Source organism: Homalodisca vitripennis, chromosome 1 (genome assembly GCF_021130785.1).
Source record: "Homalodisca vitripennis isolate AUS2020 chromosome 1, UT_GWSS_2.1, whole genome shotgun sequence".
In the NCBI taxonomy this organism is placed as follows: domain Eukaryota; kingdom Metazoa; phylum Arthropoda; class Insecta; order Hemiptera; family Cicadellidae; genus Homalodisca; species Homalodisca vitripennis.
Window position 1 is genome coordinate 200,077,338 of NC_060207.1, and position 144,179 is coordinate 200,221,516.

The window sequence follows — 144,179 nt, forward strand, 5'->3', positions numbered from 1 at the left end:
CCATAAGTATTGTTTTTAAACATTTTTCAATAGAATTCCTGTACCGTACTACCTATTAACCTAAAGATTGACGAACGCTTTCCACACATACCAGAGAACCCGCAATTTATCATATTATGTCGCACGCATTTTAAGTGAAATTAATTAAAATCGATTTAATTACTGAAACCTTTTCTAAATTAATTTTGTTTACGTGTAATGACGAATGAGTGCCAGTTGGGAATTGTTTACACGTTGTGTTGCAGCATTGCGCATTGCTGTCGGTAACACCGCGTAATCCACGAGGGATCTGGCCGTACAGTCGGTTCATATGGCAGCAGAGTTTGGGGGACTATCGCACAAAGACCCAGAGTGTACACATCTCGACTGATAGATGTCGCTAGGTGCGTTCACTGTCATCAGTCACAGCATAAGCATATTATACTATTCAAATAATTATTGTGTGGCGCACCTTCACGACGCATTTAGAAATTAAATAATATTTAATTATATAATAGTACAATTAAATTATTAATTTATCGAACTGATTTATTTAAAAAATAACTAGTTATTACACATAAAGTAGCTACTGTATGGGAAGGATCGATGTCGTATACTCGTACTTGATTCACATAACTTGTTATGATTTAACTAATGAATTTTAACGCCTATCAATAAATTTATTTTTACTTGTTAACACATCGACAGTTCTGATTTGAGTTTTTTTATGTAATAATAATGAAAAAAATCGAATGACGATGTTACGAGCCAATCAAATACAATTACAAAATTATCTCTGCGTATCAATTGTTATTATTGTTGTTTACCTTATAATGATTATTCTTTTTCATTACGGGTTAATAAGTTTGTAGTACACGTAATAACAGAAAAATTTTATATTTTTTGGGTGAACGTTTTTGTAAAAGAAGATTTACGTATTAACTAATATATTCAATTTATGATAATTAGTATGACAGATTATCTGAAGAAAAGGTAGTAAGTAAATAATGAAATTATTAGTATTTGTATTACCTTTCACTGAGGCAAGCATACTCACAGTTTCCAGCATTCAGAAGTATAATGTCGAATTACTAGACAATATTGACTATTTCAGGGGGGCTTTAAATGCATTAAAATTTTTATTCACAAAATTGCATGTGTCTACATCTCCGCTTAAAGTCATAAATTTGATTTATGAACATTAGATTAACTTCTTCCAAAACCGAACAACTTGCCTGTACTTTTTAAAGGGTTTCATTTAGTAATTTCCTAACCATTTTCATAATTTTAAACTGTTAGAGTCATAATACATATTATTAGTCATATTATTTTTCTTGACCTTCTCGAGAGCTCAGCCAGTCAGGATCTGGTGGAAAATTGAAACCAAAATATGGTCATAATAGTCCAATTTCCTTCTTAAAGTAATGATGAAGTAAGTAAAATAAAAAAACTTCGATTAACCCAGAAAACTTGGACCTTTTAAACTTTGTTTCGTTCTATATTGTTATTTTATACATCTAAAATTCAAAAAGAAAGGAGAATTACTGATCCAACAAAAGATTTTTAAGACATACATTTTTTATATATTTATAAGTTTTTATGTCGATATACAAAATGTGCACACATTACCAATAGTGTGTTTATATTATAATTAGTTTTAACCTATTTTCATTTTATTTATTTTACATCATATAACTTATGTAATAATCAAATAATTTGTTGTTGCAGATTTATCCATAAAACAATGTTTACAGTTTTTTTATAATGAGTATTTTTAACAATAGAAAAGGCGTAACGCTCCTGGTAGAGCGCCTTCCAATTCTAAACTTTTTAAATTCTGTATATAGTAACAGAAGACCTTAATGGCGTTTCAAAATAAACGTTTTTTGCAAAACTAGTAAATTTCTTCCAATGTTTACTGTGAGCTAAAGTAGTTTTGAAACTTTACTTCCCTTCAAAGGCAAGTTATACCGTACTGAAACAGAAAGACTAGAACATTGTATTTTCTACATATTCATTTTTAATATTGAATGGTTTACAATGAGCCTAAAATTTGTTTTAAAAACGTTACATTTGAAAATACGTTTCTCCATCACCAATACATGATTTATATAGAGGGTAGAAACCCAATATTACAAATAACTGTTTGTACTTTTAAAGGATAAATAACAGGTGTAGGATCCCAACACATTAAAACGAAATTATCCTTATTATTCAAAATAATACGTACTTTTTCAAAATTTAGATTCCCAAAAGTGTAACCCCCATTAGAGCCAATAAACGTAGGCAGTAAACATGTCCATTGTTAAGGCCAGCCTGTGTGGTTGGTTGACGATCAAATCTGCTTTATTGATGACCAATCAGCCGTGAACATTACCTTAGCTAATGTTCAATATGACGACGTCATGTTTCATTGATGTGTTATACACCATAGTCCCGCCAAGGTGTGCCCGTGATTAGTTCTACATTGATGGTTGCTTGTGCAATAGCCCTTCCGGCACACTAGGAAGAAAGTTTGATTTCTGGTGTGGCTCTCACCTCGAAGTATCAAGCTTACGATGATTACTTGTTTTAAGGTAAATTTTACAACACTTATGGCATGGTGATTGGCATGTTCATAACTTTCATAAATTTAGAAATTCCATCACATCTTCTATAGCAGGGGTGCCCAACCTTTTTTACCCAAGGGCCACATTGTAAAGCCTTTATGGCCAGGCGGGCCAACATCCCAGGGGATTTGGAACCCCAAACAAAAACGTATTGCCCGGGGTTTGTTCCAGAAATCTTGTGCAAAATATAAGTTTTAAGGTTATTTGGCCCTTGTTTCCTGATTATTGTAATTTCTTATTATTTATTAGTTGTTAGGTAAAGGTTTATAATACCGTATATTATGTTTTTAGGTTCTTTTAGTAGAAATAAATATAAACCCAGACTTTTGGATGTTTGCTCTAATTCTGAGGAAACAATAAAAAAGTCACCAATAAATTGAATACATTGATTTTAATTAATCCTACTAGGATACTAGGACATACAAATTACGTGGCGAGTGGTGACCTTGAGTTGGGTAGGGGTTACGTCGCCGCACCGCGCGCTGTGCCGTGCTTTACGCGCGCTCTATTCGCCAGCCGGCAGCCACCACCGTAGTCAGTGAAATCTGTCTGCAACTACTTTACTTCTTTCAACACTCATACTCCACCAAATGAATACGGCTCGTTCTACGTGAAATCGGCTGGACTGCTTGGTTCTCAAAATTTGTATTTATTTAATATTTCAAATGCTTGTAAACAAATTTGGTTGTTTTGGCAACAAGGCGGGCACATAAAACTGACTCCGTAGGTTGGGCAGCCCTGTTCTATAGAATCGTTACAAAGGTTATGCACGTAAAGGTTTATGTAAAAATTATGTGTTTTACATGAACCCTTATGTAAAATGTAATGATTCAATATTATTGTTCACTTCTCAAAACATTATATGGCAGCTGTAGCTATCTTAAAATCTTAAAGGATATAAAAACCTGAAGGACACAATTGTTGTAAACGGATAAAGAATTAATCTTTCCAAAAAAGCCTGCGATGCTTGATGACAGATATTATCATTCCTCTTCGCAATTTTGAATGGCCTCCATCTTGTAAACTTAAGAGATATCAAAAAGTTACTTACCATAAAAGTTGTTTTAATTTATAAAAACGTCTTTATACGAAATTTGGGCAATACATGCTATTCTGAGATACTCAGAATCAAAGTTTTACGCAAATGTTATTTCATATGTTTAATCCATATGGATACAAAATATCCGCTTAGATAATTGAAACAATGAATAAATTGTTTTGACTATGAGATGCCAACTAATTTTGAGAGTTTTAAATTTAGTACATACTTATATATATCATTCGATCTGAAATACAACTAAAAGTTCTACATTATTTATTTTGAGAATTTTCAAGTTTATTTCTCGATATTACAAAGATTTTTCAATTTATTTTTTAATCAGTTAACCAATGTGGCTTGGTTAAAAATTTATACTTTGTTATATTAGCAGAATTTCTAGAATTAGAATCTTCAAATAAAACTTGAATTTAGGCCTGTATTTTAAAGAATTTTATAGACTCTTTTAATTTATACTTAGTGAACAGCAAATTATTTTTTAAAAATATTGCAAAAACATCTTGTGGAGTGTTTAACATTTAGTTAAATTTGAACAATGAATTTAAAATTTTATTTTACAAAGCTTCGTTTTATTTAAAAAATTGTATAACTCTACTGTTTTGTGAAGTATCGGCCAATAAGTGTTTTCAGTAAGTTAACATTCACTTAGCTGGAAATATTTTCTATATGCTAATCATAGTATTTTAGTTAATATAAACAAATTTCATCATCCAAATTTCTATACTTTTAATAATATCAACCTGGCTGCACTACTATGATAACGTATGAAAATATTCATTTTACAAAATCATTGATGAACATTCAGGTATTCAGCTTTCAGAATACAACTCAATCATACACTGCATTATAATTTATGCGCTCCCGATACAATTTCACATATGTCTCTCAAAAAGTTGTTTCATAAGACCATTGATTGATGTACATACTGATATTTATTTCGTAATACAGTACAGTAATTTAATTTATGAGCTCCTAATACAACTTCGCAATACGAATAACTGTCCCTTCAAACCTTATTCAATACGATCATTCATGTACCCACTGGTATTTTAATTTCATAATATAATATGGCTATATATTATAATTTATGCGTTCCTAATACAATTTCACAATATGTCTATCCCTGCAAAAGTTATTTAATAAAACCATTGATTTACACACTGATATTTTGCTTTCATAATATAATATATTCTTATGTTATAATTTATGCCCTCCTAATACAATTTCACAATATATTTATCTCTGCTAACGTTATAGAGAAAACACTGATATTTTACTTTCAGAATATTATACTTTTATATATGTAATAATTTACACGTTCTTATTACAATTTTGCTACTACGTCGGTCCTACACCAGTAGTATGCACAAGAAAATGACAAATCTACACTGACTTTAAGTTTTTAAGATTATCTTCTAAAACACTAAACCCCTCGCTTGAAATATTAACTTTCCAGTTGGAGGAGACATAAAGATTTCAAAACATAAAGTGATACCACAACGAGGCTAAGGTAAAGCGATACCCTTGTAAGGGGAGGGAAAACTTTCAGACCGTGGATCTTTGATGAGGCGAGTCTGACAAGTGAGTCTGACTTTTGTCAGCCTATCGGGTTACTCAACTTTTGTGTTTCATAATAAAATTAAAAGTAATAAGATGTAAAATATAAAAAATTCTTAATGGTTTGAGATGGGCTTATAGTTACATTTTATAGTTACAATTATAAAAGCATAAAATACAAACTAAGAAAGGCTTTTAAATATGCTCAAAATATATAATATAAAGTTCAAAGTTTACCAAAGAATCCTTCAAAGCAGTTCAAAGAATAATATGTACCATGGTTAATTATTTCAAAACTATCTTTTTAGAAAGCCTTTTCTCCATCGCTGTGATGCCATCTCAATAGTATATGCCCATTACGGACCTACATAGATGCATTTGAAGTTGGAAAAACAGTAAAATCAATTTTAGATCACTAGTTTTAAATCAATAATTTTGTATTTTGGGATAAGGCGGCCAGTGTAACAATGTTATAAGTCTTAAGATAAAAACCTGATAAAACTAATTAATTTTGCAGCCTTAAAAATAAGGCAAGCTTTTATAAAACATATTTAGATCTGGCTCGGATATCACTCAAATATTGGAAATATATAAAAATATTTGTGTGCCTTTTGTTATAAAAACATTTGTTTGTACCACTCGATTCCATTATATCTTGTTTTCAATGTTAGACCAAGAAAATGTTTCTTGTTATATAAGCACGTGTAAGACCTAAGAAATTTAAGCACATAGTGATGGTAGAGGCGAATATTTATCTCTTTTACGTGTGTATAATTAAAAGTTCGTTATACGACAGTTATTTTCCTGAAAAAGATTTGATTTCCAATCCGTTATCCTTTAGGTGTATCAATTAACTCTAACAAAGACGATTTTCTACTCCAACATCGTTTCCACGAAGGGTGTCGTTGAAACAAACGGAATGGGAATGGAAGCAATATCCAACCTTTAACGTGAGGTTTAACCCCGCTAGCGTCTTGGTAATCCCCTGTCTTGGCAACGGCCCAATACACGGCCTAACTGCTGCTAAATGAAACCTTTAACCTTTATACACTTTCTTAAATCTTTACGAAACATACAAGAGGACCTTTTTACTTTAAAAAGGTTAACACCTTATTTCAATAGAATTCAGGGTGAAAAATATAATCCTTTATTTGGAACGGAGTTGATAAGCCTGTAACGATTTTGTTTAAAAAAAACATTGCAAATGAACTTAAGATTACAGTGATACCTATTGCGTTCCAAATATTAATTAATGTGTGCTTGTAGGAACTTCTTGGAAACATACAACTAATCTGAGCACCCAAGGTAATGATATGAAGTTAACGTGAAATAAGTAATAATTTCTGACTGAACCTAGTGAAGAAATACATCTTACACAAGGCTAGACTAGTTTTTTTAGAGCAGCCCGCACCAAAACTGCCCATGGTAGCTGGTGATTCTAAATCCCCTCTACACCTCGCGCCCAACACTGTTGCTAGTTTCACACTGATCCGCTGATCAGGTAACAGCTGGTGGTGAGCAGCGATATGGCAACACTGTCTCAAATGTTATCGGACTACTTTGGTGCGGGTTGCTATAGTAAGCCTTATTAATTACAATGAATTGACAATATGATGGCCATCTACGTTTGTCAGAAACTATCTTGGATTTTTCCTATTGTGAGACAACTTTAACAACAGGTTTATTTTCCATAAGGTTTCAAGGCGGAGGTAGTTCTATGTTTCAAAACTGTGTAGTTTGTTGTCTTAGTTAGTCTACTAAGCGTCAAATTTGACGCTAAGGGTATACGTCTTGGAATGCTGAGTGTTTTCAGAGTTGGATGAGTCAAAAGGGCATCGATATTCTGTTCTTTATATTCATCGTACTATAGTTATAGCTCACTTGATTTTTGCAGAATAATCGTCGTGTACTATCAGAATATATTTATCTAAGGTTCCGTCATCTGTTTTAGTGTTTTTCTTAACCGGCACTGCAGTTATAACATTTCTATTATTGTAAACACTTGGATTAGGATAACATTTTTACAACGACTCTGGGAAGTTGAAATAAATGGGAAATTAGCTTTTAGTTTATGACACATGATTGAAATAGTCAGTTTTGTGTGACTTGCCAACAAAGAGTTGAATCTGAACTATAGTAAGCGCAATGTGTGGAACAATAAATTGAAACCTCAGTCCAGGAGTAACATGATTACAACAATACCCAAGGGTACCGGTCAATCTTATTGTTGACAGAAAGTATTGAAAAGGAACCTGTTTGATACAAAATGTACCGTACAATAAAACATGTTTATTTACTTGGTGAGCAAATCACGTAGCGGAGTCGGGCTTGTCGGTAGACGAGGGAAATCAAGACACGGACTGTGGGGAGAGGGAACCTATCACCATGTGAGAGGAATAGGTGTTGGTCCATCACTATAAACATTTCCATTGTTTTACTTCGCATGCAGCAAAGATTAACAAATATAGAGTTCTAAAATGCATACACATTCTATAACGCATATATGCGTATTTAAATATAACATATACATTTCATTTTTTTAATTAAATTAAAACACTAGTTTATATGTGGTCATATATTTTAATTAATATATGTAATTTTTAATTCTATAAACTCTGATAAGTTAAAAAATTAAAGCTTGCTAAAATATCATTACTGATGATGGATGATTTAGAATTGCCAAAAAACCAACTAGCGCATCGCAACTATTTTATTTAATTTTGTTGTTGTTACGAGCACTTTAGATATTAAATGTCATAACTGGTATTATCAAGTATATTTACAACCACTGCCTTAAACACGGTTTTCGATGCACGGGGTTTTACTATTTTTGTAAAATCCAACAATGGTGAAGGTTCATAATTATTTCAAAATATTTTACAATAATTATCAATAAACGTTTGGTGGAGGGATAATGACTGTCAAAAGTAACGATAAAACTGATAAAATGGGATTTTCTAAATTAAATCTAATCATTTTGGTGTTAAATATTCACTACCTTAACAACGTCTACAGTTAGTAGATGTAGACGTACGAGACGTATGGAGGATAGAAACGCATTTGGGAATGCATTTACTACTACAATTGATTAAAAAGGTTTAAGAAAGTCCAAGACTTGTATTACAATTAGTTTATTAGTAAAAACATTACATTATTCTATTCACGATCCTGAGTTAGTTTAGTTATATGGGATGATTGATGTATTACCACATCAAATCATTCGTATAATATTTTGTACACGAATGGAATCAATGTTTTCATTCAGCAACAATTACGCCAATTTGGCAGTCAATTAGCTGCAGTCAACCTTGCATATTAAACTGGCCAATATTTGTCCAGCGTATTGGATACATTATGGCTAAAAATGTTTTAAAAATAAACGTGGTTGCCATCAATAATGCAAGATTTATCATAAACCATCATTTTACAGACAATGGTGCTCCGATTCGTCATTATATTGAACCAGAATACCAGAACTTTGGCGGCATTACACAAATTAATGTTCGATTAAAGTTTCCTCTAAACTGCTGAATACATAATTGGATGATGAACTTGAGTATTGACAGACTATTGGATGTATTTAATGTCTTGATTTTAAAGTAACTGTGAGAAATAAAACTTATTTGCATACTTTAAAGCGACAAAAATAGCTTCCAAGTTCGTAATCTAAACATATTTATTTGTCAACGTTTTGAAATTTCTTTGAATGCATATGCAAAAAAGAGTATCAATTAAAGACCTCCAAAATACATGTACATTATATATATATATATATATATATATACACATCGTATATATTTGTACATGTATTTTGGAGGTCTTTATTTGATACTCTTTTTTGCATACAAAGAAATATATGCGCATTTAACTATACACTTCATATATACACTTGTTATTGGTTTTTTCATAAATTCAGCTAAAAAACTAGTTTATAAATTTAATTGAAATGTCAAATGTAAAAAATGTTCCAATCTCACTGCCATAAACCAACAGACTACCACATAAGCAGACCATTTCTGATCATAGAACTATGGATTAAGGACATCCAATTATTAATTTGAGATCCAAAATGTATATTAACTTCCAATATTTACTATAGGAATAGAGAAATTAATAAAAAATGCTGAGTTTGGTGAGTTACCATTTAGCGTTGTGAAATCGGAGGTTCAAACCAACCGACAACAGTAATGATTATGCGGTTAATACATGAGTAATCTGAGAGCAACTCGGTGCATTGTAATTAATTGGACAGTTAACTCATTAAAATGAGGTTTAATATAATTGTTCAATTACATTAAAATTCCAAAGGGAAACTTTCAAGTTTTAGAGAATTGGGATTCGATCTTGCCTCTTCTATATACTTTTATGACATAATACGAGTACCTTCGTACATTACAAATTTAAATATACAGAATTGGAGAGAAGGGATTTCAAAATCATACTACTCGATATAATAAAATCCCTAACCCTTAACAAAACAGACTTTATTTTTAAATCTTCCGGTAAAACACGAGTCAGATTATAACCTACCATAAACTTCCAGAGCACATCAAATTATAAACTAATGACAAATTATTCAAAAGAAAACTAAAATAGCTTTAGTTACTCTGAACACTTGGTAAGGCAAAGAAATTCATAGGATATAAGATATAAGTAAAAATTCAATTGTTAAAATAGATTGAAAACATACAGTCCAAAAATAGTTTGGATATCTCCAAGGTTAGACTTAATATTGTTTATTTTTAATAATACGTAATCGAAATTATCATTAATTTTGAAAAGCTTTAGCAAATTAAAAATATTTATAGTACAATAACGGTATCAGTAAAATTTTTATAATGATTATTTTTAATCCACCCAAATCTAGATTTAAATATTGAAAACGTCTGGCTGTTTTTTTGTCGAAGCACAATACTCAAAAAGCTCTTAGACAAAATAGAACATCCAGACATTTTCAACTACTAGATGCTCCTAGCTATCCCCTGTGTCTTAATATTCTTTTTTGAGTAGTGAAAACATCTTTAAAAAAAATGGATATATTTTTTGAATTTGAATTTTGTTTAAATCAAAAGACATAAATTAAGCAACTTTATGTTTGTATTAAATACGTTTTCACGAGTGAAAACTGCATGGAGAGCATATATTGTGTTTTGCAGAAATGTTTTTACCATTGAGAACAAGATAAGGTGGGAAAACGTTACATTTCGATAAACACAATGCCAATTTTTATGTTTCGAACTTTGCTGCATTTTGTTGATTGGATTGTAAAAACTCTTAATTTATTGCCTAAGTGAATTTAATTATACATGAGCAATGCAAATGTCTCAATTATACAAATGTAATATTTTTAAAGGTACAAATCACACATGATAAAATATTACTGGTTACTTATTATCAATATGTTTATAGTGTTTCTTAGTTAATTCTCCTTTTACTCGAAGAAAATGTTATTATTATGAATTAAATTAAAGCTGCACTTATAGAAAAAGTTTTGTCCATAATGCACATGGCTTCTGTGTCTCATTTAGAGTGATGGTGTGATATTACAAGTTAAACTTAAGCTGCGTTTTCTGTTAACTAGCTTTTGCCGTACCTTATATAGAAACTTTACTTAGTTATTAAACAAGTGGCAAACTAGTTATAGATTGAAACTAAACTAAGGTTTTGTTTTGTAATTTAGAGAGTAAAGATAAGTAAGGCAAACTAGAACACATAATTAACGGATCAAGGCTAACGAAACAAGGTTGTCTGGTTGTTGTCTAAAGATATATTGAATATTGAATTTACTTTACGTATTTTGTCTACGTTTTGCGTCTTTCTGGAGCCACTAAGTAAAGTATTTTTAAAACAAAAATTAAATTTTTTAAAAATTGATAAAAAGTTTCAAATGTATACCTGATATCTGTTTGTTTATTCTTACTTCCAGTTTAACTTAAAAATATATGCAGTAACAGGAATCGGTTGTAACAGGATCATTATAAAAACTTGCTACGGCATCGTTAGGAAAATTTAAATCTTTTATTTTGGGAAACTCTAAAACATTACAAAAGGTTACAAAATGTTAGTTTTTAACCAATGGACATTTCTATAATTTATTATTTCTATGGTCTATGATCTTTCAGAGTTAAGGAGCTGTCAGAGAAAGGGAACTTAATAAATATTTTTGATTCCAGAAGTTCTTATATATATGTCAAAACCTTCTATAGAATGTACGTTTCCAGAAGTTCTGAGCTTCTAGAACATGGAAAATCTTAGAGGTTGTATTCTAACTCCTAAAGACAGGAAACTCTCATAAGCGGGACTTCCCACATACCTTACCTTTAGACTGGGTATTTTCCTAGTTTTGGTGCATCTGAAAGATGATAATTCTCATGAGCGAGAGATTAAAAGACCCTTCGAGGTGCCAGAAGCTCGCAAATGCAGATCATACAGAGGGTTCGGCAGCTGCCAGAGAAATAAATCTTTCAGTCTGAAAAAATTCCACAGGATAAAGGTTTATACGAGCTGGAAGATTTGAGAGGTTGTAAAGGTAGAGAGATCCCAAACTTTCTAATGCCGTTAAACAATATTTCTAGAAGGCAATCCCAGAGGTGCAAAACTCTCTTCCTTAAAGGATGCGCACAAAGTGAGAAAAGTTACCATAGCTGCTCGGGCTCATAGTGTCAGATTAGATTTACGTAATCGTCCATCTATCCAAATGCGACATATGGGAGTAAATTTGAATGAAATATCAGCCAATATTGGGAGTTCCAAATGTATTCTATTAACCTTCGTATTGCATACTCATATTCTAACATTCCGTTTCCGATTATGCTGCTGGTAACTCGCAGTGCTCATCGGCCCTGAATCTTCATGATCTGATTTCGTAAAACCATTTTTCTAAAACTCTAACACACATTTGATCCGTTACACTCTACATATTTCAAAGTAATACCGAACACCTCGTATGAAACACGCTGAGACGGATTATCCACAGTTTTTAAACATGTTTAAATTTGTTTTAATATTTGTGTAGCACTTATATTTTTTCAAACGAGTTGTTAGGCATTCATTTCGTATTGGCAAAATCTGCAAGCCTTAAGACCCTTACTGGCTAAGAGAAGTCACCCGATCAAGCGTATCTTTTGTGAGCTAGCGTGTGCAGTGGCATGGGATTGTTTGTTTCTTGGTTTGTTATAATGACTGGGTTTACATGAGCTTCTTGATTCTGCACTATTTCAGCCAAATTCAGCCAATGGCGCGGTGTAGCGGGTACAACAGCTGTCGCAAAATAACCGGATCAAGCAACGTAGAGCGTGGCTGCTGCTTGGATGGGTGACCGCTGAGCGATGCCGTCCTTGCAAGCTGCCCGCCAGCCCGGCCGTTGGTGGTCGTTCGGAAACCACCTTTAAGCCGTTGGCCCCCAGGTTACGTGTTAGAGAGAGCTTCTTAGCCCTAACTTCGCCTGATAAAATAAGGAATCTGTACTTTACTTTAGTTTGCGATATGGCAATGTTTACTAGAGTGGTGTCGTTCACGTCAATCACCTCTCCTTCTTTTCTCCTAATTTTTTCGGTCATCTCCCTAGGGGCAAAGTGATCATGGAAATTTTAGGACAATGCTGTGAACTGTGGGATGTATCGGGGCCTGTTATCACCTATTTCTGGAAAGAACTAAAAATATAAAATGTAATATTCATTGATAGTTCTTTGAATTGCATGAATCCTGCCTTAACCTTTTATCCTGATGACAAAATTTCATAATATTTACGAGATTTAATATGTATTTCCCCCTCATACGCAGGATAATATATTCCAACAATGAACTGCAATTATTCTGCGTTGTATAAACACCACTGCTGACGTCGACATATCGGCGTAACACAACATCGAAAATCAGCTGGGGTAATGTGAAAAGCTGATTGGTCATCTATAAAGCAGAGATTGGCCGTCAACCAATCACCTCTACAACAACGGGCATGTTTATTGTTTCAGTATAACCTGATTATTGGCTTTGATTCAAAGTGTTGGTTTGTTTGCGTTATTTGATTGCCGCTTTATTTGTTGACGTAAAAGTTACCGGTCGAGTTTTTGCCAACCTTTTTTAACTAAGATTTTGAATGTCTCGAATCAGATTAGATAATTGCATGAATTTATAGTTAATTAATATTTAGTGAATATAAATACCCGTTATGCGTACTGAACGTGGTTCGATGTGGTCGATTTAACCCGTACGTTCGACATTACAAAGGTTTCAAAAGCTGCTAGAAAATTGTAATTTATTAGTCATAAGTAACTATTTCATTCCTAAATATGTAACTAAACACGTAATAGTAAGAAGGTGCAGTTAAGAGAGTAAATGTAACGAAAAAGGCAAATTTTTGCCGTAAGTTAAAAAAACTCGAATGATGAAAACAAATATAACAAGATAACAAAACATCCTTATGGTATGCTATTATAGTTTTTCTTGACAATATATTTTCAACCTCCAAAATTGACAGGAGTCTAATAGTTTGTTATTTTGTAATTTTACATGAATATTTTGCTTAGTGAGAACATAATTATAGACCCCGTTTTAATGAAGGTATGAAATCTATTAATGATTTCTAAATGTAATTTCTTTAAATGTTATCCAACGAAACCTAATTATTTAATACTATTAAGTTGACTTCTCATTAGGGTTTACCAGGGATTTGCATTTAAAAATACATTTGAATTTCAGTAAATTGGAATCAGGTAATTACTAAGTGTTATATTACAGTAGTTTCGTAACATATTATTTTAAATATTAGTTTACTTACACATAGTACCACCAGGTAATTATAGTAAGTAGTGAATATGGTAGTTTCACCTTTATTAGTTGCGGAACAGGTTAAAAATTCTCAGATTCAAGATTTAGGTAGATTTCCGTTGAACTTCAAGAGACTGGTACATCGCATCTTAAGGCACTGAACCATATGATACCTTAAAGTTACAAGAATCTAAATTAAAATAATTCTGATACACTCTAAACTCTCATTTTCCGAGCCTCTAAGATATCCTAGCCTCTAGTAGCTACCAGCATCTGAGAGCGATAGGTCTCTAGCAGCTTCCAGTGGTTTGGAGCTACATGTATCTGGTGGCTCACGTGGTTTAGAAGATCCAGGTTGTACCCTTGGTGTTGGATACCACTGAGATCGTAGTAATGAATACAAGATATGCAAAGTTTACTTAATGTTTAATATTGTAGCAAATAAACATAAAAGCACCGCTTCTAGATGTTAAAAGAATAATGTATTGCCACGTTGCTGCAAAATAGAGTGATCATGAACTAAATGGGGGTGGGCCTAATGGTTCCAATGTCCCATGGGAATTTTGAATACGAACTTAATAATCATAAAACTTTAAAATTGACTTCCCTTCAGGTTGATGTCAATTCACAAGCGCGGGCGTCAGTATCTTTGCTTGACATAGCATCTGTAGTCAGTGAATACTAGTAGACTAGAAGTCTAAAACATGAATGCAGGAAGTACTCGAAGTTGTAATCATAGTTAAAATTAAACTCAGAGACTCGAAGTTACACTCGCCTAAAACAAAATCAAGACGGTATTAGCGACCATGTATCGAGACAACTTAACATTCATGACAACGTGGCCTCGTCAGGAGGACATCACCACACTACTACCCATATTGATCTGCCAGATAAAACATCAACCAAGGTAAGTTATTTCACTATTTACAATTTTACTTTATATTACATTCAAAATTGTATGTCTCGCATAAAAGGGCTAATTTATAATAAGAAAATATAAATTTTACTTACGGACAAGCCGTGCGAGGTGTTGCTCGCAGCTGAAACGGCAGCTACAAAGTTCACGAGAGAAAAAATTAATACGAGTGCCAATTAAGTTACAATCTGCCAAGAATTCAGTTCCAAGAACATCGGATGTAACTTATATTAAGCAGTAACGAGTAACAGGGTTGCGAAAATGTATTATGTAAAATACAACTAAATAACGGTACAAGGTCCATTACAGCTCTCAAACTCTAAATTCTTGGCCTCTGAGAGCTCGTGGCTTCCGGTAGCTTTCGGTCCCTGGCAGGTCCTGGTCTTTAAGTGCTCTGAGCTTAATGTATAATAAATTATAAATAAGGTATTTATCCCTCTTTATCTCTGAGAAAATAAAAAAGACCAACTTCATTCTCACTTCATTCATAGCAAATTTTTCTGCTTTTACTTATAAAAACACCAAATTGAAGTTATTAAAAACTCAAATGTTCACTTTAATACGTTACCCTTTGAGATTCACCTAAAATAAGGTAAAATATTTTAAATATACCTTCGGACAACTTTGAATGCTAGTATTTTATGTCCTTACATCACTACTTTTCAAGGCTGTGTAAAATTATCTTAAAACTTTTCTATATAAAAAAAACCTAAAGATTTAGTATCGTTGTTTTCATCCGTACAGGTTTGGTATAAGAAACTCGTATAAAGTATAGAAAATAATATATATGTAAACTTTTGTTGTTGAAGGTAAAAACAGAAGGTCTTTCAGAGATAAAATAATAAATAAGAAATTACTTTTATAAAGAGAGATTATTAAATATTTTTTGTCAGCAGTGAATTAAGGAGAAAAAGTTTCTGATGAGAGAAGTGTAATTTTATAATCTTTATCAGAGTAGGATGATATAATCTGATCTCGAGGGTGCCGACATCTGTCAGGGGGTTGAAATATTTAATGTAGTTTGAAGAATATAATCTGATCCAACACTCCCAAGGGCATCTTCTGTATTTAATAATTGAGTCATCTTTGAAAAGTTTTCATATCAAATCCTTGTAAAAGGTAGGTATTTAAATTTTGTAATTGGATATTACACCATTGATAGCTGACGATGCAACAAAAATTATATGTCTTTGATCGTTGTTAGTATTGTATCGATAGTTGATTTTTAGATTTGATTACTTTACGAGATATAATCGCGGCGAAGAAGTTGTTTATCCGAACATTCTTATATACATCACATACAATGGTGTTCCCAACACATTAGGTTTTCACCACATTTTTACGCCAAGCACAGTCACGCTGACAAGTGCTTGTAGGAAAAAGTATAATAAATATGACTATAAAACGTGTTTCCAAGGATAAATAGCATTTGGTCACACCATAACTTTCAGTCCAGTTACAGTTTAAAAACTCACCCATCCGCGATAAAACTACCGAACGGTAAGTACTAATGAAGATTTTCAGAGAGCGGAAGTTCTCAAAGTCTAAAAGCCTGGGCAATCATAAAAGCCCAGGAAATCCCAAAGGCGACAACTGCAAAAGTTCACTGTTTTCTATAGGGAGGAAAATCCCAGCCAAATACTCCCATAGGATGATACACCCAGATGAAGAGAGTGGAAAATCTAAAGTAAAAATTTCCAGAGAATGTAATTCTACTGGCACCACGTTTATGCAGGCCAATAGCTCCCAAACGGAAAAAAGCTCTCAGAGTTGGAGCCACAGAATGTGAGAGCTTAAAGGCTGGAAGCTTTTAGAGGTTGGGGGCTAAGAGTTACCATAGACCCAAAACCGCCCTGCATCCGAGACGTTCCACAAGCCAAAAGTTAACATAGTCTGTAAGATTATGAGCGAATGCTCTAGCGTCTGGCTGAATAAACAACGGTATTTCTAATCAGTTTCCTCAGTTTTAGACATTGGCAGGACTCAGAGAAAGGCTGAATCCAGAAACATGTTACTTTAGAAACTTTTATAATGTGAGCATTAACTAAGCGATTCCATTATTGAGTAGGTTCTATAGTCCACAAGTGAAGAACTTACAAAGCATAAACTAAAAAATGCTGAAAGCTAATATTGCATGAAATATTACACTTTCATATTTTCAACTAGGCGTCCTATTTTCAAAAGGATTTTGCAAGATATTTAAAAAAATTAAATTTATTGGCTAGTATATACTTCTGGAATATACTAGTCACTCATAAGCGAAGGAATTGACATACAACACTAATGGTATTAAGTTTTATATAAATTACTCGTACTTTACAACTAGCGGTATTCAACAATAATAATTATGTTTGAATACGATACTATACTATTATGAACAGGGATAAATAAATTTTAACTGTGAAATTACGAACATTCTTGATGTAAAATATAATTTTATTATACCTATTAGAGTTGGATAATGTAAGGCGATCGCGACATCTGTCTGAGTGTTGAAATGTTTAACGCAGTTCTAAGAATATAATCTGATATAACGGTCCCATTGGTGTCTCTTATCGTCAGTAATTGAGTCTTCGCTGAAAAGTTTTCTTATTGAATGTCTGTCAAAGCAACGACCTTTGAATTAATAATTCAGTATTATATCGTTCAGTGGTGGCAATCTGACTGACATTACAAAGAAAATTATTCAGTCCTCAGATGTGTTAAACTGTTTGTTGCTATTTTAAGTTTTATTATTTATATTATGTAAAACAATTTGTTAGTTTATCATTAATTTTAGGTATATATCAGAAACATTTCGTTACTAAGAATAACATTGCATTTGATAAGGTAGGTCTTTTAAACACTTTAAGTAAAATACTTTGTACATATTGCCTAAATATATTCTTCCACATATATATCCTTGGACATCTTCTGTCCGATAGATTAAAATCAGCCGACATGCGAACTGATTTCACAGTACAGTGTAAATTGATTATCTAAATCTTTTATGTTCGTTTATATATCTAACTGCTGTGAATCATTTTGAATTCTATTTTACCACAGTGCCATTTTCCGTGTCCCTTCTGCTTTGCTCTAATATCCAGATTGGTTTATTTTGGTACCATCAGGACGGACTTTATTCAAGAGAGAATAGCGTCAAATTATCAAAAAGAAGGTAGCCTACAACAAAGAAGTCATATTGGTCGTTTCTGTTAAAATTTCAGCCAACCACTACTCAACTCCGCCTCTTCAATTGAGCTCAGACGAACCTTTATTATTTATTGGTAGTTTCGGTTTAACATGTACTGAATGAATGTTGAATTTAGCTGCAATTCACCTTCCTCTTAGTGCAGCAACCACCGTGCTTAGAGATCCTCTAAAATATCGTAGTGCACTCAATTGTGCATCTGATGAGACAATGAGAGTACCTCTTTACCTAGATTACACTATATTTTGAAATTTATGTTACTTTGATGTCGAAACGATGAGTTTCTTCGTCGCCGACAGTCTTTTGATCTTTTCAGACGATTGTACTCCAGATTCCAGAAGAGAAGCCTGTACAGCGTCAGATTCTAGACGCTGCACTCTGGGAAAGGTGGATTGGAGCTAAACTCGAAATTCACTTTGAATCGGCCCTTCACACTATAGCTACGTTGTGCGAAGAAAACTCGTTTCCTCTACCGTGCTTCGAGATCGTGTCTAAAGCATCGTAGTGCATTCAATTGTGCACCTGACGAGAGAATACCTCCTCACCTTGAATACACAATATTTTGTAGTCTATGCGTCTTTCATGTTGAACCGATATAAAGAGTTCATTTTGAATGTCTTTGCCGCTAACTTTCTTTTGACCTTTTCGTACAAACATATTCTACAATCAAGGAGACAAGTCTGTAAAGCGTCAGATTCTAAACGCTGCACTAAGAGGAAGGTGATTTGGAGCTAAACTCGACCCTCCTATTGAATCAACTCTTCACACCATAGTTAAGCTATGTGTAGAAAACTTGGTTGGTCCACCGTGCTTGGAGATCGTCTCTAAGAAATCGTAGTGCATTCAATTGTGCACCTGACGAGAGAATACCTCTTCACCTTGAATACACAATATTTTGTAGTATTTGCGTCTTTGATATTGAAACGATGTAGAGAGTTAATTTTGAGATTTCGAGATCTTTTCAGACGAACATGGTTCATATACGCGTAAAGGCTCCTTCCTTATTGCAGAGCTTTGTTTAGGAGACGCTACCCTTAGAGGAAGATGAATTGAAGCCAAATTATATATTGACATTGAATCAACCCTTCCCACGATAGCTACGTTATGTGTTGAATGAAATTGGATCCCCACGAAATATTTAAAGAACTTTATTGCGTGATCAAGCTTTGCTACGGTGTGAAACGGAAATTCATGATATTTATAACACCACCCGCGTAGGCTTAAGTGTTAATATAATATGTAAATATCTAAAAACTTCACAGTATACAAATTACTGAACGAAGCTATTTTTTTACTACCTAATTGCTTATGACAGTTAATATAGTAACAATTAAAAGTTGAACCATAAATGAGCAAGTTAGAGCCTGTAAATGCAGATAGTTTTAAATAAATGAGAGATTATGTGTGAATTTCAGTTGAACTTGTTTGGGTTCCATAAATTAACAAAGGTAATTGAGGGCTTTAGCTCCTATTGTTCTACGAGTTCTAGGGCACGGTAATAGTGATCCCTGGCCTAATGATGCATCTGTTAGCGCAAATTGGACTGGCTTGTTTGAACTTTGCCCGTGTTCTATACATTGCACGGTATATACAGAGTTACAATATACTGAGCTGCAATTTTACTATCAATTAATTATTTAATTATCAATTAATTTATCAAGTTGTTTTTTTCTTGAAATAGAGGATATTTTGTGTGTAACTTTTTTGTTAAATAAATAATTGTACGGAACTATTTAAGTGCATTATCTCGTCGTATTATAATTTCGTATTAGCAGAAATAATAGGTCAATTAGTTTATATAATGTATGAAATAATTTATAATTTGAAATTAAATTTATTTTTAAAGGCATAAAGTTGCAGTAATGACTTCAGCCTAAAAAAGTAATGGAGCTTTATTAATAGATGAATAATAATTAACTGATGATAAAATGAAAAAAATATGTTCATAATGCAAATTATTTGAATTTATTGCTTCATCATCTATAGAATAATACGTACATAGGCATATTTTACATATTTAATACGTTGAAATAATATAAGTAAAGATTATGACTACTAGTAATAATATATTTAGTAACCTTCCTCTGTTTTACAAAACGATCGTGTTAAAAAAGTTCAATCTACTTTTTAACTAATCTAAAATCGAGTTGTCTCATTTCTAGCGCCAGGTTATGTATGATTTGGATATATAAGTACGTACATGGAAATGTGTACTTTTCCTCCATTGTATTTCCTGCCAAGTTCTAGGACTATAATTAAGAATTATTACTATAGCACAACAAGTGAATAGGGAATCGATTTTTTCAATTTTGGAATATTTGCTTTGATGACAGAAAGGCCGAAACAAAACTTAATATGTGAAGAATCGATTATTTGGTATTTTCCATCATCCCATTTCGAACCCTGCCAGAAACTAATGTGATAAATAGCTTTCTTTCTTGAGAAAAATCTAGGTTGTATTCTTTTACAAACCGATTGGCCCGAACTACAAAACTGATCGTTTGTCGTCAAATGACTAGATGAACTGTAATAGTTTACATTTAAAAATTTGAACTTACATTTTACTAAATGTAGTAATTCATTAAACAACATTTATCAAGATTTTTGAGTACATAAATGTGGGACAGCTATATTTTTTCATGTACGTTAATTATTATAACCTTATGCATATAGTATTTGAACTGATCTCTTGTATTACATAACTCCAATAATATTTATACTTTTGTTGGTTATAGTTTAATGTTATGATAAACGAGTTAAAGATCACTCTATTTTAAAATAAAATAATAATAAATAAATTAATAAGTTTTTTATCATGAGCGAATGTTATTTTAACATTTTAAAACTGTTTTAAAATAAACTGAAGTAAATAAATACACTTGAAACTAAATTTATATAACTATATTTAATTAAAGTTGTTAACCATAAGATAAAACTGGTTAAAACACTAACACTTTATTTTACTTAGGGAATATATACATTTACAAAAGTTTTAACCTCTTAAAATCCTCTTAATCCTTTAATGGTGGGTGATATGGCCTAGTATTCCCGAGGTCCGAATTACAAGAAAGATTTCTTTTTTGTCACCAACCTTACAAGCGTCAGTTGAACCTAAAAATTGGTTACCAATATTAAAAAAAGAACTAACTAGGAAACTAAAAAGATTTAAAAAATTAAACAAAGCTTAACCAACAAACTCGTACACACAAAATGCACTAAGGTATAGGACCAAAACATAGTGCCAAAAGCTGCTAACTTTACCCTTTCTTCCTCCTGATCATCACCTTCATGTCGCTTTGTTTCGCATGACACACCGCGATGTCGCAGGAAGTGCCGGCATTGATTTTCTTGTTAGTATCCTACTTTCGTCTGTACTGGTGTGACATGTGGTTGTGCTCTTGACTTCACGTGCTTGTGACTTGTGCTCACGAATTGCATCCTATACAGTGACGACTGAGTTAATTGTTTCCTTTCTGGACTCCAAGCAACTTCCGATTAAGCTACATCCATTTTATTCCTCTTCTTTTCTTCTTCCTTTTCTTTATTTCTTTATGAATCAAATAACTACTGATGAAGGGGATATATTTAAATCCTCGAGACCTCCTATTATACGTTTTTTAACGTAAAACGGTGACAAATATTCGATATCAATTTATCCATCCTTTATTATCCATTCAAACCTTCCTTCGTCCATAAAAAACTTTAAACATAGAGTTCTAAAATGTGATCCAGATGGGCATGCCGTTCTCTAACAATCGCCGGTGTTGATAGCTTGCGTTTCAGGTATTAGGGTTTACCAGTTTCCAAAACCTTAAGCATCAATGTCACCGTCTGGAGCCTACACAGATCCCTCACTGACAGCAAAATATACTAAACCAGTTTCATTTCTGTTGTTGAAACGTATACATTTCTTACTTACTGTTTGGCCATTGGGTTAGTATTATTTAGATTAACCACCTTAACTTGTTATTAAAATGTTATTAGAAATAAATAAAACTACTATTTGTACTCTGTTAGTGTTGTTTTATATCTAGTCATACTAAACCAATTTTCAAAGTATCCTCTGATTTTGGAGATGCCCTCAGCCTTTTGCTCGTTATTAGAGTAAAAGCGATGATTTATAAATGTTACAAATTCTGACGACAAAGAGTCAATGAGCTGTTAACGTTTCTTTCTTAACCTCTCCCTAATTTATGTCACTTTCATTTAGGAGCGGCTACATGTTGTTAATACCATCCATTTGTATCAACGTATTCTCAACGTAATCTTTCATAAATATTGAGGATTTAATTAAAAGAACAGTATGATGGGTACTGCTTTTATGTTTGAAGGCTTTAAAAAATAAAGGTAATGTAAATTTAGTTGTAAATTTAGTAATGTAAGTATTTTTCCCTTGAGCTGTAACAGACTGACAATAACATGATTATAATATACTACCTTATTTTTTCTTGGAGAAAGCAATGCAAAACCCATTATTTCGAGTCCCCCAAAGTTACGGATTTTTTTACTCCTGCCGGAATAATATTTTATGAGTAATTATGAGTAACAAGAAAAACTCTTTGAATAAACATTGTAATTTTGAATGATTGATATTAAGATTAATAGCATTCAAAAGTCAAAACACTTCAACAAATATGTATTACTTGCTAGTTTAGACTAGAACTTTACATTACAATGTTGTCTACGACATTAAAAATGTGTTAGATCCTTAGATTGTCAAAAATCTCTATACAAATAAACTTAATTAACGAATACCAACATATAAACCAAATGGTATCCTTGAACTAGCAATAAAGGGAGTTACATTTTATAATAATATTCTGTTAGTCGCATTGATAAATTGTCCTCAATAACTCATTTAAAATATATCTAAGGCACCTGTAGAAAATTAAAGTTTCTGATAAATCTCATATTGGATTGACTGTCTCGAGGATTAAATCTTCCACAATTGATGACATTCATTGTGAAACTAAGTAAGTAACACGATGAAACGTTTTTGCTAATGGAATTCTGCTTCTTAACTTAATCTATTGTGTTTTAAGGCTTGCATAATTACTTGTTCACAAGTTCATGGTGTAATATATCAGATGTAACATTCATTCATCATGATTATAAATCGAAGGATTTTCTACCTTGGATCCTTGATTGAAATGTAATTTAACTTAATTAATTATACGCGATATTTTAATCACACTTACACATTTTTATCTTTTAAGGAATGCTTACGGTTTGAGATTTAAAGTTTCCAAGTTTAAAATATACCAGTATGTCCAACTTGCAGAGTGGCCATATGGGTACATAATATTTGACTTAGGTTACAGTCTTCGGATATAGAAAGTATACTTAGTGTTGACTCCAGTATCTCAGGTACTATTGCGCTTGCAGAGCTACGGTTAGCCTAAATTGCATATTTTGTCTATTTTAGGAAAGTTATGAATAAATATTCGTAAAAAACCCCTTCACCAGTTATAAGCCGAAAACAGAAACAAGCCAGAAACTTTTTGGCTCCCAAACGTTAAGTTACAAGATTTCGAAGCTGCAAATTTGGTTTGTACTACTCTAATATGTCTTAAAAATTCATTCAAAAAAATTCAGCTTCCAGCAATTTTTTTTTTCAAATCTTTGTATAGGTTGCGACTGGCCTATGTACTGTAATGCCAAAATGAAAATTACATCCTTATACAAATTATAATGAAGTTATATTTATTCCATTAGTTACATAAATTAATATTCATTGCCTGATATAATTTATGAGCTTTTTATTTAAGAGGTAATTTTTACAAATATATAGATACATTTCTTTCTATATACCAATATATTAAGTATTTATTTACAAATAAAACTGGAGGTTACGTACTTGTGGAGGTACTCGTAATTGGAAACAAATAACTTCAACAAAAGCCAAACGATTAACAAACGCTTAATTATACGATTAAGCTAACCATATTCCCTTTATGTATTATTGAAAACGCTCTCTTTGTTAAAATAATCTCTCCATTAACACGAGTTTATTAATACTTTACTTATACACCTGACATTGTTGTTACATTTTTATTATTATTAAGAAACTCCTATTTTGTACTAATACTATTTTGACTTTAAATAGTTTTATTAAGTATTTTTATATACATAATAGATCCATACTATCATGTTATTTATTTGTAAAACCTTTAAGCTCATAAGTTATATTTTTGAATGATCAACAATTATTGATGGTGGAAAACATTTAAGAAAATTGTGTTTTATTTAAAAGTAAGATTACAACTTAATTCAGTAAAACTTTATATAGTCAGAGAAAAGTAAATGTTTCCTTTGATTTAGACAAGAAGCCTATTTTATAATTAAGGACCCCAAAGGTTCACCACATCATCATAGGTGTTGACTCTTCAAAGCTCCCGAGAGAATGATTTAAGATTTATACAACTCAACCGAATCTAAACACATCCCTCTTGATTAATTCAGTATGATTGGCCAGGTCGATATGATGTGACAGCTTGTCTGTGTGACTCGCCCTCAAATGTGTTCATTTCTCTTCATTTTTGCCAAGAAATGGAGAAAGAATGGAAAAAGAAATTGGAAAAGGTAACTCGATTGGTAGAGGCACCTAATGTTTAAGAGTAACCAAATCGAAATAATGAGGAATATGTATCTACTCCAAAGTTTTGTTGTCAACTATCGAGGACCCGTTATTAATTGATCATTATACGACAATTTCATCGTTTATCGGTTTATCGTTTGGAAGTGTAACCCTAAGTATGCAATGTATGCAATAAGATTAAGAAATAAAAAATTGTCCTCGCCTTTAACCTCATAATCTGGGAATTAACATCTGGCAAAGAGAACAGAATGTACAAAACTAACAAATTTGAAAGTTTGTTTTACATATGTGTTATCAAATAACTGTTCCAGTGGATTTTTCATAAAAAGTTACGATGGAAAATATACGTGTTGTACTTTTAGTAATCAATATTAAAAAAAATAGTAATTTATTTATTATTTTACCTACCCTTCTACTTTTATTATTTTGATAATTTGAAAAATGTATCAATATTCGGAAAGCGAATTCTAAATTTGTTGAGCCTAATCGTAAATCTCACACCGTCGTTTTTCATCTGAGATGTGATTGAGCGCCGCCTTAATTTTGTACTTTTATTTCAATGTAAACTTTGTTACGAGAATAGTTTCATAAATACATCTCAAATTTTAGTCGAGTTGACAAAATAAAAGAGTGTGACATAAAAGAAATCAAATATATGCACGTACTGCAACAGCTGGAGTCTATCGACATACGGTACACTTGTCAATATCGACAGTTCCATTTGTGATCTCCGTACTTCAAACCATATATCTATGCGCTGGCCTACTAATCTAAAATAAACAGATTACAAAAACAAAGTAGTCATTTAAACTACCACTGCACAATAAAAAACTTAGGCCCACAATCATGCCAATCGCTTCTACCTGAGCAAAATGGTGAGGTGGCGAAATCGCCTGGGAAACCTTAAATATTGTTTTCTTTTAATAAGGAAGCAAATAAGTCCAGTTATTATAATAAAAACAGAATTTGGTGTTTAGTTGTAAGAGGATTGGATCCAACAAATTTTCTGTCAATCTCCACGACATTTCTATCAATAGTTATCTCAGAGACGGACGGACTGGTTTTTGGCATTTTGAGACCAGCAGCAATAGGGTTCTACGTTGTACCAAGATATACCTACGTATTAAATTTAATTCTCCAGGATTTTTCTATGAAGAGTTATTGCACAGATGGACGAGTTGGTCTGTGCAATTTTGAGCTCAGGTTTCTTCCTTGGACCAAGAAAAACTTACGTACTAAGGTTTAGTTCTCCAAAATCTTTCTATGAAGAGTTATTGCACAGTTGGACGAGTTGGTCTGTGCAATTTTGAGCTCAGGATTCTTCCTTGGACCAAGAGAAACCTACGTACTAAGGTGTAATTCTCCAAGAACTTTCTATGAAGGGTTATTGCACAGTTGGACGAGTTGTTCTGTGCAATTTTGAGCTCAGGGTTCTTCCTTGGACCGAGAGAAACCTACGTACTAAGGTTTAATTCTCCAAAATCTTTCTATGAAGAGTTATTGCACAGATGGACGAGTTGGTCTGTGCACGTTTGAGCTCAGGGTTCTTCCTTGGACCAAGAGAAATGTACGTACTAAGGTTTAACTCTCCAGAATATTTCTATGAAAAGTTATTGCACAGATGACGAGTTGGTCTGTGCAATTTTGAGCTCAGGGTTCTTCCTTTGACCAAGAGAAACGTACGTGCTAAGGTTTAATTGTCCAGGATCTTTCTATGAAGAGTTATTGCACAGTTGGACGAGTTGGTCTGTGGAATTTTAGAACTCAGTAGCAATAGTGTTCTTCCGTGGACAAAGAAAAAACTTACGTACTAAGTCTTTTCAGTCTCCAAGACTTTTCTATCAGAAGTTAATGTACGTACGAACGTACAACACCACCATTTTAAGAAGTACCCTCAATTCATTAATACTACTTAATTTTTGACACATCATATTCTTAATACACCCATAATACGTGTTTTTTTGGGACAAAATAGCTCTAATTCCAGAATATTGTTGTATAAAAACATGAATATAAAAATGTATCGTTAATAATGCAGTAGTTGATAAATGAAAAGTACTAAGTCAGAACGAGTTTCTAACTCTGGTTTCTATCCAGATACAGCAAGTGTCAAGCTATCTTTGTGTCTTACATACAAGATACAGTCGACGTGAACTCGTTTAGAGAGCTAACAAGTTGATAAGACCAAGAGTTAAGCCAGTTGTCTGGAAACTTGGAACAACTGGAGTGGTGTAACAGTCAGGGTAAACTACTGTACATGAAGAGTTGGCTAAGTAAGATCACGACCCTTGTCTTGGCACTGCTGTAACAGCCATCTCACACTATGTGCATATATTTGCCACTTCTACATTACTGGTGTTGTTCCAGTCTGCATTTATATTTCCATTTCCTTTCACAAATTAAATAGTCTTCTCATTTTACGTTAAAATGTGTGTCGTACGGGTTTATAACTGTCAGCACTTATAAGAAACAAAAGATTTATGAATAAATTAAATACAATATTGAACTGTTTTACGATTTAAACTTCAACGCTGTTTTATTGATTTTTACAATAAAGTAAGTAACCAGCTAGTTTAAACAGTAACGGCTCAGATTAATAATTAGTCAGATAACCATATTCCGTATAAAGTAATGCGCCTATAACAGTGTCTATATGGCTACACTGGTTGGCATTCATATTCAATTGTAAATTCGATTTTTAAAAAACTGTAAATTATCATGTTACTATTGGGAAATAGAATTGAGTTAAGGTTAAAAATCACTTAAGCTTACACATCTATTAATCTGGTTTAGAAATACAACTGTGTTACCTTAATAAATATAATTTTTTACTTTAAAATAATGTTATTTGAGGCGTTTTCATAGTCGTACGTTAGTTTTTGTCGCACATTTCGGCTGTGAGCTTTCAGCCGGACTTCGGCTTTTCTCGCACGTATTTCTGATGAGCATCAGTTGGACGATGGGACTCAAAGGGTTAAAAACAAATGTTTATTGTTTTTTTATTACTACTGTTTATTTTGTTTACTTTCTATTTATCACAACTTGTAAATATACTAAATAGTTCAATATCCGGCTCTAGTACTTTTAGATTTGTAGCTTACCCTTCCTGATCCTTTAGGCGAGAGCGAACTTTGATAAAACAAGAACACAACGTGGTTTTTTGTAAACCGATATAGGAGTATTCGTTAAGAACTGTCAGTTTGGAAGAGTAGCGAAAGGGTGAAAATAGAAGTTGATGCTTTTAGCTTGACACATTAAAAATTTTGTATGACGTGATATATTAGTCAACATCGACATACGATTACAGTGAATGAATATCGCAGTTTTTGCAATCTTTAACTGTCTTTGTCTTGCTGTTTGATAATTATTATTTGTGCGTCAGGTACTATAGTTCCTTTAGTAACTATACGATGTTCTTCTCTCTACGAGATTGTGTGATGCAGTATACTTATGTTATACTACTAATCTTACTATCTAACTAAGTAAGTGTGGTTTACAAGGCCTAAGTAAATATTACATAGAGTTCGATGATGGTGCATGTCCTTCAGTTTGATTTCGCTGAGCGCTAATTTTCCACGGGATAAATCCGAAACGGATTTAGCTAATATTAACTTGAAATTTTACATGAAACTTCAGACAAGTCTGTTATGCGAACTTGAAGTGGCGTACTCCTTCTTTTATCGCAAGAGTTGAATATGTTACACCGGTTTTCTAAATTTGTAATTCTTGACATGAAACTTGTTTGGACTACTGGCTATCATACTGATATATTTGCATTATTCATCCTATAAATGGATGCATTTCCAACTGAATTCTACTCAGAGATTAATAACATGACATTTACATAAATATTTTCATATTTTCAGGCCTTCTGCTGTATAAAACATATACTTAAATTCATACCATTTAAACATCTGAACAATTTTATTAAATCTGAATCTTCAGGTGTAATAGGAAAAACAATAATGAGTAGAACCAAAACGTTACGTTACCATTATCTGACACAATTAAAAAATACAAACAGTAGTTATAAACGATATGTTTAGTGCAATGAATACAATAATTTTACTAAAGTTCACTCTTGCTAATCTTTTAAATGTAGTTTTATTAGAAAAATACTTACTAACTTATTTAAAAAATACTTTGTAATTTTATAAATTGCTTCGTGATAAGCAAGATTGTTCCTTAAGTATAAAATAAATTGCTTGCAAAACTAACATTCGCCCCAAAATCGCGAGCATCGACAATGTTTATTTACCCTAACAACGGGAAACACACGGGTCGCGACACAGCGCAGTGTAACTAAAGCCCGTATATGTGTTGGCCACAACGACAACGCTGCGCCCGCCACATATCCCGCATGGCTCCATTTGATGAATAATCAATTGGCACAAGAGTAACCCCTGATTAAAACACAACAGGATCTGCGAGATTATTGGCTTCATTTATCATTTATATGGTGTTGTAACCGCGTGTTGCGTCATTATGGTTGAAATAATTTTGCCGGGGATTAGAAAAGCAATTATTAATTGGTAGTTAGTTAACATAAACTCTGTTACCGAATATTCAAAATGAAACTCCACAGCCAGACCGATGTTATAATGATGTTAAATCGTAATTATCAGTACCTCTTCAATTAATAATGCAATGTGTTATTTTTGGAATAATTGTTTAACTATTCTGGTTACTCTAACATAATAATTATTTTGTCTTTCCAACTGAAATATGTGTATGAAACTTATTTATTCAGTAATGATCTGGTAAGTGTGGTTTGGGCCTAAATGGCGACAATACATTTGGCGGTTTAGAAGGACATTAATTTATTCTCTGTTAAAGTTTATTACTGAGTATGAAAGTTTAGAAAGGATTTCGGAGATTTCCATCGTTATATTTTATAAAATCTATAACGCTTCGTTTCGAGGATTGAAATCTACCCTCTTCGTCACGTGTGACGAGAGTTAATGCATACACATGTACTACATAATGTTATGTTATGTTATGTTAAACATAATATCTACAACTTGCGGCAGTGGAATGCCACAAAAAGAATCATAGCCAAAAACTGCTTGAAATTCCTAAAATTAAGAGCGCAAACACACGTTACACCAGCATAGGCGAAAGTGGGACACTAACTTTAGTTAACTAGTTTCTGACATTATGGTAGACGCTACTGAAATAGTTGTATTCAAAGGGGTGAAGATTTGTCGTTGGAGGTAATAGCTTTTCCTTTTTGAGTGCGTGTGACGTTATCTTAATTATTATATTATATGGTGTTTAATTGAATGATTTTAGGAACTTAGTATTTCATATTGAAACTTCTATCCTCAGTGGTTCGGAACCCTGAGCTCAGAGAGTCAAACTTTTCGATAACGTAGCCTACATATCTCATAGAACATTAATATATGCAGTTTCTTAAACAATGGGTCAACAAGTATATAACACAGTTTTGGTCAAATGTTTAGATTATTTTCACCGAAGATAAAGTAAGTATGTCCTTAAATTCCTTCTGGATGAAGATGTACATCTTCACTAGCATGTTTGGTACGAGGATGCGAGTTAAAAATCGATATCAGCTGAACAAACAAGCCGATGCCCGCAGCCATCTGTGCAGTCAATGTCGAGTTTCAGATCTTTCTCTGCCATACTAAGAATTGTAGATAAATACTGTGATAGAGAATTCGTGAAACTATTATCTTTTACCAGTTCGTTATTCCCTAACACTTTTAAATGTGATTGCTTGGTTCAGATAAAATTAAACTTTAGTTCAAAAATATTTAAAACGTCTATAATCAAGGTTGTACATGAACAAAATTCTTAAAAATGTATTACTGGTTCACTTTTTACTTAAATCAATAATATGTTTTCTTCAACATAATATTTTGTGCTTTATTTTAATCCAACTTCGAAGAAAAGAAAAATTTATTATTACAGCTCACCATTCATTGTTTATAGTAACATTCAAAATAGGTTATTATCGACATATATCTAGACCGTGAAGTGACCTTGAGAATACTGCACCAATATGGTTATGTGCAAAAAATCTAGCTCCTCATCAATTCTTGTATAACTTAAATCTTGTAATCATTAAAACTATTGTTTCCTTAGTCATGATGGATCACTGGTAAAACTCAAATTTCCAATATTTACTTTTACGTTCGGATCGTTAACGTTGTAGCATTTTTGAAATAGAGACACTATCTATCCCTCTTAACAAGATTGCAAAATCGTTTATAGTAACCTTCAGATTATTTGTGAACTTGAAAAAATCACAAATTAAACGTCATGTGTCGCCGCATCATCCTTAGAAGCTGAAATTTACCAATTCATTCTTGGAGATCATTATTTGATCGGCGAAATTTTCCAAAACTTTTTGTGATGGTTGAAATCATTGGAATACCATTTGCCTTCCATTCTTGCTCACACTACTTCGTTTACAGATTAAACCTACCCGTTTCAGTATTACAACTTTTAAAGTTTTAAAGAACAGAAATGTCAGTATCCTGTATTGCACGGCGATGTATACAACTGTCTTTGTTGTACTGCTCTTTGCATAACCCATGGAATTGAAACTAACTCAAGACCGTTATCAATGATTGTTACTTACAGTAAAAACAAATTTTTGTTATATGATAGACTGATTCAGTATGTTACCCAACAACTGAAAAGATTGGTCTTGCAGTTATATAGGCAACTTATTAGTTAATACTCATTACAAAACATTTGATTTTTTTGCCTTGATTGTAAATTTTTTGTACATTTATGTGATATATATATATATATATATATATATATATATATATATATATATAACATGAGGTACGGTACTTAAACAATCAATATTATCAACAGCAATGAGTTATAATTTAAATAATTTCAGCATAAAACAAAACAAAATTTTATGATAATAGATCAAAATGGCATATAAAGGCATTGATTTGCCAATTTTTTATTACTGTTCATTTAGGTTTACTTTGTTTTAATGGTACTAGCAACTAATTTACTCACTACTGTAACGGGCTTTTAAAACCATTGAGTGCTACACAGTACGATCAGTTCCACTTCAACTGTTCGTTGAGCAGTTTCAAAACGCAACTGTTCTTTGTAGAAGATTCCTGCAACTGAATAAGGCGTGAAACGTTGAGCTACTATACCTATAAGTTTATCGCTGCGGAGAACTGCTTCTTACCCACAGTTGCGATCCGTCGCTTCTTCTTTGCAACGGTTCTTTGCAACCGTTGTCAGGCTGCAACTGAAACTATTGCCACTGTTGCGGAGGATTCCCGGTTTTACCCATGCACAGTGACGGCGGAACGTCACTTCACGTCATGCCCCATCCAAATTCTGATGGATGCTTTAGATTTACACAAATATGGGTGGCTTCACGGTAACGTCCCGCCACGTCCAAATTCTTATGGTTGCTTTAGATTTAATCAAATATGGGTGGCTTCACGTTGACGTCACGTCACGTCCCGCTGCGTCCAAATTCTGATGGATGCTTTCGATTTACTCAAATACGGGTCGCTTCACGGTGGCGTCACGCCAAATCACGTTCCGTCCAAATTCTGATGGATGCTTTAGATTTACTCAAATATGGGTGGCTTCACGGTTACTTCACGTCACGTCACTTTCCCACCCTGTACAAATTCTGATGGATGCTTTAGATTAAATTAAATGGGGATGGCTTAACGGTAAAGTCACATTTCGGAGTTTGGAGAATGCTCTCGAGACCATTCAAACTGGATGGGACTTGATGATCAGCCAACGTGTAGTGGCCACGGTTTATAATCACTATTTGTCACTGAAGAGAGCATCTAATTATGGAGACCTCGGCTCACCAGCGCAGTAATGTAACCAAAGCCGTGGATAACAGAAGACTAATACTTTACATAGACCGAATCATATCATTGTGTAGGACATAATGGGCGCCTCTACTCTAATCCTTTGTTATTACTCCACGAACGTTATAATGGGAGTCTGCCACAGTCATAAAACTTGATTTATTTAAGCCGCTTTAAATATTTCCATGGCGTCTTTGATGTTTCTTTGCCAGCATTTAATTCAGATTTTTGTTGTATATTAGATAGTCATGTAAGTCGTTAAACGCAGACTCTTATAAATGGTGGTTTTATTTACTCGTCAGTTGAATTGTACTCCTTGATCATTTAGTGAATTTTATAAATGTATTTATATTATATGCTGATACACTGTAGATCATACCGAAAAGCTTGCAATAAAGCGATCAAAGTACTCGTCCAAAGTATTAGGTCTCATTTAACTATTTACAATATTTTTATAACATTTCCCGTGTTTCAGTTATTGCAGTTGGACAATTTTGTTTGCCATCGTGTTGAAACCTGACATGATATTTTTACCAGTAACTTTCTTTCAAAGCAGTTCTTAATTAATCCAAACACTTTGTACAGTTTGAACTTCGTCCTTTTATTAAATTGAAATACATAATCTGCTTCCTAAAAATTATACAACTAGGTAGGCAGACGACAACTTAAGCAAGGTACTTTATGACATTTCTTATTTATATTGACAAGACAAACCAAATCGATAAAGGTTGATAGAACAAACTATGGATAATTGCCTAAATCTTTGCAAATAACTTCCAACGTCCTTCATATTATGTGACGTTAGGGTATTTTGTTATTACGTCACTTTTTGTATGCTGCCCATAAAATCCAAAGTATAAAATTCACACTGTTAAAATTTCAAACTAAAATATATATATTTAATTGAATTTTGAGTTTAGATTCCGGAAGCCAAGTCTGAGACAGCGTCAGGTAGCAGACGCAGCAATAAAATGAAGGTGAAATGGAGCCTCAAAATTCAATTGAATCAACCCTTCCTACCATAGCTAAGTTTCCGGTACGTGTATACATATTTGGAACTATAGAAGGGTATTAAAAGATCGTATGTCTTCAGATTTCCTAATTTTAGTGGATATTGTTTTGAGGTACTGCATATAGTCACTTGAAATTTTTGGCAAAGGCTCAAAATGAGGGTCCGGGGTTAAAAAAGTTAAGGAACAAGGTTTACCAAGGGGGGGGGATGTATGTGATATGAAAATTATACTTAATTCATAATATGACCAATTTGGAGGTACTCCGCAGGGTACACTTTTAGGTTTCCATAACAGAGACATCCAGTTTACAATTTCTGTTAACGACTAGGAGTGAGTGAGAGACGGACTGGAGTGAGTCGATAGGACCCGTATTGTTGTCGTAGGGTGGCACAGATGTGGGCGGGAGGCAGACACCTGTTGCTGGTCGGTGTGGAGCGCGCGGTCGCGTCCGCAGTCGGCAGCAACAAGTCACAGTCAGTCGGTGCCTGCCGCGGTGCGCGACGGCCGCGATGCCACCGGTGTAGCATGGTTCCCCTGCCTGTCGCCCTTCTGTCGCTCGCCGTCCTCCTCTCGCTCCTGCTAGTCTCAGGTACGCCTACCGTTACTTCACCCGCAATATCCTATTAGGAAAACTGAAAAAGTTACTCATACTATTTGTAATAGTTATACTTTCAGTAATAATCTTATCAAGCACTTTGCAAACTGTGAAAAAAAACAAAACTGAAAGATTGTTTGGTTATAAAAGTTACTAATTCTTGTAGTATACAATGTTTTCCAATATCCAGTGATATTTTAAATTTCTTAATTTTATAAATGGGAGGAGTTACAGTTGAATTAGCCATGTTATGGCACGATTTTTAATAATTATTACAAAATTAAAATGCATTCCATAAAAAAAAAATAATTTCAATAATTCTGGAGTTCAAGTTCCTGTTTTGTATAACTTTTTATCGCATTTACTGCCATTGGAATTTCTCACCGTTATTATTTATTAGTAGTAGTGCAGAAAAGGGTTTAATTTAAGTAAGAAGAATGCACCTTTTAACATCTTTGAAGTTTTTCTTTGAGGATGTACAATTAGGATTCGAAGAATCCATTTTCAGGTACAAGTAAACAAATAAAGTAAACAAATAATTGAACCAGGATTGACATAAGTTTTAATTACCTTAGTGGACAAATTTTGTATTCGTTTTGTTTTATTTTGCATATATTATTTGATAGACTTTTAAACAACGTAAATTTATCACTTATAAAAAATAAATACATAAAGTATCCACCAAGGAATATTCACCATAGCAATTAATATAAGTAAGATGAATGCACTTTTTAACACTTTTGAAGTTGTTATTTTCACGGTGTACATTTAGGATTCGAAGTATCCCTTTCAGGTAATGTAGTTTAAGGTAAATAAGTAAATTAAACAAATAATTGAACCAAATTGACATACCAACCAATTAAACTACCTTGGTGGTTAAATTTTGTATTTAAATTATTTATTTTGTGTCTATTATTTGATATAAAATACAAATTGATCACATCTAAAAATTAAGTATAAAATTCATCCACCAAGGCATTTTAACCATATGTAAATTTGGTTAAATGACTTGTTAACTTTATTTATTTACTTTAACCTACAGTGCGTGAAAATGAATTTTTCAAATCCGAAACGTACATTGTGAAAATAAAAAACTTCAAAAGTGTTACAAAAGTGCATTATCATATTTTTTATGCGTACAAATATATACCAGTTAAACTATATTATAATCGTTGTTACAAAGCAAATAGTTTACAGATTTAGAAAAACGCATCGTAATATTCACACTGTGTGCAAATTTGATAACCTAAGATAAACTCACTATCGCAGAACAATATCTCACTTGAGATAAAATCTGTACAAAAATACACTTGTACAAAGATTGAAGAATCTTTTATAAATAAAGTCATGCTCTTGATGTGTAAAATTTCTTATCTATTTTGAGGAATAAGAGTGGAGCCATTGAGTTTTTTTGAAAATAAATATGGTAAACATAAAATATTCTTTTAGGTAATGTAACAAATGTTTTATGTTCCACATTAGTCATGGTAAAATCTAAGCAATATATGGGTCAACCTCGATTTTTCTCATATTACAATATAATGTTCCAATAGTCAATTAGAAAAGGAAATGACTAGAATTTCTTGCCGGAAAGCAGTTATAGGGAGCAGGCAACTCATATTACATTATAATGTTCCAATAGTCAATTAGAAAAGGAAATGACTAGAATTTCTTGCTGGAAAGCAGTTATAGGGAGCAGGCAACCGCGAGAATTACCTATTAGTGATCAGGGGCACTGACGTGATCTGGGCTTCAAATTTGGAACTACTCGAGTTAATTTTTTTTCTAAAAGAGCAAGCAGCGCGAAGCGCTGCGCAGCGGGCAAGCATCGTGCGTGATCTTCGTCTATACTGAATTGATTCAGGCCAAAGGAATGACACAGATTACTTTACCAGATTTTTATGGAGATTTTGTATTGGGCGGATTATATTGGTTTACTTTGCTTTCCAGCATGTAATTATGTGTTTAAAATTGTTTTACATACATTACCTACATTATATTGTAATATGTAATAACAATTTATCAAAAATTTTTAATAAAAAAAAAAGGATCACCCACGATGCCTGCCCGCTGCGCAGCGCTTCGCGCTGCTTGCTCTTTTAGAAAAAAAATTAACTCGAGTAGTTCCAAATTTGAAGCCCAGATCACGTCAGTGCCCCTGATCACTAATAGGTAACTCTAAGCAATATATGACCGTCTGGCAGTTGCCTGCTCCCTATAACTGCTTTCCGGCAAGAAATTCTAGTCATTTCCTTCTCTAATTTACTATTGGAACAATATATTGTAATATGAGAAAAATCGAGGTTGACCCATATATTGCTTAGAATTACCAACAAATTTGAGTGAAAATATTGTTTAGATTACAATGATGCTTTTTGTCGTTATCTTTAAGGTACTCAGTACAACATATTATACACTCTATATAGGGTGGTAGCCTAATTTAATCAATCGATTTATAAAAAAAGTACTTACTTCGCCAAGTTTCGTACCCGAATCTCAATTTTGTTATCGGACAGAAATGCTACCACAATACAACAAAGGCTTATTTTTTACCTTTCCATTATTATGGGTTTGGTTAAATATTCATACAAATGTTTAATTAATCAAACTAACGTGACATAAGATGGCCAAATACTTGTTAAACGACATTTAGAATAAGTGACAATAGCCTTATGTCATTTCAAGAACGATTTATGAATCAAATTAGTTTTATATACATAGTAAATTAAATTTTTGTTTAAATTATCAATGGATTATTTTAAATGTGTTTAATATATTGTAACCGAATAAAGCATATTGTGTTAAAATATAAAACGATTCGATGGAAAGTTTCAAACAATTTAAGCAAAGGCATCAAACGAATACCAATTTATATTTCATTATTGCAAACAGGTTTTGCAAGAGGTCTTCCCGGAATGTCCCTGAAATCATAAATAATTGTGTATGCAAAATCGATTGCAAGAAATGTATTTTCCTTTAAACTACCGGGAATGAACATATTGTGTTTTTATGACATTGGTTTTGATATCAATTTGCACCATCTTATATGTAGATAAGTAATTCTGACCAATTCAATATCCATATTTTAGTATGACGACCAAGCAGTCCTTTGAAAGTAAGAAACGTGAGAATTAGAAGTCGGAAAGCCATTGTTTATGTTGTCGATCCTGGCTGTATTGAAAATCTTTCATAATTGTAATTGTTGGGAAAGAACCCAAACTCAAAATCTCTAGCTTCATCTAAAAAAATCTTAGATCTTTATAAACTTACATTTAGATTACCTACTTAGTTTTAAAAGTAAACAGTAAATTGTGTTTTTGTGCATGGTTACACAATACACACATTATTATATTTTTACAGCTGATGAGGATCCAAATAGGGATATTACGAACCTAATATTCATAAAGGAATTGCCAAAATCTAAAAAATGCTCTACAAAGCATTTAAACAGTATAATTATTTAATAATGTATTACTTAAGTAGTTTTATTTTAATGAATGAACATGATTCACAATTATAGTAAAATTAGAAATTGCTAATTGTAATTAAAAAGATTAGTCTTACAACAGTCTATTTATTGTTGCAAAAACCGTCTACGGAAGGTAAAGTTTGCCGAATTCTCAGAACCCCTTTAACAGAAGAGATAACACTAAGGGGTAAACCTGAGAGCGTTGTTTTCTCAGCTGTAGGATCCTGTGTTTATTACAAAACTATCCTGTGAGAATATTGCATCAACAGAACTCGCTTTACAAACTTCTAACTACGCTCGGTAAGTTTGCAAATTGTCAGATGGCAAAATCATAATTGACTTTAGTCAGGATTCCGCTGCTCTGTCGAGCGATGGCATATTTTAGTTTATGTTAAAGCACAATTAGGCATAATAACAGTTTGTATGTTTAGTTTGGAAAGTCATTATGAGAACAATTAGTTTTTTTTTTAATTCCACTAGTGTTAATGGGGGTTTTCACGTAGTTTCTAGGGACAAATTATGGAGAAAATACATACATTTTAACTTTTAGCAAACTTAATTTTGGAGCAAAAGATTCCAACTTTGTTCATACAGTACGTGCAAAATACTATAAAAATCAGGTGTTATATAGACCAACAATACAAAAGGAATTATTTTTTAGTCGGTGTATATTACGACGATATCGGCGCTGGGTCTTGACTTTGTGCTTCTTAAGGCAACATTTTAATATACCGGAAACATAAATAGATAAAATATGAAAATTACAACAGTTTTAAATTGAAAAAGTAATTGGAATAACCTTTTTCTTTAATTTCTCACAAAACCCGAAATTTATCTTGATTTTAATATTTATCAATATGTTTGGCTTCAAGGGGATTAAAAAGGGAAATGATGAATTTGTAAAGTATGTGACTTGAATATTAAATTTGTAATGATCCGTTAGTATTAAATCAACTATATTTATTAAATAATTGTATACTGTTTATTTTTAAATGTTCCTTGCAGCACACTCGATATATTTCATATATATAGCTGTTATTTTAAAATATTAAATTGAAGATTCATTAATGATCAGTCCACGGATCCATCCACCGGGCTTCTTCACAGGTGGCCGCAATACCTGGAATATCCCTCTGGAAGTTCGTTACTAATTGCGGTCACGTGTCCCAATACAATGGCGCGGTGGCGGGACAATCCCGATAACCTCAACACCTGTTCGGTGTAACCTCCGATTCCCAACTGATTGTATGCAAACTATGAGGTAGAGTGGTCACAGGAAACCGGAAGTGCAAGACCGGAACCGGTACCGGCTGTACCTGTGTCGTGTTAAATATGCGAAATATACTGGATGAGCGAGTATGGATACTTCAAATCTTACTGCTTTCCTGCAAATCAAGTCATGGTCAGATTCCGTTATATGCCCCCAACGCTTAAACTTTTTTCAATGAACTTTCAATGAGTAACAGAACTAACATTTCATCAATCAACAAGCATTTCCAGGTATTGTGGTCGGTATTGTTGTCGCTGTTATCTTATCTTTCTCGAGAATCCCGATTACGGCAGGCCGCGCGGCATCACATGATTATTTAAGTTTTTTACACGGTACATAATTGCCTTTCTATTACAATTCAATTTATATTTCTGATCAGCCCCTCTAGAATTTGATATTTTACTGATAAGTACTATCTCGAGGGATGTTTTTCTATCGTTGACCTTTGGTGCTGCCCCACGCTGATGGCCGAAGGCACTCACATTTTGGGTGGCGGAGTGTGATCAAGAATAAAAACAAGTTTTGTATGTTTGTTTGAATAAAGACTTTAATTTTTGTTGATAATGTTTGTTTTTGTCGAATTTTTGTATTTGGAGAAATGTAGGGGTGTGATCGATATAATACATAAGTACCCTTTTTTCTGAGCTAGTGACCAATTTTAATTCATTATAATCATCTGTAAATTAAAAATTAGCGTTTGGGGCATAATGTTAGTTTTGTTATTCAACTACATCGTTTTATAACGTTCTAAATTCATTGAAAAAAGTTTAATCGTTGGGGGCATATAACGGAATCTGACCCAAGTCATCGATCCCCAGCCAGCTGATGACGAAATCCAATTTCTATATGTGTGTGTGTGTGTGTGTGTGTGTGTGTGTGTGTGTGTGTGTGTGTGTGTGTGTGTGTGTGTGTGTGTGCGTGCGTGCGTGCGTGCGTGCGTGCGTGCGTGCGTGCGTGTGTGTGTGTGTGTGTGTCTGAGAAAACGCACGATAACTTCCGAAAGAGTTGACCCAGAGGGTTAAAATTTGGTGTGGCATTCCACCTGTACTATCTTCACCTGTATGGTAAAAATCGGTCGTTGTTCGAAGTGACCTCGGGTGACGGCGGCACTCGCAAAACGACATGTGTTTAACCCGTCAGTGTCCTACAGGACGATATTAAAGTCATGCTAATTTTGAAATTATTCATGAAGCAAATGATCTTAGGCAAGTAGATGTACCTATGTGATCTATCGCGGAAAACAAAAGGGCTAGTTGTTTGGGTGTACTTGTGTCTGTATGTGTTGTCATTCCTTAGTGTTCTTTAACCAGAAATTTGAAGTTATTGATAAAGTTGGACCTATCAAAAATCCAAGTGCTATTTTTATGTTGAGAAACAATTCATTGCTGCAAGTTACTTTAACTTAAAAACCGATGAAAACACCCAAAGTGACTACTTACTTTTAGAAGATTTCAAAAAATACTTTTGATAGATTTTCACAATTTCATGATTTTCACAAATCTGTCTTGTAGTCTCCTTAAACAACCTCTACCACTTTTTAAAAACTGACAAGAAAATATTTCCAAACATAAATAAAAATTTAAGAGTTATGTTTGCATCACTAAGTCTCTCAACCTGAAAGATTGTAACTGCTGCTTTGCAAAAAAATTGTATTTAGGACGTATAGGCTACAGGGTGAGTTTTAAATGCCCCCTACCCACTTTTCCACATTAACACACATAGCTTCTCCGTATTACCGCTATTTATTGCTGAGTGGCAGGTACTTCATTTTTATTAAGTTCATATTTTTGACCACCATATTGGAATTATATAACTTTTTAAATATAAAATTGTTGCATGAGTTGTGATACATGACTTAAATGTATATTTGTACGATATCGCGATCAGTTTCAGTATATTTGTTTGTTTTTAAAATATTGGTACTTTTATAACTGTACTTATTTATTATATTACGTTAGTTTGCAATAGAATTTTTTATTATCTGAAAATACACAAAACAAAGCTTAACTGGAAAAATTTCCTAAAGTATTGAAAAGAATATTATTCAAAATAAAACAATAATTTATTTTCACCTCTTACGTGTACGGTATATATACACTTTAAAATACTCTCAAAATGTAAGGAAGCCTTATAAATATATTTGTGAACAGGATCTAATAGTGTTAAAGAGGTTGGAGGCTACTCTGAACACAAAATTAAAGGTAAGCTGTTAATAAGTTATAATTATTTTATTTGATGTAGTCACTTAGCATGTACTGTATATGCTGGCCAAAACTCTTTTATTATTTATAAAAGTAGGCTACCAATATATGTATAAATGAGGAAAAAGTATGGAGGGTTTTTTATAACTCGCCCTGTATACAATGTGTATCAGACCACCTAGGTCACTCCTGTAGGTGGTCACTCATCTATAGGTCAAATGAATTACAATTGAATCTTTGTTTCAACCCCACATTTTCGTTCAGGTATACAAAAGTATAAAATTTATTTGAAAGTCTTACATACTACAATGTAACACTTTTGGGAGGTGTAGGGTCCACTATTGTAAATTTTCAAATATAAACTTAGATTGTGTTACTCATTTTATTTTGTTACCTATTTTAAAAAACACGGACCATGTTTTTTTTTTAGCAAAATAGCATAATGATCCAAAACTGTTTTCATATTTTATTTTACTGTAAATACTTAGTAAATTGTAGACAATTCATGTTTAGAAGTAGAATTTACTACGCCATCTTCTTTCAATAAATTATAAAGTAAGGTATTTTTCTCGTCATTATTCGAATATTAAACATTTTTCAACTTTAGGAGGGTAGACATTTTTAAATAGCAACCTACGCCAAGTTGCACATCACATTAAAGACCGATAGAAAAAATTTGTATATAAAGATTTCCCATGACTACAATGGTTACGCAATAAGATGAGGTGCACAAGACCACTGTTTGCACTTCAAAATTTTCCAAAACCCATACCCTCCAATACCATACCAAAAGTAAATTTGGGGCATAAAGAAGACTTTTTTTCGTTTTATCTGATTTTTGGATCGTAAATGTGAAGTTGTAGCTGAAACAAAGATTCTATTTCAATTTGGTTGTTACGATATAATACATGCTGTATATTATAAATATGTTTATATATATATATATATATATATATATAAATTATATATATTTAATATTAAAGGCTAAAAAATCTAATTTGTTACATATCAAAACAATTTCTTTTCTTTATTTTTCCATTTCCAACAAAGCTTGGTATTGATATTATTTCAAATGTGGTGAAGAAATATATCAAAGGCACAGCGTAATTAACTCATTTCATTACAAAGAAACACTTTATCACGATTTTACCAGTAATTCAGCCATCACAATTACTCTTTCACCCCGTCCCCCACCCGCCCACCGCAGCCATCAAGACATTCTGGTCCGCAGATATTACACACCAGGACTAAGTGGCACTTAACTTTCTTGGCTCTTCCTCCTTGACTAAATCATCCATTCTGAGATCTTGGCTAAGATATGGCTGAGTGTGCTCGCTAATTCACTGATGGCCCATATTTTAGCTTGGATAACTTCTTCATTACTGATTATACTTTTCAAAGACACGACTTTCGAAATACTGCAGTAAAGTTACAGAAAAGTACTTTGTAGTTGAGTCACAATCTTATATTTTATTTAACGATCTTGTACTCTTTAACTAGAGATTATAGTTTGTTCAGTAAAGAATAGAATTTTGTTTTATACTTTTCAGTGCGTGATAAAACAAATGACGTATAAAATATGCGATTCAGTGAAATTGAACTCTATCGTCTTTTAACAGTTCTTCAAAGGTTTATGGTAAACAATGTTAATGCTAGATACACAAGAGTTAATGTAAGCATATGGCTAGGAAGCATATCATTGTCATTCACAGTTATTTCTTACACATAGACGAATATTTTATGTACATTGACAAACATAAAATGAACAAATTAAATTTAAAAATACATTAAAAGGCTAAAATTAAGATTAACATGTTGAATATTTTTGAAACTATACATATGCTATTGAAATAGCAAATGAAGCATACTAACAGATTAAAAGGATTAAGTTAAATATGAAAAATCGTGTAGCTACCACAGGAAATTTTAAAATAGATTTTTCACAAACTGCCATCAACGGGACTTTGCGCAGCTCTGCGAATTCTGTTGGTAGGTTACTATCCTCAGTCAGACGGTCTAGATATTATTATATTTACTATAAACTCTTCTTATTATGGAATTACAATAGCGAAACTTAAATCGTTTATAAGCTTCGACTATTTACGTAAAAACATACAAAGACAGTCAAAACAGAACTAAGCGACTACGCGTTTCAGAATAACAGGCTCTTCTTCCTGCTTCGTGGGGAACCCCACCTTCGTGGGTTTTGATCCTATTACCTTCTTCAGCAATGACAACTGTGGTACATATTTTAATACTGTTAGGCAATTTTTGTATTGACGTTTCATAAACATCTGAGATAAATAGTATTAGGTCAATCCTATGTGGACACTGGCGTGTTCTGTATTACCATTATGTAGATTGGAGTAATGTAACTAAACCAGTTGGTTTGTTTTTAAAACACTTGAAGATTGGTTTGTTGATAACTCTATATTCTATTCCAAGAAATAAAGTTTCGTCATGTAATTGCCATCACGTAATTTAGTTGATTGTTAAGTGTACTTAATTTTTATTTGTGAACTGAACTGAAATGATTACATTATTTTCTGGAATTAACTTACGATTTAATGAAATTGCACTTTTTAGGTTTAAAAATAGAATGTTTCAAAGAATTGGAGGTTGACATAAGGCTTAAGAGTCTTAAATGGGGGGACGTAAGACCGAAAATTAATGAGGGATCTAAATAAATCTGATGCTAAGGCTACATTACTGGAATTCTAAGCATGCCATATTTTGACACAAAGGTACTTTTACTTAAAACGTTATTATTATTATTATATTACAATATTACAAAGAATGATATACATATATGGAACATTTGAATGAGCAACATCGTTACTTGTTTAAAAATAGCAATTGCCGAATAAGATAACTGAATTATAGTTTAGTCATGCTCAAAATCAGTTTTTGAGCATGACTAAAAACTGATTAGTAACTATATTAGTAACTAACAACATTGAGATTTCGGTAGTAATATTCAGAGAACTATATATTTTATTAAAATACTCGTATTTAGCTTTCAAAAAGGTATGAGAAAATAGATTAACACATATAAGTAATGAGAAAATACATATTAATATGTTGAAAATGGCTCATTTTTATGTTAAACTTCAACAAAATTATCTTGCAAAAACTAGTGATTTGTCATAGTTTTGAGTTCGAGAGAGATTGGTAACTGTCGTTACTAAAGCGACGAAAATAACAATTGCTGTTTTAAGTTCTAAGAATACGCGCACAAACTAATGATGAAGGTAGATACCACTATCAAAATAGGTAAACCTATCGCAGGTTTGCTAATTATTGTGAGGTAATGAGTCACAACAGCGAAGATAATTGTGTAACATTGGTAATTGTCACATGAACTGAAAATTATCGTTGTTTTAATAATAGCTCATTAAAACTCGAACATTCAGGGTTTGCTTTGATCAGTTATTTTTAGGTCTTATCTCCCCACATTTCTTCGAAATTGATAGTAGTCGTGGGCGCTTAGCTGTACTCGCGATCTTGGCCGAATGCATGCGTTCCTGCAAACATAGAATAGGCATTGCTACCGCTTATATTCCTCGCTCGCCGGAGATTGATTCGCGGACCGATGTTTTTACGCATGACTACATTCTACGTGCCTTCCCACACGTTTCAAGAACTATTTCTTAGTTGTGTGGACTGTTCAGAGTGTTCATATCTCTGTGGTACATTTTACTGTACTTATGTTATCGAATCAGTATACTTGGAAATTTTTACTGTCAGTTTGCGTAAAAGATTTGCTTAAGTTAAGGGGAATGCAATTGGTTTTCGGTCGACATAATTCTATTAATTATTTTGTAAACAGCCTTGAGTACAATTTCTGAATGCAATAAAAACAGAAAATCTTTTTGGTGATTCCGTGAGGAATTATAGGTTTCAAGCATATATTTGGAGCCTCTGTAGTAATGTACAAAAGAAGAACATATGAAGATAAGGAAAAGAATTTTATAGTACTGTATATTAAATATGATTGGAAAGAATTTCACAATTTAATTTGAACAAAACTATACCATACCTAAGTTTCTTGTAATAATTTATTAAAAAATATGTAGTTATTAATACATTTAATGAAACGTTACAATTTTCACAAGTCATCAAACATTAAAAACATGTCACTCCCTTAAAAATGTATATAACATAAATTTTAATCCGTATGCACTTATTATAGTGTAAGTTGCAAGGCTGGTGGCTTGTTACTGAGTCGGGACTAATACGTCACAGCACTGTTATTAGTGAGTGTTAGTTCTGTTGTCATGTGCACAGTCAGCAGCTCCAGGTCAGTGCTCCAGTGTGACTCATTGCCACATTGCAAGGCTGGAGACTTGTTATTGAGTCGGGAGTAATACGTCACTGTTGTTAGTAAGTGTTAGTTCTGTTGTCATGTGCACAGTCAGCAGCTCCAGGTCAGTGCTCCAGTGTGACTCATTGCCACATTGCAACGCTGGAGACTTGTTATTGAGTCGGGAGTAATACGTCACTGTTGTTAGTAAGTGTTAGTTCTGTTGTCATGTGCGCAGTCAGCAGCTCCAGGTCAGTGCTCCAGTGTGACTCATTGCCACATTGCAACGCTGGAGACTTGTTATTGAGTCGGGAGTAATACGTCACTGTTGTTAGTAAGTGTTAGTTCTGTTGTCATGTGCGCAGTCAGCAGCTCCAGGTCAGTGCTCCAGTGTGACTCATTGCCACATTGCAACGCTGGAGACTTGTTATTGAGTCGGGAGTAATACGTCACTGTTGTTAGTAAGTGTTAGTTCTGTTGTCATGTGCGCAGTCAGCAGCTCCAGGTCAGTGCTCCAGTGTGACTCATTGCCACATTGCAACGCTGGAGACTTGTTATTGAGTCGGGAGTAATACGTCACTGTTGTTAGTAAGTGTTAGTTCTGTTGTCATGTGCGCAGTCAGCAGCTCCAGGTCAGTGCTCCAGTGTGACTCATTGCCACATTGCAACGCTGGAGACTTGTTATTGAGTCGGGAGTAATACGTCACTGTTGTTAGTAAGTGTTAGTTCTGTTGTCATGTGCACAGTCAGCAGCTCCAGGTCAGTGCTCCAGTATGACTCATTGCCACATTGCAACGCTGGAGACTTGTTATTGAGTCGGGAGTAATACGTCACTGTTGTTAGTAAGTGTTAGTTCTGTTGTCATGTGCACAGTCAGCAGCTCCAGGTCAGTGCTCCAGTGTGACTCATTGCCACATTGCAACGCTGGAGACTTGTTATTGAGTCGGGAGTAATACGTCACTGTTGTTAGTAAGTGTTAGTTCTGTTGTCATGTGCACAGTCAGCAGCTCCAGGTCAGTGCTCCAGTGTGACTCATTGCCACATTGCAACGCTGGAGAATTGTTATTGAGTCGGGAGTAATACGTCACTGTTGTTAGTAAGTGTTAGTTCTGTTGTCGTGTGCACAGTCAGCTGCTCCAGGTCAGTGCTCCAGTATGACACATTCCCACATTGCAAGGCTACTGAGTCGGAAGTATACGTCACTGTTGTTAGTGAGTGTTAGTTCTGTTGTCGTGTGCACAGTCAGCTGCTCCAGGTCAGTGCTCCAGTGTGACTCATTGCCACGTTGCAAGGCTTGTTACTGAGTCGGGAGTATACGTCACTGTTGTTAGTAAGTGTTAGTTCTGTTGTCGTGTGCACAGTCAGCTGCTCCAGGTCAGTGCTCCAGTATGACACATTCCCACATTGCAAGGCTACTCAGTCGGAAGTATACGTCACTGTTGTTAGAGAGTGTTAGTTCTGTTGTCGTGTGCACAGTCAGCTGCTCCAGGTCAGTGCTCCAGTGTGACTCATTGCCACGTTGCAAGGTTGGAGACTTGTTATTGAGTCGGGAGTAATACGTCACTGTTGTTAGTGAGTTCTGTTGTCGTGTGCACAGTCAGCTGCTCCAGGTCAGTGCTCCAGTATGACACATTGCCACATTGCAAGGCTGGAGACTTGTTATTGAGTCGGGAGTAATACGTCACTGTTCGTGAGTTGGATCTAACGTTGACGTCACTACGTAGTTGTTTGATTATTACACAAAAGTGTATGATTCTCTTTTGATAAAAAGAGATATTTATATTATATGACCGTCTGAAAGGGTTCATCCTTGGGTACTTCATGTTTTCTCGAAAATCTTCTAAAGAAATTATCCTTTTGAAGAAGTGTTTTATTGGAATGTACTTACGGTAGTTCCAGGTAAGACACGTAATAAGTATATAACTATGTAAAGATACACACTTAATATGTACTGAAACCGAGAGAGACAACACTAGCTTGTAGAAGTTCAGCCATGTTTGTTTTTCCAGCCTTAGTCATAATCAATTGTATTATAACAAACAACGAAACACAGTGTACTTACAAAGTAGCTTTAACGGCCAAAAATATAATCTTCAATCGCTCCATACTTTCACAACCCAGTGTCTAATGTCAAATGATAGGGTGCCGGAGTTCCTAGTGACATCTGGCGTGATACTCAGGAACTACGTCGACTGGGGCATCTATACCAGTGGAGCATCTTACCCGGAATTAACTTATGCATACTGTAAAAATTCAAATTTTAACGTTAACCTGTTTTTATTTTGGACACAAAATCGCCAGAAATATTCTATTTTCAATGCTTTTGATTCCTTGTTGGGTAAATACAAATAATCTTTTTCCTCTTCAGAAAATTACCTTAACGGTATCCGATTTTAAACCTTAAAAAAATATCCTATCCAAAAATCGATTTACTGTGAATCGTAAGACCCTTGTATTACTGTGAATGTCTGCACAAGGGTAGGCTACTTGTTATCATGCAAATTCTAGTGAAGGGTTATTTTGGCCATTAACAAAATTTCGCGTTTATGGACGTCTACAAATTTTAAAAATTGGTCTGATTCTTAATGAAATACTGCTTTTAAAATGTCAAGGCTACCCTCATGTTGAAAGTAATACTCATACAGTTTGGGAAGGACGAAAGGAGTGTTATCATTTCCGTTATTATCTTCCTGTACTTATTTCGAAATTTCGAGCAAGGTACAACGAATTATGAAAACCGCGTCAAACTTTTACCAAGCTAGATCACCGGGCGGAAAATTGCAATGGCGGGAGGAGGCCGGTGAAGAGGGGTTTCAATCACGTAATGCAAATTACCGGCATATGAAACACAGCGCCGATGAAATAGGGGCTCTTAGTAAATTAGGTAGTGTCCTTTGACCATGTTTCATAACGGCCTCCTAAATCACAGGGAGAGGCCGAGAAGGGGAAGGGTTGGGGGTGGCAGGTGGAGGATAACTGCCAACCGGAAACAGATTTATCAGCTCAAGGTTGAGTCATCGTTACTGGCTGAAACACTGAGTAATATTCAAGGTTCTGGAACTATTACATATTTTAATTGTGTTCTCATGAACATGTTTTCGTGATTTAATATATTCCGCTGCGTTTGCAAAGCCATTCTTGGAAGCAATTTTGAGTTAGACGATAAATATTAATACCATCTGCAGATGTTTTTTCACACTTATTACAATGAATAAGTGTGACTTCAAAGGAACGAAGTTAATAAAAACGTAGAACCTACTTAGTAGAGTATATTACCTAGACTCGGCAATAACTATTTATGAAGTGAATAAATAAGAATTAATTCTAAGTAGTAGTAACTTATTCCGTCCGAAACAAAAGTACAATCTATGTAGCGCTTACATCCTAAGGTTGAGATACAACTAACTTTTGCTTTGATCAAATACCAGATCTGCCGATAGCACAAGCCAGAACTACAATAGCTATGTGTTTGCCGCTACAAATTATAGTTCATTCCCTGTGTCGCAGAACGAAATTTCGATTTTTGTAAATACTCCGCTGTATTCAATAGCTTTGATATATGCTTTTATATAGGGCCTACTAGTGATAAAAATTACATTTGTATTTTGCACGTTTTATTCAGTTTAATTAGGTAATAATTATTTCTCTTGATCAGAAATGTTAAATAAAAATGTCAAACTGTGTGTAATAATTCAAGCTGTTATTGTTGTAATTTAAGAGTAATTATAATATAACAATAGGTACCATACTTTCTCACCCGGAGTATGTTCTTGAGTTTTGCACTATTTTCTCAAAATTTTAATACGCCCCGGAATAAGTCAAATTTTATTTTTTGTACTAGATGTACAAGGAATAGAAGTACCAAGAGAGTCCATGTTATAAGTATAAAATGTCATCATTTTCTAACAACATTATAAATAACGTCATTGTTGGTTTTGCAATTTTTCTGCAATAGATTATAAAATTATTATATTTTTTAAGTTTTATTTTTTTATTTTTGGAGAATATTTGTTTTCAGTTTTGTAATACTAAAAAGGAAAGTGTAAATATAGTTAATTCACCAACAGTAAACATATTGGTTCTAAATTATTTAATTCTGGTTTCAAATTAAAAAAAACAGCTTTTAGTGTGATAATATTAATAAACAATGTATACGTTATGTTGTTATAAAGAAACTGTAAATTAATTTCTAAAAAATATTTGAGTCTGGGTTGTATTGTATCGAACAATAATTTCTTTAATATACATGTATACTATCTATGTACAGCAATAACTATTGTTTTATTGTATATTACACGAAACAAATTCTAAGTCTAGGTTTTTCCCATGTAACCTTGAAAGGTTGACCTTACTTTTCTAGCCATCTCAAAGGTTCCTCGTTTTAGGTTTCAATTAGATTGAAGACGATCGGGTGCAAATTGGTAATATTTAATTATTAAGTATTAATATTATCTCAAGTATGGCAAAGGTTTTCATAAGTGACTTGAATAAACAACAAGTAAAAACTATCAAGTGCCAAAAAAATGTAAGTGTTCAGCCAAAAGCTCAAAAATTACAAAATACAACTTTACAGAAGAACTAGTAACTACTCTTTGTTCAATTGAAAGTTAAGTAATATGTAGCCTGTTCGGAGAAATGTAAGTTACAACTAGGGGGTAGTTGCTACTACCTTTTAATTAATCTCAAACCTAGTTATAACTTTTAATGTTAAATATAATTAACAACAATAATTAAAAACAAGTTTACTTCAACGGAAAGCATCTGCAGATGTTTTTGCAGATTTATCACAATGAAGATGTGTGACGTCAAAGTTAGGAGAACGTAAAGATTTCGCGAAACCAAACTTTGAACAAATTCACGTACAATCAATATCGGTTTGGGCTGCGCATCAAGAAATATTCGCCATTATGTTGCACGAAAACTGCTACGATGCTGTATAACCACTAACTATCTTATCATATATACCACAACAGGTGATGTTTAAACAACTGTATTAGTGTTTGTTATTGACGATATTAGGTTTGAAAGGATAATAGGGTTTCGGACATTTGCCATCGTTATATGTTACAAAAAATTATAACACTACGTTTCGAGAATTGAAATCTACCTTCTTCTTCAGGTGATAAACCCTAAGGAATTAAGATACCAAAAAATTGACAATGGACTGCCACTCAAAGTTGAAATAATTAAGTGATACCTGACGACGGCATTAAGTCAGACTGGACAGAATTTACCCAAACGATATCACTTAGTGTTATTTAATAAAACTTAGTATTATACTTTTTGTAAAATAACGTCTATAACGATGGCAAATGACCGAAATCCTATTATAATTTTACTGTAATAGTCACCAAATAAAACAGCCATAAAATACCATAAGACCGTACAATAAACGGAATTTACAGTCAGCAAAGCAAAGTGTCTTTTGACAGCATAATTTTGCTATATTTTACTTGCTATCCCAAACTATGTAATTAAGTGAAAGGTAGTCGTCAATTAAGATCGTTTATGATATCCTGCCAAATAGAGTATTAGTAAAATTAGAAATTGTCCTATTATCTGCAGACGAAAACGATTTAGCAACACTAGTAGCATTGAATAGCTGTAGTTAGATCCAACTTGGGTACCACATATGAAAATCTGTTGTAGAGGTTGCTTCTATACTGTTAATGAACTGAAGTGAAGATTTAATCGTTTAAGCTGGCGCAACATCGTACACCACACAATAAATCAAATCCTCTACAGTAATATCAATCGAAAAGCAGTTAAATGTCCATCAAATGAGTCTAGTAGCTGTTTAATTTAATTACCCGTGTATGGGCGCAGCCCCCCGCCGCCGTGCTGTATGCGGGTGCCACATGCAGGGAGCACCAGACCATGACCTGGGGTGGGGAGCACAACGGTCCCGGGAAATGCTTTATGTTTGTGTCCTTGGTTCCGCATGAGGCTCGGCTCAAAAATTCACTTCCGTGTACTGTTACTTGTTCCGGTATCGATACCATTTGTAACTTATGAGTTGGCGGCTTGCCGAGTGTAGCTCGCGGGTTCAACAATGGCGTTGTGTTGTAGTCAGACTACTTACGGGCTGCTTCAACCCATCTTCCAAGAGAATATGAAGAATCTATTTATCTCAGTTTGCAATCTGTCATTGTCTGCTTTGAAATAGTTTTACACCCTTACCCTTATTTCGGCACCACAACGCTTAAAACTATGAAAACAATTAAAAAATTGAAATTTAGATTTTTAGGAGACATGTTTAACACTTTGTAACAATAGAAAAATGTTTACATCTTGCTAAGTACATTTTTTACTATTAACATTGGGTCATTATGTAAGATAAAATGTCAAAGTCATACTTAATATGATATCCGTGTAAACATCTAATTGACAAATAACGCCAAATAAAATATAAATAAACAGAAGGCCTTCGTGCAGTTGCTCTTGAAGAAGAGAACAGATACATGTTTTTGAAACGTCGTGTTTTTTTTTTTTTTTTATTTTTTTCACTAAATAAGTTATTCGGTAAAGAGATTGGCATTCAACCAAAAGAAATGAATGCTTAAATGGGATCTAGCATTCAAAGGGTTTTCATTTTTATCGTAGAGGGTGAAGTGGACTGTCTGTCGTGATCATGATATGAAGGTCTTCGCGAGACCTGATAACATGAGATAACACATCAACTTCAGATTTCTTATTTGGTGATGTATAAAAGTTTCAATTTTCTTTTGTTTTAAGGCCATTCTCTACCGAACGCCATATTTAATTTCTTATATCACAAAAAAATATTTTTTTGATCATTTTTGAAAGTTACTAAGTTTGTAATAAACTGTACATTGTGTTTTAGGCATTTCACTTGAATAATATAAACCTTCATTGTGTATCAAAACTTAAAAATACTGTGTTGTACATCTCGTGTTTTAAATGAAAAAGAAGACTATTCTGACTCGATTGAGTCTCTTTATTAATGAAAAGTTCATATGTCGATCATTCACCGATGACAGTACATACATCATTAATCCTTGATCATGACTTGACAATTAGTTTGAACATTTCGCATCGTTCAGTTAGAAATCAGTTACACTTCCAAAGCATTTTGACACAATGACAATCAACACTATCGTGTTGCTGTCGATTTCATGCACACTATCACGAAGACAAACTTTATACTCAATAAAAGCATCATTCTTTATTTAAAACTTAACTAAAAGTAAAGATCTCAATAGGTCTGTAAACAATAACCAAAGACTCATCCTAGAAAAACACTAGTTTTGGTGAAGATCGAAATAAGAAAGCACCTAAAGGGATAAAATTTCAAATGTTTTAAAATTAAACATCTAAGCAATCAGGATACACTTAAATAATAGTTAAATTAGCTCATGTCAACGTTAAATTTCCGTTTTCACTTCAATACTCGGTCTGTATTATCCACGTAGGTGTGAAAAATTATTGCATTTCACATTTTGAATATATAGGCCTAAATATGCTTCATCTGCATTATATTGATTATAAAAAATAGGAAATTAGAAATACATCTACAATACGTGAATACAAGTCTTTCTTACGTTGTTGATATAAACCTCATAAATGAGTCAAGGTTTAAATTAAATCTTATCATTATTTTGGAGTTTATGCACGTGAGCAGTGTATTTTGGGAAGTGCCGGTGACTGAGCGGTCTAAGAAGTTGGACTTTGAGTCTAAGTTAGATAGCGTAGGTTCAAATCCTGTCTGTGACCGTTGGACTTTTTATTAGTTCCATCGACATTGTACTCTGTATACTCTCCCCCTTATTCTGTTTGATAAGATCCTCGCACAGGCCAATGACCCAAGAGGACAAGGCAGAATAATGCTTTGAAGGGGATCGACCTATCCTTTAAAAAAATTAACCAACAGTTAAGCATCACTGAGTAGTTAGATGATTATTTTAATGACAATAAAGTCTTTTAAATTTAGTTTAAAAGGTTATCCTCGATATTCGCGTTAATAGTTCGTACTTCTTTCTGAAAATGTCCTTTCAAATTTCATCTGTGTTAAGTATCGCCGAGTAATTTTGGCGGTAATTTTGAAGTCATGATGTGTTTTATACGCTCCCTGCAATAAGAATATGGCACCGCAAGCTGTTTCCTCCATTACAGCTTTCTTATGACGTCTGCAGGCGGTTCGGGACTGTAAAACGGATTATTGTCGGCTGCTATCAAAGTTAAATAGGTAAAATTATGAACCCTATTGTGTTATTACTCCATTATAAGAGGCGTTTCGGCTCAATTTCGACTCCAGTGTATTGGTTATTTTTGTGAATCGAGAGGAACTTGAGGTCAAGTGAAGAAGCTACTGATGTCCCTACGGAAATTTTCTTAGATTACCAAATTATCTTAACCAGAGATCAGTAGTGGTCAGTAGATAAAAAAAATAGTAATGATTCGTCTTATGAATCATGGAATTTAATAAAAAGTACGAGGTAGTTCTGGTTTGCTTACATTTAAAAGAATTATAAAGAAAGACGTGGATCATCCATATTGTATTGCTTAATTTGAAGCAGATGTCGAAATAAGTTTAATTGAGCATTTAATATGCGTACTTTTAATGTCATTTTTAATTATAGCCCTTTTGATACAGCGAAATACAACAAAGAATTAAAAATTAAGGGTTGTAAAATCCTATTAAAACAAGCAATAGTTTGCTGCGTTTAAGAGCAAAGAGATAAATAAAAATTTACATGAGATCTCCAAAGGAACAGTACTTGTAACATTCTTTTTTATAGTTGCAGTTAACGAATTTCCATTTTATTTACATTTGATCTTATTACTTTAGGGGGATACCACTAAATTGTTTTCTAATCATAAAACGTGTAAAAAATTACAAAAGTTATAAAGAAATATTTTGGAATTTACTCCAATGGATGTGTTGCGACTAATTTGGTAGGCTATAAAATATTTGATTTACAGACTCTGGAGCAAAATTAACACTCTGGATACGTGATTCAGTAACAAATTTCCAAGATATATACGGAAATATATTGACGATACGTGTGAACTAGAAATATATATTCCTTTTTTGCAGTAAACATGTAAAATTCGACTGAATAGTAAACATATCTATACAGTTCATAAGAAAACAATATTATATCATTACTTTACCGTACTGTTTACATAGAAAGCTACGATAAACAAGCTAGGCTATGTTAGATCCTTGTTACTGGGTTAAGTGAGACGTATTAAACACAGCGGGGGATCACGTGACAGCCAAAGCTGTCCAGGATTTCATTAATCCAAAACGCAACAAAACAATTCGTCAAAGATTAAATCGGTCAGAGTCGGACAGTGTATTAAGCTCGGGCACCAACAAGCACACGCTACGCTACAGGTAAATGATTACCTAGTAGAGACCTTGCAGCCGTTATAGGCTCTTGTTGAAGTCACAGAAGCAATTATGATGGAAGTAATAAAGGTAATAAGGTAATGGTTTATAAAGGTAATAAGGTCAATAACCATTGTTAAATGGAACATAATAACACAAACGAAACCTTTCTGCAACTAGTTTCTGTTCTCCTGGAGAAACCTTTGTGACCCAGTGATAATTAAGATTGCTGCAGTTTTTTTGTTTGTTATCCTGTTGTTATAGCCGAGACGTATTTGGTTCTGTAACTTTTTACTGATTCTACTTGTTACTTCAATGATCCTGTGACCATCGATAAATGAAGGGCTGTATTTTTAGTTTGTTACCTAAGTAACCTTGTTAAGGTCAGACGTGTTCAGTGCTGTAATTTTTATTTGTTGCCTAAATAACCTTGTGATAATCGATAAGTAAAGAGCTGTATTTTTTAGTTTTTACCTAGGTGAATCTTGTTAAGGTCAGACTTGTCCAGTGCTGTAATTTTTATTTGTTACCTAAATAACCTTGTGACAATCGATAGGTGAAGTGCTGTATTTTTAGTTTGTTATCTATTTAAGTGACCTTGGTAAGGTCAGACGTGTTCAGTGCTGTAACTTTGGCTCGTTGCCTAAATAACTATGTGATAATCGACAAATTAAGTGTTGTATTTTAGGTTTGTTATCTATCTAAGTGACCTTGGTAAGGTCAGACGTGTCCAGTGCTGCAATTTTTATTTGTTGCCTAAATAACTATGTGACAATCGATAAGTAAAGAGCTGTATTTTTAGTTTGTTATCTATCTAAGTGACTTTGATAAGGTCAGACGTGTCAATGCTGTAATTTTGGCTCGTTGCCTAAATAACCCTTTAACAATCGATAAGTGATGTGATTTATTTTTAGTTTGTAACCTAAGTAACCTTGTTATGGTCAGACGTGTCCAGTGCTATAAAGTTTATTTGTTGTCTAAAAAAAAAATAGAAATTTGTTTAGTTCTGTAATTTTTCATTTTTATTCTTTATCATCGTGTTACAAGACAAACAAACTCTTGTAACAAACGTGGTACTGAAGAGTGAAAATTAGTCTATCTGTATTACTATATAAAAATCTATAAAATAGGGGAATGGTGTCCCTCTGCGTGTGTCTGTGTGTGTGTGTGCGTGTGTGTTTGTTAGTCAATCACTTAAAAAATTACTGAACCGATTCTACTGAAATTTGACAAGGATGTTCTTAAAGTTTCTAGTTAAAATTAGGCTTTTCTTATTGTTAAAATCCCTCTGGGCAACTTCTCACTGATCTCTAACGTTGTGAAATATTAATTGAAAGAGCCTGTTAAATTTAATAAACTGTTCTATATAAACACTGTTTTATGACAGCTCAATCATACGTTTCTTTAATTTAATCACTATTTACATTATGTCAAAATATGCTCGATGAAAACTGTGTGATATGCTCGATGAGCTCAAAGAGGAACTGTGTGTTGCTTACTAATAAAGGTTGTAAGTTGATATTCATAGACCATTTTACAATTCATCACATTCAAATCAGTCATTTTTTTTGTCACCGTGGTTGAACATATTGGTTTACCGCTGAGCGTTGTTGTCATTGCAAGCAATCCTATCGGAGCAAAAACAAGCAAAAATTTCCTTATTTAGTTTTTCGAAAGTCAATTTTAAAGCCGCCTCTACCGTCATAACTTAAGTTCTGATCCATAAAAATAATTTTGAACCCTAAAGCATCTTCTTCCTGTATTTAGTAGCTGGGTTGTGCAAAAATATTAACGCAAGTAGGGGATTTTGAAATTAAACTTTGTTCTTAACCTTTTCTGAAATAATTGAAAACAAATTATTGTATAAACCACACTGAAGAGACATGACAGCGTATAATTTATGTTTAAAACAAAAACTTCTCAGTTTTACCATTTTTAGATCACTGAAACACAAATTGCTTAATTTAAGAACAGAAACTCCAAGTCACTCAATTTTTTATGTGATGCCTTTTGTTTTCAGAAAACTTCACCAGACGCACATAAGTGAAATAAAAGTGGTTTCAGTAATGTGGGTCTGGTGATGTTTTCTTCGAAAACGAAAGGCCTCACAGAGGTAAAATTGAATGATTATTGTAGTGTTTATTTTAAAATTAAGTAATCTATTCCAATAAGAAGAAGCTGGTACAATTTTGTTTGTGTGAACCCTAAAAAACTGCTAGATAATTATTGAAATGGGTGAATTTTGTCAAGCTTAGGTAATTTAAATTCATGTGCGATAATGTGTTAATCTGGAAGATTCCAAAATCCCTAACTGTGGTTTGATGAAAATGATTTAGTAGTTAAGACTGGGGCCGGAACTGCAGAGCGGATGTTCCGTCAGATGTTTGTGTAACACAGGAGTAATTCAATACTCATATGACGAGCCTGGGGTCGCCGGACGCAGAGGGAAGTCATAAATAATGTCCTTGTCCTTGCTAAGTGGGCTGGCTGCTAGCATTTGTTTAATTGAGAAATGAGAAGCGACTCTGTCCTTCCCGCCGAGCCCACTGGTGTGTGCGCGTGCGTGCGCAAGTGCGCTAGTCTACACCCCATTTGCAAATATCAGACTTGGAATTGTGGATAGTCTGTTCTTGCTAATGGCTAATCCTTCCCAACTAAACCCATCTTGTAACGTTGAACTTTATACTGCCAAATATCCTTAGTTGATGATCATCACTGAAAATTGTGGGATCAAATGATTTTAGGACGCATTGTTTGTATAAAATCACCCTATTGTTATCGTCCTCTTGTTAGAACAAAAATTTCTAGATAATGTCACCGAAAATCACCTTCCTCGTTTTTCAGGCTCGTTTATATATAATGCATCTTGTGGAAACAATAACTGTCCTAAAAAAGGCCAAACTCAGTTAAACTGAGTATAAAAACTGATCTTATAAAAATCTCGGCTAACTTTGTTGGCCAACTTGGTACGCAATTTCGTGCCATCGTGATGGCCGTTCAAACTAATCAAATGCATGACTCCGTTATTTATGAAGACAAAAAAAATTAAAAGTATTGTGGAGTGCCTATAACATTTCCAAAAAACCTTATGCTATGTAAAGCTTTTTTTTATCTCGAACGATTTTAGAGATGGTGTGTAAATATAAATTCAATGAAAATAAATTAATAATATCTCAGTTGTCAAAAGTTTAACTACTTCTGACAACTATGCCGGAAGGACTATTTAAAAATTATAGGCTCTCAGGTGAATTATGCTAAAGCAATATTAATATTTGCTTGATTTCAAGGGAAGAACCAATAATATAAATAATGTGAAATCTGATTTTCCCTTTCTTTAAACTTGTAATCAATCCCATACAAATAAACGAAGTTTTAGATCATCAGGAAGTCACATAGAATTGATATATAACATGATTCAAATCCTACATCCTCTTACGTGACTCTCAATGCAACACACAGCCTCGGGAGTGATTAGCTATTTGCGTGACGTAAACTAATGTGCTCGGGGAAAACATATGAAATGCAGAATCGGCTTGTAATAATAAGAAACTAGAAGCTGAACTGAGAAATACATAAAAGTTACTAAATAATGCGATTTGGTAAATTATTCGAACAATTTATCTTTAGAAATTGGTATAGTATCTCCTTATTAAAAATCGCTCTACTTTTCAATCGGTGAATTCATTTAGCAATATCGCATTCACTGAGTCAATTTTTATGCAGCAAACTTAAAAACTCTATAAAAATCTTTTCCCAGGAACAACTTTATTTAAATGTCAGTGACATGGTTTTTTTGTTTATGGTCTTCAACCAAAAAAATTACTAATCATGGTTATTTGTGACCAGCTTCCTTATTATCGAGTTTCCGTACGTTTTTCAGCAGCACCAGCATTGTGTATAACAGCTGAGGATTGCGTTACTCAAGGGGATTTTAGGTAAAAATCAAATCAAAAATAGAAAATAAAATATCAAGATTCCGTAAAACACAATTTTAACCCAATATTAGAACATCTAAAATTAAATGCTTTTCTACTTCGTCAATAATGCCAGTACTTATTAAGTATTATGATTATATTTACTGACTACGTATGCCCTTATCAACTTCTAATTTCTTATTCCTACAAGAAAGTTTAAAATAATTAACCTCAATTAAAAGAACACCACATTCTTTTAGGTTATTGGTTGCCGTTATAGTTGAATATCAGACTCAAAAAATATCAGACTAAAAGAATAAAAAGATTCAAATACAGAATAGATATTTGGGTTATACATCATCCATAGTATGCATAAATTATTCATACATTATTTGCATAGGATGCAACTTTTATGACTAGTTTGATTCTAATAACAAAACGAAGACGCAATATTATTATAACCTATTTATAAAATATTTATGTAGTATTAAGTACATTTGTGGCAACAAACATTATATCGCGTGAAATTGAAGTCTTGGCCAACGTGTTGTAATTTTATCGTTGTTTGTAAGCAATTAATTACAAAAATCCAAGTTGTAATACAGATTAAATGTATATGCGCATGTTAAAAATTAAGTATTAATGTAGAACAAAGTAATGTATTGATTCTTTGTCTATTCATAAAGCAGGAACAGTAGTTCCTAGAAACAATAATTGTTATCGGTAGGCAATTGGTCGGTAATTATTCCAGAAAATGAATGTTTCGTTTTTTAATGTAATCAAATTGTAATTTAATATCTGAATGGATTTGTAACTATGCAATTTCATAAATTAGTGCGAGAAATTTATTTTAAGATAAAAAGTAATGAGTTTCACAGTGTAATCTCTGTATATAAAAATGAAATGACGTTTGTTAGTCACACTGAAATTCGAGAACGGCTGGGCCGATTTGGGTATTTTTGGTTTTGAAACATTCATTTTTTGGGTGCGAAACATTAGAAAAGTTTCTCAGAATTTTTAATAATTCTGAAAAAATAATTATAATTATCATGACACATAATCCTAAGTTAACTAAATCTAAACTGAAGTTCACTTAAGTGGCAGAAACATTTGTTTATATTTAAATTTGAGAAAATGTTGAATAATTATACGGTACTTGACCAGTAGTGTTATGCAGATTATAAATACAAAGTTACAATTTAATTTTAATTTTAGACGGTACCAGTGACGGATAAACCATCCAATACATTGAAAATAATATTTAAACGGTGTTCTCAAACCCACCTTAATTAATAAAAAGGTGCTGTAAATGTTTTGCACATAAGGTTTTCGAAACTGGTTGTCCTATTTTAACAATTAATCATATTTTTTCATGAACTGATCAGTCATATTAGACTCTTTTGGGCTGCAGTAACTTTTCAGTGGTACGCAAGTAATATTTTCTTAACCGGAACAAAAAAAAAAAAACAAAAAAAACAAAAACCAAACTGTCATTGAAAAATATGGGACAGAAAGTAAATTGAAAGAGCAGATGTAGACTCTTTTAAATCGAAGTTGATTTTTGTTGGTATATATTTTCTTGATCAGAGCACAATTCAAACTCAGTTGTGGCCTTTGAAATACCTTAAATAGAAAATTAATCTAATCAGGCAAAATTGACGCTTTTTGACCAAATTAGGTTTTTGAGACTTATTTGTATATATTTAGTTCTAAATCTCTCAACCATGGATACTAAAGTGATATGTACTTAATATGTCTACTTATGTTTAAAAACAATTGTAGGGTTCCATTGTATTACATCATAAATGTTTTCACTAAGAAAACTATGGCCTTATACTTAGTAAATTACGTGTGAAGCCGCGGATAACTGCTAGTTTGTAAGGTATAGATAAGGTAAGGTAAGATTACGCCACACCACATGCTGTAACAGGCTTCGCTGATGTTACATGCAAAATGTCCAGTCTATAGCTCATTTTATCTCAAGATGTCCTGCGGACGTATAGGCAAGTATATCATACAGAAAAGACATTTTTACACCTAAAATACAGCAAAAGTAAAATTGTCTTGGCCTTCTAAGTGTTTGACTTCACTAACGCTCAGGCAAATCCCATGGCATGACATCATCATCATTGACTTAGTGTTGCCTATATAGAAATAAAGGTCTTGGCCTACTAAGTGATTGACTTCACTAACGCTCAGCCAAATCCCATAGCATGACATCATCATCATTGACTTAGTGTTACCTATATATAAATAAAGGTCTTGGCCTACTAAGTGATTGACTTCACTAACGCTCAGCCAAATCCCATAGCATGACATCATCATCATTGACTTAGTGTTGCCTATATAGAAATAAAGGTCTTGGCCTACTAAGTGATTGACTTCACTAACACTCAGCCAAATCCCATAGCATGACATCATCATCATTGACTTAGTGTTGCCTATACAGAAATAGAGGTATTGGCCTACTAAGTGATTGAATTCACTAAGGCTCAGCCAAATCCCATAGCATGACATCATCATCATTGACTTAGTGTTGCCTATACAGAAATAGAGGTATTGGCCTACTAAGTGATTGACTTCACTAACGCTCAGCCAAATCCCATAGCATGACATCATCATCATTGACTTAGTGTTGTCTATATAGAAATAAAGGTCTTGGCCTACTAAGTGATTGACTTCACTAACTCTCAGCCAAATCCCATAGCATGACATCATCATCATTGACTTAGTGTTGCCTATATAGAAATAAAGCCTCATGCAAAATTTAATGTATATTAGTTTTTGAATATCATACGAGCACAGACAGCTAGATAGATTTTCCAGCCCTGTGAAGGATCTAATTACTATACAAGTTTAAACTTTTAATACGAATATTTGCAGATAACACTCTTTTTACCGATAAAGGTATACTTTTAAAAGTATTTATCACAAATAATACGGTTACGTGGCAAACCAAAGAGTCAGAAGCGTTTATCTGAATGTATTATTTATACATTCCTTCATCGTCTCCAACGTCTCGTAACCGAATGAACGTTTAAAGAGTAGCTGTAAAAGGTTTCCTCGTACGCCATCTGTAAAACGTACTTAACGGAACACATTGTGTGAGAGATACAAATAGAAGGTTTCAAGGTATCACCTTTTAGCAATATTGAATTCCTTCCGATGTCGATCGCATTCTACTGTGATTGCACAACGAGTCTTGCTCACTGAACTCCTACTGTTTCTTACCCTTCCAGTTTTATGGCAGTTTTAAATTACTTCTCTCATGGTCTCCTTTAAACAATTAGTCTAGAGTGTATTTGAGTGTAAATGAACTAATCGGTTTATTTCTCATTAGAAATAAACCGATTAGTATTCATTCGTCTTTACGCTGCAATTACAATGTCAAAAGGAAAGATTGAAACGTTTGCACTCTACAGGATCAAGGAAAAGGTGAGTAATACAAAAAAAGTGAAAAGTATTTTTACTTAAAAAATTGTATCAATTAGAATTCTATAATATTAAAATTACGAATAAATAAAAGCTTTCAATATCAAACTTTGGTTCAACAAGAACTTTGATCTCGTAACATATTATTTTAGAATGTATATAATAGTTAATTTTATGCTATACGTGGTAAAGGAAAATGTAATTGTTTACATAACAATACAAATCTAAAGGCGTAGTTAAGGTTGTGAAATAGATAATGGCTTGGATTAATCGGATTTCGTTTTAAAAGTCACCGACATGTGAAGTAATATTATAGGTTAAAGAAGGTGAAGGTTAAAAACATTAGTAATCATTTTTAAATCACTCAAGAGGAATTTGAGCAGTATAAAATAGGAAGTTTGGGAATTCAGAAAATAGCATTTTTGAAACAAAATTAAACATTTGTTTATTTAATCAGTACTGAAGGACCTAAAACCTTCCATATAAACATTGTAAAGTTTCACATTCTAATCTTCAACCGGTTTTCTTTGGGGCTAAAATGGAGATTATTATATATTCTGATAAGTTGTTTAAGGGTTGTTACTAAAAATAGAAAATATTCCAAATAAATTATCTCAACCGAACCCTATTTGCATCAATTAAAGATTATGTTAATTATGTTTGTGTCATCCTCGAACAACTTTATCATTCTGCGGTTCGAAATGATATAAACGTATGACATAAAATTCAAAAGGGTATTGAATCCTAATCGAATATCTCAACAATGCATGACTTCTTGTATGCGAGGAGGCCTAACGCCAGTTTTAAATAATTAATTCTTCTGCACTACTATTTTACTGAATTAATCCATTCTTGTAGCCAAATCATCTGATCTGTGGCTTGTAGCTCTTGGATCCTTTTGGTGAAGCCACCAGGCAGATAAGCTGCGCGGTAGTGAGGCACCTTACTATTGTGTCTCCAAATCATCTGATCTGTGGCTTGTAGTTCTTGGCTGCTTGTGGTGAAGCTACCAGGCAGATAAGCTGCGCGGTAGTGAGGCCCCTTACTATTGTGTCTCCAAATCAACTGATCTGTGGCTTGTAGCTCTTGATTCCTTGTGTTGAAGCCACTAGGCAGATACGCTGCGCAGTAGTAGGGCCCCTTACTATTGTGTCTCCAAATCATCTGATCTGTAGCTTGTAGCTCTTGGATGCTTGTGGTGAAGCCACCAGGCAGATAAGCTGCGCGGTAGTGAGGCCTCTTACTATTGTGTCTCCAAATCATCTGATCTGTGGCTTGTAGCTCTTGGATGCTTGTGGTGAAGCCACCAGGCAGATAAGCTGTGCGGGAGTGTGACTCCTTACTATTGTGTCTCCAAATAATCTGATCTGTGGCTTGTAGGTCTTGGATGCTTGTGGTGAAGCCACCAGGCAGATAAGCGCCGCGGTAGTGAGGCCTCTTACTATTGTGTCTCCAAATCATCTGATCTGTGGCTTGTAGCTCTTGGTGCCTTGTGGTGAAGCCACCAGGCAGATTAGCTACGCGGGTTTATGACCTCTTACCATTGTGTCTCCAAATAATCTGATCTGTAGCTTGCATCTCTTGGATACTTGTGGTGAACCCACCAGGCAGATACGCAGCGCGGGAGCGAGGCTCCTTACCATTGTATGTCCAAATAATCTGATCTGTAGCTTGCAGTTCTTGGATACTTGTGGTGAACCCACCAGGCAGATACGCAGCGCGGGAGTGAGGCCCCTTACTATTGTGTGTCCAAATAATCTGATCTGTAGCTTGCTGCTCTTGGATACTTGTGGTGAAGCCACCATTCAGATAAGTTGTGCGGGAGTGTGGCTCCTTACTATTGTGTCTCCAAATCATCTGATCTGTGGCTTGTAGCTCTTGGATGCTTGTGGTGAAGCCACCAGCCAGATAAGCTACGCGGGAGTGAGGCCCCTTACTATTGTGTCTCCACTTATTCAATCATATGCTATTCTGCTCGCGAGAGTATAACCTTCACTTCTTGACTTCATTTCTCGGCCAGAGTTTCTCACTACTCACAACCTATTTAGGTTAACTGATTAAAATTATTTAATGCCGATTACGTCGAGTTTGTCGCAAATAAACCATTTCCTGGCCATAAAAACTCTCCATTGCCCTAATTTTCTTTCACACATAAGTGGTATTTTTGACTTAAATAAATAATAACCAAAAAATTGTCCATCCAATTAGTTTTTCTTAATAAACATGGGAAATAGTTTTCTTATTTGTTCTTAACTATATGATACAATCCTGTAAACCTTTGGAACTGCTTTGACAATGTTTAAATACTTTTTATTTTGAAATTTATTTGTTAAATTTGTAGATTAAAAAAAATAAACTGAAAATTTTGAACTGCTGCCATTTTGAAACGGATACTGCAGAAAGTTAATATTTTGCACTAAGTACGATAGAGGTTTCTGCCGAGATTCACCAGTTTATCAAACAGTTCATGAGATAATAATTTTTTTCCAAAAATATACAGACAGACAAACATTTACAGACAGACAAATTCTAAAATATGTGAGGTGTTGTCATGTGTTATTTGTTAGTTTTACGCGCTGAACAACGTGGTAGAGTTTGATAAAATAGATGAGAGACACTCTTTTTATTTAAAGAGGTCTTTAAATCTAGCATTACGGAATGGCTGTCTAGAAATGTATTTTATTATTATTGCAGAAAACTACAGACAACCTTAGTTCTGTAATATGCGACTTTTCTACTCATGTTGAGATTTCAACCTGTGCTAATAGTGAACTTACGGTGAATATACGTTTTTTGTTGCAATTTTTTCAAGCATCAATAAGATTGATTCTTTCATTATATAGATTATTGCATTACTTCATGTAACCAACCTCATTTTATTGCGAGCAATTTCAATAATTATTCTACGCGTCAATTTAAGACTAAATTTATATTTTTATAATTATTCCTGTTTATATTTTTTAATTTTGGTGCTCATCTTCATCAGTTTGGTCAAATTTGTGCTATCAAAGACCAGTATTATATTGCAGTGGAGGAAACTCTCTCATAAGATGATCGATACTTGGTTCTGTACTATCAAAGTCCAAATACTTCAAAAAAGCAAGAAACTGTCTCATATAACAAATGTTAAATTATTGATTTCTTGCTTGTATTATTATCAAAGAAAGTTAAGCATCAAGATGACTGAAAACATGTCACAGGATAACCTTAAAATTATTGAAACTTGTTTTCATTCATGAAGTCGAGTAAAGTATTAAACTAGTAGGAGACTCTTAATACAGTCTTGAAATTGATCAAACCTTTTACTGAAGCTACCCTTTAATGGAAAAAACTATTGTAGTAAAATGAAACGCACAACTATCCAATAATTTTAAATTTGATTATTTATAAAATTAGCGATTGCAATTTGCAACAAATTTGCTGTAATAAAACCTTGTTTTAATTTCACCAAAGAATTAAAAACAAGTAATAAAATATTCTAAAAATGTCTTTTTCTGCAATAAGAACACCAATGAAACGTCAGATAAGCGAAAAACTCTAAGAAATAACGGGATAAATAGAACGCTTGTTTTCATTAACAATTTAATTGATGATCACAAAGCGTGAGCCAAATAGACTAGCCAGTGACACAAACCAGGATTGTAGTTCATGAGTGAAGGGCACTTTTTGTAATAATACTGATAAACCTATTTTAATTATTGCATTGGCAAATATTGTTTCGCGAATGAATGAGAATCCCATCGCATTTCATCATCAAAAAGCTTTTAGGCCAGCATTAATTGAACAAACGTTCTACGAAGATTAATTTGGCAGTGCCGTAGATAAATTAAATATTTGAAGTCGAAATTATGTGTTATATATTTGCCGGGTAGAGCTTAATTAAAACTAAATTAAAATGGTACAGCTGCATTTAATAAGTAGTTATTAAATGAAACAGACCGATGATAATATTTTAATAACAGTGGTGACGCTGTTATTTGAGGTCTGTTAGAATAACTGACACACCAACTGATGGTATTATACAAATATGCTATCTTCAGATAGAATTTGGAAGGCTATTTTACACAAAGATTAGAAATCTCTAAAAAGGAGTGATGCACATTTTTAACCGTATTGTTACCAGAAAACGTAATAGTAATAGCGCTCTTAAAGGTCGGAATTAAGAGTCCTACACTCAATGGAATACTCATTGTAGTTCATGAAGATAAAAAAAAAATATTTGATACTTCCCTGAATAAAACAAAAACGAATTAGGCCTGTGATGTGTCACGTGTCGTGTAACAGGCTACTTTGAGATTGTTTAAAACATTTCAAGTCTATAGCTCATTTAATTCTTGAGATGCCCTTCAACAAACAATAGTACAGAAAGTAAAATTTTACTTACTCCCCAGACAAAAGAGATATTGTCAAAGCCTACCGAGTAATAAGGCTCAGTCACATCCTATGCATGGACACGCCTTATCGTAAAACTCGTTCTTGTTGAAATTAGTTTGAATGCAATTTTTTAAATTAATGGATAAAAAATTTCTTGAGATATTTTGAATTTTATTAGATATGCTGCTATGTGCAATTTTAAAATGTCTTATGATTATATTTTGTTTCTTTACCAATTTATTTATTCTTCGATTTTCTAGTTGCCATTATATTCGATGTTCCTTGTATAGGGTTGAAGCTTCTTGCAAAATTTCAGGTGTACGTTTTCGAGATATCTTGCGGACAGACAGACATAAATGAAATGTGTCTAGCCTCTAGAGTGATAGGCTTCACTAAAGCGCAGGGATCAAGGAAAATAAGTATTCATTCCAGTTAAAATTTGGATTATTGAGGCCATCAATCTCAGGACGTATTCCTTAAAAAATAAAATTTTGCTGATCATCTTGTACTTGAGTATGCTTATAAATCACACATCCCTAACTTTCCCTCTAAATTCCAGCGTACGTGTGATGTAGGTGTACGATGCTAATAATTTAACAATGATTTGTTCGTAATTTAAATTTAGTAGTTTTATCAAATGTGCTTAAAAATTAAACTTGCCTTGCAAATGTTTTATTAGTGATTTGTATTACATTTAATCGTTTGTAGGCTTTCAAATAATGCCATAAACTAGATATGCATAAGAATGTTCCCTAAAATGTATACAAAATTAATCTTTAATTTTTCGTAAAGACGAAACTCAACCAGTGAAACCCGTATGGATGGTTTAGTTTTTAGAATTTAGTTTGGTATGTACTCGTACAACGTCTAAATTACTTCTAATGTTTGAATATTAATCTCACCGAAACATATTATTCTGCCTAAGAAAGTCAAAGTATGTTCATTCAAAATTAAAGTTTTAGTATGAAGGTATCTAATTTTCGTATTGTGTTAAATGAAATTGAAAGCATTAGGTTTACTTTACTCAAATTGTTGTTTTATCAGTTTTCTCATAAAAAGTCACTGTTACGTTTAATGTTGACATTAAAAAAGTATTAATAGAATAAATAACAAATCTTTAATACTGTGTTTCGAGAACTAGTATCTGTTCTCTTCTTCAGTTGTCAAACTCTATTTCGTACGGTTAAACATGCAAGTGAGTCCTTATGACAATGGAAAATGTCAGAAATCCTGTTGTCATCCATTTTCAATATGAACTGTAAATAATCAATGAATACTTCCAATCAAAAGTTACCGTATTACTTTCTAATATATTGACCGCACTCAATGCTGTATTAATGAATGAACAAGAATATAAAATGCACGATTATAACAGTAATTCAATGTAAGGTTGGCAGAGGTAGATCAGAAGCGACCGCCTGCTATGCATTCATATTGCTCATTACGGGATGGTACGAAGCTCTTCGTCGCTGCAGTCTTCATTTAGATTTTATAGATCATCAACGGTACGGTGAACCGACAGACTCTTTGTACACCAATCAACTAAGTTTTATAAACGAGGCAATGGTCTCTTTTATTAAGCACTTGCTGCTCGCTTTTCCTGGACATTGTGTTTTTATCAGGCGCGTGGAGAATTCCAGTTGTTAATTTTCTAGCACAAAGAAGAGATACTTTATTCTCAGAAAATTTTTGAAAATTTTTCGGAGGCTAGAAAAATAAATAAATAAATTATCTAAAGCAAAAGTGTCCACAGTACAAAATTTAATAGCTTCCAATTAAAACTTGTTGAATAGCAAGTTGAGAAGGAATGGCGATACTGGCACATTTATGTGCTCGCTCGGTAATTGGAAGGTATATGTAATGGTGTATTTTATAACTGAAGGAAATTTTAAGGTACTTACGTAGAACACAGTTTGAAGTTCAATGTAATATTAAAAATTGTTATTGTGTTATTCAATGTTACCTTAAACAAAAAGAATATTAGTTTTATAAGAATGTAATAATGACGTCTTTAACCATATAACGGACACAAACAAATATTAAAAATGTATTACTAACTAGGGCAATAAATTCAACGTAACAAAAGTGAATTATGAGTGCAAATATTCTTTGGGAGTATAATTGTTTAATTGATTTATTGATGGTAAATCTTTCCAAAAGAGGCCCTGTAGGCTGGATATGAACCAACACGTTCAAATGCAACAAAAGAACATTGCACAGGACTTATCCTAAGAGTGCAGTCCTGCTTACAATTAAATGTATAAGAATGGCCACATAAATTCACTGGATTTTCCAATCAAAAACAAAATATTTTTTCCTCTATATCTAACAATCCTCGCTGAGTGTGCTGATCAACTCACGGAATTGGTTAATCTAAAACAATAATTTCTCTATTTCTAACAATCTTCTCTGAATGTGCAGATCAAGTCACTGAAATGGCTAATCTACAAATAATGCCTCTGTTTGAAACAATCCTCGCTGAGTGTGCTGATCAAGTCACTGAATTGGCTAATCTACAACATACAATTCACTATTTTTTTAAATTTTCGCAGAGTTTCCGGAGCAAGTCACTGGATAATCCAGCTCACTAAATTATTCCTCTATTTGTAAAAGTCCTGAATATTCGAGCCCACTGGATTGACCAATTATAACAAAACCCTTCCTTTATTTTAATAGTTTTTAGTGTGTAGATAAAGTTTGTAGATTTTTCATTCCATTACAGTTCTTCCTACAGTTGTATCAGCGTTGATTGTCCATATCGCCTCCAAATTGGCCAAATCTAGCGTAATTATTCCTCTATCTTCTTGAAAGTATCATTAGTAAAACTTGTTGGTATAATCCTCATTCTATCCGTTGGTATATGATGTATCCAGGTCACGCCAAGAATTACCAATCAATGGTTAATTTTTCTACTTCCAGATATTACACTACTTGATGTATACATTCCTCTACTTACAGATATCCTGAGTGTACAAATTACGTCATTGTACGTGCCAGGTAGTTTATCCTCCCTCTATTTCCAGCTATGCTGTGTGTCTAGATTACGTCACTGGATATGGCAGATGGTGTAATCCTTCCTCTATTTCTAGGTATCCTGGGTGTCCAGATTACGTCACTGGATGTGACAGCTAGTGTAATCCTCCCTCTACTTGCAGGTATCCTGGGTGTCCAGATTACGTCACTGGACGTGCCAGCTAGTGTAATCCTCCCTCTACTTGCAGGTATCCTGGGTGTCCAGATTACGTCACTGGACATGCCAGCTAGTGTAATCCTCCCTCTACTTGCAGGTATCCTGGATGTCCAGATTACGTCACTGGACGTGCCAGGTAGTGTAATCCTCCCTCTACTTGCAGGTATCCTGGATGTCCAGATTACGTCACCGGACGTGCCAGCTAGTGTAATCCTCCCTCTACTTGCAGGTATCCTGGATGTCCAGATTACGTCACTGGACGTGCCAGCTAGTGTAATCCTCCCTCTACTTGCAGGTATCCTGGATGTCCAGATTACGTCACTGGACGTGCCAGCTAGTGCAATCCTCCCTCTACTTGCAGGTATCCTGGGTGTCCAGATTACGTCACTGGACGTGCCAGCTAGTGTAATCCTCCCTCTACTTGCAGGTATCCTGGATGTCCAGATTACGTCACTGGACGTGCCAGCTAGTGTAATCCTCCCTCTACTTGCAGGTATCCTGGATGTCCAGATTACGTCACTGGACGTGCCAGCTAGTGTAATCCTCCCTCTACTTGCAGGTATCCTGGGTGTCCAGATTACGTCACTGGATGTGCCAGCAGAGGTACGCAATGGCTCCGGTCCTGCTGTGCTCGACTGTGTGTACAGTCTCAGACAGTCAGAGCTGGCTCCAGACTCCGGCCTCGTGGTCAAATGGTTCTGGAACAATTCTCCAGCGCCGGTCTACCAGTGGATCCCCGGCCAGAGGCCTCAGGACCTCGGCGTGCTCAAGGGTCGACTTGATCTCCGATACAGGTAAAAACTCGAGTGTTGATTACTTTCCTAAGAATAATTAAAAAATTGATGCTTGAATAAAATGATTACTAGTCTTATATAGTAATCATCATTTTCTTTAAATATACGTTAACAATTTAATGTTGTAAATCATGAAAAATATCTTTTTGTAAATAAAATTTGATTAATACTTGTGTTGGGACTTATTAGCGCTAAATAAAATATGCAATATAATTCGTTTCGTTAGGACAATGACTGAGGTTTAACTAATACGGCTCGAAATGAACCAACGTGTAATTAAGAGATTTATTACTGAATAAGCTAAAGATTTAAATCAGTCTCGGAAACCAAAATGAATATTACATACTCGAATCAAAACACACTGTAGGTAGGAGGGGGGAGGTATACGAATGGTAAGAGGTTACGTATTAGTATGGTAATGAATGGAGTGTCAGTCTCCCCGGAGTCGTCTTCATCTGCTACAAAACACTGAACAAGGAAAGAATCCTCCCCCTCACGAACGGACGGCCCAAAACATAAATTGAATATAAAGCAGATTTGATCTGAAAAGAACAAGTTTTTGAAAATCTTTGCTAAACCTTTAAAAAAGTATGATTGGTTATTATCTATTAAAATAATGCATCAGGTTTGTTTCTCATTATACAAATACTCTTTAGTTATCTGCAAAGAATTACTAGCAATAATAAGTTTGGGTTTTCTACAAGTTCTTTTTCTCTAAGAGAGCTCTCCGATTTATTTGGTGTGGTCGGGACCGATATTTGGTGCGTATAGCTTTACGATATTTTCGTACGCAATCACAGCGGAGAAATGCGCGGAGAAAGGTGTAGCGATATATAAGGCGTGAACCTTTCTTCTTTTCTCATTGTTGGGACGGTGGACGATCTTATTAACGACAGAACTACCGAGACTCGAATCACCACTGGAACACTATTTCATTCTATAACGTATACACATACTTGTTTTCTTCCCTTGTTTTTGAGGTTACTTTAATGAAATTGATTTCTTCTTGTTATTTAATTTAGGGTTATTAAGGGTTAACTGTAATGAAAGGACCTTGAGTTTACTCATAGAAACATAAAATACATATGAGCCCTTTATCTATGAATTTATGAGTATGGTAGATCCAACCGCATTTTAGTTTTTCTTGTAAATTGCATACATTAAAACAATGTTGGTTTTTAAAAACTTTTTCGATGCGTATTAAAAGAATCGGTAAGAGGGAATCTGAGACAACTTTTAAAGTGTGGATCAAGTTTAAACTGCAATATAAATCCTCGTCAAAAATCCATGAATTATTCCCTTCAGAAAAACTGTCTTGAAGATCATGAATTGTTAAAAAATACCAATACCTGTTAATACTAATTGTTTAAAATTCATATTAAGTTTAGAATTGTCTTTACATAAATCGATATTGAAATTTGAGCCGTTAATATTAACAGATAATCGTAGTTTTACTGATCGTTGTACTCATTAACATTGAGCACTGCAATATAAGTTATGATGAATAACATTTATGGATTTGAGACGAGTTCCTTTTTATAATACAGTTTTAAACTTGTTTCCATGTTAAAAGCGGTGTCTCGTATGTGAGGCCGGAAGCTAACTAGGGGTCCTTGTAGGGGGATATGTACGCCATGTTAATTTTGCAATGCTAATGATCTGATTATATAAGGGAGTAGCTAATTTAGTTCAGTGAAAATTTTATGTTTTTTGTAGACATGGTTTTAAATGCAACCCAGCAGATTTAAAAGATTTTACAAAAATTGTGGATGTATTGTAAGTGCAAGAATTATATATTGTTTTTATTATACGCTAATATTTGCTAGTTACCTTATGGTTTAGCTGTTTTTAACTTTTAGTTTTCAAGAACGTACAACTAACTGCTAGGGAGGTTTTATGAACTAACGCAATTCAAATATGGTAAACATTTGAAGCATCAGTACTTTTTGAGTTGACGGGTTATTCATATGTAAAACACTGTTTTTCGGGATATGCTTACAGAAAATAGACGTACAATTAAGACAAAAATATCCACAATTTTAACAGTAAAAAAATTCCAGAATCATAATCGTGTTTTTATCTAATTATTTATTCTGGAATGTTTTATAGCATCTGACATGACTGCAGGTTGGCATGTTTTTACAGAATTGATGACACCCATTCGATCTATTTTGTGAGCAGCTCCCAAGCTCTCGGAAGAAGATTTAGTACACAATCTCCACATGTAGATCAAACCTGCTGAATATCTCTTGTGCTCTAGGGCCAGCGAACACCCTGCGACCATGCACCGAGCTCTCTACATCAACACTCCCACTCCCAAGCTGTCGGGAGAATACAAGTGCGCAGTCTCCACATTTTGGGACGAAGATTTCATGATAAAACGAATGATAGTCTATGGTATGTATATAAATTTAAGCTGGTCTTAAAATTCGTAAGTGTAGTGTAATAAATAGCTTTTATTTTACTATCATTACATTGCTCTAATTTCTGTATTGTTTCATGTGTAATAATTTTGAAATTTCCAGTAAATTAAATTGTGTAATATACTCTAACAAAATCGAGACAAAAATATCACTTAATTTGGTATTATTCCATTTTTGACAACTTAAGGATATAGACACCACATATTCTTTGTTTTGCATAGGGCAACCTAGACATGAACATCCAATTATATTGCTTATTTTTCGTCTCAATTGAATTTTGAGTTTAGCTCCAGTCCACCTTCCTTATTATTGATTCAACCCTTCCAGCTACGTTATGTGTAGAAAACTCAGTTGCTTCACCTTGCTTACAGATCGTGTCTATCACATCGTAGTGCACTCAATTTTGTACCTGATGAGACAATGAGACTACCACTTCACCTTTTTATAGGAGTTTCTGATGTCGAAACGATGTAAATGTTTCGTTTAGAGCTTCTTGGTCGTCGACTTTCTTTGGACCTCTTCAAATGAACATGACTTCAGATTCCTGGAGTAAATTCTTAAGGAGACAGTGTCAGATACCAGACAATGCAATAAAAGAAAGGTGGGTGAACTGGAACTAAAATTAGACTGAGATGGCTCCGCGGTGTGAACAAGAAAATTTCGATGTTAGTTGTACCATCGCTGTTTACAAGGAACTATCTTTTCGCGTTATTCACTCAAGAATAACAATTCTAGAATTTATTTTATTTTTGTTATTTTTTGATAGTACATAACAGCGTTATCGCAGAGGGCGAGGGCCTGATTTGGAAGTTTCTCAAGCATATTAGGCTTTAAATAGTATGATGGTTTATTTAATAATTTTAATGGTATGGTATTATTGATGTATATTTCAACATATTACATCGGGGCACTAGGTTTATTAAATGAACGAGAATTGAACCATCTTTCATCAACAAAAGTGCTATTAGGGGGGATTAATTGACATCAAGCTTTCAGTCTAAACTAACCAGATGATACAATTAATAAATATGCATTTATTTTGTATTGATAATTGTTTTGTCCAATAAGACATAAAAGTAGTTATTGTTTTTTTAATTAATGTTTAAGAACCGTCGACAGGAAGTGATGTTTAACGGATATTCGTATTGTCAGTTATTTTTATTTCGTGTTTCTATTATTGGCTCACCCACAACCTAATGGATTAAAAAGCTGATTTTCGTCCCGAGTTAGGTATTGAATAAATTACGCTCTGTCTCATTATATATGCTTAATCTCGCACCACAGTAGCGCTGCGTGATTGCAGAAGTTTCCATTAAGCCATAGTGACATCCAAGTTTCGTTAAGCTACAGACCATGAGTAGCTTTGCTAAGTTTTATAGAGATAATTCTATGTATCTGCAGCTGTTGTTTCAGTTTTGGAGCAGTCTCTTAAATACAGTACTATTGTAGTTAGACCCTTGTAAAATTTCTTTGTACTCTTTTCTGAATTAATTACTGCTCAGATCAGTCATTCGATACGACTTTAGTCGTGAAATTCTTCCAAGGTTATAAGATATATACTCATAATTTTCATAGGCCAGTTACACTTATTTCATTCCAAAAACAAACTTCAGCTTGTTTTTAGAGTTTGGTTAATTTTTGTTTTTTAAAGTTAGTGTTATTGACCACATAAGAGATAAATCATATGAACAGTATAAAATATTCCAAAATTATATAATTACCCTTACATTGAAGGTTTTCACCATGCAATATTTGATAACACAATGACCATTACTTCTTGTTTGGTTGAGAAAGCGATATGTTTTGGTTGGTCAAATTTTCTGTTTTTTTTTTTTTTTTTTTTTTTTTAAGTAGTTCCGAATACCACTTAGAAACTTTTCTTGATAGAAATGTCATGACCAAGTTATCTCAGGAACGAAAACCGGTGACCAGAGCAACATTTGTAGACAATATCCCACTTATAAACTTTTCTGAACAGAAAGTCGTGACCAAGTTATCTCAGGCACAAGAACAGTTGACTAGAACAAGATGTGTAATCAGTATTCCACTTAGAAACTTTTCCGAACGGATAGTCATGACGAAGTTACCTCAGACACGAGACCCGTTGACCAGAGCAACATGTGTAAATGATATCGTACTTAGAAACTTCTCCGGACAGATAGTCATAACCAAGTTATCTCAGGCAGAGACCCATTGACTAGAGCAAGATGTGTAAACAATATCTCACTTAGACACTTTTCTGGACAGATAGTCGTGACGGAGTTATCTCAGGCACGAGAACCGTTGACTAGAGCAAGATATGTGATATATCCCACTTAGAAACTTTTCCGGACAGATAGTCGTGACCAAGTTATCTCAGGCACGAGAACCGTTGACTAAAGAAAGATGTGTAAACGATATCCCACTTAGAAACTTTTCCGGACAGATAGTCGTGACCAAGTTATCTCAGGCACAAGAACAGTTGACTAGAGCAAGATGTGTAAACAATATCCCACTTAGAAACTTTTCCGGACAGATAGTCGTGACGAAGTTATCTCAGGCACGAGAACCGTTGACTAGAGCAAGATGTGTAGACAATAAATTAATTATACAGACATCTTGAGCTTCGTCTGTTTGCATCGCCAGTTATATGCTAATTCATTCAATGTAAATCTTGTTTACTTGAAGAAGCTGTCTGAGGGAGCAACTCCGAATCCATTACAGCCTGCTCACGAGTGATATTGATCAAGTAAAACGTTCCACCGTCGTGTATTTCTTAAAAGCTTGGGAAGCTAGACGTTTCCATTGAGTGCAAAGTCTCTACGGACTGGAAATATATAACATGGAAATGTCCTACATGAAGTTATTGAATGTTATAAAATGAACGGTTTCATCACATCTATATATCAAACTAGCTGAAGGTACGAGCATCTAGAATGTAAGACTAATATCTTTACAATGTGGTACATAAATCTGCTCGGTAGTTTTGGAATGTACTAATAATAAAATTTGTATTAATTTATTTTATTGTATTCAATAACTGCGAGTTATTTTAGTGTTCATGGTTAAGAGTTTCAGACGTTAGGTAGAAATTGCCAATGTATTTTATTCCAAGCTTTGTGCGTGTATCAACACTTCTAGTTCGAATGAATTATATTTATGACGCTATGTTTCAGAAAAATAAACTCATATTTTTATGAATTGTTGCTTTTGGCCCGATCAGAAAAGTATAATATAAATAAATATGTCTGAGAAGCCTACTTTGTTCACAAAGTGTATACTTATGACTATTGTATTTTATTGCCGTTATAAGGCATTATGGTGCCATATTTTGAGTTCCCTTTTTTCCCCAATCAAGTAAATATACATACAACGTAGTTCTGAAAAGCCTATTTCTGTTAAAAAATCCATGTAAAGTGAGTTTTATAACAGTCTTCAAATTTCAAGTAAAAGTGAATTAGTCTTTGATATATACGTTTATACTCAATATTTTCTAAAATTTAAAACTAAAAGCATACTTTTACTAATACTTCCAGTTTTATTGTCTGGATAACCTCTCTGTGCTTAACAGTGATAAAAGAAAAGATTGAATAAGATGTTTTGTTATTTTAAAGCTTACTCTATTTTGAAGACTATAAATGTTTAAAAAATGTATAATACATTTTCTATAATAAAAATAAACCGACTCCAATACTTGTACTAAAATCAAAGCACTAAGAAGTAAAGAAATAATGTAATTACATTAAATGAAAGATAATTGAAGCCAATAACATGCAAATTTGGTTTTTGTTTTTTGAAGAAGTCCTTTTTTTGAGTCGATTAAAAACGGTACTTAAATTAACTAAACGTGATTTTTTTGCCATATTATTATGTTCACATTGAACAGCTGATTACATTTTATTAATTAATAACATGTTGTTACTATCGGGGATAAGTATTCAAGATATTCAAATTCTTGTGCCTTCTCGTCATCCCCAAGCAATTGTGCAAGTGATGAGACAAAAGAACGCTCTTCCATCTAATTCTACATTGTATGGATTCTGGGTATACAAGAAAAGGTCAATTGTAAGCTAGGTGTCTCTGATGTCGAAACGCTGCAAAACGTCGATTCAGACAATTCGATCTTGAACACGAGCAAGGTCAGATCTATTGACTGACCTTCGGTAGCCGCGACACCACAAGTGGCAATGAATTGTCTTAAACAAATTGTTTCGGAAGAAAAATTACCCAAAGCATATTCCTTCTGGCAATGATGGTTCACAAATGAAGAGCAGTGCACCATGTGTTACCTGACAGTAGGCAGTCGCCGAAGTGTGCTCGTTGTGTTGCGGCAGTACGTTAAGGCTGGGCGCACACTGGAGGAGCATTCTGTCTGAGACAGGCGTTGAGCTCCGACTGGCTGTTCTGTTGTGTTTTCGCTGACTTGTGTGTTGTATTGCACACAGTATGTGTGGTTGGAAACCTTTTTCTATTCCTTACGTCACTGACTCCTCCTGGAATGAAAAATTGTGAAAAGAGACAAGACTGCTGTTCACTAGACTCCGTGTTTCGTTCTTACTGGATCTCTTCAGGTACGTGTGGATCACATGGATCAGTGATTTATCCTGAGACAAAGCCAAGTTCCAGACAGTTTGGGGATGGCGTGAATGCTCAAGAGATTAATAACATGTGTTTGCTGCAATGTGTTTCTTATGGGAGTTTCGAAATTTTAGAGGCCAGTGGGGTGGAGCTTTATGGTTAGAGTCAAAAATCCTTCCTTAGTGCACCTCTAGTGGTCAAGATAAAAATATACACTAAATTTCATGCTTCATCTTTCATCATTTGTGATGACCGGTGATGACTCAGTCTGTCAGAACATCGCCTTTTGTATATAGAGATAGGCCGAATGAGCCTACTGTGAATTGACATGTCTGTGACCAACAGCGTTTCGCCTTATTCTTACTGCACCAACGTCATATGGGGGGATACTGATATATCATGTTCGACTAATATCGTATGTAGCCATTAAAGTTAAACAAATGTAGTTAATAGATTTCCGATTATTTGACATTCTTTTTCTGACCCCTTGAAATTCATGAATGCTTAACTTAACAACTGTAATTTATGCACACTCAAAATCAAAGTCAGTCTTGTCAAACTGAAAGAAGATCCCCATAATTGAATTGTAAATTACAAAACCAAATTATAAGATTTTTAGTTACAAAGTGGGGGAAATGTTCGGTAAATATCTAGAAGAAATCGTAGCCACATTAAGTACACGACACAAAACACTTGGAAAAACAAATATGCCGTGAATATAACAGAACAAGAGCATTATTTAATACTCCTAGTATTATTCTAGAATAATAAAAAAATCTTGGTAGTAATAAAAAAATGTGATTTCCATAAAGAATACAGAGTTAGATTATCAAAAAGTTGGTATTCTCCCACACAATTATATAAACAGCATCCATTGCTAGTCATACAGTTTCAGGGTGTCATTGTGATGAGGATAGTCTCTACAGTGATCCTAAGCAACGTTAGCCATGTTTTTGGTGCTTTATAGCCTAGAAAATAAATACTTGACAGCTTTCACGTAAGCTTAAGACCTAGTTAAAAAAATGATCCTAACTAATAATTATATTCAAAACCTTTTACATTTCTAAGACTTTTCACTATTACTGTAAACATTTGTGTTATATTTTAACACTGGTTCTTAAATTCTATTTGAAAACAAAATTTATTTTTGGGAATATTCTTAAACGAATAGATAAAAGAAAGAAATAAGAGAACAATGGGAGTTGTGGACTTTGAACCAGTATACCCCTAGATACGAGTGTGTGAAGTGCTTTGCATGCCTGTTTATAAGGGAGAAACAATGCTGTAACCTAGCTAATCCAGATATTTAGTAGGTTTGAGATGGAGTAGTTCCACCAAAATATCCTCTTTCTTCAAAAGCGTCTCAATCGTATAAGTGTGAGTATTGTGTTCTTAACTCTTATGCTTACGTGGCCTCTGTCATGCTAGCATCTAAGTTTTCAGGTTCACACCATGAACCTGACATGACATGGTGTTTCACACCATGTCGAAACATTGCTTACACACTTAACTTCTTGAGATATATCAGCCTTGCTGTTGAGAGCACTCTCCTCTCAACATAAGTTACACCGCATTCCGAATAATATTATGTGCGAACCGGAACACTAAATGGTTTTAGTTGGGTGTTTAATCCTTTTTGGCTTGTGATATAATTCAGACCTAAGCATTATGAGAATTGAGATTCGAGAATAGATATTATAATAACGGTGGTAATAGAGTACTCGGAATTTAATCTGAGCTTGAATACTTGGCTGATTTACATCATATGTGAACTTTTGACAAGGCAAGAGTACGCCACACCTTGTGTCGCGTAACAGACTTCTCTGATGTTACGTGCGAGATTTCATATGTATGACTCATTTAATTCTATATATTCTCTGCGGGCAGATATATGGACCGATGGTCATATGAAGAAGAAATTGACACAAAAATTAAGTTTAGTCAAATTCCATAGTTAGACATGAACCCTCATAGAACACATTCTTGTCTATGCATAAATTAAGTTTCACGCAAAATTAAAGTGTTCGGAGAAAATATTTCTCGCGATATCTTGTCACATGTGACATTAAAATGTTTGTTCCATTGAGCTAGGGAGGGCATAGCAACGCAAGGGTGCGCTGAAATAAAATCTTTTCCCCGAGTTTTAACATTAACTTTCCACATTTTTGTTTTTCGTTTTGTTTTTTAGATATCGTGCCGGAAAGACAGACAGAGAGAAATGAAACTTTCCAGCCTCTCGAGTGATTGCCTTCGCTAAAGCTTAGCCAATGAGTATTGATTGATATAATTGATAGTACAATGAGTGAGAGGACTGAGGTTCTTCATTGGTTCAAAGGTAGTAAGTAATTGGTTAATTGAAAATACAATCAAGACGTTAGGTTCATCGTTGACTAATTAACAATGCAATCAGCTCGAGAACCAAGGTTGTTAGTTAATTAATGAATATTATTTCTATTATAATAAGTTATGTCCTTTATATTCTTGTTCACAAGATGACTTTTCTAATGAGACAGTCTGGGTTAATAAATATAATAAAGTTATACAGGTCACCATGTCCAATTAACACAATTACTTATACCGTATTACAGGATGGATATATAATCCACCGAAAAATGTTTGTATTTGTGTAGGAACGAATTCATATTTTTTATAATTGGTCGCTTTCGCACAATGCACAAGACTAGGAATAATTACACAGAAACATTTAAACGTTTTACTCATTTTCAATACAATGCCGAGTCTACTACAAAGCCTTGTGACGTAGTTGTATTGCTGTGTAGATGGTCTAATGTCCTGCGCCTGGAGTAGTTGCTGACAGACATCTGCAGTAGTACAGGACGTCTACCCCTCAGGATTGTATGATTGATCACAAAGTGCTTGTATGTAATAGCAACCCCCCATATTTAGCTTGTTCTGCAGGCTATACTCAGTAGACGATGCTTATTGACGTAAATATTCAAAAATATCACGGTCCGAGAAAATTCCACATTGTACATTCAGGAAAATTTAACTGAATAATTTGAGAGATTGTTGAGTAGTGAAACATAATGTACTGTTAGCGTTGTGAATTTATTCATTTACTATTTGAATAGTCTCTGGGAGTCTCTTTCTTTCACATAGCATTTTCTTAAATGTTATCATCTTATACATTGTACTTATGAAATTGAAATTTAATTATACGTAAAATCATATCTTACATATATAATTATTGTATGAGAGCTTAACCTTTTGAATTCTTGAATTCGTAGTTTATTTTACGTGTATATGGTACTCGTTGCACAAGGAATATTTATTGATATGTCTGTGGATGAGATGGAGTAAATGTAGGCGTTGCCTTTGAAAATGGTTTAATGTGAGTATCATTTGAATATAAACATTTTCTTATATTATTCTAAACATTTAGACTATCTGAAATCTCGTTTTAGAAATTATATAAATATAGGGTGCGTTTTGCTTAAAATTCATTATTCCTGATAGATTATTTGAAAGGATAGAGGATTTCGGATATTCCTGTCATTATAAGAATAGAACATAACTGGAATCTATCTTTACTTCCGGTGTCAAAACAATGTAATGTATAAAAATATGTTTAAATGAATTGAATATACGTTGAAACCCGAAAAAGAGGATATATTAAGCCCTCGAAACAAAATTTTTCTATTGTTCTATTTTTTCTATTGTAACTCATAAAAATTTTTATGCCAAACGTGTGAAATCCAACTATCCTTTTAGAGGGAGTCCAGTAGAGTTTCAGGCTATTGCCAGTGCATCGTTGACATTACAATAACATGTCAATAACTCTTTTTAAAAGCCACTATTTTTGGACTCAACCATTTTGAAATATTATACATAACTTAAATTAGGGCCCAAAAGTAACTTCTTTTATTTATAGTTATGATTATTCAGATAAATTTAAAGGAAAAAAATATTTTTGTCTCTAGGCTTGTGCGGTCTTTGTTAATTCCATCAGCTAATTTCCAGGTTATGCTACTTAGTTCGAATTGGCCGATGATTATGATTCAGCCAATCACAAACAGTTCAAACCCCCCCCCCCCAAACCAACTCACCGTAAAATGCTGGCTTTGCCAGTTTCGATGTAATATCTGTTTATAGAAGTTAGCTGTCCATGGTGAGGCAAATATATCTTAAACGTTTAAAAATCATAATCTTTCGACGTGTTGAGAACTGGATTCGAACATGATGATAAACTAATTAATATGGACACCATTAAAATTAGTTTGACCGTCGAAATTTAATTGATCCATGAATCTATGATATAATAAGGACTATTAATACTGCTAATAAGGACACGTGAAGCCGTGCTTACTAAAGCCATCCAATTACTAAAGCACTTAGGTCTGTAATCAAAAGGCACGCATTAAAATTATATAGCTTACAGAGTTGCAGGATTACTGTATTGCGTAACTAATCAGCTATTACGCAATTGTGAATAGCTTATGTTGATATTGCATTACACGAAGTAGTGTATTTCGATTACAAATAGGGTTTTAATGATAGTAATGTTACAAACAGCACATATTTGGCTTCTGCTTTGACAGATAGATTCTATTACAAGTCTGGGTATTCTATTTATTTAGTGTTAGAACTTATCTGCAGGTGATGTTATATAAACGCTACACTTTAAACGATTATAGATTTTTTAGGGTAGCATACAATTAAATCCTTTCTTATCACTTTTAAAGACTAATGAAAACCTTTAATATATGGCATTGCTTCTATTATACCATCTACCAATATCACATTACTAATTTACCCATTTCCCCAAAATGGGATTTTGGTGGAGAGGAGTGAGCTCAAATGTTTTACGTGTTAAGACCCATTAAATGACACCTCATTTGTAAGGTCTTGATAAAAAAGAAGAAAAGTGGAAACTGGACCATTTTATCTGAACCCATTACTTTAAAACCCTGGTCTTTACATTTTAAACATTTGGAGTTGCCCCCCAAAATGGGATTGGGGGAATTGGGAAAAATAGTAAAAGTGACTAAAAAGTTCACTTCTATTTCCTAGAAAGGTGTCCCGAGTTCCATCCCTCCTTTATCTTTATCCATAAAAAACTAAACAGAGTGTATCCATACTTTTAACTCACAACTGTATAATACCCACTATTACCGCACGAAACATATCCTTATTGTTAGTACGTACATACCACGTACTAAACATACCAGTATCGTAGATGGGAATGAGATCAAGGAAAGATATAACACACAAAAAACGGTATTGGCCTCTGTTTAGTTGTTCATTTAAGTGAAATTAGTTTAATACTAGCTGTTTTCCCGCGGCTTCGCACGCGTCTCTTAAGCTTTGCCCGTATATTTCTTTGCCTTCAAATAGTGTTTGGCTATTTAATATACGTAACTGTGTTGTAATTGCAGTTTATAATGTTCATGCGCTTTGATAACTTATATATATCTTGCAGTACAGCCTGGTGGTGAGTTACATCAATGGGCATTGCATATAAACCTTGTACATAGAAAAATACAAATAAATGCAAATTTTCATAGTGACCGGTCCCAATAGTTTCTGAGTCTATAAAGGACAAACACACAAACATTCATTTTTATATATTACTTAGCGGGCCCGGCGCGCTTTGCTGCGCAATTTCAATAATTTTTGCAAAAGTTGCCCGCGGCTTCGCACGCAATTTCCCGTTGAAAACAGTACACTATATTCACTTATTCTTTTTCTATCACATTCTAAACATTGCTGAGATAATTGATAGTCGTTCCATCGTGAGCCTCTTGGGCGTATTATGAAGGTATGTACCATATTCCTGCCTCTATCTAGCTGTTACCCACGGCTTCGCACGCAAATCTTAAGAACCGAAGTCCTTATATTACTTAGTAAATTTTTTTTACTATAATAAATTTTAGATTAAATTAGTTATATCTCCGATGCCACGATTGAGCTTGCTTTGTTGTCTCGATCGAGAGAATATGTACACACGGAGTTTTGAGAACCATACTTCTGTCAAAAAAAAAAACAACTAAGGTTGATTTTATAACATTCTTTATATTTGTAGCCAACGTAAGATAGTAATTATGATATCTGCATTACTCTTCTGATCAAGCATGAGCATGGTTTATATTAAATAAATATTGCAGTTAAAGGTGAATTTTTTACGTCAAATTTGAATTGTATTATCTGGATAGTAAAGTCTATGTTTAACAGTGATTGCAAAAAAACAGTTTAAACAAAATTTGTCGTTTCTCTTAAGCTTACTCTATGCTTTAAAACTATAAGTGTAATATATGTTTACAAAGAACAGCTGATTAAAAATTTGAAAAGACGTTTAACATATGTTTGCTGCAATGCATTTCTTATGGGTATTTCTGTAACCAGTGGGGCGGAATCCTGAATCGGGAAAGGGATGGGCATAAGCTTATAAACCTTCTCCGTGGAAAAATACATATACGTACAAATTTTCATCATGATCGGTCCAATAGTTCACGATTCCATAAAGGACAAACATACAAACATTCATTTTTATATATATAGACTAGCCGGGCCCGGCGCGCTTTGCTGCGCATTTCAATAATTTTTTGCAAAAGTTGCCCGCGGCTTCGCACGCAATTTCCCGTTGAAAAACAGTACACTATATTCACTTATTCTTTTTCTATCACATTCTAAACATTGCTGAGATAATTGATAGTCGTTCCATCGTGAGCCTCTTGGGCGTATTATGAAGGTATGTACCATATTCCTGCCTCTATCTAGCTGTTACCACACGCGGCTTCGCACGCAAATCTTAAAGAACCGAAGTCCTTATATTACTTAGTAATTTTTTTTTTTTACTATAATAAATTTTAGATTAAATTAGTTATATCTCCGATGCCACGATTGAGCTTGCTTTGTTGTCTCGATCGAGAGAATATGTACACACGGAGTTTTGAGAACCATACTTCTGTCAAAAAAAACAACTAAGGTTGATTTTATAACATTCTTTATATTTGTAGCCAACGTAAGATAGTAATTATGATATCTGCATTACTCTTTGATCAAGCATGAGCATGGTTTATATTAAATACATATTGCAGTTAAAGGTGAATTTTTACGTTCAAATTTGAATTGTATTATCTGGATAGTAAAGTCTATGTTTAACAGTGATTGCAAAAAACAGTTTTAAACAAAATTTGTCGTTTCTCTTAAGCTTACTCTATGCTTTAAAACTATAAGTGTAATATATGTTTACAAAGAACAGCTGATTAAAAATTTGAAAAGACGTTAACATATGTTTGCTGCAATGCATTTCTTTATGGGTATTTCTGTAACCAGTGGGGCGGCGGAATCCTGAATCGGGGGAAAGGGATGGGCATTAGCTTATAAACCTTCTCCGTGTAAAAATACATATACGTACAAATTTTCATCATGATCGGTCCAATAGTTCACGATTCCATAAAGGACAAACATACAAACATTCATTTTTATATATATAGAGATTATTGATCAAAGGTGCAATCTGAATTTGAAATTAGGCAATGACGTCTTCTATGCAACCTGCATTACACTACTGATCAAGCACTTTACAATAAAAAATGTTCTAAATTTTAAATGTAAACAAATGTTTCTGCCTCTTTGATGAACTTCAGCTGAAAGTATTAACAGCTGTTAAGTATCAGTTCGCTTTGCATTATGTGTCGTAGCGCGCAGTCTGTCGGATCCAATATAAAAACACTCTAACATCAACAACGATTTATAATTAAAAATTTAATTAAATAAACTATTTAAATTGGACCAAATTTACTCTAGTATGTATGCCTATGTTACTTCCAAGAACGTGTAGAATCACTGTACAATATTTCACGATGTTTCGTGCATTGGTTCCAGAGTTATAACGGAACATACAAACAAACATTCGCATTTATATATATATATATATATATATATATATATATATATATATTATATATATATATATAGATGACAGTGAAGGTTTACAAAACCTGTGATGCACTGTATTTTATCTAACTCCATTTAAGTCCCTTGGTACATTATAAGGGATCTACATAAAAAGACTTGAGTCTTATTAAGGCACAGCAGTATCGTTTATTTAACACCGTATGGGGTAAGGAAGCTTTACGAAATAAAAATACGGTTGTTCTATTTTTATTTCTTTACTAAATAACAGGTTATGTTAACAACGGGAATACTTAGTTGGTATTATTACTTAAAATAAATACCATCGACTTTTGGTTATAATTATTGTATAACCTTTTCAAATAGTATTTTTCTGATTATGAAATTAAAATAAGCTTATTAACCATTTGCATTATTTTTATTCGTAATATTGCACATCTTCCTATTTTTTTACTTTTTTAAATATATTTTGTAATTATATCAGATTACAATATTTTATGTAGTAACTGAATATATAACTATATCAATATCAGTACACTGTTATTGGAATCATATATTACATACCCAACTCTAAAACTTTAAAAGTTTTTAATTACGTAATTCATATAACAAATATTAGTGATCTTTGTTATTTTTGTTAACAATTTAAAATCATGGCAAATCTGGATTAAGTTATCGTTTATCGCAAAATTGCGAACACGATAGTTGCCATGATTTTAAATTATTCGATCTAAACTTGGTGTGAAAATAACAAAATGAAGTACCTCTCATAATTTATTTTGTTTGCCAGACTCTTCCAGTATCAAAATGCACGACTCTTTCACCTCTACGCACGATTGTTATCTCGAATTTTGAAAATAAATGATTTTTAGAAACTAATTTTCAGTGACTTCAATACTAAAACATTTTTCTATATTTACAAAGGTTAAACAAGATGACCTTTGAATAATTATACCTCAGCTGTGATTTTATTACCAAATTTTGCTCTCATGAGGGTTATATGTAGTTTTCAGATTATTGCCATGAAAATGGTGTGCTGTCTGTTAAAATAAGAGCAATACAGGTTAATAAGCTTAATAACAATAATGTTTAACTATTTAAACCGAATTTGACATGGATTTATTTAATACGCTATGATGGGTACCAATTAAATTAGTTTGTTTGACAGTTTTTTTATATAAATTAAATAAATGTTTTCTCAGTAAATAAAAGTTTAATGGTTAATTACATTCATAAAGAATTATTTAAAAATTATGATGTTTACAAGCCATGCATATTATGAAAACTACTTTTGTGTCTGTCAATTTAAAAATGTTGATTCAGATGATGGAGCTTTTAAAATGTTGAGATTATCATGATTATATTGACCTACAAAATGTTTAACAGTCGTCATAAATTTAATGAAGGAGAAATACAATTAATAACAAATGATGCACGATAATTACGATATCTATATATAGCAACCACTCATAAAACTGACTTATCAATCACCGTGTTGGAAGGAATATATTAATCTAAATAATAAAATATGAAACTTAGTCATCGGTCTGGTTTTGTTTGCACAATATAATTTATTTTGTAAGCTATGTCTTGTCCAGTACTCAATACTCTTTCACTAGGAGAGGCCACAAGAAAGGGGTGGACAGTACTCCACAGTATCTCATCAACTTCTGTTATTTCGTAAAAATAGGAAAAATAACGAAAGTATTTAAAAGAATGGTCAATAATTTTTATGAGTTGACATAAAGGAGAAATATTTCTATATGTCCTATAAAACGTATTATTATGCAATTTTATAGGATGTATGTTTTCGTTGGAAAAATAGCGTTTTATAAAAACTTCGTTGAGATTTTATTGTGGTTTTTCTTGTTTAGTCTTCCGATACAATTTGGAATTGCCATTTGAAAATGTTTAGGTTTTCCATCGCTAACAGCGGGAAAAAAGAAATATCCCTTCAGGCTTAGTTGGAAGAAATGTGTATTTCACATGTGGCTGTTATTTCGAAATATCAAACGGAAGATGCATTATCTTATATTTTAGTTTGTACAAAACTGATGCAACCATAACTCTCAAGTTTGGCATGCCAATATACCTGGAACACTTTAAAATATTTTGAAAATTCACCATCATGAAACCTTACAATACAAAATGGTGATATGAGCATAATAAAAGTCATGAGAATGTAAGTTTGTGTGTAAAACATGAACTTTATGTACTTGCAATGAGTCAATAATTATGTCTGTAAATATATTCTATTATAACAAAATTGAGCGGAAACACCATCTTGAAATCCTAAGAGTTGCATAAAAGGAGTAAGGAAAGTGTTGCTTGAAATTGCTTGAAAATTTTATAAGAAATTATAATTTTGAGTTATGTTGTGAGTAGACCAATTAATTATATATAACATTATGAGTTAGTTTAAAAGATAAGTACAAGTTTATTAACTTTAATATATTTCGTTTTATTACACATTTTTCAAGATAAGTATTATAATCAAATTTTGAATTTTGGTAAATTTACTAGATAAGAACTTAAGGATTCAAGGTGAAAATAATAATTTAGTAAATGATAAGTTCATATGGCTGTTTATATTTTAATTTAAGTTGGTGTATTAATTCATAATTTCTAAGGTTCAAATTGTTTCGAGAGATATTTTCACCCTGTTTGTACATTTTGAACTATCGTGGTTTTTCATTCTGGGAGTCATGAACGTAGAAAATGCAAAAACATCTTTTGAAAATTCCGTTATGAGAGTGATTGCAATAGGTAAAGTTTTATAAAATCTACTTAAAAACTAAAAATAGGTACAATCTAAGATGTTTTATGGACATGCATTACAGCATTTGCATTTACATTAACGCCTTAAATAAGAAAAGGCGTGTATTTATTTTCCCTCTTTAAGTATAAACATAATTTATTTCGAACATCTGCCCCATCATTAAGGCAATAAAATGATAACAATACTTTTAGTCTATATTAATTAGCTTTAAAACTAGCAATATAGTTTTTAAGAATTTGAAGTTTTTTTAAACATCCATAGTAATTTTCACTGTATCTGAAACCCTGACTTAATTTCACACGTAAAAATCATAAAATCAAAGATAAAAAGTAAATGTTGAGATAGATACGAAATACGCACACGTCTGCGGATGACTTGCCGAGTCTGACAACGTCACGGTATCTTTATCTTTGGTGCTCGTATCTGCCTGACGTCTGGTGTCGACAATATGCAGTCAGACTTGTCACTGAGCTTGAGATGCGTTAGCCACCCTTCGCTGCTCAAAGGCGATGTATTAGACATGAAAGCCCCTTGTGTTTATCTTGGATGTGGCGTCTCGGCTCTCATACAATCGACATTGCTGGCATCGTGCACGATACAGCACTGCCAGCAGCGTATATGTTCCCTGCCTTATCATAAATTGACTGTACCATTAACTTTCTTTCACAAAATTGAGAAGGATGCTTTATTTGAGAAAGGGTGTATTTTATAAGGAAAATCATCTGTAACGAATATGATCAAGAAAAAATCAAAATCAAAGCAAGGCATTGATTCAAATTTCGTATTTAATCACTTGAAATGATTTTTAAGATTCGGGATTGTAAAACTTTAACTTCTTGTTTTTAACTGATAAGTGGTTGTGAAGGAAACAGGAGGTTTTCAATTATGTATGTGCGTTCATTAGGGGTAGGGGTACTAAATTATGAAACTCACAAATTTCTTCTCGTAAATTTGTAAAAAGTCTCGTAAATCAAAGCAAAAAATGGGATACAGAGTTCCAAACAGTGTGTATGCAGTATAAAATGTCATTTTAGTAGCGGATACATACGCTAGACCATCAAGCCTTGGTATACAAGAATACAAAGAAAACAAGAGAAAGGTGTTAAGACAAAAGTGAAAAACTGCACATCATTGCTGGTCCGAAAATCATTGTATGAAATGGGGTGATATATACGAAAAATAAATCGGGAACGCATTTTTTTCATTATCATTTAATGCATTAAATTAGCGGACCAATCGAAATTAAGCCTATTTAGTTGCAAATGCCAAACACTATACTAACAAGGAAATATAAAGTATTAAACAGGTTAGAGATTTCAAATGAACCAATGCGGAGTCCCAGTATGGATTTGATAAGTTCATCTAGAATAAATCAAAAATAAAAAAGGCTCTCCCGGTGCTGTTTGTACGCCATCTTGTTTCTGCCGTGAAGATTGCCATTTACTCTAATAATCAGGCCGTGGCCATTCAGTGCAGTCATGTTGTACCATTTAGTATTTAGTTTGAATGTTAGGTTATTTATCTACCCGAGGTAGAATTAGGTTATAGATCTCAAAACGTAGTGTTACTGGTTTCTTGCACAACTAAACGATGGCAAATGTCCGTGAAAATTTTATTTCCTCCACTATAACGGTTTTTATAGCGGATAAATAAATACTTAATCGTAGTTGCAATTGAGTATCTGATTGAGCCCAGATGAACATCTTCCACTCATTGTTAGAAATATTAACTGACTATTTGTTTGTCTTGTATCCACACCATAGTAACTGTACTAGTAATAGTTAAAAGTTTGTCATTGATCTTCCTTTTCAAAAGGAGAACAACAATTTCCTTCTGGTTGGTTTATACCTTCTAGTTAAACTTACACTGGGTACAGCAAAGCCGATGTTTTATTTAAATCTGGACAACCTTATGGCTGTTGTGAATGTTGAGATAATGGGGTGCAATGCTAGATCGATAGGTGTAAACCACTGCAGAGGGTGAGGTGGTGGGACTTCTTAAGTGTAAAATGCAGTTGCAAGCCTGGAAATAAGGGTGTGCAACCCCTGCCCGCTTTGACAGGAGAGGCTTGTACAGAGCCGGGCTCCCCTTCTTCCACGGTGACATGAATCTTGATAGGGAGTGGCCGTTACCTCAAAACTTACTAATCCTGAGTATTTTCACCCAGGAAGCAAGCGCTAATTTCCTAATGAGGACTAAGTGCAATGAGTGCTTTCTTAGATTCTTGTCTTGAGTGAACAAAAGGGAGGAAGTCAGTACAGTATTGATAAGAAGTGCAGGGTTCGAATCTGTGCTGTATTTGAATCAAGACTCCATGCTTAAGGATGTGCAACCACAAGCTCTTGTAGCACTCATGTCATAAAAACTTTGTCATAGATAAAAACTTGGACTATACTTTTGACGTATAGTCGGTGGTACGTACGGTTAACTCTTTAATTAACTGTGTCAAGCACCGAACCCTCTTACATTAATTTTTATTTCTCTCTATATGGATAAAAGAAATCAGATAAGTTTTTACCAAGTCTGATTGGTATTTCCTTTGCTTCCCCCCCCCACCCCCCCCCCCCCCCACCCCCCCCCCCCCCCACCCCCCCCCCCCCCCACCCCCCCCCCCCCCCACCCCCCCCCCCCCCCACCCCCCCCCAACCTCTTTATTCTTGAACACATTGCTATGTTTCTAGTGTAGAATAAGAATAAAAAACGATTAACAAATACAACCATAGAATAATAAATGGCAGATTAAAGGAATTGTAACAAAATAAGAAATCTTCTTATTTTGAACCATAATTCACAAAGCAGAAATTGACACATGTTTATATATCTCATGATGCGGAGTGAACTACCACCAGATAATTTAGTTTACTTTGAAGCTCCGCTCGGGCAAAGAGTGACGTACCACAGCTGACGTCATGAGCTCTGCTTTGTTCACTCTAATTACCGCCTGGGACAACAATCCCATTAGGCCCTCTTTGTCAAGAGAGAAAACATAAAAAAAGATTATCCTCTTTGATTAATAACACTTTTTTGTCTGAAAACCCCGTTATGTGCTTTGTGCCACTCACAGGATCGTGCGCTATGTACTACGTGTTTTTATAAGGATGTCCATACATTACAAATTTTCGCCAGATTATTTTATAGGTCAAAACATTAAACAAATCATACCATAAAGGCCTATGTTGCTTATTTACTGCCTGTTTATACATTTTACACAACATTCAAAGCACGTTTGATTTAAATTTGGTACAGTGGACTGAAACTGGTGTTTCATTACTATAATCCTAATGTAATATTATGAATGCGACAGTGAATTTGATTTTTTTTTGGTTTTGCTTCTTCGCGTAAACTATTAAACCGACCGTGTTGAATTTTTACATAGATATTGTTACGGTCCCAGAATGAATATAGAATAGACCTCTATTCTTATTTAGAAAAATCCCTCCGGACTATACCCCACTGGTATTTGAAGTAGTGAAAAATCCCAATTTGGTCTCTAAAGTTCGGATATATTAATTGAAAGAGCAAGAGCATGTGAAGACCACAGGGGAAGAACTTGGTAAGTCACATTTCGGTAATTTTTCAGGAGAGCATTTTTAACTTTAAAAGTCATAAAACATTAAAAATATTGATATATTTAATTTTTGAACTATTTATTTAACAGCTTTTATGTAGTTGTATGTTCTTATTTTCACCTATAACTATAATTTTTTATTGATATATCCTAATTATTTAACTTTTTTTCCAAATCACGTCCTGGACTTATCAAGTTTTTCCCCTTTAATTTAGATTTTCACTTTAGTATAGGTATGTAAATAAGTAAAGCCGTTGTGTTTTTTTAATTATTTTTAATTTAAATGAGGATTAAACTAATATCATTGAAATGTATGTATTAGAATATTAAACTGTAGGCTACAATTAATCTTATCTTCAAGTTTTTATGAGGTAGGCTGTCAAAGTAGGCTTTAGCTTCCGGCCCACAAAACTGCTTCAGTGCTTTTATGTCGTTGAACTTCTCTTCAGATATTGGTAAAAGCCCTAAAAAACACATTCATAAATAACACGGTTATCTGAGGATAAACGCTTGTGTGTATCTATAAAATTGTTGTTATCCTAATGGTTAGTCTAGATCGAGTATGGATTCAAAAATCATACAAATGCAGAACAACAAGATATTTGCTGGATAATACGTCATAATCATTGTCACGTAACTATCTTAAAATATTATTAATATCTCTTTACCTTCATACGATATTTCTGGAAGAGGAAACTCTCCATTAGTAAGGTTGTTCATGAGTCGAGCCATTCGTTTCCTTTTCTCCTCTAGATCAAAGATTTCAGCTTGTTTTTTTTGTTAAAGGAAACTGGAGTTTCGCTTTCCTTTTCTTTTGAACGAGGGGTTTCAAATGGAACTTCTTCCCAAGCCCCCATTGAAATTATTACGAATTTTGATCAGAACTGTGTGAGTTTCATCAATCAATAGTTCTCTCATCGGCCTAGTTGCAAAGGAAAGAGATTTTTCATAGATTATATCCAAATGATTCGTCCAACCTTTGATTATGTCTGGTATTTTCTCAACATTTATCACTTCAAATGGATATATGGTTTTACTCTTGCACATTCCAGTTCATGGCACCAGTCTGCTGGAATTTTACACCTCGCTCTTTTGTTTATTAGAGCAGTATTCTTATCGCATTCTAGATAAGAATGTCCCCGTATTGGGTAAGTAAACTTAATAGAAGTCAATCTCTTCACAGTATGAACTAGATAGTGACAAAGCTTGATTACAACATTGTTTTTATTTTGCCCACCACATGAGTCGCAAAATATTTCCAATTCTCTAACTGATGGGTGGAGAAAATTTAGGACAAAATGAGAAAGGAATGAACAAACTTCATCTGCTCCTTTGTTACCCACTGTTTCTGGATAAACGTAAAAATAGCTGGCCCTATTTGACAGAACATGTATATTGAACATGTACACAGAAAGTTGTCTCTTATAATAAACATCATTTGTTTCAATATCCGGGCAAGGAAAGTTTCGGGCGAAGTCCATACTAATAGCTTCTTTTGTCTCATATTACATTGCGGTACCCTTAGCTTTTTTCTTCCGGACATAAAAAGTCTCTTGCTTTCTTAAATGCACCTCGTGGCTAACATCTAGGGCACGCTTTTCTTTCAAAAGCTTCTCTCTCACACCTTGATCTGTTTCATTTTGACCCCCAGTTTCAAATCTAAAGCCCGAGTCTCTGCTGTGTATTTGTCACAAGTTGAGCATGTGTCAGTTCTGGGGGTATCCAAAGCTTAAATTAAAGTCATTATTAAATATCGTTCTATAGCTTTCATAAGATACTGCATGCTCTGGATACTTTTGTTTGTAACAGGTCAAACAGTTTTTGAATGTTTAGGCTCTCATCTAAATAAACCCTGTCTGATTTTTTTAACTATAATGGCTGTTCCTACTTTTGAATGAACTAATGTGCTCCTTAACTACCGCAATAGTTTCATCTTTCAATTTCTTAGGTCTGTTTTGGTGAGTCCCTCTTTAAATCTCTAGGCGACACCCCAATTTTTTTTTTAAAATTTTTGAAACCAGAATCTCTACCTTTCCCCTGGTAATACCGTGTAAGGAAATAAAGGCCTGTTTTACAAACTTGAATTTCCTCCACAACGCCTTCTTGCTTAATTCTTACACGATAACAAACTGAGCAGTCACGGAAGCTTGCTTCATTTTCATTTTTCCTCGGCCTCCGTCTTTGAATTGGGACTAATGAAATTAGGCCAGCCAAGTACATATTTACTTCATCATTACTTTTCATATTGTTCATGTTGACAATAATGTCTTTTTTGCAATTTTCTGGTAGGGAGTCAAAACATGTTTTTAGTACAAGAACAAGGTTCACCTGTTTCATGACTTTGTAACTTCATCTTCTTCTGTACATCTTTCACTCTCCCAAAACTCTTCCTTTTCTTACTACTTTTCATATCCATAACAGGATTATCCGAATCCTCACAATCACTGGTCATTATGTTTAATACACTTAAATCACAATCGAATAGTACACCACTATAATTGAGAGTGCGTGTGAAATAAGGCCTACAAAATAACCTATAAACAGCACATGTGTAAATCAGAGCTTAAAACATGACCTATAAACCAGAAGACAACACTGTTTTTCATTTCACAGATGGAGTAAATCAGGCTGGCCATCACTACAAAGAATAATTTCTCTGGACTAGCCAAGTTCTTCCCCTGTATCACATGGACTTACCAAGTTTTTCCCCTGTACACTACATTTTCAAATGCTTGTTGCTGTGGACATATCAACTTATTCCCCAATATGATTTTTCCCCAATAAAGTACTTAGTTGCTTCTATTGCATGGCAACAAAATAAAAAAAAAAACGAAAAAATGGACTTACCAAGTTTTTCCCCTGTGGTCTTCATGTGTAATCAACTGTACTATGTAAACATTGCTTATGACAGCACAACGATATGTATAACTAATTTAACCACTATTTCGTATTAGTTAAAAATTATAGTAACTGTTTGTTTAAGCATGGAGTAAGCTTGATAGTAACAATACTTCTTATTTTACGTTTTCTGCAACCACTGTTGAGCACTGAGTAAGAAATATTCAAATAAGAAAAACTAAAGATTTTAGTAATAATATGTTTTTACCTGTACCCTTTTAGCAAATATTAAGTATCACACACACACACACACACACACACACACACACACACACACACACACACACACACACATACAGAACACTATGCTATAACAAAACCCGTTGGTGTGACATAACAAAACATTGTTCCAAAAAGTAGATGCCCAATCTCTATCACGATTGTAAGAGGTTTCAAATTTATATTTAAATTATTAAAGGATATATTTGGGTGTTTCCAGACATAATATACACCCTGTATATATATATATATATATATATATATATATATATATATATATATATAAATAAATATATACATGTATGTATATAAATCTGTTAAATTTGTATAAATTTATATACATTTGTATAAACTATTTTGTATTTGCCAGTATCTGTCACATATGCGTTTAAATATCCAAACTAAACTTATGATCAGAATACCAAATACCTGTCAAACGACTTTTATTTACATAAATTAAGTTTGTATAAATGGAAATAGCCGAATTTGATTTTAGTAAACATTAAATCACAAAAGTACTTGCTCCGCCGGGACTCGAACCCGGATCTCTCACTTGCTGGGTGAATGTGCTACCATTACACCACAGAGCCTTACTTTTTACGATTCATCTATTTTGTATTTGGCCTTATATGTCACATATGTGTTTAAATAAGCAACTAACATATGATCGGAATACCAAATACCTGTCAAACGAATTTTATTTAAATAAATTAAATTTGTATAAATGGCAATAGCAGAATTTAATTTCAATAAACATTGACTCACAAAAAGTACTACATATAAATTAACTAAACAAATGTATTCAAAATGTTCAGAATATTTATGTTTAGCACTATCTATAAGACTATTTTGAAATAATAGTAGCGTTTTGCTTATCGCGTACTATTTAATTAATGTACAGAGGTTTAATTAATTAAGACATAAATTAAAGTTAAAAGAGAAAAAAGGTTCTAGATAACCAAACACGTTTAAACAAATATTAGACCAAACTTTCTTTTTAATTAAAAAACAATTAATAAATTCGTAAGTTGAAAGTAAAGTAAAATCAATTGACTACTACTGATGACTCCCACTTACAAAAATCAGGGTTCTTCAAAGTAAAAGATGTGAAGACATCTACTGAAGGTTTTGCTTGTCATTTGTACGGAACAATACGCGGTACAGGAATAAGAACGCCGCTATAGGTGATGTTGCTTACGTGGACCTTTCAAAGTTGTCAAAGACAAAGCATCCGTGGCATCAAAAGAGTGTCTTTGTCCGACTCACATGTCTGTTGTCATACAGCTTGATGCAGGGCGGGTGTTCAGTTTGTCAAAAAGTTCCATTCACTTCTGGATATGACGGATATTTCGTGAATGTGTGCAGCTTTTACTTGAATTTCCATTGACACGCATTCTTTTGGAATGTAAACAATTATAAGTTTGATACAGAAGCCGTCCTATAATTTAATTTGTATTTAATGATTAAGTATATATTAATTATGTATTAAAAGTCTTCATAATTAAATCACTGACCGGCTCAAATAATGAAACAACATTATTAGTTGTTAGTTTACAAGATGTTGGCACGTTCTAGGAAATAAACAACTACGTATTTCGCTCACTACTGTTTCAAAATTATAATATATTGAAGTATTTTGCCACTTTCATAAATTTATTAGATTTGTTTTAATAATATTTAAAAATTAGTTTGTTGCTTTAGAATGTTTCTAGTAAAACTGATGTAATTAGAAATATAAACGGTTTTTTTGTGTTTAAAATTTGACAGTTAGTGTTTAGATGTATTCTCTGGTTTTGTTTAAATATTTGCCATTCGTACCATTTAATAAATGGAGGAATGGAGGAACTCAAAAAGCTGAAATTGAAACCAAATGGAAAATATCTTTCCATTAGTACGAGCATACAAAATACTTTACTATACAATTTGTATGTACTAATAACTGGAAATTTGTTTATAAAAACAGTTTTTGGTGCAAAAATACTGAAGTTTGGTATTGGTTATCTATATTATTATATAAATATCTAATACTGAATTTTGGTATTGGTTATCTATATTATTATATAAATATCTAATAGTGTCTGTTTGTGTATGTTACTCAATCACGTAAAAACTACTGGACCGATTGTAATAAAATTTTACTTGGATATTCTCAGAGTCTCTGGTTAACACATAGAGGACGATTTTTATTTCGAAATCCATCCGGGCTATTTCCCATTGGTCTCTAAATTTGCAAAAAGTCCCACCCTTTGTCCCTAAAGTTGCGTTACAGCAAACAATTATTACTAATTGAAAGAGCCTGTTAAATGTAATAAAATGTTATGTGCAAACATTGTTTTATGACAGCACAACCTTCACATTCAATTTAACTACTATTTTCAATTTGTTTACATTTATAGTATTGAAAGAATAGAGAAATATGGTTCGTAACAACATTTTTGTTTATACATTTTCTGCAACCGCTCTGTTGAGCACATAATAAAAAAAACATCCATTCAGATATTACTAAATATGTACATTTAACAATATTATTAAGTATGCAAGGCTTGGTTAGTACTGTAATGCACATATAAAAGACCTTACTTTTACTATACATTTGAAGGCTGTTATAAAACCCATCTTTGTTGTCTTTTGACAGAAGTAGGCTTCTCAGACCTGTATATGTGTGTTCGTAGGTTTATTTTCTTAGTCGGAAAGACAAGGCAAAATAACTATGATAAAGTAAAATAGGCATAAACCAACATGTTTTGACATAATTTCTCGATTGTGCCGTCAAGACAAACACAATATTGGATCGGAAATGTAATTCATTCAAACCATAAGTTCTCATACACATGAAAATATTATGAATTTGTTTACGATACCACGGGTAACTGATAATTTCAAATAGTTTAAATTGAATGTGTTTTCATAATCACGGAAACATAGTGTCTGGTAACTATCTACATCTGATTTAGCGATATTTAATATTTATTTAACGGACAAAATATTACATTGTTAACAAATTAATAAGACATGATATAATGTCAAGAATTGTAATGCCTAGTATACATTGGTTTAAAATATGGACTGTCTGTGTCCACCTAGTTGGTGATTACTAAAGGAAAATAATAAATATGTCAGTATTTACCTATCTATCAGTTTTGAAACGATAATGTAAATTAGAATTAAACAGCCAAACGTTTTCTCGATAAAATAATATTCACTTCCAGGATGTGTTGGAATAGAGAATTCAAAGAATTTTTCAAACCCAATATAACGTATTGTCAATTTTCATGCATAATTGCGCGTAAATAAAAATCATCAAAACTCAATTCTTGTAACTGAATTGTTCTAGTTATGTATTCCAGTGAATGAATTTATGAATTACAACGTCCTGTATAATGCAGAAGGTTTGTTGCCTAATTTGTATAAAAATAATACAGTGTGTTTGCTTGTAAACTTTAAAACACATCTCGTAAAACACACACCTACAACCGTACACGTACTCGGTTACATTCTTGAAAAACATTCAAAATATGTTCATCATATCAATCATCAAGTTATAAAATAGTTTCCTGTGAAACTACCAAAAGATAAATATTAATCCACAGATGGCTGGACCGTGTAAACAGGTCTATGGTTCACTTTCATTCATACATGGTGAAAGAATAGATTAGTCCGGATATTAAATTGACTAGGATATATTCGTTTTTAAGCAAGACAAGTTCAGGGTTTTGGGAAATAGGTTTGAATTTGCAAAATCATAAAAGAGTCTGAAACTTTAAAGGAAATATGTAATACAATAAGTAAAACATGTATGTCGATTAAACAAGAAGGGAATTTGTAAGTTCTAGGTTAGAAAAAGCTGAAAAATAGATGTTGAAAAATACAGTCAATGGTGTTACAAAGTCAATTTTTTGCGGTGATCAAAACAAAATTAAGAGTTATATTAGTTAAATCTCTAATCACAATTTTTTCAGGAAAATAACAAAAGTAAGTATTAAAGATGTAGCCTCAAAAAGTGTTTTGATGAAGTTATATACAATAATAAACCTTTGAAAACTTTTGGTATATTTTTTTATTTCGCACGATGTACATTTCAAATTCTATGAATTCATTTTCAGGTAAGAAGAATTCATTATATCTTCAGGTAAGAAGTAAGTATTTGAGATTACCACAATAGACGTGTGAGGTCTGCGTTGGTAAAACCAGAATTAATAAGTTTTGGAATAATAAAATCACAGGTTTTATGAGAAAAGTACAGTCATTATTTTCAATTCACAATAAAATAGCAAGGAAGATAGTTTTGTTAATTTATAACAATTTTTGAATCGTATTAGTCAAATTTCTTAAGAGGAGGCTTGTTGTTGGAGAACTACATACCGGTTGTGTGTAGATGCAATGGCGATAGGTTTTGGCTTCTAGATATTCATATACATCTTAGTTGCTGAAACCTACAGGAAGGAGCTTTGTAATTGACTAATCCGCAGGAGAGAGATCTGAATCTAGTCAAACGAGAATTAATATATGCTGCTTCGTACAATTGTGAAATAAAGGCTAACTCAAAGAATCCTTTTGTATGAAATATTATTTTTGTATTCTCGTATTATTTCCAAATCTGGTCCACAATGGATAATTATAACTTGAGGTAATAATATTTTACAAAAAAGGTTAATTGATCTAAAAAGTTTCTAGATAATATTTTAAAAGAGGCGTCAACAAATATCATTTTCCCTATTTATTTTACGATACCGGCCTAGAGTTAGATATACTGAGAAAATCACACTGAATAATAGTTGATACGACTATTTCTTTATTTTATCCTAAATGCGCTCAGTAACACTCAACAATACTCCCTGGATTAAGCAGCGAATAAAAACTGAATAATAACAACCCTAATGAGAAAACCGTTTAAGTTAGAATAATAAAGCGATCAAGAGCGGGAAATGACGTGGCACAAACTGTCCTTCTGTCTGAACTGTTTTGTTTGAGGTGTAATGTTGGCAGATTTTTAAAGGTTTTATTATCACGTTACAGGAAAAGTTTATGTTTTCTTTCGTTCTAGTAAACATTAACTGTGTTTCATTACCTTAAATTAAATTTCAACTGATATTGAGGTACTTTATAACTATGGGTTCATTCATTCTTCCCTTGAAATGTTGAATGTAATAACTAATTTTTATGCTGTGTAGTTTTTACAACATAAAAAGTCGTAAAAGTATAAATATTTAATTTTTTTATTACTGCCAACTACGTAAATAGAAATAAACTAGGTAAGGGTTATTAGAAGGGGGGATGTTATTAGAAGAGAAAAGATTTAGCAGGTAAGTACTGTTATCTATTTATTGAACTCAAATTTCACACCATAAATAAATTATACCGTTAATTTAAACGGCCTGAAGTAGTCGCTTTTTGGTTTTGGCCGAAGTAGGGCTTCTTAGTTCTACGGTTTTACATAAATTCTATTTATCAGGACAACGTGGGAAATTATAATATGACACTGGAAATATCCTAGACCGGAATTAAAGTAAGTAAATTAAGTAAAGATATCTTATTTTAGCAGGCGAAGTTAAGACTAAGAAGCTCTTTCTAACACTTAACCTGGGGACCAACGGCTTAAAGGTGACCCGAACCACCAATAAGATCGGGAAGACGGGCTGCTTGCAAAGACCGTAGGTTACCTATTCTAGCAGCAGCCACGCTCGACGTTACTTGATATGGTTATCTTGCGATAACCGTACCCGCTACACTGTAGGTTTCTCAGATCTACGAGTGTCATACATTCACACACCCATTTATAGATAAGTATTTTGTTGATCAAGTTCATAAGGCAAACTCAACTATAGCACTGTAAATACATTAGACTAGGAATGAATTGAAACGCCCGGAACTAAACACTTTTTGACCGAAGTAGACTTCTCAGTCCTAATTGGTCAATATATATTTCCTTTGTCGGGACAATGATGCAAACTGATCTACGGCGCTGAAGCGGAAGTAGATCAAAATACCTGTGGCAAACTCAGTTGTCGTATCTAAAATATAATTAATTTCAACAAGAAATGCTCCTATACACGCTAAATTTGATATACAAGAGTTAGATCCTCAACCTCTGATCGTCTAGCCATGAACACTGAAATAATACGGACTTGATTGTAAGCATACTTAAGTTTGAAAATTATCGTAGAGTACCATTATATTACATCACAAGTGCTTTGACAAAGTAAGATACGGACTCTGATTTAAAAAACCGTGTGTGAAGCCGCGGGTAAATGCTAGTATAAAGTAAATTATAATATTTTATAGGACGACAGAACAATTATTATGAACAGTTCCTGTAAGATAATCTTTAAGTACCTTGGTTAGACACCTACTTCCAGTATAAGTGTAGTGAATTCCGTTAGACTAAAATGGCATGTATTAGTCACGTATCTAAATTCCTTGAGTTCTATCCATGACTAATGTTGCGTAATAAAATATAGAAGTTTATGCTAATTGTAAATTTATCATATGATTGAAGAAATTACAAAGTAATTTTTTTCTTACCTTATATTTTAATTAGCTTCTGCACAGATTTATATGTGCACCCTTGTGATCAAGCAGTTTTTCTTTCATTTATATTAATAGCTTGACTTAAAGATAATTAGTTTGGTATTCCTTTAGGCAGGGTTGAGGTGACAACTTTAGTAATGCTAAGATTGAAAGTCTCTAGATAAAGGAAAGGTTTTTTTTAATACTGAAGAACGTAGCGACATTGTAAATAAAGTGTCCATGGTCTGGAATAAAATTAGCGATAGAACGTTCTTTAAAAAATGAAATGGGAAGGATTAAGTCAGTCAGCAACTCATCCAAAGAGTAATATCTTCTTTATAATCGGTGCAATTTGATAAGTTATTATTTTAAACCCTGAAAGGCTAAATTTTCTTGTAAACCTTTGTATTTTGGTTTATAGCATTCGTCATCAGAGAAACCTTATAACACAGAAATAAATAAAATAAAACATACAAGTTTAAAATCCCTCATAAGGGCTTTTTTTAACATAAATAGAGCCTTCTCAAAAGTATGATTGAAAAACTAACGAGAGTAGTAATCTTGGTCATTTTCTACATAAGATCACAATGGGTTGCAGTGTTTTGAATTCAAGTAATCCCCACTGCTAATGGCAAATACTTCTTCGAACCATTAGCAGTAATACATCCTATCCTATGCAAAATATCATTTAGTTGAAAAAACTAACATCGAGAGAAACGTAATAAATCACGTTTAAAACACATAATACATTAAAGTCACAAAACACTCTTAAACGTGTGACTTAGTTTGCGACGGTAAATAAACGGATGCAGAATCGAGAGTCTTAAAAACGATACATTGATTTTGCCAAACGACACGAGACATAAGTGTACAGAGTTTTTATTTGTTGTGTTGGAAACAATTTCACAAAGAAATATGCATATTGCAGTCATCCTCATAACACAACAATCGTTTTTCATCTAATTCGTGAGGCAGGGTCTAGTATTTTGTTTAGAAATTTTTCAATGACAAACCCAACCTAATGAAGAACTACGCTGTTGGAAGGTTTGAAAAGAAAATAAATACTAAGCAACGCAGCATCCCTAACCCAGATTCCTTTGCCAATAGACTAAATTTTTACTTAATTCAAGAGATTACTATTCATGCTCTACCAATAGCATTACTGCTAAGGGTACTCATTTTAATAGAATGTTAGCAACTCTATTCCTATTTTAATTTGTTACTGATATTAAGTATGGGAACTATTCAGTGCCTTAACAGTATTGTTTGAAAAAACACACATATAGCTCTTAAAATATTTAAAAAAGGAGGATTGCACTATTAGCATGTATATGGTTAAGTGTGGAATGAAATTTTACTAAACCACCAAACGAAAATTGAACTAATACTTCTGTTAAAAACGAACGTTAATTTAATACCTACCACATTATAACATACAACCCACTATGTATTAATGGAAGTAAAGCTATAACGTTTACTGCACAGTGAGGTAGACTCGCCGGGCAGTGGCAAAGGAAAGGGTAATCGTGTTCCCTAATGAAGTTTTTACTCATGAAAGCTGAGAGCAGATGGATGCTGGACGAGTGCTGTTTGTCAGAGGACTGTTAGTGGTTGCCGGCCTGTAGTGTGTAACACTGGTGTTGGTCTTTACACTTCAAAGACGTCTAATTAGCCTGTGGCCAGCTTGAGTAGCCTGGCTGATAGTCATTAAACCTTTTCAAAGGTGGCTTTTTGGCAACCCTTCACCTTATTTCGTGTATAATGTTGTGTAATATTACTGCAGTAGCAAACTGTGTTTCACGCTTTTTTCTTGCAAACAGTTATTTAGCATAGTGTTATACCTAAACTGGGAGGTTAGATGCCATAAGAAGACATGATATACCACTGGAAGTTAAGGAGGGGCTTTTGTAAAAATACCATTGCGTTAATTATTGAATTTTTCAATAATTTACATTTCTTTGGAAATATACATTTTTAAAACTTGAGGTGTATAAAATTGCTTTCCTGAGATACTTTTTAAGTACATAAAACTTCAAAAACTAGTTAACTGAGCGGTTTTGCAAAAATTGGCATAAAATAGTAAATAATTAGTATTTCATAAGGTTTCAAAAAGTTTAATTCTTTAAAGTTTTCGGTGGTTTACTAAAATCGTATCTAAGTTTATATAAGTAATATTTGTAAGTGCTTAAAAAATGGAACAAACCGCATTTTTATAAAACAAATGGTATAAGAGGATAAACTTTCAGTAGACATTTAGTTTAATCTATGGCATAAAGCAAATATTTGGAGACATTTTCTCTGTATGTTTAGTTATTTGTATGTATAACTGAAGCGTGGGTCGGATATTGCTTTTATAAATATAAAATTTAATTTTTTGGCTGTACGACTTTTAAATTAATGAATAATTATAATCCAATAAGAAAGATGCACCTGCAATGTAAATACTATACATGATATTAGTTTCAAATAAATATAGGTTTCATATAAATTTCGTTAAGGATGGGATACTGCGTAGTGTATTTCCATACTTCAATTAACAGATTTTTAGATTATCGCTGAAACAGGTGGATACAATATCTTAAGAACTACCAACAGCCTGTTCGGTTCAACTCAAGGCTTCTTCGAAATCTTGTCTCAATAATAGAATGATATGGTTAATTTTTTGATAAAGAGGTTATACCAATTCCATCTTGTGACCAATACATTGGGTTGTCGGTGGAGATATTGTATTCATAATATAATCTCGTGGCTGGCGGATAGACCGATGAATGATGATGTCGACGATGAAATCACTGTAGCATCCTGTAAATGTCATTAAACAAAATTTCAGAAATATTTATCAAATTTACTTTATTTTTCATCAAAGTACTTTCGACCTAAAAGTGGTGTTCCCTTCGGTTCGGTCATTATAATGTAAAGAAATGGATAAAATAAAAATAGATTTTAATAAGGATTCAGTAAGACTTTATTAACACTCGGGTATAGATTTGAACTAATTGTAGGTATGATATTCAACTTGAAGGAATTATTTTTATTGAGTTCATCCTATTTTTACATTTTTACTCTCCTTTAAAAAGCAATAAGTGCTCCATATATTAATGTGCAGTTTTGTTTATTTTGTGTGATTTTCAAAAAATAAAACTATATTCTTCGTAATATAAAATAGCTTAGATCTATTTTTATTCATAATTAATAATATTGCTCAGTAATTTCCTTCATAACGACTTTTTAACCTGTCAGGGTAGTAGTAAGTAAAGATGAATACAGTTTAAAACATGAACCATTATACTGTAGTATTATACACAACAATCTCATAGTTCAATGTTGAGCGATATTGAAGACCAATATTGCAGTTCAAGGCAGACTGATACTGGACTTTGTACTAAAGACCATCAGGTAATGTGATAACTTGATTTTTCATTCCATAATCAGACTGGAGTGCACACTCGAAGTTATTTAATTAACTATGTCCCAATATTTGCAATATCATCCTCTGTTAATGGAGTTCAAATTAAATTCACCAACAGCTTCAATGGTAAAATATAAATCTCTTCCTTAACCATCCTTGAGATTTTAAAACAGGTCTCCTTATCACTAATATACAAGTAACTTGGTTAATATTACGAAATTAACACGTTTCTTGTGTTAATCGCCAATAAAATTGACAAAAACATATATTTATAATGTTTTTACATAGGAGAAGTATTATTTACTGCTTTTCTAAAAGTCCTGGACTGCTACATGGTTGTTACAGATTAATAAAGGAAAATGCCTGCCTGACTTGAGCCACTGTGATTGAATTGATCCCTACTAAAGGGTACAGAATGGACGCTGCTGGTGAGTAAGGTATGAAACGAATACTGCCGCTCTGAGGAGGGTGAAAGGTTTTATAGACTTTGTTTGTGGACTCGGAACGCAGGACGTGTCACATGATGTGGTGACGAGCGTAATGTGATAACGCCGCTGATAGGGCGCGACCGGGCTTTGGGTTACAAAGGCACCGCTGTCAGGGGATCACCTTGCCAATATGGCGAGGGTTTAACATCGTCACTTCCTACATTACCTTTACATATGGGCGACATGCCAGAGTCGTGTAGTACAGGACTAAGCTTTGGAAAATCAATAGGTAGTGGAAATATTCTTTATACTTATATGACGATTTTTCGTTTTCCAATTTAATCGATCTGGAAATAAGGGTTGAATATAGCCTGAATCTCTATGATCTCAATTAAAGATTATACAAAAATAAAAAAAAATATTTTTATACGTACAGGACACCTCCAAATGTTCTATCAACGTTTTTAAATATTATTCCGGGACCATAGTCGTATCAAAATATCACATTCAAAATTGAATCGCTGAGTGGAAAAAGGAACATATTCCAAAGAAAGAAATTTTAGAGGAGACAAAAAAAACCTTTTTAAGCCCAAAGAAGTGTCCTGGTTAAAAAAGTGACTATAGATTGTTTATAGGTCTTGTTTTATTTTCATCTATATCATATAATATTGGTATATTATTGTTAATATATGACTTACGTCGACTTCTATCTTATGGAACATGTTCCTTTTTCTATTCAACAAGTATTGTTTTGAGTGGATGGGAAAAAACACTTGAAAATTACTACAAATGTTGTGCTTTACTAGAAATTAGTTTATAAATTCAATTTACATAGTTCTGTATTATTATAACATTTATTCATGTTCGTTGGCGTCATCATCAACCGCTCCAGTATGCCAAAATCTGCGTTCTTCATAAAACGTTAAGAAATCATGTGGTTAATCTTGATTAGTTTTCCCAAATCCTGGAGCTTTTGTTCTTTGATTGGAACCTAAAAAAAGACTTCATTGGAGAAAGTATTTGTATTTTAATAGATCAAACCTTTAACATGAACTTTAGGCTATATGGTTCACTAAGTTAATTTAGTGTGTATAGCCAATGGACATCACAGATATATTATCTTAAAAACAGGTAAGTAGTCTTACCTTTCCGTTGTAGACTCTGTTTGTTGGTAGGGGTACATCAACAATGTTAGGCTTATTTAACTTGAAAGTCATATGAACCACAGCATCGATAAACTCAGAAGTTTTTAAACAGCCTTTTCTCTCACTGTCGACAGTTAAGTGCCTGCATTTGCTGATAGAAAATGGTGTCTTACTTTCAAGGCTTTTAGGTAACTTAGTAAAAAAACTCGGGCCACCAGTTCTTACAGTCAAGTATGTCTTCGTTTTTAACTTCAATAACTTTATACGTTGGAACTTCTTTCTTTGCACTTTCTATGATGTCCTTGTATTGGTCCGGGGAGTAAATTCGATCGTGTCGCCTTACAGCTCTCTTAATGACTGCAAATGTGCGGTCACAAGGCATGAAGCTATGGCCTCTTATTGGGAAATAGTGATGTATGATTTTAAATCGATTATTCATGGTCAAAGCAGTGAGAACTCTACATAATGTGTGGTTTCGGTTTTGTCCACCGCAAGCGTCACTGAAGACGTGCAGTTCTGTTACTGTATTAGGGATGAAGTTTTCCACGAAGTTTAGTATAAATGAGGCTACTTCATCAGGTACTTATTGGCAATACCTTCAGGGTAGTTGTATAAACTGCAGTGTCATTTTTTAAATCAAAAATATTAAAAGCGTAATACCAGAGTTTTCTAGTAGAACAATTCTTGAACGGGAAAATGTGGCAGTGGTAAGTTCTGCAAGTCAAAAACAATACCCATAACTTCAGGTTTAGCGTTACTAAGTTCTTTTATTTCTTGCAGCTTAAAAAAAAACTTTTTGGCTCGTCTTTTATGTACTACAAACTCCGCTTCTCCTGTGCGCTTAGCGTTGTCGTTGAGAGTTTTTGGTTTTATTTTTGTCTGTAATTCCTCACATGTGGAACAAACATCCTCTTGGGGCCTACAAAATCTGTATCCAAAGTTTTCTCTGAAATATTTCAAGAAGTACTCATACTTAACTATATTTTTCAAGTCTTCGTGCTTTTCAAGAAACATATCGTGAATTTTCCTCACAGTGAGAGTCGCATCCAAATAATTAATAGGCATTTTAGTGTAATGAGTACTATATTTTGGGAAACTGTTGATATGTTCATCTATTTTTCCCAATACATCAGGTGACAAAACATTTCCACGATTTACATGTTTCCCTCTCATGTAAATGGGGGTTGTACCACTAATTAGAAATTTTGTTAACCTCAAACTACTTTGTGAGAAATGGAATGAAGGCTAATAAAAGCCTTTCGACAAACTTCAATACGCTCACCATTCAATAATAGAAAATACTTGAATGAAAAGTTATGTTTCTTTGACTGTGGAGTTAATGGCCTATGTCTAGCAACATCATGTTTTTCAATACATGCCATTAAAAATGTATCCTGCTCATTTTTAGGCTTTCCATCATAGAGCATTGCAATAATACTCATTTGGTCGTTTTCAGTAATAGATTCCATGCATTTTTTTCTACAGCCACATTCTGGTCCAGTTACTTTGGCCTCATCAAACACACCTTTAGAGGTTACAAATTCCTTACCATGTCAGCCTTAGAGTGATATACTTTGCATAAGCTCAGCCTATTATACTAACATACATTTATTTGTACTTCGTTAATTTATTATTTTACAAGATGATAACATAAGGTTTTACTATTAGTTGAATTTAAAATCATCTATCTCGTTAAAATGTTCCTTTGATTTTGTTGTTCAAGATCAATTTTTTAACGTAGCATGTCAGAACTTGATCCGGACATTATTTTCCAATCTGATATTATTCACGTGTAAAAAGAAAAATTTCATCAATGATAATTTCTGTTAAAGATTCTTAATAAAAAATTTACCGTACTGTAGACTTCAAAGTTTCTGGCATTAAAGTACAAATAATTATTTCTCTTTAGGTAAATACAGTGTAAAAGAATTTAATGACAACGAGCAACAATGCTAAACCGTTTCTAAGCAATTGAATTACATTAAAAGATTCATTCTATTACTTGAACCACTAAAGTAAAAGAATGTTGTCCTTTCTCAAGAATTTTACAACTTCCCAAATCGTGGGTGGTGTTTTAGCAGGAGGAGTGATCATAGGAGGATTAGTGTACATACACAGGAGGTACGTAAAATAATAAGGTGCCTTTTTTACACAATATTTACAATTATGAAATTCAAATAGATAAAAATGTGATAAAAAATCATTTTAAGTTTAAAACAACGGCTAGGGATAAAATTTATTATGCGATTTTCAGATACAATAGAGACGCAGACCTGGATCCTGAAGAAGTCCGTACTCTCCACTTCAATGACCATTACCAGTACGAATCCTCAACCGACCCGGAGAGTGAGCCAGAGCCAGCGCCTGCCATGCTTGACTTACCCATGGGAGACGCTCCAGAAATACAAGACAATTACCCAGAAGCTTCGACGGTAGCATTGGCAGGCAGCATTGCCAGGCTCTAAACAGAATACAGGTAAGATTGAGGTAATATTGATTTTCCCAGTTGTAAGGTAGGAATTGGATGTATCTGATCCTGAACATTTCAATAAATTTCCTTTTATTATAACGTTCCTGTATATTCAGAATACAATTATATAATTTTATATAAAAAATCATTTACAACTTTTAAACCCAACCCCTAATATTTTAAAATATTGGGCATTAATATTATTTTATATTTTTCAGGCTGAGAATTTTCGACATCCCCAAACTTGACCTCCATTCCCTGATATGTCCAAAACAACCGGCTCATACTTCAATTCCACTTCCTGCCATATTCAGATAGGACCGGGTACTCCACTCCCCTCCCTGATTTTTCCCAATAGAACAAGATTTGACCGGAACTCCTGACGGTGTAGCATTGTACAGTTGCACACTCTTACGGCCTGTATAACGTGAATCATACATTAAGAGTACATTATTACGAGGATGTTAATTTATGTATATGTAACACATGTATGAATGTAATACAATTTATTAAAACCAAGTATGTCTTAAAATTTTATTAATTAAATATATGAAAATAGTTGATTTCCAATTACAATTTGCTGTAATGAATAAAGTTAAACATGAATACACTTTCAAAACCATTAAACTCCATAAACAGTTAATCTTCACTACATTATGAATTATAATATGGAATTATATACCGTTGGTAATAATGAAGAATGGGCAAATTACCAAATTTAAAAGGACCGCTATTAAAGATCCAAACAGTAAATAATGCAATAAAAATGAAATAATACTTTATAGCATGTCTGAATTTAAATAACAAACAAGTGAATGTGACTTGTTTTGGACAAAATATCAGAAAAATCCAGACGTACTATTTCTAATTGCGTTTTCTGAACTAAAAGCTAGTTTAAAACGTAACGGAAATAAATTTTCAAACTATCGCATTAAAATTTTGTAAATTATAGCCTTTTTTGAAATTATTTTGAGTAAACTTCTGGTTACACCTTTAAAATCACTGCGGTGAATATCGTTAAGATGACTAATATACAATCCATTGGACGCTTAATATACTTGATATCTTGATCTACCCCTTGTGTGCAATAGGTTTGAAAAACAAGTTATGCATGTACAACAGGAAACTTTGTACCAAATGTGGAGAAAATCTAACGAGAATGTGGACAATATAGTGTTTACAGACAGTGGGATTTTAGACTTAACTATGTTCAGCTTTGTTAAATCTAGGTCAGCCAACCTACTTAAGCCTTGGAAGTCTAGCAACTTTTACCTCATTATGTCTTATGGTTGATGGCGATACACAATTTATTTACGTGTAATAATTAATTTTCATTGAATTGCAGAAAAATATCCATGCAGTTTACCTCGGTAGCAGTGTAATGTTTTAGAGAATAGCGTGTGAATTATAAATAATAATTTAGAGAATATGTGTAAACATTTACAATTTGCTTGCCAATTCACGTTTAAAAACTTAATAATTCAACTATTTACGTTTAAAAACCTTGATACCTTAATGCTTATACATTCTATATTTGATCAATTGTATAATTGATTATGTGCCATTAACTCGTATTAAGCACATGCCGGCACAACTTAATTTATTTTTGAAAACATAAAAATAGTTGATGTTAAATTGTTGTATTTAAAAAAGATTATATTTATCAGTTTTTTAGTTCTTGCCCATTTTATAATACAGTAGTTTTATACTCATACACGCATATATTAAATGTCGATAGTGAATTGGTACCATGAGTCAACCTTGGCCGATAGTTAACATGGTAACAAGAAATATAGGAAATGGTACAAAAACATCAAATATTTAATAAAAGTACAAATTTATAAATTAATACATAGGTTTTGTTCTGTACATCCATGAAATAGAAAAAACTCTTTTAAAAATGTCTTTCGTCCTAAAGTTTGACCTAAAGTTGGAAAACAGGATACTTAATTAATGATAATGAGAAATTTTCCAAAATGATATACAAATATTATTTAATCGATTTGTAAATACTTGGTTGACAATTTATTAAATGAGCCAACGTTTAAAATAGATATTAATATAACACTTTTACAAAAATTGAATTTTCAAGATGAAAACGGAAAGTTAGTGACTATTTTTTGATTTATGAATAAAGTAGTAAAGAATTCAGCTGTCAGTATTTACGCATCAGCATTCTATTTATCGAAGAAGAGCGTTGTTTGGGACAATGCTGACAGTTTTTGTTTTACCTAGTTAGTCTGAGTTAATGTTTACCTAGTTTTGAGGTTCTTTCTTTTGAAATGGAAATATTTTATAGCTTTAATCTTTAATTGTCTGCAAAAGTCTTCTGTAATAATGGAAATGGATTATAAAATTCTATCAATGCAACAATACCTAACGTTTGCAAAAATAGAATTTAATAATATACCTTAAATGTTAAAAAGGTGAAGGGATCTCGAATTTCAAGTAAATAAACTAAATCACTACTAAACATTTTATATTGTTTTTATATTGATCTTAAAATATTAATTTTATCTTTTTTTGATGTTCACAGAATAAGGCCACACAGTTAAAAATTTCTTTTAGTTCAACTTGGATTTGCAAACATATTTAAAGGAGTTTTTCCGGAAACCAAAGTTTTGCCCTACTGTGTGCCGGGGAGGGGGGCAGATATTAAGGTATATTTACATTGGTTGTTTATGTATTGTTCCTTTGTCCAAAATTACATACGACTTGGTGCAGGTGGGAGTAATAATAAATGTTAGGTAATTATAAATTACCACAATTTCTAATTCAAGAACGGCTTGTTGTACTAAGTTGCAATTTGATTTACAACTTTATGACCCAAAAACATAATTACAAAAGAAAAATACATTTTTCGTAGCTTTATTTTTTTGAATGGTTGTTTCTTAAAAACTTTAAGTTCAAATATCTTACAAATGGTATATGATAAGAATGTATAGTTATGTTTTATAATGTGTAAACAAAATTAAAATACTGTTTTATATTTTACATAAGTACAAATTCAACGAAGGAATTTTTAAGAAGATCGACTTGACAAATGAGAGATTAACTTTTTAAATGAGTAATAAGCAACATAAACTGGCATTATGTGATAGCACTGCTATAGTATATTTCACGTTCAGAATGTAGTATAGGAAGTGCATAAGCAATATATTTAAAATGGGAGTTTTATTCTTACCACTCTAAATAAAACAGTCGACAACATTGCAGGATACTTTTTGATTTACCAAGTCGAATTAGCCAAAGTTAAGAACAAAAATAATTTAATTGTGTATTTCAGTACTAAGTAGTAGTAAAAAATGTAGATTTATTTTAGTTCCATAAATAATATTAATAAATACATATTAAAATAATAGTATTACAGATTCAAAACATTAAGTGGATTTCAAATTCACTATAATTTTAAATACTTAAATTTGAGTAGGTACACCATTTGAAATTCGACACTTTTATATTCCGTGAGTTAATTATTGTGATAACAAAACGCAAAACTTTTAGTTGTTAGTTATTATTTAGTTGTAGAAAAAAGGTTAAACTAAGTCTTCTTGTTCATTAACTTTTTTCTAGCATGTTTAGTTTAGCTAAAATTGAGGATAACATACAAGTGCTTTCATAAAGGGTCGAGCACGATGCCTATTTCCGGAGAAGCTCTTTTATGACTTGAGTCATCTCTCAAAGTAACACATATGAGATAATTTACGAAACTTATTGAATTTTATACGCTCAATATGTTATGAAAGAGTTTAGCATGCTAAGCGAAATACATTGTCTGCCTTAAGCCTGCACTAATGTTTTTGGCCAGCCTTATGGAGAACAACGAACTTTCATACGAGACGTACGATATTCTAAACGTAAAACGAAGTATAGTGAGCCACAAAAAAGCTGTTTATTTTATCTGCTTGAATAGAAATAGCTGTGACACATTTATTAACAATCCAGTGCATATAAAGTTCTGTTATTCTTCCAGTTTATACACCTATTTTTAAAATTTAATATTCTTTAACCAAATGAACTTACCATATACTGCAAATGGTGTCGATATTATAGTCACAGTCTAACAACGTAATGTTTTAATCAGCTGCACTAATTAGTGCAGGTAAAAGTAAGACGGTTGATTGCTGTGGTTCACTAAGCATATGTTACGTAACGATATTTCAGACATCAGGTGCTTTCAAAATCCAATGTTTTTTGCCATAAGTTTCTATGGATCTAAAAGGAGGGCAAAGCCTCGAAAAAGTCTGAAACCAGATATAGATGTTTCTAGCTTGTTTTCACAGAGGTAAGATCTCAGAGCTTTGTTGGACGGATAGCTAAGTAATTTAAGGCACAAGGCAGAAGAGGTCTTTGGGGATGGAGGCATCTAGAGCCTTGGTAGAGTAACAGCTGAGTGGTTAAAATAGGAAATATAGGCCGTGGGTATATGTTAGATCGCCTCAGACATGCATTCTTTCATCATAGACTGAGTTTTAAAGGGGCCTGATGGTCCAATTCTCTGATACTCCCTAACGTTTAGTCTTTTGACATAGTCATGTAACTGAACGCTATATACCGAAATAAAAAATAAAATCAATTTTTCTTTTAAAAAACAAAAAAATACAATAACTAATTGTCTTTTTAATCTATAAATATATAGTCGGAACAACACTGCTGTAGCCTAGGAGCCTACAACTGTAAAATAACGAAAAAATTGTGATATAAAGTTAAGCAACTTCGTGTTTTGTGGTTTTATATTTTTTAAATTTTAAAAACATTTGGAATATTCTGGAGTGTTAAATATTAAAAATACTAATTTATTTTGATATTAATTAAATCCCCAACCAAAAAAGAGCTGGTCGTTAAGTAGGATAGTGACATTAGGATGGCTTCTAGCCTGTAGAATATGTTTAGAGATTTTTAAACGATTGTGATGTAAGTTGACAAATTGAAACTTCAAACAAGCAAAAATTGACCAACAAAAAGTGATCTGAAGGTAGGATTTGTACAAATTTTGTAATTTATTACATTTTATTCACGAAAAAAACTTGTTAGTAAACTAAAAGTAAGGAAAACAATCATTCCGTGACGTATTTTATAAAGAAATTTAAATTTACTAAACCATAAAAAAACAAAATATTGTTTATCCCAAAATGTAATACTTGTGAATATTAGTCTTGCTTGAAATATAAATATAAAATATCTTTAGTTAATAAAGCAGATTATTTTAAACTCCTGATTCTATTTTACAATTTATTGATAAATCGGGAGTTTTTATTACTGATTACATATTTTTGTTAATATTGTCCAATATTTAATTGAAATGCTGAGTTATTATACTGGTTGTTCAAAGTGCACCGTGTTGTTGGAGCTTATATAAGTATAATGTGCGAAGTGACGAAGTTAAACCCACACTTTTTCGACAAGGTAATTCCTTGACAACAATGTCTTTGTCACTTAGAGCCCAATCTACCTATCAGCAACATTACCTTCATCACCGGATCTTTCCACTTTGTCTTTCCACGTCTATAATGAAATCAGGACAAGCTTTATCTGTTTACTTAGTTCAATGAGGTACTCAATTCGATAATAGTGCAAACTCTAGCATGGTGTAATATCAAGACAACCCCATTACACTAAAAATAAAAGTGTTTAATCAAAGAATCTTCCTCATTTGTCTTACAAATATGTACAATTACCAAAATAAAGTAGTTGTCACTTGAATACAATAAACAACCAATTTGTTATTTAAAAATTACAAAGCTGTATTAAAATTGTGCATTTACATTTTTGTGTGTTTACTTAGTCTGATGAGGTACTCGATTCGACAGTAGTGCAAACTCTAGCATGGTGTAAAAAAAACAATTAAAAATTACTAAAAATAAACAGTGTTTAAACAAAAACTCTTTCTCATTTGTAAAACAAATATATACAATGCCCAAAATTGCTTAGTTGTCACTTGAATACAATAAACAATCAATTTCTTATTTAATAATTACAAAGCTGCATTAAAATTGTGCATCTGTTTATTTTTAGTAATGTAATTAGTTTTGTGTTATTTTATATAATTAAAATAAATTTATTACGTTTGGGGTGTAATGTACCAACAAAATGAGTTCATAGAAGATCAATTTGTGAAACAGGCAATTGTTTACGTTTGGATATAACTAACTAAATAAATTTCCAATATGCACAATACTTTCTGTTTGTGTGTGTTGCTCTTCAGAGGTTTTAATAAAATTATATTCCATATCCACGGTTTTAACAAGGAAATTGCCCTCTCCAATAATTTGTGTTGTTTCAGTAACACAGTGTAATTAATTTTTCAAAAACTGACCAATGCTTTGTATATCAGTTCTGCGTACTAAGTTACATTCAGACTGTAGTGATAAATGAGTTAACAATGTAATTGTGATAACTGGTACAAACTAAAGTTAACAGTTTTTCAGACGTATGCCGTTATCTATTTATACAAGAAATCAGTAACACAAAACTTTGAGATCTGCAAACTAATATTTTTACAGTTGTACAACTAACTCAGAACTAAAATAAGTTAGCAGACCCTCCAAGCAGTCAACTATTAGTTGAAATACGCTGCTTGTTTGCTGATTCTGAAAAACGAACTAAAAATAAATCCCAACGAATTTATACAAATCTTTGCCCTGGCTGTTAAAGTTTTCTCAGAATAAAACTCCATAATATTTGTCTCTAGAAATATGTATAACACAGATTTTTTGTCGTGTACCACTCTAGAAAATGAGAGGATACTGCTGGGATAGGATGTGGTAATGATAAAAAAATTAAACATGTTACGTCCGCATATGTTGAAGACAGAAGATTCTTATTTGGAAGTAAAGCTATAACGTTTACTGCACAGTAAGGTAGACTCGACGGGCAGTGGCAAAGGAAAGGGGTAATTGTGTTCCCTAATTAAGTTTTTACTCATGAAAGCTGAGAGCAGATGGATGCTGGAACGAGTGCTGTTTGTCAGAGGACTGTTAGTGGTTGCCGGCCTGTAGTGTGTAACACTGGTGTTGGTCTTTACACTTCAAAGACGTCTAATTAGCCTGTGGCCAGCTTGAGTAGCCTGGCTGATAGTCATTAAACCTTTCCAAAGGTGGCCTTTTTTGGCAACCCTTCACCTTATTTCGTGTTCATGTTGTGTAATGCCGGGTCCACACCAAACCAACAAAAGAAAAACAAAACAGCAACTCAATGTTTCCCAACATTTTTGAAACAAAAGCGAAACATTTCGGCAACAATTTTGTTTTTGTTCGTGTTTTTCAACAACTTTTTGTTTTCCCGTCGCCTGGCGGTAAAGATCAAACTGTTGCTGTTTTGTTTGTGTTTCTGGCAACTTTGTTGGTCTAGTGTGTAACGCTTTCCACAGGAAGAAAACAAAACTTAAAATTTGTGGTTCAGTTTGTCTCGTGCTGTGTGCAAAATGGACTTCATCGGAAAAGCAATAAAATGGGAGTGTTGAAAATACATGTAAAATTAATCGAACTTTATAGAGAAAGTAAATTGTTATGGGATGCCCGACACCCTGATTATAAAAATCGTTATAAAAAGGCAGACGCCTTAAAGGAAATAGGAATATTGTGTAATGTTTCTTCAGAGGAAGTAGACAGAAAGATAAAAAACATCAATACCCCGTACCAAAGAGAATACAGAAATTATCAGTTATTGAAAAAATCCGGAGCTGGTAAAACTTTCGTTTCGAAGTGGTTTGGTTATTCACTATTAAGTTTCTTAAAAGATAAAAAACAAGCCAAGACCAAAGTGGGAATATAGGCGGATTATCGAATACACAGGTAGATATTTATTTATTTTATTTTTATTTATTAGATATAAAATTTACATATATTTATGCATTATTTATTTACTTATATTTATTCATTATACATTCTATCATTTTATCCTTAAAAATCAGTACTTTTGCTCAATAGATTAACAAAATTTTAACTGCCATGGAACTTGTTATTAGTTATTAATAATTAGAATAATAAATCATTAAATCAATTAAAAAATCATTTTCCCCTAAAAAATCAGTACTTTTGCTCAATAGATTAACAAAATTTTAACTGCCATGGAACTTGACCTTGCTCAGACATAAAATATTCAGCAAATTCTTTTCTTATTTCCATAGCTTCTACAGATGATTTTCTTGCAGTCTGTTGTAGATTAAAAAACGACTGTAAAGTTTGTTGATCTTTTCTCCATGCGCCATCTTCTAGTGTACCACTATCAATATGTTCTACATCAAAGCTGTTTGGTGGATTATATTTATTTTTCGACAAGACACACCTTAGATAATTATGCAAACAAATGCATGCCAAAGTCACTTTTTCTACCTTTTCTGGTTTGTAACAGCATTGGTTTGCGAAACACTCGAAACACAGACGCTAAAATGCCAAACACATTTTCAACTATTCTTCGAGCACGTGAAATTCGGTAATTGAAGACACGTTCTATTGACCCCTTATCTTGATGGCCGCTATATGGTTTCATAATGCATGGTTTAAGGGGGAAAGCATCATCTGCGACTAAAACATAAGGACTTCTTCTTTGTCCCTTCCAAGAAGAACACGTTTTTTTTGTGGCAAATTTAGTTTTCCTTCAACCAATAGTTTGTAAAATGGCGTATTTTTAAAAACACCTCCGTCAGAGATTCGTCCTTGACAACCAACGTTTGCATACAGAAAATTATTAATTTGCGTCAACAACAGCAAAAAAGAACTACACTGAATGTTCCTTTATAGTTAAAAAATTCACTGCCACTGAATGTAGGTGCCTCGATTACAATGTGCTTTCCGTCCATTGCGCCTATGCAATGTGGAAAGTGCCAAATTCTTGTTGAAATCATCGCTAACTTTTTCCCATTCCTCTTCACTTTTAGGAGTCTGAAATAAAATACAAATTAAATTTAATTGAAAGTTCTTATTATATATTTTTTTTAATATACATTTTTTTAATATATTTTTATGCAGTTTTTTAATAACATACATTCTTTACTTTACAGGAAAGTGATGATTCAGACAGTGATGAAGAGGCAAAAAGAATCCGAAACAAATGACGATGATACCGCTAGCGTCAGCCAGAGTACAAGTAATATGGGAGAATTACAAGAAAGCTACGAAGATTTGCAGGCTCAAAAGGAAATTACTGATAAAAAACACCCAAAAGCTTAAAAGCAAAATCTACCACACCAAAGAAAAGAGTTCTAAACCACTAGTGAGAAGCAAAATGCAGAAGTTTATGGAATGCTACAAGAAGTATATAAAAAAAATCAGCAAGGAACATCTGTACAACCCGATGATTTTGATATATTTGGTGAGCTAGTTGCTAGAAAAGTGCGAAAACTTCGTACTCCTTATGCGCAAGCTACTGTGCAGCATTTGATCAATGATCTTCTCTACAAAGCAGAAAATAGGAGAATATGACCAACCAAAAAACACAGAAACTCAAGAGCAATTGACACCGTTTCCTTCATTTTTCGATCTCCAATTGCAGTTCACACTAGTTTCTACAGATACAAACAACCACAATTATATGAGTCCAGATAGCATTCGGTCTTGCGCAAGTACCCTTAGCGTTGGAACCTACTCAAATCCAGGCGGCATACAACCTTATTCAAACCCACCCAGCGTTCAAACCTACGAGATACTGACTAGTCCGTCTTGCTCATCGAATCAACATACCACCCAGATTGATGAATCCTGGCCAGCTACGCGGATAACAACAAATGAATCAGCTCAGTCATACATGTAATTTTTCAGATACATTCCAAATAAAAGTTATTTTAAAAAAATCAGTTTATTTTTTAACAGCTACCTATTAATAATGTTAAATTTTACCTTGACATATGTATTTAGGGCACTTATGAGAGCATCGCAGGTTTCTTCTGGAATTATTACTGATATTGCCTGTTTGGATACTTTGAAAAGATACATCAGACTTCTGGTAATACTCCCCAGTTGCCAAAAATCTTAAAGTAATCCACTAAAACGTTCTGTTACACTAATGGCATTTCGAAAATTTGTATTTTTCTTCTGTATCGAGGGTCCCAATGATTTCTATTAGATTTTTCAAGATCATACTGGTCATTCTTAAAAAGTTTTTGAAGCTGCATCGCATTTCTCCACTAATACCTCTATCGTCTTTTCTTAAATCTTCCAATAGTTCCTCAACATAGTTTTTTTGTCGGTTCTTCAAGCTCGGCCTAACCCAAAAACGTTTTTTTTCTTTTTTTGGTTTAGGAATAGAAAACCAGCTGCCATAATAAATAATTCATTGTTCCTTTGTAATTCCAAATTTCGAGCTCGCCACATTTTTCTATCGGGAATCACAAAGTTTGACTGATTTTTTGTTTTCATAATGTGGACAGCAGTTGACCAATTAGTTTCCTGTTTTCGAAAAACTTGCAGTTTTGTTGTGTTGCTGATTTGTTGGAGTTTTTGTTTTGTTGGTTTGGTGTGGACCCGGCATAATATTACTGCAGCAGCAAACTGTGTTTCAAGCTTATTTTTTGCTAACAGTTATTTTGCACAGTGTTATACCTAAACTGACCGATTGGGAGGCTAGATGCCATAAGAAGACCCGATATACCAATGGAGGTTAATGGAGGGTCTTTTAGAAACATATCCTATATTTATAAATACTATTAATGTAAATAATACAATACTTTTCCAAATTATTAACTTTTTGGACGAGGCCTTTTCAAAAACCAATGGTTTCATCATCAGGCGACTCCACAAATATATTTATAAGTTTTTTCCAATTGCTCAAGAGTCCTTCAATCATATAGTTTAATTAATAAATTCTTCAATAATTAAAATTTCTTTGGAAATATACATTTTGAAATCATTGAGATGTATAATCGGTTTCTTGAAATACTTTGTGAGTACGTGTAACTTCTAGAAATTAGTTTAACTGTCCGGTATTACAAAAATTGACATAAATAATAATTATTAGTATTTTATAAAATATCAAAAAGTTGAATTCTTTAAAATTTCTGGTGTTCTATTAAACTATATTAGTAAAGTTATCAGTATATTTTAATGTACACTATTAAGTGCTTAAAAAAATGGAACAAACCGTATTTCCATGACAATTTTGGGTTAAATGTTAAAAATACTAGTTTTAACTATGGCATAAACCAAATATTTGTAGACATTTTCTCTATTTCTGTTATTTATATATGTATAACTGAAGTGTGGGTCTAATGTTATTTTTTTTTAAAGAAAAAGCCTAATAAATATAAAATTTAATTTTTAGCCGTACGATTTTTAAATTAATGAGTAATTAAAATCCAATAAGAAAAATACACCTATAATGTAAATACCATACATGTTTATTAGTTTCAAAAAAATATAGGTTTCAAATCATTTTCGCTAAGGACGGGGACAGTGTAGTGAGGTAAATCTTACAATGTGTATCCACACTTCAATAAACTCATTTTTAGTTTATCGCTGAAACAAGTGGATCCGCAATACCTTAAGAATTTCCGACAGCCCTGTTCGGTTCAACTCAATGTGGTGTTCTCAATCTTGCCTCCATAACTGCGAGAGATGGTTATTTTTCGGAAAAATTAGTTATACCCATTCCATCTTGAGACCAACACATTGGGTTGTTGGTGGAGATCTTGTATTCATAATCGTGGCTAGCGGATAGTTTCGACGATGAAATCATTGCATTCTCTAGCTCTCTCTTTGTGGCTGAAACAAAACCAAATATGGAATACATAGATATCCTGTAAATTTCTTTAATAAGTTATCATAAATATTTATCTAATTTACTTTTAATTTTTATAAACCTACTTACGACCTAAAAGTGGCGTTCTCTTTGGTTTGGTCATTACAATGTAAATAAAGGGGTAAAATAACTAGATTTTTATGATCATTCAGTAATACTTTATTAACACTCGGGTAAACATTCGAACTGTTTGTGAGTATACTGTTCAACTTAAAGTAAGTTTTAAAATTTTATGGAGTTTATCTCATTTTCATTTTTATATTCCTTAAAAAGCAATATAGAAAAATGTATAGTTTTGTTTATTTTTGAGTGGTTTTCAAAAAAAAAACCTATATTCTTTGTTATTTATTACTTTAGACCTAATTTTATTCATAATTCATAATATTGCTCAGTAATTTCCTTCATAGCGACTTTTTAACCTGTCGGAGTGAAGATGAATATAATTTAAAATGTGACACCTTACACTGTAATGATATACATAACTAAATGCCAATTTACAGTAAGTTGAGCGATATTCAAGACCAAGTACAGTTCAAGGCTGAGTGATACTGGACTCTGTACTAAAGACCATCAGGTAATGTGATTATTTGATCTTTTATTTCCTAACCGGACTGAATGGCACACTCGAAGTTATTTAACTAACTATGTCCTAATGTTTACATTTCATAATAATGGAGTTAAAAATTAAATTCACCAACAGCTTTAATGGTAAAATCAACATCTATTCCTTAACGATCCTAGAGATTTTGAAACAGGACTCCTTATCACCATTCACAAGTAACTCATTAACTTGGTTAATATTATGAAAGTAAACGGTTTTTAGTGTTATTTCCCCATAAAATTTACAAAAAAATATTTTTATGTCTTTCACAGAGGAGAAGTATTATTTACTGTTTTTCTAATAGTCCTGGCCTGCTAGTTGGTTTGTGCAGAACATCAAAGGAAAATGTCTGACTTCAGTGTTTGTAATTGAATTGATCCCTACTGCAGGGTACAGATTGGACACTGCTGGTGAGTAAGGTATGAAAGGAATACTGCCGCCCTGAGGAGGGTGAAAGGTTGTGTAGACTTTGTTTGTGGACTCGGAACGCAGGACGTGTCACATGATGTGGTGACGAGCGTAATGTGATAACGCCGCTGATAGGGCGCGACCGGGCTTTGGGTTACAAAGGCACTGCTGTCAGGGGATCACCTTGCCAATATGGCGAGGGTTTAACATCGTCACTTCCTACATTACCTTTACATGCGCACGACATACCAGAGTCGTGCAGTACAGGACTAGCTTTGGAAAATCAATAAGCAGTGTGAAAGTTGTTTATACTTATATGACGAATTTTATTTTCGTATTTCTATTCTAATCGATCTGGAAACATGGGTTGAATATAGCTTAAATTCCATGATCTCAATTGAAGATTATACAAAAATTACATAAAATATTTGTGTACATACAGGAAATCTCGGCACTTTCTACCAACATTAATAAAATTATTCCGGGATATTAAAGTCGTAGCAAAATATCATATTGAAAATTTTAAATGCTACGTAAATACCAAAAAGACGCTATTTTGGTTTTCCTTAACAATTTTTAATTTAAGATTAATCTAATTAATTTGTTGTATTAAGTTGCATTTTGATTTACAGCCTTACGTCCCAAAGACACAAATGATTAAAGAACAAAAATTATTTTTTCTAGCGTTCAAATTCAATATGAAAGGAATTTAGTTTTATGTTTTATATAGCTTCTTTAAAACAAAAGTGTTTCTTGTTTTACATTAATTACAAATCCAATAATATACATTTTTTAAATCGTTTTTATATGAGAGAAATAATTAATAATTTTAATGAGAACTCCAGTGCATTATTATAAGAATTATATTTCAGTTTTATGTTTTATTTCAAAATTATTACTAGAGTAAAGCAGTCGAACAATTCATTAAGTCGAATTGGGTAAATAAAGACAAAAAATTAATTAATTTTTGCATTTCAGTACCAAAAATTACAAAAATGTAGGTTTAATCCCATCGTTTTTAACAATTAATATATACATATTTAAAATAATGCTGTTACAGGTTCAACACATTAAGTGCAGGATTTAAAATAAGCTATAATTTTAAATACTTAGATTTGAGTAAACCAATGAAATTCTATACTTTCATATTCCGTGAGTTAATACCAGTGATAACCAAACGGAAACATTTTATTTGTTAGTTATAAGAAAAGAGACAAACTAAATCATTTTTGTATTAACTATTTTTAGAATGATTAGTTTAGCCAAAATTGAGGATAATAAAAAGGCTTTTTTAGAGGGTCACGTCTGATATCTCTTTCCAGAGCAGCCCGTTTATGAGTTGAGTCATCTCTCATAGTAACTGGTATTAGACAATTTATGAAACGAATTAAATTTTATAAACACAATATGTTATGAAAAAGTTTATCATAGTAAGCTAAATAAATTGTCTGTCTTAAGCCTGGATTAATTTTTTGACAGCCTTACTGAGAACAACGACCTTCCATACGAGACGTACGATATTCTACACGTAAAACAAAGTATAGTGAGCCACAAAAAGCTGTTTATTTTATCTGCTTGAATAGAAATAGCTGTGACACATTTATTAACAATCCAGTGCATATAAAGTTATTCTAGTTTGTACACCTATTTTTAAATTTAATATTCTTTAACCAAATGAACTTATATACTGCAAATGGTGTCGATATTATAGTCACAGTCTAACAACGTAATGTTTTAATCAGCTGCACTAATTAGTGCAGGTAAAAGTAAGACGGCTGATTGCTGTGGTTCACTAAGTGCTGTTACATAACGAGATTTCAGACATCAGGTGCTTCCAAAATCCAAGAGTTTTTTTTAAGGCAGAAGTTTCTATGGATCTAAAAGGAGGGCAAAAGCTCTTAAAAGTTTGAAACCAGATATAGATGTTGCTAGCTTGTTTTCAGAGAGGTAAGATCTCAGAGCCTTGATGCATGGATAGCTGGGTAATTTAAGGCACATGGCAGAAGAGGTCTTTGGGGATGGAGACATCTAGAGCCTTAGTAGAGTAAAAGCTGAGTGTTTCTAATAAGTAAATATAGTCCGTATATGAGTATATGTTAGATCGCCTCAGACGTGTATTATTTCACCATATACTGAGTTTTGCAAAAAATGCACAAAATAATTATCTTTTTATTCTTTAAATAATAGTTCCAATGTATCATAACTTAATTATAACAGCTGTCTACAACTGCAAAATACGAGAAATGGTGATAAAAAGTTAAGCAACTTCGTGTTTTGGGAAATTGTATTATTTAGATTTTTAAAAATTATGGAATATTTTGGATTGTTACGTATTAAGAATACTAATTTATATTGAAGTTAAATAAATTCCTAAGAAAAAAAGAGCTGATAGTGATTTTAGGACTGATTCTAGCTTGTAGGAGATGTTTAGATTTTTTAACGATTGGGATGTCATTTCCCAAAACATACCTTCCTGGTTCTTCCTGAATTACCTTAGATAAGCTCGCAGACAAGCAACAATTCACCAACACAAAGTGATTCAAAGGCGGCATTTATAACGGTTTTGAAATTTAGTATATTTTATTCACGTAAACACTTTTTAGATAACTAAAAGTAGGATAAAAAATCTATGATATGTTTTATAAGTAAATTTAAATTATATAACTGTAAAAACCATAATATTGTTTATCCCACAATGTAATACTTGTGAATAATGAATGGCCTTGTTCGAAATTTAAATGTAAAATATTTATAGTGTAAATTTACGAAGGATTATTTTGAACACCTGATTCTATTTCACAGTTCAACGAACAATTGGGAGTCATTATTACTGATTACTTATGTTTGGCAATATTGTCTAATATTTAGTTGAAATGCTAAGTATTTATTCTGGTAATTTCAAACTGAACCGTGTTTTTGGAGCGTATATAAGTATAATGTGCGAAGTGACGAAGTTAAACCCACACTTTATTGACAAGGTAATTCCTTGACAACAATGTCTTTGTCACTTAGAGCCCAATCTACCTATCAGCGACATTACCCTCATCACCGGGTCACGTGACAGAGATCACGTGACACATTCTGTCTTTCCACGTCTATAATGAAATCAGGACAAGCTTTATCTGTTTACTTAGTCCGATGAGGTACTCGATTCGATAATAGTGCAAACTCTAGCATGATGTAATAAAAAAAAAAAAACAATTACACTAAAAATAAACAGTGTTTAAACAAAAACTCTTTCTCATTTGTAAAACAAATATGTACAATGCCCAAAATTGCGTAGTTGTTACTTGAATATAATAAACAATCAATTTGTTATTTAATAATTACAAAGCTGCATTAAAATTGCGCATCTGTTTATTTTTAGTACTTTAATTAGTTTTGTGTTATTCCATATGATTAAACAAATTTATTAGATTTGGGGTGTAATGTACCAACAAAATGAGTTCATAGAAGTTTAATTTGTGAAACAGGCAATTGTTTACGTTTGGATATAACTAACTGAATAAATTTCCAATATCCACAATACGTTATGTTTGTATGTGTTGCTCTTCAGAGGTTTTAATAAAATTATATTCCATATCCATGGTTTTTAACAAGGAAATTGCCCTCTCCAATAATTTGTGTTGTTTCAGATACACAGTGTAATTAATTTTTCGAAAACTGACCGATGCTTTGTATAGCAGTTCTGCGTACTAAGTTACATTCAGACTTTAGTGATAAATGAGTTCACAATTTAATTGTAATGACTGGTATATACTACAGATAACAGTGTTTCAGATATATACCGTAATTCAGTGATACAAGAAATCAGTAACACAAAATTTAGAGATCTGCAAACAAAACTGTTTTACAGGTACATAACTTGCACACAAGTAAGATTAAGTTAGCAGACCATCTGAGCGGTCAACCATCATTGCTTTGTTTGCTAATTCTGAAAAAAACAAACTAAAACTAATTCCTAAAGAATCCATAAAACATTACTCCGGTTATTAAAAGATTCTCAGAATAATATACCATAATATTTGTGTCTAGAAATTTTAGAAAATGTTTGTTTGGTGTGTACCACTCTAGAAAACGAGAGAATACTGCTGGGATAGGATGTAGTAATCGTTATAATGAAAAGTTAAACATGTGACGTCCGCATGTGTTGACGACAGAAGATTCTTATTTATCGTATTTATGATAAACAAGGATGATTAATGTAAAATAAAAACAACAGTGGTCCCAGCACTGGTTCCTGAGGTACACCTATTTTGAAATTGATTAATTCGAATGTTTAGTGTTACCCTTACTAGTTATTAAATAGGCTTGAAACCATTCCAGTTTGACTTCTCTTATCTCAACTTTTAACTATATAAAAAACTCTGCTTAAGAATAAAAATAAGCTCAGAGTGTTCTTATAGAATCCAGTTTGTTTTTAATTGCAGGTTATGGCAGATGAAGTGTTGTATTGCAGATGTTGAGACAGTATTTTTTTAAGGAAGTTAAGAAGTGTGGTGTGAATAATTTTATTAGTATCACATTATTTAAAGCTTTTTAGATTTATCAGGTTATGAGTATGGGTCAGAAAAAGTTATTTCAATGTGTTAGGCACTGGTAATGGAATTGCGTTGCTGATTTGTAAGTAAGTTGAATATACAACACTAATGCACAAAACGAAGTGTTATAATGGAGCTTATTGGCGTATTCTTATACTAAGGAAGATAAAACACTGAATATATCTCTATAAAACTATCATTTAGAGTAAAAATTAATTCTATAATTTCAAAATATTTCGATTTATGGCTCGAAAACAAAATTTCCTAGTGAAGTTATTGGGCTAATTGGCATTGTCATGCTTACACACTTCAGCTCACACAAATCTTGATTGATCCTTCGATGGTCTGCAACTGTTGATAACTGTCCAAGTTACTCTCACTGGGTTGAAATTGCTGCCTGCCTGGATTCGAAAGCATTTATTAGAGCTAAATGTTGTTTTTTAATGTTGCTGTAGTACAACTTCAGTTCTGGAGGCCCCTACAATTGCAAGAAAGCATCCCGCACCCTAAGACGGCTCTCGAGAATTTCTTCGTTAAGGTCATGTTGGTATCGTAGCTTTTTTTTACTAACGGAAACGATGATAAGAAATGTTTATAAAATATTTCAAAAGAAATTGAAATCATCGAATCAAAGAGTTAAACTGAGAAACAGAATATCTAAAATATAATCAAAGTAGAGCTCTAAGTACGTTTTCATTGCTGATAGTAAATGCTCGGATGTACATTGTCGCTTCATGTGGCAGAATTTGCTTGGCGTGAAAAATCATTTGACTAACTCTCCCTTGCGATCAAACCAACAAGTAGCAATTATACTATTTGCCTCATTTCATGTATGTAAAAGAAGGTCAGTGTCAATCTTCACATCTATTAACGTGATTTCGGCTGATATGGATTGTTGTAACAAGAGTGAAATCAATTTTAATGTCAGTAAATTGCAGATTCGTTCAAGAATGTTAATGTATTGATGTTGAACTCAAAACTATACTTGCTCAATCTTTTATTTGCGTGTGCTTATTTAAAGTTTTAACCTAAGGATCTTTACACTTGAAAAGAGTAGGATTCCAATCCTAGAAACTTAAGGTTGTATTTCTATAACGTACTCCTATCTATAACGATGGGGAATATCCGAAAACATTTCTTTCTAACATTGTCCATTGTCAATGACAAACTTTAAAGAAATAGTGGAAATTTACGAATCTTATAAAATTTCGAAGCGTGGTTTTCATTTTTATTAGGCCTGAATGAAATCAGTGGCGGGAGCCAGTCACTCTTGACGAGATAGACATCCGGCTCGTATTGAAACACTTGGGCAACGCTATTCAGCAAACTTGTCAAGAGGTAAACAGGTTACCAACTTTATTCTCCAGTGATCACAACTCTTCTCACGGTTTGGTTGGCCCGATTTTCAAATTACTGTAAGTGTTCATTAACTCAGTCCCCACTTCGGCTCACGGCTTCAATAAACAGACGGTTTATTTATTCGGCCATTGTCTACGGTAGCATGAACCAGCAAAAAGTGTATTTACGTTACCGAGAAATTCCACGGAAAAGTTTGTAAACGGTTCGGGAAATGTTTTCAAGAAGGAATCGCAAACTATTCATGTAATTTAACGCTAAGTGTAATATTATTCTGATCGGTGCTGAATTCCAGTTTAAAGTGTATTATGCCCAGTTCATAAAACTGGAGAGCAATTTCTTTCCAAAAAAGAGAGCAAAATGTTCCTCAATAGCATATCTTTAAATCCGGTTATATCGTTGTACTCTCTATGTCTGATTTTCTTTGATAACACCTGTACATTAGGGATTAACATAAACTTTATGAAATAAAAGTCCCAATGCTCTCCAACACAAACAAGGTAGAATGTAGAAAAAGTATATAAGCATAAAGAAAGCATGAAATAGAAATTACAGAAAAGTTCAAATTGATTGTTTTTGATAATCAAAAAAATCGTAGTGTAATATAACAGAAACTTAAATTCTTTAAAAGGAAATTAACCGAAATACCAACCACACAGTCAACCTATGCGGTTGCAAATACTAAAAACTTAATAATGAAGCATAAATAATAAAATAAAATAGAGAGATAAAAATCCGTTGGTTGTCATGACGTGATCTAGAATGAACCAATAAATACATGGCCCACCCGTTTCCACATTTGCTTGCATATTGTTTCTGCAATTTCGATAGCCATTTACGTCCTCCTCCATAGGTCAGTTTATTTCTTGAAAATAGAAAATGATCGTACGGAGAAATGTTTGAAGCAGGAGCGATAGAAATTTTTTGATAGCAATCTTAATATATCTTGGAAGTCATTAACCATCTTGCAAAGTCCATATAAATTGAAAATGGCTTTTGAAAACTCTTGTTCTTTCAGAAAAACACGAAGAATTTCAAACCTCATTAAAAATATTATCTGTCTCAATAAAAGCCAAAATAAAACACACACACACACACACACACACACACACACACACACACACACACACACACACACACACACACACACACAAACAAAGAAAATGTTACGCTTTCAATAATTTGCCGCCCTATATGCAACCCATTTAGAACGCCGCCCTGTTACCTAAAATTAGGATTTTTATTAAAATAGGAGAATTGTTAAAAGTAACCACCCTCCTCAACTACTGGAAGATTCCTTCTTCTTGATGAAATTTATCAATATGTTTGTTATTTTAAGAAGATAATTCAATTCTAGAACATACTGATTTACAACTACTACGAATGCCTAAATGTGCACGGCGACAGAAAATTACCTCTCTTCTAACACCAATGATCTTCCGAAATCGCTCGATTCACACTGCTAAGAAACAGTGAATTATTTATAATCATTGGACTGGATTTACACTCAAATCCCGAAATAGGAGCTGGCTTCACATGCATGTATTTAAAAACAATTTCTTGCATGAAAGAACTTCTGTTTGTTTATCAATATATTATACATTGGTTTTGCCGCTCATATATGTGCACCATTGCTTATAAGTCACCTATCCATGTTGCTTTGCAGTTTGCCTACAAAATAAATTTTATTATTCATTGAGCTCCTGTCTATCTTAAATTTTGACACACATTATTGGCTGAATTATAACAGTTTTAAAATTAAATTTAACTGTTAAGAATACGGATAATACAAAAGATCCGGTCCTACGTTTAACACTGAAGTACCACCAAACAACAATTACTTAAAAGTTACAAATTTCTAAATAAACAAATAATAAATTGTGCTCTTTTGTGTGCTATTGAAATAAAAAAGCAAATAACATGCAAACGATGATAATTAAATACACACTATGATTTAATACGGTTCTCAAAAATATGAAAAGCCGAGCAAAGTTTGTTTCATTTAACAGGATACTAATAATTTTTTCTTAACTTCTGCGGTACTAAAACCATTGAAAACGCATTAGAAACGCATGAAAAAAGTCATTATAACCTCGACGTCTCATTAATGATTAGGGTTTGTCAAAGAATTCGCTATTAATGAGCTAGGTCTCGCCAACGATAGCACTGGACCTGAGTCGTATTTGTTGTGACGATGGTTTTGTCTCCTGTGATTGAAGTAGTTGTAAAATTCGGTATCCTTTTATTGTAAGCAGTAATAGTCTTCTTTCAATTATTTTGACCTATGGAACAATTATTGAAAGTATATGAAGCACAGAGTTTGAAAAGTTTAGAAAGGACTATCAATCCAGTTTCAGGGAAGATCGACAAGTGGAGCTCGCTCAGATTATATTGTTAATGGTTTGGAGAAGCGGAGAGAAGTGTTAGCATATTTCCCAACCTCTCCCAAGTCTCTAAATGTATGCACTATGCTGCACTGCATTATTTATTGGCACGTGTCACAGATCTACCTCACAAGATAAAATAGCTTCCATCAAAGACAAAACAGTGTTTTCAGATTGTAATCTTCCTGACAATCAAATACAAAATGCTTGTAGTATTTTCATGAACAAGTTCTAAGGTTTTACCATGAATTCATTATTTCACAGAAGAATTTAGAAAAAGAGGGAGTTATATATTTCTGACATATATATTAATATTACAGTAATATGTACAGGCAGTATACGGAGGTTAACAAATACAACTGTAGTGTTAATCTGAGAGACTTTGGCAGCAAAATTTCGAATAAAACGTTTCATTAGGAAGATCTACTAAATTATTACTTAACGCCACAATGTATAATGTTCGCTTGCACACCATCCACTATTGCCTTCAATAAGGCACATGTTAGTATAAAAATAAATTTTATCTCACTTCACTTTTAATAATAATAGTAAATAATATACATAAAACAGTGACTCTAAAATATTACTAAAGTATCTTACATTAGTAAATTTAACCGAAATCTCAGTGACACTTTAGCTTGTAGGATTGGAAATAAAAATAGAAATTTATCAACTTGAGCGTACAAGTTTTATCCAACCGTACGCTCCTCTTTTAGGATGTATTTACAGAATCTTGTTGATAATAATCTAAAAAATCTATTACTAATGTATATACTAATAAATAAAAATTACTAATACATCTGTTGTAATTAAATCTTTTAAGCAATATTTTCAAGGAATTTTGTACTATAAGGAATTATACACAGACAAAGCTAATCCTGACGTAAAGGGATATTTTTTAAAAGTTTTATAATGATTTAATTTTTTTAAATTTATTAATTGTTCTTAATAATTTAATCAGCTGTTAATGACGAAATGAATTATTTCCACAGTTTGTACTATCTAATAAGTAAGTAAATACTACGATTAATCTGAATTTAATGAAATAAAACAGAATCCTAGTTTGTTTACTTTGGGTAATGTCAGATTAGTAAACGCATTTAGTTTAATTTAATTAACAGTCAAATATTGTTGTTGTTGTTCCCTGTATATTTTGTTCAACTGAAATTATTAATTTGTCATATCATAATTCATTTGTTGTGTAATGTCCCTTTAACATCCATTAAGTAAAGATCATCCGATTTGTTCCAAACTTTAAAATAAACAAACTAAATCTAACCTTATATTTAGGTGATTAAAATTTAAAATACATGCAATTTTTCTTTGCCGATACGGTTTACCACGGCTGGAACTGATAACCTTTTAACTCCTTTCCTTAAAAAACCTTTTCCTTCCGTAAAATATTTTGAGTAACTAATTAGTTTTAATATATATTATTCAAACTTCAACTTTATCGAAACTTACAACAACAAAAGACAAAGATAAAAAACAAAAAACTTAAAACTACGTGTTACTGAATATAGTTTTACATGAGTCTTAAAATTTCATTCAAAAATAAAACGAATTTTGGAGCAAATAAATAAATAAGATTTGTATGCTTGTAGAAAGAGCAATACAAACAAGAACTCAGAAAACCAATTTGTTTATAACTCTGAAAAACTGGTACGGAGAGAGAGAGAGAGAGAGTGGTGTGCTTGAATCTGCACTCGTAGCTTTAATGCATTGTGCCATGCATTATGACAGGCGGCTGCTGTCAAGTTGGCTACGTCACACCTTTGCCGGGAGGGACACAAAGGTTCATTTCTGTGTCGTAATGAAATAGCCCTTTGTGTTGGTAGTCCTGCAGCCGTTTCACTCCTTCCACTACACTCATCAGCTGTGATTGCAGTACAGTACTTCCAAACCACGCACACTAAAATTCACACTATTACCATGAAGAACTCTTAATTTTTCACTTTAACATTTTGTCTCTTACTTGTGAAAATAAATTTATTTACGATTTATCGACATATCTTAGTTTTGAAAATATTAATATTATAAAATAATATCTTAGTAAATTCGTAATTAAAGAATAGAAATTTTTTTACCATACAAAGCCTTTGATTGAAATTATATACTGCATTGAACACAATCAAAAAGTTTGGAATATCGAAACTTCTGCCTCTAGGCATTTTCAACTGCCCAGAGATCTCAGCTACTAAAAGCTTTTAGAAGTCGTGACATTTGGAGTATTACTGGCTGGCTATTCAATACTCCTAACTCTGGAAGCTCTCTCCCTATGAGACTCACGCTTTTAAAGGTGTCGCCCCCTAAGAGTACCCAGCAACTTGCTAACTCGGTAATCTTCTCACCTATGTTAGCTCCCGTCATCTGAAAACTCCTAACATCTGAATGATATCAACCTCTGGAGGGTCCTAGGCTCTTGAAGGCTGTCATTTTGATTTGTATATACAACCAACCAATGAAAAGGAGTTTAGAGGAAATTGTATTGCTCTAGACATAAAGCTCCTTAATTCGATTGGTCCTAGCAATGATCTTGGTTGTGTAAGATTTTATAATTTATGTCCAAGCCGATTTACCTTAATATTTATAAACTACTAGCTGTTTCCCGCGGCTACACACACTTTTCGTTAGCTTTGCCCGTGTATGAGCACTTCTGGTTCAAGTGAATTATATTTTCAACGCCGATGTAGAGTTTACCTTGTTGCTACGATCTAGAAAATCTTCAAAAGTGTATGTTTATAGCCATTGTACACGTACATGTATGTACTTCATTATAAACACTTTAGCTTTAAGTTCAATCAGAAATTTATATTAAAGAAAATTATACATAAAAAATTAGCGCCTTCAAATCGTGTTTGGCTATTTAATATACGTAACTATCTCGTAATTGCAGTTTATAATGTGCAGGCGCTTTGATAACTTTTGTAGAGCATTTTGTAGCGCTACCTAATCGTGGGTTATATCAATGGGCATGGCATATAAACCTTTTGCGTAGAAAAATACATACACATACAAATTTTCTTAATGATCGGTTAAAATAAAGGACAAACAGACAAACATTCAATTTTATATACAGGGTGTTTGAAAAGTATGGGTACGGCTTAATATTTTAAAAACCATAGGAGATAACATCTATAAACTTTGCACAGTGTCGTATGGCTATGTAAACTATTTTACCTTGCTATTACCATGACATGCTAACCATGGGGGGCATAAATAAATAAATAAAACACAATAAATACCGATGTTTTTTAGTTTTATTTATTGTGTTATAAATTTATGACATAATTTTCTAATTAAAAAAATTCAGTGAAACACATTGGTTAGTAGAGTGAAACGCCGCCTACCGCATCAGAATACGACGATCCAGTCAGAAATGGCAGCGCATAATGTACTTCACAATGTGTACCTAAAACAACCCGCCATTTCTGATTGGATAAACCTTTTGAGATGCGGTTTGCGGAAGTCAACTCTACTAAGTGAGCTCTTTCAAATGAGGTATCACTCGACCCATGCTTCAATTTAAGATTTCCATGTTTTCCTCTGTGGGCCGTCCCCCCATGGTTGGCATGTCATGGTAATAGCAAGGGAAAATAGTTTACATAGCCATACGACACTGTGCAAAGTTTCATAGATGTTATCTCCTATGGTTTTTAAAATATTAAGCCGTACCCATACTTTTCAAACACCCTGTATAGGTACCGGCGATAATCGCTATGGTACCGAAAGAAAGGGTTTTTACCAATACAGCTTATTAGGTAGATTCAAAATCCGTCATAATAGCAGTATTAGATATGCATAAAGTACACAAATATTATATTTTGAATTCTTAGAATGGAGCAAAATGTGATTGTTACAAGAATATTATTCTGTTAACGCATCAGGTTTAGTTCACAAATTCACCGCCGCTGAGAAATGCCACTCCATGTTATATTCCTCAGTTTAGAGCAGGGAGATCCAAATTACAAACGTGACAGACAAGGATGACGAAGGTACTGTGAGCAAACATCAGAGCAGAGGTACACACGGCGTATGCTTGTGATGATAGCTTGAGCTCTACTGTGAAGACACACTAATTGCTGGCAGACTGGTACAATACGTGGTCTGTATTCCTAACAGATCATGTATTGTCAATTCGAGAACATATTTGAATTTATATTCTCTATTTTTGCATTTCATAGACACGTAGATATAAATACAAACTAAGTCTGCATTATTGTTGTAAAATAGAAACATCTATCTTATTACCTTTGTAAATTCACAAATACAAAAATCAACTATTAAAAATAAGAATTTTCGCACAACCCATTATTTTTAAACAAAACAGTATCCTAATTATTGATTGTATTCGTATAGTGATTTGGGTTATTAGTTACATTTGAATGGTGATTAAACCTTTATGTATTTAAATGAACTACTACAATTATTGAGACAAAAAGTAATTAAATGTTAATCCTTGACATGTTTGAAAAATTTGGTTTTATTGGTGTTTTGTTTAAAACCATGTTTTTTAAATTAATTTACTGTTTATGAGTAAAACATTTGCAGTTCCACTGAAATTTGGTATTAAAAGTTGTGAGCATTTAAACAATTTTAAATGTGATAGTTTATTATGGATTATAAGTACACAAATTCAGTAATATAGCTGAACGGTTTTGAAATAAAAGTATTTTTCTTTAATACATATACAAAATCAAACCATTTCCGAACATTTAATATTTTCTTTGTTTAATGCAAAATTTATGAAATTTAGCTACCCATAAATGACACTATGTATTGCACTATTTATTTATTATAAACTACATAGCTATAATCTCTTCTGAATAAATACTATTTGTTAAATTATCCTTACAAAAGGTTTATATCAACAGTACATGTAATATACTTTTTTACTTTCTTAATTTACATACACCGCGTACACGCGTGTTTGTGTGCGTGTGTCCGTGTTTGCGTGCGCGCGTGTATGAATTGTTTGCTAAACATACGTGCGTATACATACATAAAAATACTTACCTAATAATACAAATTATCGTAAATTTTTAATATTCGACAATATGTGTTCTTAAATATAACACCCAAAATAGCAAATAATAACGTGATCTTATACACTTTAAAATTGTCAACACTAACAAATCGGAATGTGAATAAAATTGAAGTGCCTTATTACTTTTAATGTAATCCGAATAAACTATAACATAAGTGAGTAACAATTAAGATGATTCTTAAATAAAACTCTTAAAAAAATATATTTAGTTGTTTTATCATTTATAATCTTAAAATCCTATACACAGAATCCTCTTAGGTGGACTTTGAGTTACAGTTACAACCCATTTGAAGCGTAGAATTTATGTTATTTGCTAATAAACATTATAATTATATAATCCCAGAGAGAGATAGTAATAAAAAAATCTGTATTAATTAGATTTATCTACTTATAAACCTTGTCCTCGATTAAAGAGTGTAAACCCTTTGATGGTGTAAAGATTTTGCAATGATACATAAATATTAAATCACTAACATTCGATCTATCAACATCACGTTAGTCACTTCATTTCATAAGATATACTTAATTTTATTTCAGGTCTTTCTCATAAGATATCATTTCAACTCTTCTAGGAACCGAATGCCATAAAAAATATACCAGCTCTTATTTGAAGATGATTATGCTGAGAAAATCGGACGAAATGCCATCTTCATCTTGGATCTTCATATGTTCCTGGCCATTTAACAGGTTGAGTTATGATCTTCATTAGTAGTAAACAGGTTTCGAATCAAACCTCAAAGAGGAGAAGTGGTATGCTTGAGGATTGCTGGAGTATTATTAAATCTGAGCTTTATTAGATGAGCGTTAGATAAGTTCAAGATATTGAAAAAAAATAATTTCTGTATGTCTGTCTATCTGTTCACCTGACCGCATGATATCCCCAAAAGGACTGACCTGTGTATATGAAATTTAGCATAGTGTTTTATTTCTGTCTAAGCAACATTAAGTTTATGATGGTTCACGTCACTCCAATGACTATGGGGTTTGGCTAGGCGTTAACGAATATTTACATTGGTCTTATGCAAAACTATGACTCCAAGGAGAAAATATCAGAACAAATACAGTTTTAAAAGAAACTGAGTACAATCTTGCAAAATAATTAAACGTAGAATTGTTATTAATAGAAGAAAAATAGAGTGGAAAGTCAATGTTGGTGAGAATATTTTACTTCTGCGGGCGTTTGCGTTGCAGTACCCTCCCTAGCTCACCGGATCATTTATTATTTGAACATTGATATGATACCTAATATTTTTTAATAAGAAATCATGTTAATGTTTTAAGTGACAAAATATCTCGAGAAAGATTTCATCTAGAACTGTAAATTTTCTATGAAACTTCATTTCTACATATACAAGAATGAGTTCTACAGTAGATAGTGCATGTGCAATATGCTGATACAAATTCTCTTCTACCTGCCGGGGAAAGTAGAAATTTCCTTACTGTATATTTATCTATAAGTTTATCTGAGCGCAGGAGATCTCGAGAATAAAATAAGATACAGATTTTAAATGATACATGCAACCTAGGCGACGACTGTATAGTGTATTTTGTGTGTTTAATTAATAAAGAATGCATTTTTCCGGGGCAACAATTTAAGTTATCTTTTGAATTCTTCAGCTACCAATCACCAATTTAGAAAATGTCAAAAAACAAAAATTTCTAAACTTGTCATTAAAAGAAGCAATTTTAATTCCTGTTATTTATGTAATAAAATGCTTCCTAACATGCTTAACGTATTTTTACTGACTGAGTAGGATCTTCAGTTGTCAATGCATGAAAAACGGCGTTAATCAAAGTTACGAGACTGACACTGATTCTCCATTCTATCATTTGAAATGGTTCTACTTAAATTAATGTAAAAAACCATAAGTAAAAAACGTTGAAACCTCACAATAGTGCCTTCCACCCATGAAATCTAACATTTAATAAAGTTGGGTGAAACACTAATGTTCAAAGCGCCGTTTTTGCTCAATATGGTAAAAATAAAACATTATACGTTTGAAAGAATAAATATTTTCTAGTACTGGTTGGCTTAACTCGTATTCGGATAAAATTTTATTATCTGCACTAAAGACTTAATCTATTATTTCCGTTTGTTTTGGACAATAAATGATTCATCGCAGTTAGTACTGTTATTTTCTAGCAATCGCAATGGAAAACATTAAAACGTCTAATTACTCTCAGTAATGAAATGGAAGGACAAACACACCGGTGTTTTACTCTTCTGTAAAGCAAACACAAATATAATGAGCATCTGAAGATGGAACACTTCACTTCCATTTAGAGTGACGTACATTACGAATAGAGGTTAAGTGCCACTATACTATTGAACAGTTCTTCTTTAAAGATGAAACGGAGCTACAGATAATTAGAATATTTATTAAAATCTTAAGTTTTTATTTACTCCCCGTATTTACATTTTTAAATGTAAAAGCTTTATTCCATAGGGATGGGCGAAAGGAAAATCACTAAAATCAAAGAGTTCCTGACAAAGACTTAACACTAACAAAGAAACTGTCAGGCTGGCTGTCACCCTCTTGTTCCCGACGTCTTTCACTGAATGGCGACAAAACCTCGTGAACTACATTCATCTTCTTCTTTGTGTTCACTTCGGGCAAAGGTCCGATTGAAGAAAAGTAATACTATTAATTCATCACGTTAAACATGTTCCGAAATCTGATACTTTGTTTTTTAAACCTTTATTATCATATTAAATTTTACTTATTATCAAGTCATCACAGTTTATTTGAGCTACTTCTTTTAGTTCAAGTAACACCCAGAGAGAAGGTGGCCGATATTAGTCCCAAGAACATGGGTTCAATTTTGTCCATTCAGACAACAGGGAAATGCTCACAAAATTGGGATGCATGGATCAGACAGGCATTTATTTCATAAACAGATTGCCAAATTTAATAATTTAAAAATTCCCTTGAAAGGATTCTTTGAAAAAGTGTCTATAGAATTCTTTTACAGCGAGTTTCTAAGACTTGAGTCGATAAATAACGCTGTCGGTACGTTTAAATTACGTAAAGGTAAAACAGCAATTATGAATAGTTAGTTATAGTTTTTAATATATCCACTGCAATTATTTTTCTTTTGTTACTGTTGAAATATATTATTGCATTATTTTTTATTTATTAGTGATATGCTACTGTTATTATAATTTATTATTAATATTGTTATTACTATCGTATTGGCTTGTTGCCAATATTTAGTTAGTATGCGTACAAATTCTTTTTCTAAGACTATTATTTTAACGTTTTTGTGCCATTCCTGGAATTTTGTACCTTTTATGTAGTGGAATTTTACGTTAATAAATAAAAATACTCTTAAAAGTATTATACAGAACTAATTAGATATCATATTAGGAAAATGACGTTTCTATGAAGTGTATATTGATTTTCAAGTAGGACTTCCGACATATGCTGTAGTTAAATGTTACGAAAATAGAATACGTAGTTTTTCACCGTCGTTGCTGGGTTACGGAATTGTAGTTTTCAAATGCCGTATTCCTTGCGCTTGTTTTGTAGAAAACATGGTTAGCACTGGATCCGTTCATATCGGATCCTCATATACGTTTCAGTTTTTTTAACGTACAACTGTTTCAGTTGGTAAGAACGGCTTCGATGAATTTATCGCCACTTATTCACTAATTCTTTTACTTTTTGTGCATGACTAACCTTAAATTTTAACGATTTTTGACACCTGTAGAAGAGGGATTGGTTAAATTCCGTTATATGCCCCCAACGCTTAAACTTTTTTTGAACTTAGAACGTTCTAAAACGATGTAGTTGAGTAACAGAACTACCATTATGCCCCCAACGCTAATTTTTCATTTACGGATGATTATAATGAATTACAATTGGTTACTAGCTAAGAAAAAAAGGGTACTATACGACCACACCCCTACATTTCTCCAAACACAAAAATTCAACAAAAACAAACATTTCCAAACAAAAACTAAACTCTTTATTGAAAAAAAAAAACACACAAAACTTGTTTTTATTCTTGATCACACTCCGCCACCCAAAATGCGAGTGCCTCCGCCCTACGCTGATGTCAACGAAAGAAAAACATTCCTCGAGATAGTACTTATCAGTAAAATATCAAATTCTAGAGGTGCTGATCTGAAATATAAATTGAATTGTAATGGAAAGGCAATTATGTACCGTGTAAAAAACTTAAATAATCATGTGATGCCGCGCGGCCTGCCTTAATCGGGATTCTCGATAAAGATAAGATAACAGCGACAACAATACCGACCGCAATACCTGGAAATGCTTGTTGATTGATGGAATGTTAGTTCTGTTACTCAACTACATCGTTTTATTACGTTCTAAGTTCATTGAAAAAGGTTTTAAGCGTTGGGGGCATATAACGGAATCTAACCGAGGGATTCATATCCTAAAAATGTAGTGTTCTATTTTTGTAATACATAACGACCGCATAGGTCTGAAATTCTACTATCCTTTGAAATCATACATCATCAATAACAACCTTGATGACGTAAACAATGTAAACGATGTAAACAATGTATATTCCTAATTGAAATAAATGTATTTAAATTAATTTTAAAAAGTGTTCGTGGGAACGCACGGTTTTGTGTGTATGTACGAATGTGTGTGAGAGTGAGTAATTAGGTAATCTCTAAAGGGCCAATTTAAAACCCGATTTATGTTAAGTTTGGTCACATCAGTTATTTTTAAATTTAGTTACTCCGTTCTACATTTCTTTGTATGAGTAAATAATCTGGTGACTGAGGAAAGTTGTAATATGTCACTTTTTACAGAAGGCTAAATAAGGTAAAGTTTTTTTTTGAAAGGATTTTTATATTTAAATGTTTAAACATGCTATAAACTTTATTTCTGTCAACCTACAATTACACACCCTAGTAGCATAACTTAAACGCAGAAGATGCCAGCTCCTGAGTTCTAGCACGACCAGGTAAAGATCACCTCGGAGTTTTGGCATAAAGCCGCGGAGTGCTAAGGTACTACGGAACTTATAGTTGAATAGATGTAACTTCCGTATTGGAAGCGTGTGGAGGGGCAGCGAGCAGTGGGGAGACTGATGCCGCGGTGTTGCCGCGTTGGTTGGTGCGGGCACTGCCGTGAACGGTCACTTTCTTACCGAACACTGAGAAGAGAACATCAGACGGTGCGCGCCAGCGTACTTACCAACAAACAACGCGTCAGTGTGTGTTGTCTTTTGATTGTTTACACTAGTAATCAGAAACGAAATTTCTCTAACTTAACACAAATATGTGCGATATTAATACGTTACCATTATAGTATTATAATAATCTACAACTACTAAATAATTCGGATATCGTGAAGGAAAAATAATTTGGGTACTCTGAAAACCTAATATTGCATTCACAGCACGAATATATTTATTGCGGGGGCTGTCAAAATACTTCAAACACCGTCAGCATACATTCTGTTGACGTATATTTCCTGTGTTCCTTGGTCAGTTTGCACTCTATATTCGTCAGCAAAATCTTCAAGGTCACTAGTTTCACTGTCACTGTCATCTCCATTCACGTGAATTATCATTTCCTCTACTGCTGTTTCAATGAGACCTTCTTGTGCCCAGGCTTCTAAAATATATTTTTTTTTGTGCTTTAACGATATCCGTCCATTCTACGGTTGTAACTTGTTGAAGTCCTTCTTCGGTTAACCTCCTAACTTTAGTCATGTTAAATGTTTTATTGTTCCGAGCAACGTGTCCCTTAACTTGTGCCCAAAACATCTCTATTGCATTGAAATGGCAATGGTAAGGTGGCAGTCTGACAATTTTATGTCCTTGGGCTTTAGCCATCTCATCTATAATATACTTGAGGAACCGGTGGTTTATTCATTTCACATATTTCTAACAACTCGGCATTTGTAAAATCTTCTGCAAATTGTATGTTATGCTCGCGAAGCCACGCCTGAATTTCCGTTTTTTTGTTACGTTGCGTTGGGGCCTTATCTAAAATCTTGGACTATTATGGGGCGTTGTCCATACCAATGAACGATGGAGCAGAAAGGTTAGGTAGAAGTGATTCTCTGAACCATTTTGAAAAAGTGTCATGGTTCATTTCTTCATGGTAGTCTGTGGTTTGCTTTGAAGCAAATAACAAGCAATAATTAGGAACAAACCCTCCAGATGTACCAGCGTGCAGTAAAATAAGCCTACCGCTTTTGCCAATATGCCTTTGCCGATGTGGCAACAGTGCCTGTTGCTATGGCAACCGCGTCAGACGCTCCTCGCTCCTATTGGTCAGGTAGCCAACCAGGCAGTTCTCCCTCTCACTCCAACGTCAGAACGCCCCACCACGCCGATACGGAAGTTATATCTATTCGACTATATAAGTACGCTGCGTCTGCCTGGCTCTCTACGCCCCACGATATAACGCTCTAAGGTTCACGTAAGCCCTAGCCATATTTTGTATTAATTCTGCTACTCTAGACTTGCATTTTGACACGTATATAGCAACCTACCGAGTCACTAACGATATAATCAGTGAATGATATTCCGTACCTACTTAAATCTCTATTAGGATAGTATTTTACATCAAAAATGTAGCAATATAATATTTTCGAGGCCGCTGGGTTGCTTGACATACGTTTGTACCAGTGTTCCTTAGTGGCGAGCTAGTCGAACGGTTTTATTAAACTACGCCATTTTCTAAATTTATAAACGAATATATGAACATAATTCCATATTTAATCCATAATCCATCCAATATTTCCTCTTGAACTCCTATTTTCAGTAAAATGGTGTCCAATGCTCCGTCGTTATGTTTACCATTTAATAATCCCTTACAGTAGGTCCTACCTCCAGGCTAAAGTCAAGGTGTACTAACGAACTGTCTTCATAACTAATCTAATATTACAGTGTTTTTAAATAGCAAGAGTTATTCTTAACGACTGAGGTAACTTTCTATACGTAACGCAACTTAACTGCTGGTCTTTGAGACAGGAAAATGGGTGCGTTAAAAACTCGGCAAGATACTAATTTAAACAGTGAGTAAATAACGTGAGTAATACAATAACGTGGGTAGAGCGCTACCAGGCTCTACTGGGCTTTGTGACTACAAAGGCATCGCCGTTAGGAAACACGGTACCAATACAATTTGGTGGTTAGTTCGACATCGCAATATTGCGCGTACAGCTTCTATAGTTACGGGCAAAAAGCGTTTGACGCTAATTACAACTGACTAAAAGGCGTTGAAAAATCAACCATTGGTGTTCGCTGCTATTTTATAGCTTAATCGACTCGTGCGGTCCGCTTGTTGTAGACGATAACGACTATACTGTGGACTCTGTTTTTACTATGAGAACTGTCACGGAACAAGACTTATACAACTGTGTCAGTAGCCTACGCGGAGGCTCAGCTCCTGGGTACGATTGCATTTCCGCTTCCTTTCTTAAAGACAACTTTCAGCTGTTTTGTGAACCTCTGCTACACATTATTAACAGTAGCATACGTTCCGGGAAGTTTCCCGATGCTTTCAAGGTTGCTAAAGTGATTCCACTGTTTAAGAGCAATGATATTACAGAAAAATCTAACTATCGTCCAATTAGCTTACTTAGTGTCTTCTCTAAAGTGTTAGAGAAAATCGTAAGAAATCAACTCACGGATTATATTGAAAGACTAAATATTCTGACAGACCGCCAGTTCGGGTTCAGGAGATCTAAAAATGTGGCCGATGCGCTGTTCTCAGTAACGAAAGATATCAATTTGGCATTAAGCAAAGGTAACCGATGTTTATTAATATTTCTAGATCTAACAAAAGCATTTGATACGGTAGACAGGAAAAAATTACTTCAGAAACTTCATTTGATTGGCGTACGTGGAACATCATTTAACTGGTTCCAAACATACTTGGCTAACAGAGAGCAGTTTACAACTATCAATGGTGTTAATAGTGACCTGAAACCCGTCAACTATGGTGTAATCCAGGGGAGTACTCTTGGACCATTATTATTTTTAATTTACATGAATAATATTTCAAAAATCAATATTTCCGGTAGCTTGTATCTTTTTGCTGATGACACTGCAATTTTATTCCAAGCGGAAACGTGGGACGATATTTTCGTAAAAGCAGCTCAAAGTATGTCAAAAATAAAAAAATGGTTTGATCAAAATTTGTTAACCTTGAACGTTGCTAAAACAAAATTTATGCTATTATCATTACGCGAATCCAGCGACACTTCGATTAATAGTATTAAGCTCCACGTATGCGACGACTTCACTCGTAATACTGATTGCCCTTGTGACATAATTGACCGTGTTAATGAGTATAAATATCTTGGCGTTATGTTTGACAATCGATTGACGTGAACTGTACACGTAAGTTATATAAATAAGAGATTAAGGAAAATGATTTTCGCTTTTCATCAATTACACGAAGTGCTGACAATTAGAGAAATTAGGATGGCATATTTCGCATATGTGCAGTCAATTATTGAGGGGGGAATTTTAGCATGGGGGGGGGGTGCTTACAGGACAGTTATAGATCGGCTTCTCGTCACACAGAAATCTATTATTATCTATCTATTATCTATTAAAGACGGAATTGGGGAGGTGTCGAAGGTACTCTTCGGATGCTTTGTACAATGAAATGCAAGTTTTGGATGTTAGACAGCTTTACATCAAACCACTTGTTATTTACGTTTTTAAACATCAACCAAACCTATTTGACTCTTTGCCTCATGAATATTCCACAAGATACGCTACTACAGGACAGACTAGAGTTCCGAGATTAATTAAAACCTTCTCTACTACTAATACATATTATATAGCACACATTATTTTTAATAAATTGCCGGATTCCATAAAAAATACTAATTATATAACAATGTTTTCTTTAAAAAGAAGAATTATTAATTGGCTAAATTTGGTGGGAAGAGATCGTACTGAATTCTTAATTACATCAAATTATAGACAATAGATGATGTGGGTTAGGATGGGAGGCGGAAAAATGAATATAAGTGTTGGTGTAACAGGCATGTAAGGATGTAAGCGTGAGTATGTTTGAAATATACTGGAAGCATTTGGGTTTGTTTGGAAGTATATAGCTAATATGATTGTATGTATGTTGGCTTGTAAGTAAGTATTAGAAAATAAGTAATATAGTGTGAGCGAGTTTTAGTTTTAGTTTTTGTGTAAATATGTGTGTGCGAAGTGTGTGTGTGTGTGTGTGTGTGTGTGTGTGTGTGTGTGTGTGTGTGTGTGTGTGTGTGTGTGTGCGCGTGCGCTGCACGCGAGCGTTTGCGCGCGCGTGTGTGTTTGTGAACTTGAGTGTGTGTGTCTTCTGGGGGAGGTCATGCGAGACTAATACGTTGATGCCATAAATATAGATAACAACCCTCGATGATAAGGAATGGTGAATTTTTGTACGCAGTTTTTCCGATG

At 33.2% G+C, this 144,179-nt stretch overlaps 1 protein-coding gene and 1 non-coding gene across 2 annotated transcripts; one reads left to right on the plus strand and one right to left on the minus strand.

Annotated features, from left to right (window-relative positions):
- Nucleotides 1-14,777: 14,777 nt before the first annotated feature.
- LOC124354616 lies at nucleotides 14,778-108,699 on the plus strand. Its single transcript, XM_046805219.1, has 6 exons — nucleotides 14,778-14,878; nucleotides 33,910-34,115; nucleotides 70,189-70,423; nucleotides 72,684-72,820; nucleotides 100,285-100,396; nucleotides 108,489-108,699. Exons 1-6 carry the CDS (start codon nucleotides 14,778-14,780, stop codon nucleotides 108,697-108,699), a joined length of 1,002 nt encoding a protein of 333 aa, XP_046661175.1.
- Trnaa-agc lies at nucleotides 95,265-95,335 on the minus strand. The gene has a single exon. It is a non-coding gene; the product is annotated as a tRNA-Ala (tRNA).
- Nucleotides 108,700-144,179: the final 35,480 nt, after the last annotated feature.

What these genes read in the sequence shown, in the direction of transcription:
- LOC124354616 (XM_046805219.1), top strand. Translation starts at nt 14,778, where the DNA reads ATGTATCGAGACAACTTAACATTCATGACAACGTGGCCTCGTCAGGAG. An exon ending in CAGATAAAACATCAACCAAG is followed by an intron (nt 14,879 to 33,909) that starts GTAAGTTATTTC and finishes TTGTTGTCGTAG; the next exon opens with GGTGGCACAGATGTGGGCGG. An exon ending in CTCGCTCCTGCTAGTCTCAG is followed by an intron (nt 34,116 to 70,188) that starts GTACGCCTACCG and finishes CTCTACTTGCAG; the next exon opens with GTATCCTGGGTGTCCAGATT.